General features: G+C 40.3%; 1 protein-coding gene across 1 annotated transcript; it reads left to right on the top strand.

The window, feature by feature from the left end:
• Nucleotides 1-29,356: 29,356 nt before the first annotated feature.
• hs3st4 (heparan sulfate (glucosamine) 3-O-sulfotransferase 4) lies at nucleotides 29,357-137,728 on the top strand. The gene is made up of 2 exons (XM_049561228.1): nucleotides 29,357-30,613; nucleotides 136,988-137,728. The coding sequence occupies exons 1-2, from the start codon at nucleotides 30,018-30,020 to the stop codon at nucleotides 137,640-137,642; spliced, it is 1,251 nt and encodes a 416-aa protein (XP_049417185.1). The 5' UTR covers nucleotides 29,357-30,017; the 3' UTR covers nucleotides 137,643-137,728.
• Nucleotides 137,729-144,179: the final 6,451 nt, after the last annotated feature.

Raw genomic sequence — 144,179 nt, 5'->3', positions numbered from 1 at the left:
TTTAATTGGAATCTACGTTTGTCATTTTAGGTACAATCGCCCGTGGCACCCCATAAAACAGACACTGACACAAGCAGAGCTTCGAAATTATTATATAATTAGGTAATAAATTGGTGATATATTCTGTTCTTGATTCTTTGGACAGTTACATTCACACATTTCTATCACATTTTTCTATTAAATGACACATTTGTGTTCGTGCAAAGCACAGATAAGACTAATTGGACAGTTGAGAGTATCATGAATTGATGGTATGGCTTGAGTTGCTTTTCATTCCAAGCGTGGCGTTGAATTAATAAAGGTGCTTCTGCAGCTTGTATGAGTTCCCGGTGACCTTCACTGAGCTTCAGACTAATGTTTTTGTTTTGCTTCCTTTTAGTCCTTTTTTAATTTGTGGGCCATTCAGAAACTCGGTATACTACACTCACACATGCAAGGTGAAAATGTGGAGCTACGATTGGAATATTTCATTTTCCTTGACAAGTGATCATCCTGTCACTACTGTAAGGTAATGATTGTGGCTGTATTTATAAAGAGAAGTTCAGTAGTGTTAGATTTTACTTAAATGTAAGTATAACAATCCAAAAAAAAAAAAAAAGTACTTCAGAAAGCCAAAACAAATAACAGCAAACACATCGCAAATACAGTCAAAAACACCTAAACCCCAAAAACAAATGCAACAGCCTTTGTATTTGTAACGTGTACACTGCTTTTTGTTCAGGCTTTCAGCAGCACATTTTTCACTTGCAGAATGTTTCCATTGTTCTATTGTTTGAGATTTCTGTATGTTTTTTTCTTTATAAATTGACATTGTCCCTGAAGCGGCAATATTTTTCTCATGGTGAAAATGTTTTGAGTTGCTGTAGTGTGTTCAACCTTGTTGGCCACCGTAGCATGCAGAAACTTTGAACTATTGCAGAGTATAGTCAGAGATATTGGATAAAGGAGATACCCCACCGTAGGCTTATCCAATGTTAAGAAAATGGTTACTCTTCCTGTCTCCTAAGTGGGCGTGGTTAGCTCTCCCTCCAATCAGAGCCTGTTCTCCCTTCACCCCTTCTCCTTCCACCAAACACTTTCAGTATTGTACCTTTGGAACCAAAAGTAACCCTCAGACATGGTACCTAGACCCTAGTGTTTTCACCACAAACTGTAACCTTAAGGCCCTGACGCACCAAGCCGACGGTCGGCTGTCGACCAAAGTCGGGCCGTCGGTGAGCGCCTGTCGGCCTAGTTTTTGCGATGTGTTCCGCACCGTCGGCACTTCGGTGTCGGCGGCTTTTCGGCTGATTGAGCATGTTGAATTGGCTGCGGAGCTGGTCGGTGAGAGAGATCACTCTGATTGGCTGTTCAGGTTTTATTTCCTCGCCCCTGTAGTGAGTGAATCTGCCTGTAGTGAAACCGGGGCTATCCGGTGCTTCCTCCTCAGGCTCCACTTCACTCAGCTGCCCGACAGACCCGCTGCTTCTTCCCACTTTAACCTGAATAACAAACCGGAGCTAGCTGGGAACGGCTAGCGGAGCGTTAGCCACAGTATTACCTGAAGGAAGCACAGCCAGTTAGCCTCCGCTAGTCTCTTAGCTTACAGTCTGGATGTAATAGCCTGTGGAGGTGCTGCGGTGCTCAGCTGCACAGGTAGGAAACCCCTGACAGGATGTACCACTCTCTCACTCTGCCTTCTCTCACACATGCGCAGAACGTATGTGCCACTTGGCCGTCGGATGTAGTCCGTGTAGTGTGTTCAAATGCAACTGACACAGGGTGATGTAGACGACGCAACAGTTGGCTTTCGTCGCCGCTAGTTCTTTGATGTCGGTTTGGTGTGTCCGCACCTTTAAATGTGTTTAAATGGGGTGTTGTCACTCACTGCTCCATCCAGCACTCACTGTATTTCCTCATTATAGGTGACACAGATGGAAGTCTGCACCTCTTTTATAGTCCACAAAACAGGGTTGCTCAGGACAAAATAAAACAGGCTGCAGTGAGAGTCTCTCTCCATAGGATATTTAAACATATTTGTGCATTTAGTCCTTCCAAGGCAAGCTCTGGGGTTTAGTGTTGCCGGAGCCCACAGGAACAAAGTGACGGTCGAAGTTGTCGCAGTGAAATTTTAGGTGTGTTGATTGATTCACATCCTTACCTCATGCATTGAGTAACATTACAAGTTAACGTTCCACCTTAAAAGTTGCTGGCAGTCGGCCCAGTGAATAACGTTATTTCTTTTTTGACTCCAGAGCCAGCAAAACATCCTTTCATTTTGTAGTTACAGTCTACTAATAAAACTCTCCACAGTATGAACAGTGGTTACACAACCTTCAAAACCAGCCACTACTCAGCCCTGAGCAGAGTGACCGTCCTCTATTGACCAATCAACGGACTGCAGTGTTCACAGCTCCACCTTTTAGTACCAGATCTGTGTGCTAGGTACCCCAACAGAGGGGGGACCAAACATGGGGACGGTACAGAACGGTTCCATTGGTACCATCCACAACTTTTCACAGTGGAAACAGAGAAAAAGCATACCGAATGGAACTGAACAGTATTGTACTGCTCAGTGGAAACGGGCTTATGTCAGTAGAGGTACAAATAGAGTCATGTTTTCTAGATACTTGTATCTGCTACAGTTTTAGTAAAGTATTGGTTGCCTATCGTTAAAATAATCCCACACTGCAGTAAAAGGGACATTGAAATAAAATGAAGTTTGTCTATGTGTTGTCCAAAATGACCATAAAAAATTGTACCTTTCAGATTTTGGCAACAATTTTAATATCATGCATCTGCATTTTTTTATGCTTAAATATGCTAACTCAATGGGACTGTAGTGCAAAAGTATTGAATACAATATAATTACACCTGCTCTGTCTTTAGAGCAACTTCAGGCTTTCTGTTTTTCCACCATGTCACACTTTGGTGATAACAACTCGATACATCCTGCAAGAAATGGAAAAATCAAACCAGAATCTTTATCTCTCGACATAGTGGATAAACTTAACCTCCGCCTGGGTGTTATCAAACTCCACTGAGCAGGGCCATATTTCTTGTCCATGTGAACATTCACCCTCTAGTCCTCTCTGAATGGAGAGGTACTGTATATCCCGAAACGCACGTCTGGACAAATGTTCTCTTTGCACCCGGCATGTCTTGCCTATGAACTTGCCTGTTCACAGGAAGAAACATGGCAGTCTTTCTCACAGTTCTTCCAACACACAGCAGAGAAATATAACATATATAGAACAAACTGTGTTGAAAACATAGCACCAAAACTGCAATGTGGATTTTCAGCCATTAAAATTGAAAATTCTGATCTTCTAATGAGATGTCCAGTTTAAAAAATGTCTGCCCCACTATTTGAAAGAAAGGAAAATTCAAGAAGCGTAATGAAGACGTAAGGGTTAAAACTCAAGTGGTTAAAAGCTTTAAAAGGTACGTCAGGGGGAAAGAAGAACATGTCAGACACAGTGAAAAGCTAATTAATTAGAATAGGGTTTAAGAACAGTTTAACCATTGGCTGATCTGATACTTTGGGGACGGCTTTTCTCTTACACAGTCTCAGAGCTGCCACACTTAAGGCTTCATCACCCATCAGTCTTAACCAGTATGTTGAGTGAAAACAGACCACAGAGGTTTGCACTCTCTACCCTAATTAAGATGTAGTTTCCAGATGTGAACATCGAGGAGAGTCTTCCCGGTGAAAGTATGTCTTAACTTTGTGTATTTCATGCTCAGCAACACTGTATTACATGGAGGAATGGCTGTGAAAAGGAGGAGGAGGTGTTGAGGAAGAAGAGATTCAGGTTGGGAACGAAGGCACCCAAGGGTAGACTTGAATCTGAATTCTCTCTGATGCCTGCAATAAACACTGACCCTCTTGTTTTTTTCTGACATCTGATGCAATGTGTGAAACTAAATCCCAGCCCAGCAGAGCAGAACAATTGTGGAAACCCGCTCTGCATGTCAGTTATTGGTAAATCAGGTGGAGAATCAGAGACAGCTGCCTCCACTATTCTTTCTGTGCATGAAAATGTGCAGCGCTCCTCACAGCTGATGTGGGCCTCCGTCTTTTAGAAAGCACTGTCATGCCAACTTTTAGACAGATTCAGTCAGGAGGTGTGTAATTTGTGTGACAGTTGCGCTGGGATTTTTCCATTGAACTATGTAAACAGACATTTAACTGTGGCTTATCAGTATGGTATTTATTTAGCTGAAAAAGGTAAGTAAATTAAACAACTGAAGATAAGACTGATATATAGCAGGTATAATGGTCACCATGTTCATCTAATTTTAGCATACTAACATATTTTAACGTTTTAACATTAACATATATTAACATACACTCAGGATGGGAATGCCATCAGTGCAGCTGCTATTCAAGGGATTACCAATACAAGTCATCCTGTGGGAAACATTAATGTTGATCAGATTTTTTTTAGTTTGTCCATCCAGTAGTTGGAGCCAATGCTTGGATGGACTGCCAACTGTCAGCCTCACTAGAAAAAAAGTAGATCTCCAGGGTCATTAGGATTTATTGTCTGAAAACCAACAATGTGCATGCTAAATTTTGTGCTAATTCATCAAGTAGATGTAGAGAGATTTCACTGACTAAGTATAATTGTTGACCTTATGGTAGTGCTAATGGAAAAAATCACCAGGATAAATGTCCATGGTTTGTAAATGCAAACTATGGACATGTTAAATTTGTACCTTTAATATGTAGCCAATATTTTCAAAGTTAACATTTCACTTTTCAGTTTTATGTTGTGATACCGCTGTGGTTGGGAACTGCCCATTGGTCCAACAGCCCGTTGTTCCGACCATATTAAACCCATTGTTCCGAAGTCCCATTGTTCCAAAATCATCATGATGCCCTGTGGTTAAGGTCTGGTTAGTTTAGGCACAAAAACCACTTGGTTAGGGTCAGGAAAAGATCATGGTGTGGGTTAAAATGAAAAAGAAAGTGACAAACCCATAAGCTGTGAGTCTGCTTCACCTCAAGCCTTTCCCAGCTGATCCAGAGCCGGTCGCAGCGCACCATCAAGGCAGAAATACGCCTGCTGGGAGCCGTTCAGCACCGCGGAGAGCTCCCCACACAACCCCATCCCCAGAGTTAATAACAGGAGGTTATGGTGTTTCATTCTCTCCTCTCTATGGCACTTGTATCTCGTCCAGTAGCCTACTTTTGTTGCGTTTGCTGATCCTCTATGGTACACAAATACAGTATAGCCTAGTATAATCACATATTGGAACAACGGGGCGTCAGACTAATGGGCTGTCGGACCAATGACATGGATCCCTGTGGTTAACATGTGGTTAGGTTTGGGCACAAAAAACTCTTGGTTAGGCTTAGGAAATCATGTTTTGGCTTAAAATATCTGGTCACCACAAATGTAGCCGGAATTGTTCCAACCTGGATTTGTTGCACAACACACGTGTCTGGAAATGTCTTAATTAGGGCCCGGCCGATTTACAGCCATTAGAGGATAATCTTTTGGCCAATTGACGCTGATGTTAACACTTATATTTTCCTCACTAATAAAATGCAGGGAATATGGTGTTTTACTTAGAAATGATGTCCTTGTGTTACTTTTTGCACTATAACCTACCTCTGTTAAATTGGCAATAATAAGAAGAACTCTGGTACTGTGAACATATATGTGAATGTCTTAATTCATATGGACTTTGCATGATTATTTTATTTCCCAGAGGTTTACTGCCTTTTTGCACATCATATTTTTGATTTCTTTTGTGTTCAAATTGTTCATATGCTGCTTGTTCCACACAATTTCTGATAATAAAAGTATTTGAAAATAGTAAAATGTTCTTCCTTCAATTTATATCTTTGTAACGAGTGTTTGAACTATAATTAAGCCATCAAAGGCAGGTATTTCTGTTTGTTTTTTTTTTTGTTTTTTTTAATCAAAAAACATAAAAATGTAATCGGCCAATAAATTGGTTATCAGATTTTTTTTATTCCATAATATCGGAATCGCCCCAAAAAATCCATATCGGTCGGGCCCTAGTCTTAATAAAGACCATCTGCTTCAACACACTTTCCACATAAAGTAGTGAAAAGTGCACTACTAGCAAAACTATTTGCACACACACAAGAAAAAAGATGAATTTAGGTGGAAAAATTATGGTAGCAAAAGCTTAATCATCACGTGTCTTAAGGTGAGTGCAAGAGACAGTCAACAAATTTAGCGTATTTGAGCAAAGAGAGCAAGCTGAAGAACACAGGTCAAGTAGTTTGGCTACATAAGAGGGAGCCTGGCCGTGCAATGCTCTGTAAGTAAGAATGAGAATTTTAAACTGGATCCTAAACTCAACAGGGAGCCAATGAAGGGATCTTAGGTAGCCTGTTGTTTTCTGGGACACTGTGTCATCCTCATTCTGTTACATGAATTGTGTCCTTTCAGAATACAATTTCGCAGGAAATGTTCAGTTTGCGTAAAGTCTCTTTTTAAAATGAATGTACTACGTCAGTACAACACCACAAATTGACGTCTTTTTCCTTCAACAACAAATGCACATGGTTACGTTTTGCCAACACACTTGTGTGATTAGGTTAGGGCAACAATAGCATGTGGTTATATTTAGAAAATAATAACAGGGTTTGGCTTTACATTCTTACGGGAAGCATAAAGTTGCCTCCCAGGTTAAAGTCAGTGATTGTTGGATCCATCCACCGACCCCCCCTAACCAGCCTACTCTGATTTTCTGCCCCCTTTCACATTACACACTCACTGTGCATGGTCAGGTATCATGCTGACGTGAAAGGACATTTTTTTTCGTCTGTGATTGATGTGAAAGTCAGTGCCCAAGTGCCGGTATTTGACGAATTTGTAATAAGACCGGGTTACGTGTTTGCTCATTTCACCTAGGTCTGATGCTATCCACCATCTCCTCCTCCTCTTGACGAGAAAGTCAGCTTCCATCGATCTTAAGAAATGTGGATTACGAAATGTACAAATACAACTTATCTATGATTTGCAGGAATGTACAATGCCAACATTTTATTCTGCCGACAGGACTACGTCATGAGGGTTCATCCTCTGGGCACCATGAATAGTTGTAGCTAATTTAATAGAATCCATGGTGGACCAACTGACCAACAGACGGACAGACCAGCAGACGGAGACCTAGAGCCGTCTCAAAATATCTTTAGAGCATCTTTAGCTTGTTGCATTACTACCTAAAAACACCTCCTTATATATCTAACATGTGTAAACCTTAAACGGGTGCTAGGTGGTTAAGAATTTATTATCCTAAGGTTAAGAATGCTTTTACCAAAACCATTTTAGGAAATGGGTATTCATCAGATTACACAGTGTGCTATTATAGAAGCATTTGATTGCACGCAGCTGATTTGACCAGTCACACTGCACCTGTTCCCAGCAGAAAGCATATCACCATTGTACTTTACAAGCTGGCTCTGCTGAATACTGGGCTATAGAGGGTAAATTATATGGAGTGAGCAGAATGCTCAATGTTCATCTCTGTTGTCATAAAAAAATGAATATAAGTCAAAATTTGTTGAGAGGTAGGAACAATGATAAAACTAGGTTTTACCCCTCATTTAATTATTGTATAATTATTGTGGACATAGCAATCTAAACAAAGCCAAATGAATGTTTTACAAGAAGGTCAATTATGAGCAATGCTTTAAGCTTCTATAAAACTATGGCCTGCCTGCTCTGCCTGTGGCTGGCAGCAGTGATACCAACCATTATGAACACCCGAACTGATCTCACTATATAAAGAAATTTGACTTAACAGCATCTCTCAAAAAAACTTATTTGCACATTAATAATTGCAAGGGTTATTGGCCAAGTTGCCTGGCCCTACCTACAAATCATCACTATGTGGAGGGGAAAAAAAGGATTTACATATGCATGACCAGCAGAATGCAGATGCATTTCTCTGCCAGCACTATTAGGGATGTTCTCCATTCACTGCACATGGTTCGTGAACAGTATGGCATTCTAATTTGGTCATTTCAGAGGTATGGTGCACACTCTATGTATGCAGCTCAAGCCCTTGGGTCAGAGTCTACATGTCTCATCTGCTGAAAGAGTTAGGGGGCACGAAAATGATTTGTTTGTGGAACACATCATAAAGCCAACAGGGGGTAATGGCGAGGCTAAATTGGTAATGTTTGACACTGGCTCATCCACTGGTGGGCCATTTTTATCTTTCAACTCAAAGGAATGATAGAAACATATGGTGCCATTCCCAATCAATGGAGTGTCAACCTACAAATGAAGCAAGGCTTAGTTTAGTAACAAATCACATGGAGTCTTCCTGCAGCCTAAACAAATCTGTGGCCTGCTGCATGTCTCCAGATGGTGTGCATTAACAAAGGCTATGTTCACATGACAGGACTTAATGCTCCATTCCAAATTTTCCCACAGATCCGATCTTCACGCCTACGATGTTCACATTCATTTTTCAAGTGACCCAAATCTGACATAAATGTGAATGGATCTCTGCCCTGAAATGCTTCAGATGCAACCAATGAAACATCAACAAATAATGTCACATTTGCAAGACAGGCATTTGGGGGAGAAAGATAAATGATGACATAATTCTGCATAATAATTAGCTATGGGCTTCTGTTTAGGAGGGTGTTTAGCATGTTTATGGAGAAATGGCCCCTCAGAGCAAGGGGCGTTTGTTTTCAGGATAACAGGCTGTCATTCAAAGGGCTTTTAGTCCATTAGCTCTATTAGCAGCTATTGCTGGTGGTTCTCTGGAGACAGAGGTTTGGGTTTGGCCAGGAGACATATCAGGAATTGTGGGGCTGCGATGTGGAGGGTTGCACATAGGAACAGTTCCTCCAAAACTTTAGGATCTCCAGAGCTACATTCCAATATCTCTGTTGGCATCTCATGACAGTGTTGTCATGGCATGTAGGTAAGCTGTCCTCATAAGACATTGTCCAGCAGTTGGGCTCTATTGGTTGACAATGGGCAGCCTACCGCAGTAGCAATGTGGTTACATCAGTCTTCTGTAGTTTCAGGGGACCGCTCTGACACTGTGGGTGAGTGATTTGTGCCTGTTAAGTATGACGTGGAAAAACCTTTGATGTATGGAAAAAACTACGGCTGCCCCCGACTAAGAATTTTCCTAGTCAACCAATTGTTGTCATTTTGGGCGGGGCAACACAGTGGTTTGAGTTGAAGGTGTGAGAAAGAATAGTATCAGTAACATTGTTAACACTGTGCTACATTACAGAGAAATACAAAACCATACTAATGAACCTTCATTAATATAGGCCTATATTTTATCTACCAGTGCACATCACACACTGAGCGAGCCGCCTGTTAATGACGCTGTCTGCAAAGCAGTTAGTGCTAAGTGGCTAATGGGCATGTAGCTACTGACATGTTTCAGATGATACGTCATGTTTGTAGTCGACCAATGAAGATGAGTTTACATATCACCTTGGGTTCGTCCTTCACCTTCTCAAAATGATCCCACACTTTGGATTTCCTGCCCGACATGTTATTAACTAGCCTGTGGAATAACCGCAGGTACCAGCCCTGGAAATCAGGGGTCATACACATGCAGCATCTTCAACCACCTGAAAAACGCGAGCATGCTGGGTCGGTTTGGGTGCTGGGTGCTACTCTTGTGCCTTTTTTGTGCCAGTTTTCAAGAGTACGGCAGCAGGTTGCATCTGAGGTTGCTAAGCAACCTTAACAAGCATCATAAAGCCTGAGTGCAGAGCTGATCTTCTTCCAGGCGCTGTTTATAAGTGTGTAGGCCTATCGTCAGTGGGACAGGTGTAAAGCTCTGGGTAGCCCTGCACTAACATGATCAACTTTTCCGTATTTATCAGACTGAATATTTACAGAAGAAGGGAAATATATCTGTCAGCTGTGACTGGTTTGTAATGTGACTCCAGTCTGACTGCTGAGCGTGGCCTCTTCCTGTGTCTGTCCTTTCAAATTAAATTCCCACATGGTTGAGTCATATAAGATTTGATTTATTTTGACAAGGCGCAGCTCTTAATAGAGTTTCGCTTTTTATTTCAGATTTTTTTTTTTCTGCGACTAAGCAACCAATGAAATCTTGCCAACTAATGACCTTTCTGGTCCACTAACATTTGGTCAGCTGTTAGGGGCCAGCCCTACAAAAAATACACATACATTTCAATATGAGTGTTGTCACAGCAGTCACAGAGCCAGTGATCAGATCTGTATTGGATTAAGGTCCACATATGAAAGTTGTCCAAATCTGATTTGAGAAAATCAGATTTTACTCTCCGATCTGTGTTACATAAGGGCAAAAAATCAGATTTGGGCTGCATCTGCTTGTTTTCTGAATGTAGGCAAAGAGTAAGCTTTAAGGTAACAGTGAAAGAGGGAAAGAAAAAGAGATTTGTCCACCTCATCATCCTGTTAACCCAGCTTTTGAAAATCACTCTTATTACTGTAGTTTAACAGGACATTTGCTGTATTGATTGCAAAATTGTTTATCATTTCTGTGCATTGTTTTATTTCTCCCAGAGTGTGAAGCCGACATTTCATATCTACCTACCTACCTAACAATGTGGACAGATTCCACATGGCACTCACCCATGCACCCACACAGGCACAGAGAAAAAAAAATGCAAACACATAGAACACACTCAACCACACAGAGAGGACCTTTTTCCAAACATTGCTGCCAGATCAGATTCAATGGCTTTGTATCATATAGAGCACATCCCTGTAATTACACATATCTTAGTCACAAAATATGCAAATGCTTCATATTGGAAGATTTCTTAATACTGGAAGAAGACATGTTGATACAAAGCCAACAGAAAAAAAAACTGTGGCCTCTTGTTCCCTTTTATAAAGTCTCTAGTCATTTTTACAGATCATTCAGATATTTTAAAAGTACAAGCTGCAAAATGTTACGTTTTATAAGTATTCATGCTGTGCCAAGTTTCTGATGTGCTCTGCTGCGTATTTGTTTATGTCTTGGAGACAGAATATGTGATTTATAGTTAGACTGGTGGGGGTGGCAGCAAGGGAAGCTGTTATGTTCTTCCTTTGCTGCTTGTCGTGCGCCGCTGCTGTTCTCTCCAGCTTGCTGTACGTTCACCCCGATATGCACCCTCAGGCAGTATGCCTTTCATTATTTCTTTTGAAACTTTCATCTGAAGTCTCTGAGGGATTAGCCCTCTTGATTCCTGACACAGTCAATGAAAAACAAGCCTCATATACAGGGAGGCTTACAGCCAGAAAAGCCGTGCTCAGCCCTCCCCTCTCCTCTCAGTGTGAAACTGCATAATGGTTTACACAACAAGTGGAGGCTCCTCTCATTTCTGCTCATTTTGACATATTAAAAATTGTGTTTATTTTTTTAGGCAAGTGTGTAGATGCCAAAAAATTATAATCATTTTTTATTTTTGATGACATCTGGCTGTCATTCCCATGGAGGTTGAAGTCTCTTTGGATAAAAGTGTCTGTTAAAAAAAAGTAATGTCAGCTATTCAACCCAACTCTGCAGCATTACCCATGTTTTAGCTGCTTTTATGTTTCCTCATGCTGCACATAGACAGTATCGTTCAGTCTTTATGCTCTCATTTACCCTCAAATATTAAGTCATGGGCAGCTATTTACAGCAAGCCAAATCAGACAAAGTAGTGTTGCCCAGTATGAAACCACAGAGATATGAGATAAATAAATGGCTGGTGAAAAAATGTGATATTTTGCTTAGCAGTGGAAAGAGATCAAATCAGAGCTATTGCATTAATTTGTTGGCTGGAACTACACCAACAAGTCCTCCAACCCACATCACCACATAGGTCATTTGTTCCTACCCTCTAATATCAGCCCAGTTGCCAGAAGAATTGTTGGCACTGTACGTTTCTGCAAACCAGGACTATGTCACATTTGCACGTTTCATTCATATCTATATGTCATTGCAAGGTGGAGGGGCTGGTGGATGGCATGTTACATAATGAGACATCTGCCAAGCTGCTGGTCCATGTTTCCACGTGGGAAAAATCCAGGAAGTAAACAAAACATTTAAGTAGAGTTAACATGCAAGATAAATGTGACACTTTCTAATGTCACAGTGGAGGGACAACTACGCAGGTTGATTTTAGTGCTGGTCATCGTGGACTATATTGCTGTCATTGTTCATTTTAGTCAAACCATACAGTTTGAAAACAAGGCGCGGCTCCAAATAGAAAACAATGTTTTGATGCATTGGATGTGCTGAATGTGCATATTAAGACAGTACAGGAGGAGGTGCACATTAATAATCCTCCAGGACTGTAACATGTTCATGTTTAACCCAAACAATGTGTCATGTGACTGCAGTTGGTTCACCAGAGCTCGTTTGTAACTGGACCCAGACCACCTCTCGGGTGCGCACCAAAACAACCACCTCTCGGTCGATTGCTGTGTTCACACCTGCCCAAGTGAACCGCACTGAGGGGGCAAACGAACTTGAGTTCGATTGAGCCAAACCAAACAGGGCAGGTTTGAAAGCACCCTTAGGTTTCAAACATAGGCGTTTTGAAGCAAACTGTTGGCGGGGATAGTGCCACAAAAAGTGGTTATTCTATACTGACACATTGCTGCATTTTGGGCAGGGATTGTGCCCCTAAAATCAGGTATTTTGAAGCAAAACGTGATCTTTTTCTACCCATAACCAAGTGTTTTTGTGCATTAATATAACCGCACATTAACCACAGTGTTGCTCGCTACATAATAACATGCAAATATAACATATCTGTGGCTTGCTGAAATGTACAATGCCACCATTTTTTCTGGCGACTGGTTTGCTAATATGTCCTGCCCAAAGGAGCATTACCTAAATTAGCTATTGGTGTCAGGAGACACATCCTTATACTTAAAGAAACAATGATAGGTCTTATATGACTGTTAACAGTCACAGTTTTAGGCAAAAAACCCCAACTCAGTTAGGTTTCGAAAAACGGTCATGATACAGGTTAAAAGCAGTGCTAGCTGACTTTTGGCTTCACATGGGACATGAACAATTGACTGGTGAGAATAAAAGCAATGGAACATATGAGGATAATAAAGTGCTTTAAGTTAATGTTATTTAAGTGGCTATTGTCAATATCTTTACAATACCAATGTATCTAATGACAGTGTAAAGACAGTGTATGCCAATGTGAAAGGGGTTCGCTCTTAGTGATGAAGCTACATAGAATTATCACATAAATCTGCAGCTTTACGGAGCTTTATAGTGATTTTCAGCTCACTCTCACTGCCCTTATAGAGTTGTTTTCAGCTGCAGCGGCTGATGTTTTCACTGAAAAGGCTCCTAAAAACCCACTGTACACTCCCTGCTCAGCACCACACAAACTTAGTGACTTGCTGGAGAACACAGTGGAGCATTTAGCAGCTAAAAAGCCAAATATTTCCCTCAGGAGTGAATATTTGGACTTACATTCAGCAGGTGGCTACAAACTGTTTGCTGTTATCTTTCAGCATTTGATTAGAAAATTTGAATTTAGATGCCGATGCGGTCCAAATGGCCTGTCATTTAAAATAGAGTGCTTTTGCTTTGCAATCATCAGATAAGTATTAACACTCCACAAAGAGTACTTCTGCGTGATAGAATGTGAAAGTCTTCTTTCAAACTGTGTGTGTTATTAAAGTGGCGGTGAGTGATCATCAGCAGGATCAATGGTAGGCGAACTGTGCTTGGATGGTGAAATGTTGCAATCTTGACTCCTTACGCTGTAAAAACTGTGAGTTATTAGAGAGCGTATCTGAGTCCCTTTGGGATTTACATGCTGTGTAATGACGTACTCCCCCCTCGTTCTCCTTTGAGCTTACTTTTGTCAGCAGTTTCATTACTTTGCACTTTGCTACTAAGCAGGTGGAGCTAATCTATCTAGTTTGCCCTTCAGTTATGGTTTACTGTCCGGGGGACTGGACACAAGTGTCTCCAATAATCCCTTAATTAGGCAATGATGGACTATTCATTTAGTATGCAAAGCTGCAAATCTCCCCATCCACTGAGCGGAGCCCTCTGCAGTCATACGGAGGCCAACGCTAATGATCTCAGCAAGTGGCAGCAATCCATTGGAGCGCTGCAGCAAGTGCACATTAATCTTGTGGGTGATCCAGTTGATGAATGACCCTGGCCCAGAAGCCCTGGCAGATCCCACCTTAATTATGCTGAGGGAGCCACACCTGGGAGGCACCAGGGGACGTCTTGCTAACTCAGGAACAACGACTCAGGAGATGGCCCGCGGTCCACAGGCTGCTCGCTCCACACAGCTCCAGTCCAGGTGTCACTGTAACGCCTTGGGAAAAGCAAGTCTTTACAGCAGCTCCGTGGAGGACATTATAGCCGGGACTGACTTCCAAAGCACAAGTTATGGAAAGGGCAAATGGATGTCATCAATTCAAGACACTTTCCACTGATAGGTCATTAGAGGAAAGTGATTTTTAGGGCAGCTCCAAAAGAAACTAATTCAAGACGCTGCCTTTTTTTCCTCTGATGATGCCTCCAACAGTACAATTTCACCACCGCTCTAATTGTACCCCATTATTTGGCTGCGCTCTGACATGTTTAAAGAAAAAAAAAAAGAAAAAAAGAAAAAAGCACAGCAGGCAAAGAGTTGCATCAGTCTAACATCAACACCCTAAAGATAGCACACTGGCACAATGGGAGGATGAGTAAAAAAGAAAATGGGATCAAAATGCATAAGTAAACAATATGAGGAAAACGGAGAAAAACAGCAAATCCTCTGCAAACTGTTTGATTAGATGCTACAAAGAGAAACACCACACTGCATAACAGCGACATCCACATCTACAAAACCCCTTCTGTTTTAGGAAACAGTCAAGGTCATATTAAAATAGTCAGTGTCTTCATGTTTAAAAGGCAAAAACCACTGACAGGGCGTATTACGTTTTGCACTGTACAGCAATGACAGAAGGGTTTCGAGTGTACCTTTTTGGCTTGAGAACAATGTGTTTTAGTTGTTGTCCCTGAGCAGCTGAGAAAGTGTGGCGAGTAGATGAGAAAAGGAGATTGGGAGAGTCTTGAAATGAGTTTTTGCTCCAAAACAGAGAACTGGTCATTTTGTGCTGTTGGAAAAAAGTCTTGCCTTTTTTTCCCCCTGAGAGATATTAACTATTTTATTTCAAGACCTCCATTTTTAACCGCTAAATAGGCTTAAATATTCTAAATCCAGCACACCTTGATGGTAAAATAGGCCATATTAAAATATTCTGCAGTGACTGTGTAAGGGCATTCTGGTGGCCTCTCACTGATCGTGTTGGGAATACATGATCCATGTGAACTCTAAGCAGCCTTGATTTACACCTTCCTCTTTTTCCCTCCAGTAATGGTCGACTGGTCGTCACGTCCTCGTAGGATGCTATTGAACACATGACCTGTTCATAGAGGTTATTGGATTCTCCAGCACAACATTCTCCAGTCTGAATAATTTGTCCCTTTTCATGCATTAAAGCCACTGCGACTTATGTGGAGGCAAATTTCTGAAATCTCATTATCTTGTGTTTTGAAATGAGGATCAATAGGTATTAATCATTGTTTTATTCATATAGGTGGGACCCATTGTTTCCCAAAATTCTTTCTCTATCTTTCTTTCTGTCTATATACTGTGTCTTTATATACTCTGTATGTGTGTGTGTGTGTGTTTGTGAATCAATGCAACACAAGCCAATTGCCCCATCACAAACATCCAACAAATTGATATAACTGCATCCACCTACAATAAAGTTAGGATCCAAAAGGTCAGCGGGAAATGGGACAAAGCCCAAAGGAGTTCTCTTAAGGGCCAGCTGAATTTAATACACATCCATCACTTTTTATCATCTAATTAGTCCGCTGTGTGGCAGCCTGGTCAACATTGGAGGGAAGCAGAATTATTGATCAAGTAAAGGATAGTATCTATCATTTCACCTCAGCATCGACACTCCGGCCATTTGAAAACAGGGAAGACAATACAGCCGCAGCAACGCGCGATGAGAATCATGATTGCCATTCAAAACACAGGCCATTTGTTTGTTCTCCTCGGTTAGGCCATTGACTAATAGACTTGTTGGTCCGACTTTGCAGCGCGACAACTACTGAGATAATAAACGCCACAACTGGAGGAGAAATATCAATCTGTATTTAGAGTCATAATGTGAAAAATGATACTGCAGGTTTTTGCTAATTACAGGATGTCTAATATTTGGAGTGCACTGTGTGTAAGTCACTGCAGAGAAATACTAATTTCACTTTATCAACACCTTTATGGGGCAACTTGTAATTAACATAGATCGTAGTTAAACATCTGGCTGTAATGTATAATGAGCTTTTTTATTAAGAAACAGGGGGAATAGATATTATATTATTGCATCCACTAGTAATAGACTTTTCATTATTCAATAATACGAAATCTGACAACATTTATAGATGCAACCCAAAGAGGTGATGATGATATGGTGTTCAGTTCTGATTGAGGGTTACTGTTTTGAGTAAACATATTGAAGGTAATGATTATCAGCATCTGGAAAAACACCTGAAAACACCCAGAAAAAAGTCTGGTTTTTATATAACTCATCAGTTTTTATGTTGATAGAGGCAAAGACTTGACTTAAAGTCAGCCATTTAGAACAGTATCTGTGCTCCGAGATATGTAATTTGATGTTTTTGCTTTATTTTAGGGGGGGGGGGCAAGGGATCACACCCCACTCAATATTTGGAATATGTGCATTTGTCGACTCCAATAAAAACATGGAAGTTGCAAGGGATTTTCATTTTAACAAAATTAAAGACATTCTCAAAATTTCCTGAGAAGCCCAAACTTCCTGTTTCATATGTCCCCCCATGATGCACTTGTAAATAGGATATATACTATAGGAAGTGTTTTCTCACCTTAGGGTAGATGCTCAAAAAACAAAAGCCAAGATGAAACAGGCAATGGATGAGTGGTTGTCATAAATATTTTCCTAAAGCTAAAGCCAATGATTCTTCCTCAAGAATCAACAGACAACAATACCATAACTGCCCTCTCTATAGAGGATGTGGCATGATAAGACATGGAGGCTGTGTCAACCAATTTGTAGGCGTATCCCTTTAGAGGACTTTGGGGTTTGTGGCAAAACCTACATCTCTTTCACAAATAAGATGGTTCGGCATCACAGACACCAGAACTAGTGCAGTATTCTGGGGGTTCACACTAATAATATAACATGTCCATGGGATATCCCCTGACTTTAAAGAGACCATCTCAGTGCACCAGTGAACCACTGTTTGAGGTGCAATGGACTGCTGCATACTGAGGCCCTCAAATGACGTCCTCCAAGAAAGATGAAATGCGACAGACCAGGGGCAGACTAGTGACAAGAAGCAGCCAGGGAAATTCTGTCAGAGGTCCCAGTTTGACACAGCGAATTTGAAGTGATGCAACGTGTCATTAATTGGAAAAACAAACAAAAAGTTAATTGGTAATGCTTGTGTTAGGCTAATATTGAAGAAATCAAAGAAAGATTGAAGAAACATTGACGACATACTTAGCAGAAGAGAAGTATACTGGATATTTAATCTGCAAACTCTATCTCCCAAAGGAATAAAAGATGATATACCATGGCATGTCATGCTATGCTAGATCAGGGAATCTCAGAAGTCAAATTCATAATGCATGGTATATGGGTATACATATACATATATAAGAGTATGTTGAATATATTGAACGATCTATGAAAGCTGCAAGGCCAAAGTGTTCATTCTTGACACTTCATTGTATATGGAGCATGATATTTCTAGGTTTTCCTATGTTTTTCTTGGTCTCTTGTTCGTTCGTTTGTGGGGTATGTGACATATGGTGCACAGGCTGTTGTCAATTATTGAGAAACATACAGCTGATTAATTCCCCCACACCTGTGCACACCTGTGAAATGGGTGGAGCAGTTTCTATTTAAGCTCTATGTTGTAAATAATACTGTTGAACACTCTTGACAAAGGTCCATGGACCAACATGTTAGTGTTAGTAATAAGTTTTGAAGCTGAGCAACAGCATTGTGCAGGATTTTCCGTTCAAAGACTCTTGTGATATTTTCCGTGGTCAAATCAGCCAATGCACTACAACTGTAGTGAACCCATACGAACGACCTGACGAGGAGAGCTGGTGACACATTTGGTGACATTATCAGAAGGCTACACATGTGACTACATCCGTTTTGAGTGGTTGAGGGAAAAACAGGACAGCCCAACTGGTATAATTTCTTAATTTTACAGTGGCCTGTCTTTGTCTGTGATGGACCTCAGTGACTTGTTATGATGTATTTGGTTTTGGATATCCTGAATAGGAGCACGGCTACAACCATCTCCACCGAGACTGTAATGTTAGAACAAACAAATCAATACTGTCAATCCCAGCATCAATTAGTCATCCTGACAGTTGACCCTGCTGAGTTGCGCTGGCAAGTTCAGCAATTCAAAAACAGCCTTCTAGCAACAATAATAGGCTAAAGTGACAGATATCTTATCTGGTTTCAAACAGCCCACTCAGGAATTCAGGAGTTTTGCAGCTGTGCAAGAATTACAACAAGAGCACAGTGGACAGTGTAACTATCCATTGTGAGTGTTGGAATATGTGCATGTTCTGCAAAACGGCACTCTGAAACTGTTTATATTTATTGCAGGATCAGAGGATTCATCGGGGTGTGAGTGTTTGTGAAGAATGACCAATTTAGACCAGCGCACACATCGGGGGCAAACATCCACACACACTTTTTTCATTTATGAAATTATCTCATCAGTGCAAATGATCGCCGCTATAAATCACAATCATGTGAAATTGTACATTGCACAGGAACACGCTTAATAGCTAACTAAATCAATAGCTGTCTGCTCCTATAATTAGCCATAATTTGTTATTACTTTAAATGCCCCACTTTCTCCCTGTTTGGCCCTCAGTTTCTCTGTCACCGCATTCCATTCTGTCAACAAGATGCGCATAACTCAGAGCAGCAACACTACACATTCAAACCTTTGCTGGCTGTGAAGCAGATCATAAGTGGGTTGGATTAGGGTCGTCACAAAAAGAGCATCATCTTTTTTGACATGTTAATTTGCTGAAATGTGTCTCAAGTTTGTCACAGCAGTTTGTCAAAGGCTGCAAAATTACATCTGTTAAATCAGGATAAAAAAAAAATCAGCATTACGGCTAAATCTACTTTCCTGCCAAACTCTGCCATTAAACAAGTGTGCCAACGCAGTCATGCTGCATCTTTCTACTCATACACATACATGTGAAACATATTTTGATAAATATTACAACTTGAAAGGCAGTGCGGCAAAACTCAGGTATTTTATCACCCAATTTTATCCTCTTTGCTCTGACAGTATAATCTCAGTTTTAATTTAAACTTTTAATCAGTGTATTTGAATCAAAAGTTAGTCATTTCCCTTGATTTATAAATATTGTTTTGGCAACAATTTAAAAAATAAGTCAATATGATTGATTTTCCTAACTCTCTTAATTGAACTAATGTGCATTCAAATTCCTTCAGGTCCTCTGTGACATGCGGGATGGGGATAGGATTCATATGTTAGAAACCTTTACGTTGGGCTTGTGATCCAACAGGGTGACAAGCATACTGCTAAGTCCGGGGTTGCAGCCTGGAGTTATGGGCTCAAAACACCGAGTGTAAGTCGACTCTGCCTCCATTTCATTCCCATTCCCTCACTGCCATTGCTCATTACTCACCACATTGTTCACAACAATAACTGCACAATAACTGACTTGACCATGATGGAGAAAGTTTTACTAGAAATCTGTTGACCTCCTGAGACCTGAGCCTTTGTTTGGTAAGCATTTTTGAATTTCTCCAAGCTATTTGGGATAAGTAGGACGTAATAACTGTATAAAAAAATGTCCTCATATGGGGACAGCGGGTTTATTTTTGTGTAATAAAGTATAAAGCTGTTTATTTTGATGCCTGAACATAGTTGTGCAAAAACAACATTACAATCAATGCAACATTTGTTTAATGTTTTGTACAATAACCGTATAAGTGACGGGTCACTGTTCAAGTCTAGAAATGTTCAAAATTATTCCTTTCAGTGCCTGAACATGGCTGTGCAAAAACAAAACTGCAAACAATGCAACATTTTTGAAAGGCCAATGATTATGTAAATCCATATGAATTTTCTTGCTCCACACTCAAAGGTAAAAATAATACTAATAATACAACAATACAGTCCCAATGTCTTCAATGAAATTAATGCCATATCAACCTACAAATGTTATGTTATAACAAATTTTGATCATAAAATTTGGTCAGGTTTTGTACTTTGTCCATGTAAGTGTTGGAATCAGCTGTAGACTGACTTGGCAGAGACGGCTGTTATCTTGTCTTTACCTGGATTGGTGTATTGGGCTTCTGTCACCACTGCATGACACATAAAGTGTCCACAAATGGGGACAGTAGGTTGGAGTTCAGCAGAATGAAGTATAAGGTGCAACAATTTAAAATACAAGCATAAAATCCTGTATTTGTATAAGCACAGTTCTGGAACACAAAGGCAATTTTAGCCGAGGCGCATTCATTCATTTGTCAGTCCTTTCTTTCGTTGCCGTTATCCAACACATCCAAATTCCCATCAAGATGTACAGTGCATACCCAGAATGTACAGCTGCAGGGTGGCACACGTGTTTGCACATTTGTGTTTGTGTTTATACATCCCAGGTTTTATTTATATGCACAGCCTGAGGCTTCAGGTCTCCGGATGCATGGAATTCATATCTTTTCTTGGCCAACTCTGTTGCTCAGTTTACCTTCACATGTGCATTAACCGGATTTCTGATTATATTTGGTATGCTAACGGAAACCAAATGCTTTCTGCAGAAGTATGTGTGATACTGATCCAAATGCATTTGCCAGGCCCAGAAATAAAGCATAGGATTCTCACATCCCTCATTTGGCGGCTGAACGTAAAGATGGTTTGTAGCAATAAATATGGCCTTCCTGTTTGGCGTGTCTTTAGAAATTCTAATTTATCAGCGGTTCAGAAAAATAAACCTTTGACATCTTTTAACAGTCCTTCTACTAATGGCTCGATACTGTATACAACATCTTTGTTTTTCCAATCTTTCTGCAGAGGAATTCTTCAAAGGCAAATGCGGCAAATGCCTCCAAGTATCACTCGAAGGCATTTTCCTCATGAATTTTGTTATCTTCATTAAATGCAGACAACAAGGCTGTAGACTCTGCTGAACCTGAGCAAGCACTATACAGCGTACGGAGCTCGGATTCATGCATGTGCTTTATTGTAACATTGTGATACATGACTCTTTCAGAGGTTGAAATGTGTGCGATAAATTACCAGGTCATAGAAACACTGATTTACTTTTATCTGGTGTGTAGATTCTGCTATAATTCAAGAGCAATTTGCTTCTTTCATTATATTTATTACAGCCCCTTTCGTCATTGTTAGGAGTCCCTCCATGGCAGATTTTAATTGATGAAGAGACGATCGCATCCTCTGTCTAACTGCAGCCTGATAAACCATCTCTGCTGTCAGCCCCAGTGGAACAGCGGGGCGTCTTACTGGCCAAAGTGCTCTGACTTAAATTACACTGAGCACTATAACAGTCGGGACGGCTCTACCTGCCAAAACCTCCCCACAATAGCCCGTTCATCTCAACACTAACAGACAGGCTCAGACTGTGGCAGAGTTCAGAATCAGGTCATTTCATATTAGACGACCCAAATCTCAAGGTGGTGCAGCAGCTCCTGAGCTGTAACTATATTGAGAAAGTGCCTGGAGCCTGATGTATTTTGCATTGACAGCAGAGGAACTTCGTGTTCTTAGAAATTTGGAAGTTTAATTATTTTAAAGTCTTGTTGTTTTTTTTTCACCCTTTCTTGGCATAACACAGCCTCTAGCATGTGTTGCACCTTGTGATGATGAATCAGATCCTGAAGGTGCTCGGTTGCCGCATTAGTTCACCGTACAAGTGGTGGCAGGTGTTGTATAAGGTGCAGTTTAGTCGTTAACCTCGTCTGTGCTAACTGCCTCCAGGCTGTGCAGGCTGCATCCTCAGCACAGCCCCCCTCCAAAAGGAACAAAGCACTGACCACCAATAACTGGTGTGGAGCTGTCTGGTTTAGATTTTATCTGCACCTGGTGATATACAGCACATGTTACGTAAGGCACCTATTGATATTAAAGCAGCTACAACAGGGGTTTTAACTGGTTATGAAACAGTCTCCATTTAATACTGATGCTTCTATATGACCTACAAGCAAACAACACCATCAGTGAGAAGAATGGCTACTTCTATTTAGTGTCTGTCCCCTGATCCGACATCAGACAAAACAATTTATGGCAGGCAGACCAGAGGAGTCTGTGTTTACATTTTCCAGGCAAAGTTTGGCAGTGAGTTAGCCGGTTAAAGGAAGCAGGAGGAGATTTTTCTTTGGAGAATTTTATTTTTCACATAACATTTTGTGGTTATTGCTGATACTGGGGCAGGACCAGCCAAAAGCTAAAGAGAGGAATTGAGCGAAAAACAACAACAAAAAAGCTTAAAATGACATTGATGGCGCAATGGTGAGAAAACTAGTTAACCCAGAGGCCAGTACTTCGAAGCAGGATGTTGAGTTAGCGAGGTAACTTTGTGTTTTCAGTACTACGACGTTGGTTCTCTTTTTACGGGGATACATCACTGTGGTAACTTATGGTGAACAGCTAACCTTCTCCGGAGCAGGTTAACTTCAGGGTAACGGATCACATCCAGTCAACATCCCGACCTCTGACCAATCAGATCACTGAAGAAATAAGTATCCATGAACGAGAGTCTTACTGAGTAGAATAATTTCATTGTTCTTTAAAACAGTGCGAGATGATTGCATACAACACAAAACACACGATTTTAGCTTGATTTGAAATTATGCAAAGTTTATTTTAGTCCACAGTGACAGTGCTGATACTTTTACACTCTGATTCCATCACTGCAGCTCAAAATAACATGAGACACCTATTTTTATATTTTTTTATTTGTAAAATAATCCACACATTGTTAACTGACTCAAGTTATCATCAATCATTAACTACTTTCCCACTCTTTCCACTCTGTTATCCAGATGGCCAGTCTTAGGGTTAGTCAGACCAGATAATGAGAAGATATCCTGGGTTATTTGAACTGGCTTCGTAGTACAGGCCTTTGGTCTGTCATCACAGATGGAGAGAACTGCAAGATTTGAAAGGATTCAAAACCAATCGTGAATCGTCCCTCTTCCTCCTGAGGCCTGTACTACGAAGCCAGTTCTACCCAGGATATCTTTTCGTTATCTGGTTTGATTAACTCTAACGAAACTGGTACTACAAAACTGGTTATCAGTGACATCATCAGAACCACGAGTGAAGTAGCCTACTTCGTATTATGTGATATGAAACAGACAACAACATACAGGCTGCTCTTTTATACCTGAGACTCTGGATTTTTGTTCATGGATACTTATTTCTTCAGTGATCTGATTGGTCAGAGGTCAGAGCTGATACTCTGAAGTTAACCTGCTGCGGAGTTACCACAGTGATTTATCCCTGTAAAAAGAGAATCAGCTTTGTAGTACTGAAAACCCAGACTTAACCGGGCCTCTGGACATGCGTGTATCCTATATGTTTATGAAATACATTGACTTGGTTTTATATGAATATATACATTTATGTTGGTGGCTAACACAAAGCTAGCTAATGCTTTGGCTGATGTGTTTTTACATCATTGCTTTGCATCCTGTAAACAGCAGTGCTCTTAAAAGAAAAATAGTCATTAAAAATAAGATGCGTCTTTCTTTCTTTCACTTCAAATTAAATCATATGCTAGCAGTGTTAAGGTTCTAGGAAGCACTTCCACTTCTGTCCACAGGGGCCCCCAAAATCAACACAGAAATGAAAGTTCCTTGTGTCTGCTTTAGGAATAAGTTGTCTTAGTATTGTCTATCCAGCTGTATCACTGAATACCGTGGACCAAATATGCCTTCTCTCTGTAATAAAAAAAATATTCAAATAGAAAAATAAAGCATTGACTGCATTACGACATCTGGACCAGATGTGTCATATGAGTATAAGAGACACACACATACACTGCACTAAAGTAAATTTAGTCCACAGCCTCCTCTAAAGCCTGTGAGCTCATTTATTATAACAAAAATATATTTATATTGAAATAGATGAATAATTCTGCCCTAACTGTGAGTGGATATTGTCAGGATTGGAAATCATAATTGCGGTGGAACTGCAGACACGTTGTGTAGCTGAGACACATTTTTAATTCCAGGTATAAATGTAATATGGATAATTCATATCTGAATACAATCTAGACACGAGGCGAATGTTAATGCGAGCTGCAAAGAGGGCCACTGTGCTTCGTGTGGCTCACAGCCTCATTGTGATGAACACTGACTGTGTGCTAGTAGATTGTGACTGCAGCGGTGAGCTTGTGCCACGTCTGCTGGAACAAGGAGAAGGGAGAGTCCTTTCCAACCTCCTCTGATGTTTTATGACCTTTAGTTTCTCTTAAATCCTGTTAAGACCTGTTGCCCTTATGTAAAGTAGAACATGTTCATTTGATGTCTTCCTTTTGACACAGCCAGTAAATTCTCCTCCCCACAAAGCAGCTGCTAGGACTAAACTAAACTTCAATAAACTCCATTTTTCCTGAGTGACTGCTTGTTTGTAAATGCAAATAGACACAATCTGAGCACTCAGCTTCCGCAGGGAGAGACAATGTCTGAGCGGTTTATGAATGGCTCAGATAACAGACACAACAAAGGGAAGATAAAACGGGTCAATATATTTTCTCTTGTGCTGTGATAATAATTTATCATCAGCACTGAGTAGCGGCAGCCATCTTAATACCACTTCACTTGTGTTGTTAACACTGACACGTTCTGCTGCAACTGCTCGGCAGCCTCAGTATCTGAGCATGCTCGGAAATCTCTGACAGGGTGACTCTTAGACAGGTAGGAAGTCTGACAACAGTAAGAATTTACAAACGGGGCAGTTCGTTGTTAGAGAGCTCTCCGCTTCTCCGAGTGGCAATTTACGAATGCAACAATTTCAACAAACCCATTGAGCTCTCCTACGCTCTCTTGACTGCCAAACACCCAGTAACCATTGTGCTCCAAGCACTTGTTCGTGCTTTCCTCCCCCTCGCCCGATCACCTGCATTATTTATGTACAGGTCTAGTTTGCCAATATCAAGATATTCCATATTGTTTGGGACATAACTTTGGAAATAAATCAGAATCAAATCTCCATAAAATATGATCAGTTCAGTCATGCAGTAGTGATTAGAAACACTATTGCGTGACTGAACTGATCATATTTTGTGTTTCTAATCAAGTTTTTGCCAAAGATCTGTTGATCTGACATCTGTATTTCAAACAAATATGAATTAACATTAAAATAACATTATAGCATACTATGTGACCATAAAAATCTAAATGACTGATTTTTGTTTGTTTGTAGTGACTATGAAAGATGACCCCTTTATTAAATAACCATAAATTAATTTCTATAAGCCATATTGCAGGGTTATTAGAGAAAAGTGAATTGCACTATTTATTTTATTCTGCAAGGTTTGTGGGTGGGGGGCAGTCACAACACTAGCATATCATCACATTTGAAGTTAAGCTGTGTTTTGGGCACCATGGCAAATGAGAACCTGGTCTCACTCCAAAGTCTTCAAAATCTGGTGCTTGGGCAGTGACTTGGGGCGTCAGAAACCAACAAAAAAAGGCGTCCTTTAAAGTTGGCATGATACACGGCTGATTGTCGTTATAGTTTAACAGTGCTCGTCAGCATCAGGGGGAAACACGGCTGGACAAGGACAAAAGTTAAGGTGGCGAAAGTCTGAGTGGAGTAAGCAGGAGGGGTGGTGGATGGGTCCAACAAACGCCGACTTTCATCCGAAAGCGGTGTTTGCGTCCTGTCAGATTCCAAAACCAAACCCTGTTCTTTTTTCCCTCCACCTAACCATATGCTTTTGTTGCCTAAACTCAACCATGTGTGTTTGTTGTTGAAGGAAAACAATGTCAATTCATAGTGTTGTACTGAAGTAGTACATTTATTAAATGTCATTAAATGAAAATGGAAGTGTATTGTGAAAGAAGACAATGCATGCAACAGGCGGAAGTTGACACAGTGTCCCAGACCATCAACAACCAAAGCACCCAGGGTATGTGGGTGTATGTGTCAACTTTTTTGTATCTTTTAACAGCAGATACTGCATGTATCCAAGACAAATTTCCTTTGGGACAATAAAGTCTATCTTATCTTATCTTATCTTATCTTACCTTGACCAAGCACGTCAATATGTGACGAGGTCGGAGCGAGAATGTGTTGCAAATGAAAATATAATTTTCACTCTCTTTTTGCTCTGTTTTTGGTCTCTACCAACTCCTGAGGGAAATGTGACTTTAAATCTGCCCAGTGCTCCACTTTGTTCACCAGCTAATCACTAACTATTTCTGTTTTCTATTTGGCGTTGATCAGGTAGTGTAAAGCTGTTTTTTAAAAAGCTGTTTTATGGCAGCCGGTGAGTTACAAACAGTCTGAATGCACTTAATCAGTAAGCTCAAATATGTTTCTGAAAACATTTAAGACAATCAGCACTGCTACTTTTACTATTTGATCTCATTATTTTCAGCCTCCATTTTGACAACACAGGAACAGTCTGATGCTTTCTGTTTACAAATCTCATATTACAGCCAAACAGTGTAATAAAAAATGTTTCTGAGGAATTTTTTAGACAATGCAGTAACGGAATATTGGTTCATATTTTATCAGCACTGCTAGTTTACCTTTGATTGCAATATTTTAAGCCACCATTTTGACAACACAGGAAACAGCATGATGCCAGCTTCCTGTTCACAAATCTCCCATTACAGCCAAACAGTGCACTAAAATGTGTTTCTGAAGACATTTTCAACAATGCAGTAACACAATCTTGGTTCATGTTTTATCAGCACTGCTAGTTTTACTGTTTGATGTCAGTATTTTCAGCCTCCATTTTGACAACACAGGAAACAGCATGATGCCTGCTTCCTGTTCATACATCTCATATTACAGCCAAACAGTGCACTAAAATATGTTTCAGAGGACATTTTAGACAATGCAGTAACAAAATCTTGGTTCATATTTTATCAGTACTGCTAGTTTACCTGTTTGATCGCAGTATTTTTAGCCACCATTTTGACGACACAAAATTAGTATGACACCCACTTTCTGTTCACAAATTTCGTGTTACAGCCAAACAGTGCACTAAATTATGTTCCTGGAGACTTTTTAGACAACACAGTAACAGAATGTTGGTTCATATTTTATCAGTACTGCTAATTGTACCATTTGATCTCAGTATTTTCAGCCACCATTTTGACAACGCAGGAAACAGCATGATGCCAGCTTCCTGTTCACAAATCTCCCATTACAGCCAAACAGTGCACTAAAATGTGTTTCTGAAGACATTTTCGACAATGCAGTAACACAATCTTGGTTCATGTTTTATCAGCACTGCTAGTTTTACTGTTTGATGTCAGTATTTTCAGCCTCCATTTAGGCAACACAGGAAACAGTATGATGTCAGCTTCCTGTTCATACATCTCATATTACAGCCAAACAGTGCACTAAAATATGTTTCTGAAGACAATTTTGACAAGATATAGGTAATACAATAACAATATTTGTTTATATTTGATAAGCACTGCCTTGTTTTACTGTTTGACTGGAGTTTGGTCTATATTTAGGAAAGGGAGGGGCAGGTCTCTTGATCCGCTGTATACTCTTTGTGTCCTGGTGGTGGGCATACCAAATTGCTAGGGACAATCTGTAGTGTGCTGGATGACCACGTTTTATTTTATCTGAGAGTTAAGCAGAGAGATCTGCACACTGGTGAGATGGAGGGAAGTTTTCTACAGTTCTTTCACACACAGTACCCAACTTTTTATGATACAAAGCTGGTTGAAAATTGGAAAAGTATCCTTTTAAATTGTGGGCCGGAAACCTAAACAGTGAGCTGAAACTGGCTATAAAGCTTTGTAATGCTGAGGGGAGCTGCAGTTTGACGGATTGTCACTGTGAGTGACCCCTTTCACATTGTCAAATTGTTTTCACATTGTTTTTTTTTTTTTTTAAATATTGATAGCCACTTTAGGTTTAGACAGCACCTTGCAATAGCTAGCGTGTATTTCCTTTGGGTTCAAAAATCTTGACTCTATGTTTGGAGAGTCAGCGATGAGAAGATGTATTTTCTCTCTGTACTGGTAGCTCTCATTGGATGACATAGATTTTCTGATTCAGTGGAAACGCACTGGCTGAATGCAAAAGAGTTGTCCTTTAGTAACACTGCAACACTCCATAATGAAATGACTTTGTGTCACCCCTGGTTTGCATGCCGAGCCGGCTACAGGCATTTAGAGGAGGCAAATCTGGCCAGGCAGCATATACATATAAATATTTTCTTACATTCCAAACACAGAACTTAAAATATAACAGGGGCTTGCTGTTCTGAGAGGCAGGCGTTGCAAATTATTTGAGACTGGCGCTTAGTGTGACGCTGGCTCTCCTGGTGTGTTGGAGGTGTGTGATGAATGAGATTCTCTAATACAGGGAGACATTTCAGTGGCATGCAATTTTAAATCGTCATATTGCGGCAACAAAGTGTACAAGTTAAGGTCTAGTGAATATTCCCATCAGTAATTATACTCTGCACCCATGTATAATAAATTCAGTGTATAATACGCCTAAGCAGCATCCCCATCCTCAGCATAATGCAGAACACAGGATTGTTTTCTGCATGTGCTCTCTTGCATTTAGAGAGACATAGAGGAGAACTACACCCCCATGACTCATTGATTTAATTTAAAACACAGTGTTGCTCATTATCCAGCTTGATTCTTATAAGATTTGTTCATATTTATCACAGAAACTTATGCACTTGTGCTTCTGTCCTTTTTTTTTTTTTTTGCAAATTAACTTATTCATTGCTCCACAAAAAACCAGCAGGGTGCAGACATGAGCTTTCTGTAAAATGCAATCTCTATCAAAATAATCTTTCTGAGATGGAGTTTTATAGTGAACTTTATACAGCACGGGATTCACAATGCAATAAGCTCTCTGCATATTCCCAGCGCTGTAATTCTCATCTCTCCGAGCGCGTCACATGAATGAGGAGAAGCAGCTCTCCACGCAACTATTTCACATGAGGAAATCTGACGTTTATAGCCCTACTTGTGCACGGATAGAGGAAAAAGTGGGTGTACACACTAGTTGTGCTGTGTGGCTCCACAGTGCTTCAGTTCAGATGAGCTCACTCAGCCGATGCGCACATCGTAGGATCCTACCAATCTGAGAAGGCGCAAGGACGGCGAGCAGCAGCCTGGTAGTCAGTGGGAAGAGTGGATGCTTTTGTGCAAAGGCTGCGGACTTTCTGCTCCTCAAAGTAGGAGAATAGAGAGAAGGATTCGCCTCTTGTTGGAAAGATACAATGCTTTTTAGGTTGCCTGGATGGATGTGAAACCAGTCAGACTGGACTGGACTTCGGGCTGAGCGGCTGATGAGAAGAAGAACCCCACTTTAAACACTGTTCATTTTACCTTTCCCCCCTCCTCTCTCTCTCTCTTTTCCCCTCTTGTTATAAAATGCCAGGATTTCGTCCATCATACTCTGTCCAGTTCAAGCCAGGCTGCTCATTTGGAAGGACGCCAGACCTCCAGCCTCTCAAATCTGCAAGTTCAGTCCAATAAATTGTGACATTGTCTGTCAGCCTTGGAATAAGAAATCGATACTCAAGAAAAGGGACGCAGTATTCTTCCGGAATTTTAACGATCCAGTTCCCTGCTATCCTTAGAAATATGCGATTTGCTTGGATTAGGTTGGTTTGGTCCGGCTTCACGCTTTTTTAGCTGGAGCAGCGCTGATAGTGACTGATTATTGCTGTTGATTTTGTCCATGCAAGACTCGGGGTGGAAACATGTCTGGCCACTTCTTTGAGAGGATCACTGCTATCAGAGATGGCATTTTGGTCCAGCACTTCGGTTTTCACCTCTAAAGTGCCCCGGAAAATCTTATTCATGTTCACCCTCTCCCTCTCTGTCACCTACTTGTTCTATAGCTTGATGAGCTGCTACAACTCGCTGCAGTTCCCCCTGCAAGAGAACTACGCGTATCAAGGGAGGCTGGTGACGGAGGAGACAACTTTTGTGACATTGAGGGAGAAACTTTACTCCGCTTCCCAGGGCTTTACTGAATTCACCGAGGCCGAGGGAACCACCGCGGTTTCCACCGTAAAGGATCATGCTGAGGCCGAACAAAGGACAGTGGAGTGGATTAGGACTCAGGCGTCTCCAACTAAATCGGCGGCGGCGTATCACACCACCGCTCTGGAGAGGGAGCACCAGGAATTCAGCACCACGGACAGCGAACTCAGGGTGAACTGCACCATGGATTATGGAGAGAAGAAACTTCCCCAAGCCATCATCATCGGGGTGAAGAAAGGGGGGACCAGAGCCCTGCTGGAGGCTCTCAGGGTGCACCCGGACGTGAGAGCCGTTGGGAATGAGCCACATTTCTTTGACAGGAACTACGAGAAGGGGCTGGACTGGTACCGGTGAGTTACCATTTCTGTTTTATCCAGCAACACTCTTCAATTGTGGCCCCATTTTTTTCAAATTACGCATACTTAAAGCTGCTGTTTTTCCAAAGCATGCCTGTGTGTTGCGGTTTTATTGCTTCACACACAGTCACATGTCTTAATTCTTTTCTTGGAGGTAAGAAAGTCAGTTTGCAAGAGATTAAAATACATAATAAATCACAGTGATAATTCTGCATACATATTAATTAAAGTCAATATGTTGTTGTGTGGCAATGCAAACTTTCCAATCTGTGCTTTCAGCCTCATAACATTATTTTAAGCACATTTTGGGTTGTGTAAAAATATATAATCGACTCCATGGGATAGATTTTCACACTCCAGGAAGTTGCAAGTCCCTGAAACTTCATTTTTATCCAGCATATAGTGACGTGAATTATTGCTGCCTGGATTTGTAGTAGGGGAAAAGTCATTCAAAAATCCTGCACACTAGTTTTGGGAGGTGTTTTGTAATGCAAATATGATTTAGAAAACTCTGAAATGCTCCTTTTAAGAGAGTAAAAATCGTATAAAGTGAGCTGTTTCATGTTGGGTTAAGAGTCTGAGAGTATACAATTGCATATAGCTGTTAGCTTTTACCTCATTCTCAATCATAACGTGTATGATTATATACTGAGCTGAAAAATGCTATATTTTTAGCTCCACGGTCTCAAACAGCAGCTCTTTTCTGTACAGATGATTACAGTGTACCAACGTTCTGTTTGTCATATATCAAGTTAGCTGGAGTTTACATGTGACACGTAGATGAAAAACACACAAAGAGGAGTGCTTTTGTGTAGTTTTAAGCTTTAAAAATGTCTAGTTGTGAATTGTCCACTCTCAAAACCTAAAATCAGATTTTATTAGACATGTTACATTTTGAATGGAGACATTGTGTGCTTTAGGTGGGTAAAAATGAAGCACAAAACACACTGTGAGAGAATAATAAGAATACGATGTTCACTTTAAATAATTAATATAAATATTTGTGATTTCTAGACGCCATTTTTTTCTGAGAAATTGTCCCATTAGCAGTTCATTATTGCTCTGTTTTAGTGTCCCTTACACTCTTACACACATGCACAGTCATGCTCACAAATTGCTGTAAAACAAAGGCAGAGAGTTCATTTGTAGGAGTACATTGTTCATGTGATTTGCACAGCATAGCACATACATTATGTTGTAGGTGTAAGTATTTGAAGGAGATGTGGTGAAGGCGTTTACTCTGTTTTGATCTTCCAAGTCAGCCAGTATTATCTTCCTCTTCACAACAGAACATTCAATCCATCAATTACCAAACCAAATTGCATAGAATTTAGCATGTAATAGTGCTGTAAGTGCTGTATTCTCTCAAATGCCTTATGTTTTTGCTTTGCGGCCGATTCTCCAAGGAGTGTGAATTTGTTTACAGCACCTTTCATGAGTGTGATAGTTGACATTCACTTTGAGTCCAGGTTTATTAGCCGGAGAAGAACCTGTTTATCATGTTTATGGGAGGGAAAAAATCAATTTGAAGGGTTCATCTCTGGTCAGCTGGTCGCGGCTCTGTTCAGAGTTGTTCTCTCATAATGATGTTTGACCAAGGGGAATTCAAGATTTTTCTAATGGAGTCAATGAGCTGATGAGAATGACGCTGACTCAAAGTCCCCTCTGTTTCTCCGTGGGTCTGTTGCGCTGGTGTTTGGGTTGCGGAGCATCTGCTTTCATCTTGCTGCATAGACATGGGAGCTCTCGGCTGTTCATTTAGCCTGTGTTAATGCAAGCTGTTTCATTACGCTCACGGTGAAAGGCTCATTAGACAGGAGGATGACATGCTTACATAAATAATAATAAGTGTGCTCGTGTGTTTTAGGGGCCCCTGAGCCACACAAATCCCCTAAAAGAGCTTTGATTTTATATCTGCCATTGTCCTGCATTGAGTGTTCACCTCAGAATGGCGCATTCAGGACGGAAAGACACACAACCTGTTGTCAAATGCTTAAATGGTTGAAAACAATTACGAGTTGAGTCACTTTTTCAGACTCTAATATAAAAATTCATTCAGACCACGTTTGTTTGTTTGCTTCTAAATGATGCATTATATTGCATCTCTCCTCTCTGTCTGCGATGCTCCAGCTAATGTGGACTTAATGGAAGTGAAATTATGATCAGTTACAGATGTTTGCAACCATTTGACATTGGTGTAGTTGAATGAGACCAGTAATCTCGTAAAATGTGATTCATAAATTTGGGCCTGTCTTAGCAACACCTGCTCCACATTTTGATGGATATGATAGACTATGGGGAATGGAACCTAAAGGCATCTTGTGAGCGCTTACATGTACTCAAATGCTCGTTCAGTCTGTTCTCGACGCGGCGAATCCAATGATGCCTCTGTGTTATTGCGCTACAAGCTTGTGTCGACTGATATTTCGCATATTCAGGTTTAGTGATCTTTAGAAAGAGTGCGTGTCTGTGTTTGGGTTGTTGTTCTTTGTGTGTTTAGTGTATTGCTTTTTCTGTTGCTTCCATACTTTGTGTGATGCTCTGGGGGGAAGAAAACAGGATGAAGGCAAATCCATTGAGTTTTGTGCCTGTAAATTAAAGAACCTTGAAGCTATGGACTGAAAAAATACAGTGTGGATTCATTCAGGCTTGCCTGGAGCCTTTGCCACCGACAGTACTGTTTGGTTCACTGGAGGTCGTGGGTAAGTGGGGTTACTGAATAAGAATGTAACACAGTAAACAAACTGTAAACATGTGTTTATGCCTCTCCAGCTGAATCCTGAACATTTATTCGACACTTCTTTGTCCAGACAAAAAAATTGCTCAAGGATGTTGTCATTATCCTGGTAAATGCCTGACATGGTCAAACATCAGGGGCAGATTAAGATGAATAAAAAAAAAAGAAAGGCTCTTTTATGCAGGCAGCAGCGCACGCCCCCACCTATTCCACAGCCACTGTGTCAGGAGGTAAAGAAACCACCTGGGTCTCACTGTAGTAGATATATATCCAGGCTGCAACTTGCCATCTTATAATGTAAAAAGACTGTATGTTTGTTATATAGGAGGTAATATAAATAATGACACCCAGTCAAGTTTCAGGTTATTTGAAAATGAAACATTTAATTAAAAAAAAAAAGAAGGTAATTTTGGCACAGCTGCAGCCGAGCTTAGAATCTCTGTGATGTTGTTATGCAGCCCCGTCTCCCAGAAATGACATTTATACACAACTAATATGAACAAGCTATTAAGTTTTGAAGGAAACATCATGTCGAGCAAATTACGTTTTCCATGAACATAATGAGGAAATGTAGCAAATTAAGGTACCTGGCGAGTTGCAAAAATACAATGCAAAAAAGGGTGTAGGTCTTATTTTAACATGGAGTGTGAGGCAGGCGAAACACGAGGTTTCCGGGTCACCTGCAAGAACGTTTTGAGCATCAAACACTTAATTTCCTTTATGCTGGTGAATTTTTATGCATAAATGTGTGCATTTTCTGCACCAATTAATGGCTTAAAATCCTCTGCTACTTTCATGTTTTAATTGGTGGGGATGAATGCACATGTTGTAAACATTTAGGGGGCATGTCCTCTGTGATCCCCACCCAAAATCTGAACATATGTACCACACACATCAGCAACATGGGCACTGAAAACATATTTACAGTTGTTTTCAACCAAAATAGGCAATCCTGCAATACAGTATCAGCTAAAGCATTATTTTTTATTACCTTTTTTTGTGACTGAAATCACAATTTTTTTCCTAACCTTAATCAAACTGCTTTTGTTGCCCAAACTTAACACAAGAGTGTGGACTTGAATCCGAAAATCTGGTGTCAAGGTCCTGCACTTTGTACTCACACCTTCCTCTTCAACCACGTCCTTCCAAAGCCTGCACAATACATGAATGTAACGTTTAATTACCTGAAATATACGCTGTTTCTGGACACTACGAGTCACAGTCGCCCATTCACACACATTCATACACTGGTGGCCGAGGCTACCATACAAAGTTTGGGGTTCAGTATCTTGCTCAAGGATACTTCGACATGCGGACTGGAGGAGCCAGGGATCGAACCGCTGATCTTCAGGGGCGGACTGGCCATCTGGAGGTTCTGGAGAATCACAGAACGGCCGGTACTCCAGGGCGGCCGGCGGTCGCCACGCAGTCATCACTGTTTTTTTTGTTTTGTTTTTTTTTTTTCCCCTTTTTCTCCCTGATAATCTACTGTTCCACGTCCAGTCTGCTAGGTGGCAGCCTTTAAATTGGATGCCAGCCGGCCCATAGATATCTATGAGCCGGCCGGCCGCCAATCAAACTGAAGAAGAAGGAAGCGCATACCGTATGCGCACCGGTTGTTGTGGGCTGGGCCGAGTCAAAGTCCAGGGCTGTTTTTTAGTCCCAGTCCACCCCTGCTGATCTTCCCATTGGTGGCTCTACCTCTGAGCCACAGACGCTATTGTTGCTACAGCAAAGTAAATAAGAAATGTACAAAACATTGTTTATAGACGACAGGGTTGTGTTGTGTGAGAGAAGGCATGGCAAATTGTAGACAAAATCACAACACCACAGTATGTTATTCTTTAAGACAAGAGAACATATACTAAAGTCCTATTTTTACATGACTTTATTACGTACAGTTGAGCTGTAAAAATAACACAGTTTGTATAAAACTGGCCCCTTACTGACTCTGTTAGCAGCCGGAGGGATTTAGCAAAATGAGCAAAAGTAGCTAGAACTATTAAGCATGAAATACTAAGTAGGTAGTCCATCATATTTAGAGTTTCCTGATCCAAAAGAGGGTCCTTTGTATTTTTTTGTAGTATTTTGTCTTTGAGTCTCATTCCCCGGTCGTCAAATAACGACACTTTGGCTTGGTAGTTGGACTGAACCACTAACCCAAAGGGTTGGTATTTGACGATGTGGGAATGAGACTCAACAATAAACAGTCTTTCCCAAAAGTTGCATACAGTACCTTTAAAGTTTAATTTGGTCTATAAACAATTCCTAACGGTGATCACTTCTGGATGTGGAGAAGTTTTAGCCATCTGTATAAACACAGACTCCCACGTCCATAAAAATGTCTGCCTAAATATATTTCATATCTAATATTCACATCAGGATTCAAAGTTTAGCATTGGGCTGGTTTGAGCCGCCATTGAAGGGCCCAGATTGGTGATTGGTGCTGCTTTCCTGTTTTTAGCACTCTTGGACAGTTTCTCCAGTGCGTTTTGGGCTTACTTGAACAAGCAATTAGCAATGTAGTGCCATCATTACCGTACACAGAGGACTTTCATCAGCCAATTGGCGCTTTTAATGTTGCCTCTATTTCTGAGTAAAGAGGATGAGCCACCACCACAAGGATTCAACTTATCTGTTCTCTTGAGCATGCCCCAACCTGGTGCAAACGCCCATCCTGGAACGGGAAGCGTTTGATGCATGATGACCAATGCAGGAAATGTTACTCCGGCTCTGTGCCAGCATTCATATACTTTAGTGGGAAGATAATGTGCCTCATAAATTGTGCTAAAGAATGTCATTGATTATCGATTATATGTGGAGATTTATGCCTGCCGTGGGTGAGCGTTCTCAGCAGGAATTCACACTAGTTAGAGACCGGCCTAATGAGGGCTTATTAGTGAGGTTGACTGCTTGATATTTTCGGCGTTTTGCAAAATGCCAAACAAATAGTGGCTACATTAGTGCTAACAAATAGGGTTTGAAAGGAGCAACTGTCGGAGCACAGAGCTGGAGAGAACAAAAAAAAATAATCACAAAAATGTCCAACTGCTGTCTGAAAAACTTTACTATGTATTAAGAATTATTTGAGACAGGTAGAAAACCCATGGTGACATCAATTACAGCGGAATCTTGTTGACACAGCGGATATTTTTCTGATTTAAAAATGGTTAAACTATTACACTGCAAAATAGGGAAACACACATTCTGAAGCACTTTAACGTTTGAGTTATTAACAGTGGCAGTATCACTCCACTGCATTGCTTAAAAATAACACCAACAGTGTCAGATTGTCCAACTTAATTCCAGTTGAAAAGTGTTTGTGACCAGATCAAATAATTCAGCAAGAGGAATGAGGTTTCTCATCTATTGAGGCCCAATTGAAATCTGCTCTGCATTGATGTGTGAACTGGACAGTCAGCAAAGTAGGAGCAGTCATATCAGTCTTTTCACGAGGAGTAAGAATGGCTTTCTTCATGCTGAAATAACCTGGTACGGTGCAATTGTGTTGCGAAATATGCTCTGTAATAATGGAATTATATCATAAATATGTAATTGACTAATGTTAAATGTTAAAGCATGAATTCATCCTCAACCATCTCCTGCAATTTATGAGCAAAGATAAGGTTCAAGGTAATGAAAAGTACATCACATGCTGTATGTTTGTATTCTAACTTTAGGCGTTATCAGTATCTATATCTGCCGGAGGTGCAAAAAGTTGAACTGATACCTATCAAAAAATCAATACAGGAGTCAGAGACACAGCTACATCGACATAGAACCACAGATCCGAACCAAATTCTGTGTGAAATTTATCAAAAATCAATATGTCTGTGAAACACGGATCTTAAAAGTTCGAGTAATTCTGTCTCTGTGCCCTTGTGCGTCTGGTGTGTGTGTGTATCATTATGTGTGTGTATCCCGCAGCTCGCGTGCCAGGAGAGCCTGTGAACATACAGTGGCTACTTTAAGACATAACAATGGCCTCTTCCTTATTTCCTAACCCCCTACTATGGTGCCCTTGACCACACCCATCTTTGATCTCAGCCTTGACTGTGATCTCAACTACACAGCTATAAGAGTTTCTGTGATAGTTCCCACTACAATAGGTGTCACCAGGACTACATTTTGCCACGACAACACACAGACTCACAAGATGAAAACCAGCTACTGGTGAATATACTGGTGGCACCACTGACTTTGTTTGTTTGTTTGAGTAGAATGGACATTCCCATTCAAATCAACGTAGCAGGAGTGGTGAATAGACCCTTTTAGGGCCACCGTCACGATGACGTCATTTTACTAGCTCGAGGCAAAACAAAAGTTGCCACCACAGGGCTGTAGGCTACATAGAAGTCTTAAAATGTCGTCTTCTTGTGTTATCGGGTGAGTTGTGAAGAGGAATATTGGATTTCTCCATAACGCTGACTTTTTAGCAAATTAACTAACGTTAGCTTTGCTAGCAAAACACAACAGAGGAAACCATTCAAGTGTCAAATCTCCTTTGTAAGACTGGCATCAACCACAAAGCTGGCCATCCCACCTTCAGCAATCCTGTCAAATCATCCATCCACTGAGTGAGAGCGGATACAGATTGGCCAGTCTGGTCCAGTTGGTCAGTGTTTGTTTCGTGGTCCCAGAGGGTGAGTGACCCGACTGGGTGCGTTCGTAAATTCAGTCTGACGCTCTACACTAAAATGAGAGCTCTGTTGGTCAAAGAAATGGAATGTTTTATGTCTATATGAGTTAATGAATGTGTCAAGTTTGTAAAAAACACACTTAATTTTAAAGTGGAGCAAATTTCCAGTGCAGAGGTTTTATTTTGAAGTGCCATTTCCTGCTGTAGAGTGAGTGACTAACCGAGAGCTGCTTGACAGAGACAGCAAACTAGCTTGACGACATGTTTGACGCTGAATATAAACTGTGTGGACCTTGAACTAATAATTAAGGAGTAAGTACAGTTGGGAACACTGTACTTAATCATCTGAGAGGACCAGATACACACCCTTCACATTTACTCCACATAAAACACTGAAAAACATATTTTGTACTTTTCGTCCATTAAAATGAGTAAAACTTACAATTCACTAAAATGAACTGTCCATCCAATTAATCTGCGTATATTAATAAGCCTGTTTATAGTTTTACACTCAGTCCCCAATACTTGGTCAAAAGCCATAAATTAAACTTCTCTCGTAAAATTTTCCAGTATAAGACTTAACAGGATATAAAATCGATTTTTATACTGTACTTCATCAAATGACTGTCACTAAGAGAAGGCCTGAAGTAACAGCAGCCGGGAGAAAGACAACACAGCCATGTGTGAAGAAACATTTTCTTCTCTGAAACAGGCAGTGTACATCCTGCATAACAAACCACAAATAGCTACCCCCGAATAACTTATCACTCTGTTGGCCTGCTGTTAACACACTACAGCTGCCACCTTCTGTAACGCCGAGTTTCACCACAGACTCCATGGATTTGACCCAATGTAAAAGGATTTATTGCCAAGCTCACCTGTTTATGAGGTGAATACATCATTTATCAAAATCACAGCCTCACGGTCGGGACTTGGCAGCGCTAAATTAAGAGCATATTTTAAGGAGAAAAAGACGAAGCAACAGCAGGTCATAATCTAAACAACTTTTTTTTTTAAAGTACTTTCATGACTTTCATCGCGCTGCACAGAATCCTGAACCCGATTTACGAGCATTAATGAATAATAAAGATTATGATAGTCACTTGAAATTTAGATATCTCTCATCAACATGTGAGAAAATCCCTGCCAGAGGTCTGCGTAACATTTCCAGTGTATCCTTTGTCTCCTCTGCACAGTATTTATACATAAGATAAATCAGCTCACTGTGAACCAGAACCAAAGTTTTACTGAGGTTTGCAAGCTCTAATATCTCTGTGTTATTAAAATGACACTTTAACCCCCTATGCAATAAAAGCTGAGGGGATGTGCCTATAAATCTTTGGAGCGGTGTTCTTATCCTTTCAGGGCTGCGTTCCTGTGCTGAGAAACGAGTCAGCAGTAGCGTTCAGCTCTGTGGTGATTAGTCCCACTAGATATTGTTTTTATTCCAGCATACACGGAAACTATTTTACTTTTGTTGCTGACTTTTTGGCAACCATCTTTTCTAGCTGCCTCTCAAGATGTGGCCTTTTAAAGGCATGTCATAGAATTACCCTTGCCATTTTCAAGGACTTTTCTCTTTGTGAGAGTTGTAATGTGCTCTAATCAATAGATTCTGCACAGCTAGGAAACTTCTACCTCAACCAAGGTCATACAATAGAGTCCTTACACTCCTCACCTTATCAAAGAAATGGATCCTTTCTTTGCACAGTGAAAAATTCCCATCTTTCTTTTTTTGAAATATTAAAGTCTATTCATGAGGCGGTGTCAGTGTACCGCGTCAGATTCAGCTGCTGTGGGACTTTGTAGGAACAGTGTGTACTGCAGCACAGGCTTTAGTGTACCTGCAACCTCCGGTCATAAGACAGGACCTGGTGACAGGGGGTGTGTAATGGAGACATGGATCCACTGCCGAGCCCAGCAGCCGAAAGTCTAAATCCAGCGTTTATCCCTTGTTTAGCCCTGCTTTCCCTCTCTCAGCTGCTCCATGGGCAGCTTAGCCCCTGACTCTTGCCACCTGACTGGGAGCCCATGACTCCACTCAGTGGGGAGATGGGAAAGAGCAAGGTGGGCCAGATCCCCGAGTAGGCAGGATGCCATCCCTTCCAGCTGGGCCTGTGTGCTGCTGCAGTGCCTCCCTGTCCCGCGCCTTCCCAACATGGCAGAATCTGCCTACGCCTGATAAGACGGCGCCAAGACTCACAAGGACGCACCTCTGAGTGCTCTGATGCCAGTGCTGCAGTTGTGGAATTAAACTTTTTAATTAGCAGCATACCCCTGCGCTGTCAAGAGAGTGGACTGCTTCAGTACAGTCTTTCTCATTGCCCACCCTCTTTCCACTTGATTAAACTCCCAAGCATCATGGAGCTCTGAGGTTCCAGTTACCACAGGAGCAATCACGTTTATTTCTTGTTTGAGGATCTTTTCAGATGCGGCATAGCACAAGAAAATTACTCATTATATCCCACAGCCTGAGAGAGCGGCCTTTTTCCTCCTGCTCTACCTCACACCCAGTGGCATATAAATCATTTTATTGAACAGTAAAGCCTATTACACTTCCATGTTATTCCTGTCCACCCTGTTGAATCAACAGTATGATGAAGTCATCTCCTCCATGAGCAAGACTTCTTATTGTAGATGGCCACTCCTCAGTGATTATCAAACCAGCAACTGATTGTGAAGGGTAATGATAGAGTACCAGTGAGTGCCTGTGCAATCTTAAAGGTAAAATTGCACATCCATGTACAGTATTTTATGTCATTTTAGTTACACCGTTAATGGTCTCTTTACTGGAAAAGTGTTTACATCATTCTATCGAGTTACAGAAATTCTACACACTGCATGTGTGTGTGTATTTATGTATTTATCCAGTGGAAATCACTTCAATAAAGTTTATGTGAAGGGTCATTCCTGGACATGTTGGCACCCCAGACCTTGAGGGGAGTAATCTTCAAATGACAGCGTAAAGTCATCAGCATATAATCTGTCAAGTAGTATATTTTCATGCACACTAGTCCCTTGTTTGTCTTATCCTGGTTTTGGTATTATATGGAAAGTAATAAACCTGGTTTTCTATTGTATGATTCTAACATTATCCTTGCTTCTGAAGGCCTATATTGTGTGTGTTTGATTGCTCAACACCCACACAGGACTTGTGTTTTTTTCGGGGGTTTTTTGGCTTAAGGGAGGGATGTACAACTTTAAATTGTTGTATTTGTATTTTATTTTAAATACCCTCTGAGCCCCCCAAACCAGCCAGCAGATTTGGAAGGCATGTTTCCTTTAAATATTATCAAAATTACCGCATTTATCCAGCCAGAAACTGTAAAACCAGAAATTATCATCACATTTCCAAAATGTGATGATCCCTGAATACATCATGCACACCAATTGCTTCCACGTCAGAAAACATAACCAAATCCAAGCCTAAAATAGTGATATTTCATCAAAATCACTTTTTTTCTCATTTAAAATTTTGCCAAAAATAAATTTTGTGCACAAACTGAATCCTGTAAAAAACAATGAAAACTGAAACACTGAATACTGCGTTTCTGAACGCATGACAGCAATGAAAAACCAAGGCTTTTTTCATCTCCAGGATATCGTTTTCAACCTATATGCCCATGTTGCTAATGCTGGTGTTGTGTTGAAGTCTGTTTCCTCGTCAATACGTGTTTCCCAATACCTACACCTTCCACCACATCTGTAATCAGAGAAGGGCATTGATGGGAGGTAAACACAGCAGTAAAGGAACAGACTTTGACTAACATCCACTGTGAGTGTGCTTTGATGCATGTGTGCACATGTGCGTGCATGTGAAAAAAACAGCTGTTAGTTTTGGTGATAACTTTTACTCCTGTTTGGTTCATTGTCTCCAATACCTACATGTGGTGTGAATATATATTTTTTTAAAAATTATTTATGGTGGAGGGAGGGTCATACATTTCCCCGCCCACTCACTCAGGGAGGGGCAAGATAAATAAAGCACAGTTTCTTGTGGATGTCCACTATATTTAGCCTAATTATTTTTCTATTAAATTTATGACAGTTTTTGTCCTACACTTTGGCCTGCATTAAAGAAATGGTTCAATATCTAAGGAAATAATTATGCTTGAAGGAAAACTTCAATTAATAGCCCAGGCTATTATTTGCTTAAATCAGTTAACTCAACAGGCCTGTATTTGGAACAGGCATCTTTATGGGACAGTCCTTTAGTTACTTTTACACAAAACTGTTGCTCAGCAAAGATGGGAAACACAATCAAATTGTTTACTTAAACCAGTATGAATATCACTTAGGCAGTCACAACTTGGATGATTTTTTATGAAAAACCCTTTTGATTCTTTTGATCTTACAAACGAAGGGAATATGAATAACTTACAGGGTAGTCAAGGACAAATACATAATTAGCCAACAACCCACTGTACATCTATTAAAAAAAAAAAAAAAGTGTGTAGCCACACTTGGCTAGTAAATGGGACTGGGTGTTAAATTGGGACTAGGCTTTCAATTTAAGTTTTACAGTATTTGCTCTTCACTTCTGAGAGTTAGACAACAAGATCAGATCTATGAGGTAAACATAAAGCTACTACCGCAAGCTGGTTAGCTTAGCCTAGCACAAAGACTGGGAACATCAAATCAAAATCAAAAATGGGTCATAAAATCCGCCTCTTGCTTCTGAACCTGTACAAACAAACAAACAAACAAACAAAAAGAAAACAAAGAAAGAAACAATTCCAAACACAACAAAACATTTTTTAAAGAAGGTCATGTGCTAAGCTACTTTGCTTCGTTAGCTAAGCTACCTGGCATCTGGCTCGACTTACATAGTTAGTGTACAGACATAAGAGGGGTATTGATCTGCTTGTCCATCTTGCAGCAAGAATGCACACAAGGGTATTTACCAAAATCTCAAACTATTGTTTAAAGATACTACCGATAACAGCCACTAGATGTCACACTACCCCCTTCTCCCTTGCATTGCATTACACATATCACTGTTTGTAATGCATGTCTCAGTCATGTAAAGGGCTGAATCTTTTGTGCTAGAGTAATAATTTAATTTTGCAACATGTAGATTAAGGTTTTGTATTGCAGTGGTGTTGCAAGAATCATGTAATGTAATCTACTGCTATGGTAACCTTAGGATATGGCTAGCTAGCTTTAGCTAATGTGCCATGACAAAAAAGTTCCACCATGTTTTTGGTTAGCTTGGTGTCTGATGTTAGCTGCTGCTGCTGCTGTTGTAGCTTGTGCAAACCAGGCAGATGTTGAACTATCTGTTTGCCCCACAAACACCACTGGCAACTAAAAAGACTCTTGATAGCCGATGACGCCAAGATACCTATCAGCGTCGTTATACTATTGGCATACAAGTCATGTATTAAGCGGTAACCAAACATAGACATCTTTCACAGAGTGAAACAAAACATTTATTTTGGACCTTTCGGATTACTTCACAATCTTTTTTTCCTCCTTAGGAAAAGCAATACTTTTATTCCCCAACTCTCACATCTCATAATTTAATTCAGTGTTGCCTTTACCAATCCATAAATCCAATCTAACCAAGGCCAAATCATGTTGTACAGTTGCAATGAGTGAATACTAGAGGAAAAATACATTGTTTCTCAATGTTTTGCAGAATTATACACCTAAATATGTTACTCAGGCGGCAAAATACAGAGTTCTACTGGAAGCACTTTCCAGTTAAATACAGTTTTCTGCAGATGGACAATCACAGATTTTATAGAAACATCAACATCGTCAGGTTTTGAATTATTTATATCTCAGGTGAAAACTTCTTTTTTTTGTAGTACACTGTAGAGTTGAATTTCAACAAGTACAGCCACAAAGCTGCAACTATTTCAGCAGAGCTAATTAGTACAGCCCTTACAACAATATTCTCCAGGTTTCAGATTTTCTGCAGCAAATATCCTAATACGGTGGATCAACACATACTGTAGAGCACGGTGCTGAATTACCTTTCAGGTTTTTCCTTTCAGTGGTTTTGTTTTGTCTGAATAGACGCTCCTTTTTTCATTCCATTCCAGGATTACAGATTGGTTTGATCTTATTGTAGCGATCTGTATTGTAACATGGGAATTATGGAAGAAGTAATACCGCTCCATCCTTTCTGCATATGGAGAGGGAAAAAAACCCTCTTGAGGAGTTAATGGGTATAGCCAATTTCATCCTGCCTTTGGTCCTGTTCAGAATTCATGTGCATTCCTCCTCTCTCACACACACATTCATCTCTTTCTCCTGCCCTGCTGTAGCTACACTCCGATGCTTTCAAGTGGAAGTCTATTTTACTTATGGTTAGAATTTAATTCACCGTTTTTTCCCCTTCCATTGCTATGAAGTGGCCGTGGGTTATGGTTCACCATCAAGGCTCATATCCACTTTATTTTTGTGTCCATCAAAAGAGCGGGATAAAATTCAGAGCAGCCTTCTCCTTCATTGTCACGGGGATAGAAGGGAGGACTTAGGCTTGTGTTTTTGTTCCACGACATGGACAGATTGTCTGAAAATGAAAGACATAGCTTCATCTGTTAAATTATTTATTTTGGACCCAAAATAAAGTATAAGCTCAAGTCATTTTATGCTCAAAGGGATTCATCTCTCCTAAAAGATTATTTGCATGCAACAGAATTGCCGTGATGTGCTTCTAGTCTGGAGGAACAATGATTCCGTTCGGCAGAATGCTGCTTTACAGACGTCTTTAAATCTCCGCAAATAAGACTACCTTGGGACAAATACGCATGTCAATCACACTTGTCAAGATTCCAATTTTCCTTCCACATCTCCTGGAGCACTTGTGCTGCTCGTGCTCCTTATTGGCTGCGAGGGATGTGGTCTCATGACACAAGCTGATGCATTTGTTCAGTCAAAGGGAAAACCCTGACAGGAATGGTCATGGAGCCAAGATACAGGGACTGCTGGGAGTGTGTTTCAAATGTGTGTCCATGAGCTGATAGGTGCCTCTGTAGTGTGTTATGCTGAGGGATGGGAGAGAATGAAAATGTTGGCTTTTCCCACTAGTATAGGCAGCATTATTTTATGACCATTATAGAATATACATATGCAGCATATGGCTTTTTTCAATCAAGAAAGCCTTGGCCATTTTGAGAAAGCATTTAAATTAGCATCTAATGCCGGCTGCTAAACATAAATGCCATTTCAGCTCATTTTTCAGAATATTCATTCTCAGTCTTATTACCTTTTTTTTTTTTTCAAGGATTTGATGTAAATTAAAAGTTAGGAGGATTTAGAGAGGTGATCTTGAGAGCCAAATGCATCTCATGCTCTTCGTAGCATCTACAGTTTGGCAACAACCTGACAGACTTAATTCAATTATGGCTGTGTGATGTGTTGAGACTCCGGAGGTGTGAGCTAATTCCTCTGTTTACACCCCTGAGTCACTGTCACAAACAAAGACAAACACATTCATTGGCTTCCAGGATCTTGTTTGCTGTGATTGTCCCATCGCCTTTGAAGCTTCTCATCGCTTTATGTTGTTTACTTATTCATGCTCTTTCTTTCCCTCAAATCACCATGGGGTATTCCGTTAGAATAATTTTAGCACAGTGTGAAACAATGTATGAGCTGAGTATTAGATGTGTAAACTGCGCTCAACACACTTCTTACATACAGTAGAGGCGGCGGATTGACAGGCGCTTCCATCAGTAAAACGCTGATTTTCAGAACTCTGTGATGAAACATATTGCCGACGTCTCTGCCACCAGCACTGTCAGTGCATTTGGTATGTTGGAAGTCATTAACACAAGCTGTGGCATTTGCCAAACTCCCCTGAGACCTGGATTAAGACAATGAAATGCAAAAGGACGCTTTTAGGGATTATGCTAATTGCTAATGGCTGTATCAGGAAGTGATTGTTTTTCCTGGATAATTTGGATTATTGGCATTAGAGATTTAGGAGAGAGTTGACGTGTTCTGCCTTTCTAATAAGGTTGTTACCTGCTCTCATCCATGAAGACAGCCCATCCCATGTGGGGCCTTTGATATGTCTATGCCTAATGCACCACACAACTACACACAGTAAAATCAGCAATGAATTGCAATTCAGACAAAGATTTTTTTTTTTTTTTTTTTAAAGAAGCACTTTTAGTTGAAATAGTGCTAATAATACAGCACAAGTGCTGCCTCAGGGCTAATGGGGAGAGTTAAGTTTGCCTTCACAGCCTCTTTTCATTCTGTTGTAAAAGCAACATTTACAAACCACATTTGCCAAAGTAACATACACTAAAATATACAACCTACACCACTGCAGTCCTTTATGAAGTGTGCAGAAATGTTTTCAAAGATGAAATCACATCATTTAAATCACATCATGTTGAAAATGGATGGTATTTTTTTTGTCAGCATTGCCAGAAGAGGGCCTTTTTTTGCACCTAATGGACACATTTTACATCAGAAATCAAACCCCACTGGGATTCAGATGTATTTTCTCTTTCCTGTAAGGCTTATTTCTTAAATGCCTATGTAGAATAAGCCCGCAGTTTACTAGATAACTATGCAGCATTTTGCATGGTTGAATTTCAGAGTAGCTTAAATTATTCTGAAGATAACAATATGTGACATGCCTAGGTAGCACATGGAGTGGCTGTGTTATAAGCCTGAAAATAAAGGAAAACTAAGAGTTAAACCAGAGGACAAGAACATACTGGACTCCCCCGAGAATCAACAGCATTGGTTGTTTGCTCAAATGCTTAAAATATTTACATTTCCTGGACGAGGAACCAATGTTAGCATGGATCATACTTGTAACCAGGGGCTTAAATAAAGACAGCACAGGCAGTGTGGTTGCACTGGGGCCTGCTGGGGCCCCTACTTTAAAAACGGTGCCATTTGCCATATGGGGTCTGCCCATTGGTCTGACATCCCATTGTTCTGACCATATTAAACCCATTGTTCAAAATGATATACCTTTTCTATATAGGCTATAAAATCTACAAATAAATTATAAAAAAACTATTCATTTAATTTGTTGCTCTTCTTTGATTTTTTATTAGATATGCAGTGATTTTTGCTGTAATATGTATGTTAATGTTGTGCAATGGCAAGTCTTTATTTGTGTCAAGACAATACATGCACTATAGCGTGTACCAGGGCCTGATGTAACTTCCTTACGCTGATGCTTGTAACTATAACGCTAACTATTAGGTTGATCGTTTTCATAATCTTCACCAAGTTTTTGAAAGTTAATCATGTCTTTAAAAAGAGCACTGTACTGGTTTATCATTGTACTGTTAGACAGTTAAAAAAAGAAAAAAGAAAAAGGTCTTTTTTGTTTTACAGTCTTCCTCCTTTGTTTACAAGGCCTGAAAACAAACTTTTATGAGTAAAAATTGTCATACTTGTACTTAAAAGTACATATGTGTACAATTCATTCCATGTCTTTTGGTACTACCACGAGTGAAAACTCCTCTTGTTGGTTGTTTTGGAATGCCACTGATGACCAATATTATGCCATGTAGGTACGATGACCTCCAAAGTACAACATATGTCATTTGTGCAAGCAGCTTATTAGGGCCCATATTTACAATGTTAGGCAGTGACCTGTAGTGATTTAATAGAAAAACAGGTCAAACAAGCACAGGACTTTCACCAAGAGACTGCTGTTAATGTCCTGTGTCAAACTAAAAATCAGTGTTGAGTTATTTTAACAGTGGACTGTACAATGTCACATCATTAAATTACATACATTACATTTAACCCAAAACATTACCTTTTTTAACCCCAACCAAGCAGTCATGGTGCAACTTCAACTGTTACTACACTACATTAAAACTGTGAACGTTAACGGTCATAAACAACATATTCTGGCATTTAATTATGGCGACGTGTTGATTTCCAGTAGGGGCACTAATTTAGGAAACACTCCTGTGAGTTGTATCAGAGGGTAGGAATAAAAGACCTATGTTGTCATATGGTTTGGAGGACTTATTGCATCATGTACATCATGTCTGTGAAAAACAATGAACAACCTCTGCTTGTGACTCCTTGGTACTGGAAATACCAATTTGTAGGGGTATTAGGGCACCTGAGGGTACTTACACAACAGACTTGATGTATCTGAATTACTCACAAGAAATATAGGTATTTGAAAAACTTATGGCAAAAACACATCTGTAGCTGTCTCCTGTATGAAATAACAATACCAAAATCAGCACAATTTAATCCATTTTCTGTCTTTAACTGCCTCTCTGCTCAACATGTTAGTCAGAAGAACATATTTTTGTATCTTGATTACTTTAAGACACATCACTATCGGCAAGACTTCAGTATGTGTTTTGTTTGAGAAGTCTGTCAGGGACAAAACTGTAAAAACACAGCAGTCTGCTTTCAGGCTGTTGCAGGATTAGGTATCCTTGACTTCTTTCTTGGGCTTTTTTTTTTCATGAGGTATGTGAACTGCGCTGGGTTATTCATTCCATGCATTTTAAGTGTGCCCATGGAGAATCTCCCAATAGTCGCTCTCTACTCCAATCGACCTCTGGTTTGTTTCATGTCTACAAGACAGGAGGAGGCAGAATCCTAAGTATGAATTGATTTTTGAATGAGCATACATTTACTTTTAAACACCTGCAGAACACACCGAGGCCGCGCTGTGCAGCAAACAGGCTGTCTTAATTGATTTGAGTAATGAACAAGGCCATGCTTTCTGTCTTTTGACTCAAGGTCACTTTGCCACCACAGTTTTAAGCTGTGTCCTCTGGTCTTTATAAAGGACCAACTCACCATGAAAGTGTATCTGGGCCGAGGTGAGAAGGTAGCTGCTGTAACTAATGGGTTTATTTAATTCAATTTATTGCTTCAGCCGCTGCATCATATGAGACATGCTGGTCACTGTAAGATTGAGGTTTCTTCATGAAAGAAAGAGAGATTAACCCCCTTTTCAAAAGGGCAGAATACACTCTCATGTCATGCTGGATTTTCGTGCCTAGATAGCTGGATGTATAAATCTGCAGAACTAAATGAATATAGGTTTGTGGTGAAATGGGGCTCTCAAGCTTATTTCGTACAAGCCTTCTAATCAGCGTCACGCTGGGGCCGTGCTTGCCAGGCTGGGAATCTGTAATAAATGAGGGCTTTGTCAACATGTCCACCGTCGGATGGGGGGAACCAGTGTCTTTTAATTTCAATGTGTCAGCCGAAAGGCACTCCGGCATGTTTGTCCAAGCAAATGTTTAGCACTTGTTGCTATCTTTATCATCTATTATGTATTTCTATGGATTGAGGATGGCATTCTGTTTTCACCCTCAGCATATTGTAATAATTAATTCATCCTTAATACTATTATGTTGGCTACATGTCAGACCATATCTGCCTCTTAACACATTGTCTCCAATTAACATTTTCCAAATTTCTGATGCAATCTGTAGAATACAAATGAAGGCGTCCCAGCAGCTGCTGGCTCTGTTGTCTCAGCTCAGAGCGAATTGCTTTCTCTTAAATTTGTTTTGTAATACACCTCATTTTTACAGGAATAAACACGTACGCTCTGCACATTGGGTAAACTCAACAAAGGCTTCGGGGTTTAGAAAATTAATGTGCCATGATAATTAGTTAAGCAACGGAGCAATGCCAGAGGAAGGAATTTCACACCTTGAGTTTAATAATATATAGTGTAATTTGCCTCGGCTGTAATGTGCATATGTTTCTTCATGTTATTTCATGGTCCTGGTGCTGTGTTGTCACATCTGAACAGATGGATTGTCACATACTGCGACAACAGTCCCTTTCAAAACATCTTTATTTGTGAGGATATTTTAGTTCAACTGTAACATGTTTGTATGAATTTCTCATGCATAGTATGGCCTTGATTGCTACTCTCAATAGAATGTTTGCTCTCGTCACAGATTGTGCTTTATGCTTTTCTTGTACGTGATTTGAAGAGTGTAGAGTATCCTTGTGTTAACTAAGGACAAATGCCTCGGTTTATACATTTTCAAACAAGCTCCAGTATACCAGAGTGCGCTAATGCTTTTTTTTTTTTTTTTTTTAATTCGTCTAAGACATCTCAAAATATAAAGATGTGGAATTTCAAACAACTGTAGCAGCAAACACCTCGTAACAAGATGTTCAACGCACCACTCTTTTTTTATTGCGAAACCATTTGCAACTCTGGTCTTGAGGACACACAGCACTGATTCCTTCTATCCTGCCAGGTAGTTGATTGCAGGTAATTGCCTTCACCTGGCATCCCAGGTGTAAACCACTTCCTGATTACATACTCAAAGTGAAAACCAGCAGGCCTTTAGGTCCAGAGGGCTTGGATTGAGAAGTACCGCCTTAAACACTCATCTACTTCTAAACCCATCTACTTAATTGTTCTTCAGCAACTCAGGCAATGTTTTCTTTAAAAAAAAAACCACATCATTTAGTGTTACTTTTCTTCATAAATACAGCCGGAACAAAGTCAACAGAACACATATATATATATATATATATTCTTTTTATTTTCTGAAGCTTGCCACACTTTAGTTCACAGTGGAATGTCTGCAGAGGTGCAGTGGCAAATTATTCTGACTAATAATGAGACAGTGGGTTGCACAGACACTTTGACATCAGTGAGGCTTTGCCCCCTGCCCTGGATAAGTGCTAACCCACAGAGTCAGACGTGGTTCTTTTTCTCCATGACTTCATTGCTCTTTGTTTCCAGAGTCTTTTTTTTGCCGCTCGTGGAAGCTCAAAATCTGAAAAGCACAACATTGTCCACCGCACGTTCTGTCAAGTCTTGAAAGTCGCCAGAGAAACCGTGCAGTGAAAATTAATGTAATCATGCAGCCTCCCGTTGTTTTGACGCAATTAAAAAAGAAGAATGTCAGGTCTTGAAGCAATGAGCATGTAAAACAGGAAGAGAACCCTCACCACCAACTACTTTACCTATACGGGTGAATATGTATGACTGGAGAAAGTTTATGGAATAAGAAGCATTGTTTTAACAGAATTGATTTGTTTTATCTCATCATTATGAACCCATATGTGAAAATATATATGGAGCATGCATACAAAACTAGTTTCTCCCCATTTTTCCAGCAAAGTTGATTGGACATCTATTAAATGCTGAAGAACACAGCACACCTTTGTCTACATCGAACTGTGGAAAGTCAGTGTTAAACCATCATGCACCACAAGTGTTGTGGGCAAAAACATCCTTAAAATATGTAAGGTGTAATTTCTACCTCTCCAAAAGGTGCAACAATTTCATTTGCATAATTTAGCATGGACGGTAATTAGTGCCAAATCTTCCTATAGGCGACATAGGCAGCTCAGCAAACTCGACCATAAGGGGAAAATGATCCTAAGATCTAATGCTGAAGCACTGATGAGTATGGTGGAGAGGAGTGTATGTGGAGCGCACTGGAGTAAGAGAAAACGAAAAGGCAAAAGCAATCCAGGGTGTAGTACAAAAATAAGAAGTTGGAATTTGCACATACTGTATTCTGTCATTATTGTGTATTTGTGTTGACTTCCCATTTGCTCTTCTTCTTGTTTGGTGATGTATGTAAGACCATAGTTCATCATGTACCACAGCTTCTCCATTAATCCAAAGCTGCATTTGCATTTCTCCTTGAAAACTGCCTGTGCACTATTGTCACTGAAGTTTCCATTCTATATATCTGTATATATTTTCGACACAGTTTTGATTTGGACATGCAAATTCTCGGCTATAATACACACAGACTTGATGGGCAAGCCAGAGAGCAGCACACCCAAGGAAAATATAAAAAGCCAACTGGTGCCACTATTACGACGAACTTTGCATATTAGACAATGACTGCTGGAGCATATAAAATCAAATATACTGAGCATATATGCATGAGCTTTATTGAGCATCGGCAGAGTGTGTGAGTCAATAAGAGTGTAAAGGCTTGTACAAACATTATGAGCTGACAGACAGATCAAGTAGGTGTGAATAGGAGTCAAGGAGCCGTTTGGCTATTTGGAAGTTGCATCCAAACACTGATTTTGAGTGTATAGCGACAGCTCAGGGGAAGGAAGTGAGGTGACGCACGGTCTTGGCCATAATGACTACTTACGCTGTGAGAGGAAAACTTGTGGAGCAGATGGTTGCTGTGTGTGTGTGTGTGTGTGTGTGTGTGTGCACTACTGTTGGCATTTGACCAAATTAACACAATGTCTGTGTGAAGTCTTGACAACTGAGAAATTAATTTTGAGGCATTTTTGTGATCATTGGGGAAATTTGTGTAGAAATTACAAATAAAATGTGTGGATCTCTGTTATCACGATATTTTTTTTTTTTTTTTTTTTTAAAAGGGTATTCTGAAGACTCTCTTATTACATTTAACTGATTGTTGCGATTTTACCTCTGAGAAATTGCCGCGTCTCCTACCAGCGTACAACTTGTTCAACAGGCTTAACAAGCACAATGTTGCGGACAGATTAGATGCTCTTCACAGTGGCTGAGCTCCATATTCAATGTTTGAATAAGCAACAGTCCAACTTTCCTTAGCCAATAGTGTTTCGACATAGCTGTTTATATTTTGCAACTGAAGAAGTGAGCATATCTGCTGAGAAAGTGCTGCTTTCAAATAACTGTGACACAAATATGAGAGTTAATAGATACATGTGGCCCAGTGGATCTCAATGTCATATAACTAAAGTAATATATACTTATATTAAAGCCTTTCTATACCCATTTATGAACAAACAAGTAAGTTAACTGACACTGAAGGTTTGGATGAAACTTAGCCACAGAGATCTGTGAGTGAGTCAGTCAACTGCTTTGATGGTTTGTAATTTTGTAGACATTCATGGTGCCCAAAGGGTTGAATTGCAATGAGTTTGGTGAGTTCTTCACCTTTAAGAACTCTACCTATCCAATGAAATATCTCAACATCTACCTGAGGGACAATATGGCAAAAATATTTTGTAGAAGACATAAAGTAGGTCTGCTCACTTTGGGCTGCAATTAAACAGTTTATTTCTCTTTTTTTCTTTTCAAGGCAATGTTTTGACCTACAAGATCTTCCTTGTGTTAGTGTGAAAGAGAAAACAGGCATTTCTTGTAGAGGCAGTACGCCAAATCAACTCTATTCACTATCACCTGCTCGTCAGCAAGCAGCAGGCTAACAATAATTGATCACTATAAGATAGTGATCAAATGTGCTCAGGAAAATAGAAATTACACAATTATTGTTAATGTGACAGAACCTGCACACACATGGTGGTTGTTTGCCTAAAGAAATGGTTAAAAAATGACAAGTGTCTACATATCAGTACATTTACAAACGGATCCAAAATGGGCTTAAAACAAATGTGGACAGGCAAAAAAAAAACCATTTGACATTTGTGGTTTTTGAGTAACTTGACAACTAGACAATTGCCTTAACATTTGGTACAGATGTTCATGTTTTCCACATGATGAACTGTGGGCCTTTTTTTTAATGGAAGACATTTTGTGTGAAAAGCACAGGTGTAAACAATGTAATTAAAGACGGCTGAATTCCATTTAGCTGCTTTAATTGCAGGGTCCTGGTATCCTGTGTGCCTGCGCTGATGCGATCACCAGCGATCAGCGCACAGTGCGTGCTGATAAGTTTTGAGACTTGCTCTGACATCATACAAAAGTGGACAGCGATAATCTCGCAAGAGCGAGGCAGCCGCAGTTTTTAGAGCCAAGCAGTGCAGTTGCTCTCCACCGACTGCAGGAGGTTGAACCATGAAAATAAATTACAGATCGCCTGTTAGTCTCGCCACCAGACAATCAGAGATCTCCGGCTTCTGATAGTCTGGGGACACTCCTTTCTCAAGTGTGGCAACAAAGCAACGCCTCTTGCATTTTTGAATGGACACGCCCTCTCGCAAATGTGCGCTCCCCCTTTTCTCGTCTGCAAGGACACAAACACACAGAGAGCTTGAAAATGGATGTCGAGAGATTTAACTCAGTTTTATCAAACGTGTGCTCAGTCCACAAGATTGTGGAAATGAAGGACCTGCAGCGACTTTGTTTAAAACTTTTAACGCAGTCGGACTGTGTTTACGAGCACAAGAGTTCAGTGAGCCACCGAATGACCGCCCTGCGGATTTACTATTGGTTCTGCAACGTAGGATTTTTTTTTTTAAACTCTGAAATTGTATCCGCCCATCTAAACACAAAATCAGGGAGAAAGTCGTCAGTCTTTAGTTAAGCAAAGCGTCTAAAGACTGACTTGTGAGTCTAATCTCCTGTAATGCATTTTAATATATCAATCTATAATAATTAAAACAATTGGAGAATGAGAACAAACTGATATATAAGTTTGATAATATTTTAATAAATGCACATCATATTGGACAGGATGTGAGTGTTTCTCTGACTTCCTGTATGGACTGAAGGCAGCTTTTTGTCACCACCTCTTGCTGCAGCCACCTGCTGTCGTCCACTTTGCAAGCGAGACGCAGTTCGTCTCAAACCAGTCCACTGTTATTAGTAACATGTGCTTTTCCTGCTTTGACAAGTCAAAATGTCTGCGGTGATAACAGGTCCACGAGCTCCTGACTTTGCATGTCGCACCATCATCAGACACCATTTTGCCTAAGAACAAGCTCACACATGGGTGTAGACTCTTAGTCTTTTAAAACAAATACTACCCATATGTAAGAAGAACAGTTTGACCAAATACATGCAGAATGTCACTCCACTGCTACAACAAAAGGAGCAAATTGTCTTCATGTGGCAGTTTTATTTCATCTTAACCACCAGAAGAACAAAAAGAAGGAGGTTTTGTGTGAAACGATGCCGAACCTTTCAACATTTGGGAATGAAAGGTTAGCATCTGCTACCATTGTACTGACACACGATGGTGGACTTCTATGTTGGCTTCCTCTGTATGCGAGAAGCCTCTGGGTGTGATTTCAGCCTCCTCCATGTTAGTGTTGCGGTTTGTTTGTTTTGGAGCAGGTTCAGTGCCTTTGCTGGCCTCTTTATTACTGCATTCCCTAATGCCTTGATTTAATGCACTCTCAGAGGTCAGATATTATGCTGGCAGCCACAGACCACTTCCTTCAACACCGCCCCATTAATAACAGCAAATAAATCAGGGCACGCTGCAAATTTCCACACTTGCATATCGGAGCTATTTTGGAGCGCTATGGGGACATCTTTATTGCATAGAGGAGGTATATTGCCAAACACTCGTCTGTTTACACCTCAATCCCAAGTCCAAAACGTGTGGTCCATGTCCAAATTAATTAAAGGTACTACACCCTGTGGGATGCTTACATTTGCATTCCATTAGAGACCCTCAGAGGGCCTCAAATTGATTTGTGGAAGATTCATAAGACCATGTAATGTTCGCTCACTGCAAACTCTTCAACAAATTATACTCTCCTGGAAAAAAAAGCTTTTTTTTGTTTTAGGTGATTTCATCCAAAAATGCAGACAAAGACACGCTTCATATCAGTGATGTAAAGTTTTCTTGCATATACTAACATGATAAAAGTATTTGCTCATTTGTAGCCCAGTATGTGTAACTAACCTGCTTAAAATGAAACAAAGGGCAAAATGAGTCACTCTCAGCGAGCAGCACGGTGCCAGAGATTCGCCTTTGCAGCAGTCTGTTTTCTGCACATACGTATCAGATTTCGTTTCATCATGCGATGATACGGATGTGGTCGGACAGAAGAACCGTTATTGTTGTCAGCATGTGTTTATCTTGATTTGGCCCTGTATAATCAACCTTACCCAGCAAGCACATTTCCTTTTATTTAGGCGCAAATGTGCCATCAAAACCCTCATGTGTCTTTTGAGATTAAACTTTGAAAAGTGCCAAATATCTTCTCGTGTTGCCCGTTACAGTCACAGATGCAAACTGTGAAAGAAACCGTGTCCTGCTGTATCTTTCAATGAGTGGAATTACTGAAAATGGGCCACCAGACAACTAAATGAGAAATGGCTTAATGACGCAAGATGTTCACCATTTCCCCAAACTTGCATCTCTATTTGGCCAGCGTTTGGACGAGTTGTAGCTGTGGTCATAAAACCCAACATGTCCTTGGGAAGGGATGTTTTTTTAAGGTCGTAGAAATTTACAGCAATATTGAATCATGGAGGTTAAGGTCTGCGTGTGCAAGTGTGCGATAGGCTGCATGTTTCAGATCTAGGTACAACGGGGATGGTAACCTCTCAGCAAGGTTTCTGCCTGGCCTCATGCTTTTACAGAATTGCCTGAGACTAAATAATAAATAAATAAATGCATGAAGATAAAAAAAACATTCACAGGACACTGGTTATGTGCTTACACAGTCATCTGTATTGTTTATGTACCATTAATCTCCCACAGCATTCTCCCCTTCACTTTTCACATGAAAGCATAAATTGCTCCAGGCTACTCTCATGCAACAGCAGCTCATACTGTCCATACTGTAACAGAGCAAAGCAAGCACCATATTCACATAGCTGCTCCCCAAGAGGCAGAAAATCAGACGAGGAAAAAAAAAAATACATAGGACACCACTGTTCATGCATGGTGAGATTTCATTATACATAATTATGCTGTTGTGGAAATAAATGTTGCCCGGAGTGGAATATTAATTTCAAACTCTTCTGAAGTAATCAAAGACTCTGCATTAATTACAAACACCAAGAAAGAAATCTAGTTAATGGTGATAAACACCAACAAAGTTACTGAAGGATCCTTGGATGATAATTGTGCACACATATGAGTGCTGGTGTGTGTGCTGGCGCTGTATTTTCTATATGGGAAGTCCATAATTCTGTCATGATTCATGCTTTTTTTTCAAGGAAACCAAACATGTTGGCCCGCCCAACTGAATAATCAACATCATTAGCCATTCTATTTTTTCTCCCCTTGCTATTAAAAATGAACAAACCCACTATAGCATCAAAACCAGGCAGCGGGGACTTCGTCTTGATTTGCGAGACAGCCAATGAAATGTGTAGGCGGGGGCGGGCATTCTCTCAGATGTTAAGATATATAAATTATGCAGAAAGCAGCTATTTCAATATTTATCACTATGTGTGATATTTTTATTGCATAGGAGGAAGCAGGCATGATTACATGTCGTATATTTATATTTCCCCAATTAGTCGTAGCTGATGTTGCAAACATTTGGATGACAAAAGAAAAGTGTCCAATTATCAGTTTTTCAGTTGTTCAATCACAATAATCTCATTACAACCCTGCATTCAGCTTAAGTGGATGCTAAGAATACGATTGGGAGAGTGAGAGTGAATGGATCTTGTGTTTTCACTTCCACGCTCAACTAAATTATGCACTGGAGCATTGTTTATCCATCAAACCAGGCCCCGTTCCAGCGATCCACTCACAAAGAAATCCAGAATTAATTGGCAACACCAAAGTGGAGACACAGCAAACAGACAACTTTCTTCCTCTGTCCATGATGCAAATAATATCCAGTATGGAGGGGGGAAAGAAGCACAGCTCGCTCTGTTTTATGTGTCGTCCCTTCGCTTCTTATGCCAAAAATTCAGTTGCTCTGTGGAGTCTTTAACCTCTCCACCCCTGGTTCCCAAAGGCTCTGGCAGGAATATCCTGACTAAAATTAATGCAGCAGTGAGCGGCGATTGAGGAGGTACTGTAAATGAGGGATTGTGAATGACGGTCTGATAATTGGGGTCTGCTGCAGCTCTCTGTCCCCTCTCTGATCTGGGGACAGTAAGGGAGTGGGAGTCAGGGAAGAGGGAGGGCGGCAGGGTTTACTCAGCAGAAGAACCCATTTGAAGAAGGGACACACACCCCCCCCTCTACCTCCTGCTCTTATAATAGCCCTTTAGTACGCTCTTAAGTGACTTGCTTAGATATATTGCGTGTGGCTTACCTGTTTTGAAAGTTACTCTTCAGCTGCGCTATCAGCGGGCCCTCATGGAGAGTGCTGTTCATGCTCGAGGGGAAGCGGAGGGAGGGGGAGGCTGCTAAGTGGTGCACCTTGGCGAGAGCCGTGTTTACCCATGAGCACTCAACACAGTGACACATGCTTTCACTTTGACTGATAAATCATTGAAGGTCTGATGTGCATCGATGGGAATGCGGTGTCAGTTTTGATACTTGATTAGCATTTCTGTCACTTTGCCTTACGTCGAACATAACTCCAGCTGTGCAACTCAATTCACGCTGCCCATGGGCATGACTATGACTAGCCGTTCCTCAAACTGACAGTCTGACGTTTCAACATGTCGACAAATGTGCGATTTCACTGAATATTTGAAACAAACAAGAGGCGTTGCGAGGGCTATTTGCATACTGTACACAGCAATTATAATGAGAGTGTACAATTGTTTTCCTCACCCCTTTTTCTCAGTTACACATACCCTTGCTAATTTAAGCTTTAACAATTTATTTAACATCTTTATTTTATCTATTTAACCTCATGCAGCAACACTCTCTTAAATTCCTCCTGTATTTTCTCTTAATGTTCCATGAAGAGGAAAAACTCCAGATGGACTAAAAATTCTTAACCATCAATGGCAAACCATATGTGATGCTGTTAAAAAAAAAAAAATGACAATCTTCAGCTGCATTATATTTTCATATGGTTTGTGCAGCCCTGACCACTAGAAATGATGTTTAAATAGAACTATTATGAAACAGTAAATGCAGTTTGAGGAAAATGTAATGCAGGATGAAATACGTTTCCTATTTATGAAGAAGTGTTGCTAATTAACACACTTGACAAGTCACAAAAATGTTGACACTGAAAGTGTCGTCAAGAGGCTCGTGCCTCGTTTCCATTTTTGTATGTGTACGGAGACGGGTCAGCAACAAGTCCATTCCTTCATACTGCAATCTCTGTGATATCTGATGTGCCTGCAAAATTCTTCCCCTGTGTAATATTTTGAGTATGTTCTTAAAATGTAACTTTTGCGGTTGATTCCAGAGAGACCATATGACAGTGTGATAGCTTAAGTAATAGGCTGCTAACTAGCTAACAGGCAATTCCCCTCAATTCAGTTGCCTATGTTGACTATCAACTAAGTTTGTATGATTAAGAAGAACTTGTTTATCTAGTTTTAACACATTGTGAATTTGAGTACTGTTATTCTGCTAAAATATGGTTAGGAATTATAGACAGTCACATTGACATTATCAGTTTGATATTAAATGCAGTCATATTTCAAACTACTGGATGGCCAAAAACAAACAAGATTAGCCTCCCTCTCATGGCACCAGGTAGTTTCTATCAGGTTTCTATTAATCCATAAAGAAATGCACTTCCTTGTGTTGGACACTAGAGGCATCATCCAGATCTAGGGACACCTGTCACATAAGAAAGTGAAAATGAGGCGTTAGCAGCAATGTATGTCAGTTGTGTTCCACCAAAAAAGGGAATCTTGCAATACGGTATCCACTCATAGTAACTACTGCATTATTATTTTATTACCTCTTTAATTAATGATCTTTCCCTCACAGTGCTTCTGTTGCCTAAACCTCAGACACAAGTCTGGACAGAAACCCGAAGTTGTGGTGCTAAGGTCCTGTTCTCTGTACGCCTACCATACTCCCTGACCACCTCCTTCCAAAGCCTACGCAGTACGTGAAGTTTCATTACCTGAAAGAAATGCTACCTCTGAACATAATCCTGGCAGCGATCATGTTGCCACAGCAACGTAGTTAACAAAGCAGTTTAGTTATATACGTAATGTCTTGGAAACAGGTTTGGGTTTGTCTAATAACTTATTGCAAAAATATCAAATAATTGTTGTAGATTTAGAAGTAAAATATTTCCTTGTAAAGCAGGAGAAAGCAGATATCTCCTTTGTCATTAGTTCAAGGTCCAAACAGTTCCATTCATTGAGTGTCATACTTAAGTTACTCAAGTAGCTGTCCATATTTCACTCACTCTACTGCAGGAAACGGCACCTCAAAATAAAAACTCTGTGCCAGAAATTCACTGTACTTAAAAATCAAGTCTGTTTTTTACAAACTTGACATGTTTGTGAGTCACCAGTCGGGAACCACTGTTCTAATGTATGATGGAGCAGAAGTAGGAGGTGGCATGAGATAAATATACCCAAGTAAAATGAAAGTACTTTAAACTGTGTAAAAAAAACCTATGTTCTTAAAACCTGAAACTTATGTGCATGAGGTGTTTTTTCCTATCTTGGTAAGAGTGCTCTTGACCACCTGTGAAATGTTCTCTTACTGAGGAAAAGAGCAAAAAGAAAAGAACATTGGTAAATCTCAGAAATCAAGGGTTACTAATATTAAACGCAGCAAGAAAATGATTTACATATCAGCTCTCTCTTTTTCAAAGATAGTCATGCGATATCCTGTGAACCTGTGACATCTGCGCCTATTTTTGTATTTCAGCCTCTACACTTTGGCCTTAAAGGGACGTGTACAGCAGCTGTGGCGCTCAGAAGGTTAACAGAAGCCTAACCTGTGTTAAGAAAACATCCTCTGCACCATTTCACTCTGGTTAAGTATAGATGCAACAGCTTGGCAAAGTCCCTGAAGATCAGTTGTGTTTTTGAGAGTCTGGTATACTGATGGTCATGACACGTTAAGAGTTGCAATCACACGTCCTGCCTGTTGGAGCGTTCCTATGAACAGTGGATGAACCTTTTAACCCTGCCAGTACAGTATGTTTTATACACATGCTTTATTTATGTGCCGTATGACTCACTGATTAAAATGAGCTGTTTGCGCAAGCAGTAATATGGAAATTACGGAGTGTGTGATATTCAGTAGCATGCAGTATGCGATACACAACTCCCCTTAGAATATTATGTAAACAGTGTGCCTTTGTGCCGATATGGGAATTACCATCCTGCTTTAGCGTATGTTAACCTACGCTCGGCTCAGTCCTCCCCATCTGTCAAACTCTGCTGTTCAAAACAGTGAAGGGGACAAACCTGTCTGTGACTCAAAACAGAAACTTCGACTGCCTTAGCTGAATTGCTGCTTCCCTAATAATATGGCATCCTCTCTCTGCTGACAGCATGTAGCATTTAATCACACCTTCATCATTTCCTGAAGAGTTTCAATCTATGATTTCCACCATCTAAGCAAAGTGATCCCTGCTCTCAGTACAAGCACGAGAAAATAATTATAATACACAACAAACACCCTCGCACTTGCACAAAAACACTTACTGATAAAATAACACCCTCGCATCGTTGACCCTCCTTTTTGGGCGTGAATATGTATCAAAAATGTGTTTTGAAAAACTGATTTATTTGGACTTTTTTGAAGGATCAGAGTTAATGTAGCAGTGACCTTGGAATTCAACTGTAGTTTAATTGAGGTAAGTGCTTGGGCCACATTTTAATGCAAACTGTTAATATGGTAATGAGGTGGATATGTTAATATCCACCTTCACTCTTGTCCTCATCCACCGTGGCTGTAGTGATACCTGTCTGTGGTAATACCTGCTGCATCCCTCCTGATAGAGGCCGGCCTGCCCAGTCACTATTAACAGTAACGCTGTCAGGGCAGAGCCAGAGGCGGGATGCACTTAACCCTTTCACAGCCATGACTGGCTTTGACTTTCCTGTTTAACTGAGAGTGCAATATCACGTATCAGTGTGGAGTCATTCATTAACTCGCTGTGGGACTAGCAAACATCAATAAGTCAGTTGCACTAGACCCAGAACAAACTACCTTTAAAAATGGTAAAGCAGGGTAATGTATCAGTAACTAGTCCATACCCATTGGTAGCTTTGTCACCTTCTACGACTGACAGAATGACACACTGACAGTTTCCGTGATTATGTACAGCATACCATACCATGACTTCGTCATACCAAAAATTGGAAAAACAAACAACATTCGGCCACAGGGGGAGCCACAGCGATCGGTCACATTTTAGCCATTTTTAAGCATTTTTCTGTTGTTATAGCGCCACCCAGTTGCCAATTAGAGTTAAATTTCTCCAGTCACCTTTACGCATCCTGTTCTACATATCTACCAAGTTTAGTAAAAATCCATATGGCAGTTAGGCCTAGATAAGAAATTAGCTCTCTAGCGCCCCCATTTTGTTTGATGGGGTCAATAATGGAGGGGTCCCCTCAGATTATGTGTGGTCATATGCCTACAAAGTTGCATGGTGATCGGTGAAACCCTTGAGATGTTATGCACCTTTATGTGTTGAGCCACACCCTCTGCAATATTCACTGCCTTATAGAAGCTCAGTTTTAGTAAGTTTTCCAACTTTTGCCAAGAGGGAACTTTAGATATTGGTCCTTAGATTATGTTCACCGAGTCTCATGCAGATCGGTCAAACTTCCTAGGAAGAGATCGATTTTAAGTGTTTTTCAAAAAATTCAAAATGGCAGAAAATCTATATAACCAGAAGTTATGGGTTCTTGAAGCAAATTTGTTCCTCATGAGGAGAGACATCTCTGTGCAATGTTTCATGTGTCTACGACATACGGGGCATGAGATGTGCCCATTCAAAGTTTGCAATTTCAATCAGTTGCTATAGCGCCCCCCTTTGGCCAATTGATGTAATATTGCTTCATTCGCATCCTCCCATGATCCTCTACCACTGTGCCAAATTTCACATGGATTGACCAAGTCAGTGAGGAGAAAAACGTGGAACAGACACACAGACAGAGTTTTCGTCATTATATAGTAAGATACTAATTCTTATCTTCAATTACATACACAAAAGTGCGTTACAGATACATTACTTGCCTCATTCATGTCCATTTTCTAATGTATCTTTAAAGGTATACTACAGGGATCGACAGATGTGTTTTTTCAGGGCCGATACTGATTATTAGTAATCAGGGAGACTGATAACCAATATTTGGAACCGATATATATTTGCAGTAAAAATCAAAACCTTAAAGTCAAAATTTAGAATAGCACACACTACACCGATAAGCATCCTATGTTTAACTAAATGGTACGAAAGAGAACTTTTCAGCATTAAACTTTAAAGAAAGAGCCATTGCTTGTCCATCTTCTTTGCATGAATTACAGTCTGCGTGTTGCTGATATGTGTCACAATCTCTGCAATTACACCTCCAAAATGCTAGGTTAGATTGATTCACGTCAAAGTCACAATAAATATAGCTTCATTGCAACATGATTGAAAAATAAGTAACTCATTTATTATTACTGCTGTTTATTATAACTAACAGTTCACAGACAAAACAATTGTCTTTTGCCAGACAGGTTTTCCCCACAAATACAATATGCTAACATTATTAGCATAAGCCTAAGATATTTTACGTTGCATAAATTAGCCTAGCAGCTAGCGGACCTTAACAGTGACAAATGTGACAGTGCCTTTTTGAGCGGGTCCATCATGGGTTGAATGCGCGGCAACAAGTCCAGATGCATTTTTCAATGTATTTATTTTATCAGCTATCAGACAAAAAGAATAGCCCAATAGTTGTGATAGTGGTAAAAATGCTGAATATCATGGCTGATAATCGCCCACGCTGATAATCAGTCTGTTCTTAGTATACTATACAGGTATTGTCAGTTACTGCTTGTACAACTGACTCCTAACTCCTAACATCAGCATGATACGTGGCCGGTCATTGCTATAATTTAATAGCGCTTCGCGGTGTCAGGGGGAAATGCGGAAGAGGCTAGAATGAAAGTTAAGGCAGCGACACCTAACAAACACAAAACAAACACCAGCTTTCATCCAGGAGAGCGGTGTTTGCATCCTGTAAAATGATAAAGCAAATGTGCTATGCATGTAACAGACAGACCTTGACATGGCATCCCAGAACGTCAACAACCAACACACCCATGCAGGATACCTTTCATGCTGTATCTGGACGTTGAAGGTCCATGACCAAATGTTGATATGTGACGAGGTTGGAGTGAGAATGTGTCTGTTTCTAAACAGTAGGCTATCACCCGCGAATGTGAAAGTCAACCCCAGCATTGGCATTTCACTTCGCTATATGTGCATTTCTTTTCTGTGCTGTGTCTGTGATTTTGGTAGCCTGCCCTCGGATGCATGCTGCTTTTGGTCTTGCACTTGGTCGCTACCTTGTTTAAGTCTCTATTTCACCTGTGTGCTGTGGCCAGGAGCACCCTAAACACATCAAAGTAAGAAGAAATTAAGAAAATACTGGCAGAGGGCAGAGTGTCTGTAGATAAATACGCCACCACACACTTCTAGTGGGTCATAGGTAATGACTGAAGGGGATTACTTTTGAACGTCTGCATAGTATACCTTCAAAGCCTTTTCTGTGTAACACTTGCAAAAAGCAAACTTTGTGTTCCTGTTAGGAGTTGGTTGTAAATGAAAAAAAAAAATGGATTGCTGATGACTTAAAAAAAAACCTGATAGTGTGAAGATCACTGCACTTCACAAGATGATTCTGAAATAACATGTGCTGTTTGACTGTTAAACTTAATAAACACATTAACAACACTGGTAACAAAGCAAGTGTTAGCACGTGTTTCCTATTTTTTGCACAGGGCGTCTGGTTTATGAATGGTTTGATCACGGTGATTGCTTTGATTCAGTAGCATTAGAACTTTACTGGAGCAAAAATCTCCTTTTGAAATGGTGCAATGATCAATGTGTGAAACACAGTTTTCCATGGCAACAGTAAACCGACTTCTTTGCTCAGCTAGCCGGCTAATCAAAATCAGCTCTTGACACCGCACAACAGCTTAGCCAAAGAACTACCCTTGAATCAAGGAAAGTAATGAGTCTCACTTCTTGCGACATTATTCAGCTGAAGAATGTCATGTAATTTGCCACTCAGTGATGGCTGGTAAATAAGGCTGCATGTGAATGCAAAATGTGCCAAAAAAAGAAAAGAAAAAATAAACAGGAATGTCTGCTAGAGTACAATAACTGACATGGTAGTGTGAAAGATGAGAGATGACAGGGAGCCAGCATGAATCTGACTGTGTATGTATTTCATACCTAAATTCATTCAATAGTTTTAAATTTAAAAATATATCTTACAACAAAATATAAACTAAGTACATTTGTAGAGATTTTCAAGACTTTATTTTTTCCATCCTACATGTGTAGCTACATCGTTTTTGTTTCAGGCTGTGGGCGCTGCTTTGTTTGGACAAGATGTTAGTCTACAGATGTAAACCGCACTTTTGCCTAACCAGGTATCTCAGAGACACAGCAGTTGTATTTACATTACATTTACTTTTTAGTTTTACAGCAACATAAAACTGAATGCTTCTCATTCCCAACAATATATGGAATCGAAACATCTTTCCGCAGTAACTGACTGATGTTTGGGTTAATTTCCAGGTCATGCTTAATTTACTTAATGCAGCCTTCACAGGGTTTTCTTTTTCCTTCGTTTCATTTATTTAATTATTTATTGGCTGGTTTAAACAGTGTTTTCAGTAATATATAAGTGTAAGTAATGGCAAATAAAATAGTGTTTTAACATTAATACTAGGGTTTATAGTATCGATTGGGACAATGCAACATGTCAATATGTTTAAAGTGTTTTTAAAAACACAGCAAGTGATTGAAGCAGTTGGTAACTTTTATGATTTTTAAATTTTTTTTTTTTTATCATGTTTACTGTAACTGTCACTATATTCTAAGACAGTGGTTCCCAACTAGTGGGTCACGGTCCAGAAGTGGGTCGTGGGTTCATTCTGAATGGACCGCAAGTGACTTGCAAATGTGTCAAGTTTCTAAAAAACACACTTTATTTTGAAGTACAGTGAATTTCCAGTGCAGAGCTTGTATTTTGAAGTGCCGTTTCCTGCTTTAGAGTGAGTGACTAACAGACAGCTACTTAACGGAGACAGCAAACTAGCTCCAAGACATGAACAGATACAAGTATGATGCTGACTATATTAAACTGTGTGGCCATTGTCCTAATGACTGAGGACAAATCTGGACTCCGTTGCTGGAGCAGTTGGGAACCACTGTTCTAAGATAACGAGACAAATAGTCTGTGAAAAAAGCATTTCCCATCTCTTCAAGCACATTCTCACTCCGACCTCGTCACATATTGACGTTTGGGTCATGGACTTTCCATGTCCACATATGACACGAAAGGTACCCTGGATGCATTGGTTGTTGCCTTTCCGAGGCGCCATGTCAAGTTCTCTTCTTTCAATATAAACTTCTGTTTTTCACAGGAAATTTACGGTTTACATTCAGTCTCTTCAAAATAAATCCACTACGTCGTTACAACACTGCAAATTTACGTTTTCTTTCCTTCAACAAAAGCCACACATGGTTGAGTTTAGCTTTGGAATCTTAAGGGACACGAACATCGCTCTCTCAAGAGAAAGTCGGTGTTTGTTTGACCCATCCACCACTCTTCCTGCCCGCCCCACTCGGACTTTCGCAGCCGTAACTTTCATTCTTGTCCCTCCATGTATCCCCCTAACACCGTTAAACTATAACGGCAACCAGCCATATATTATGCCAACGTTAAAGGATTCCTTTTTTCGTTGGTTTCTGATGGCGCAAGCCGGATTTCGGCGACTTCGGAATGAGACTGGACCCCCCCTTCCTACCGCCTCTAATGGCATTTGCTTGAATCAGACCGCGACACAGCAGGAACGACCAGTCAAAGCTGAGGAGTCTCTGACGTAGCTGTCAGATATGTCAATCACTGCTCATGCACTGCGGTCAAACTGTCAACCTAGGCAGTGCTGGTCAAATATGAATCAAGATTCTGTTACTGCATTTATTTCTCGCCTCAGTTGTTTTAAGCAACATATTTTAGTGTACTGTTTAGTTGTAAAATGAGAGTGTGACCAAGCCGCCATATTAGATACAGTTAAATGTGAGTACCAAGCACTGCCCATCAGCCAGACCAAGTTTCTCATTTTACAGCTAAACAGTGTGCTAAAATATGTCTCTGAAAACATATAAGGTGAGACATAGGCAATGCAGTAACAGAATCTTGATTCATTTTTGATCAGCATTGCCTAGTGTGAAAGTTTGACAACAGTTCATGAGCAGTGATTGACACCTGCGTTAGAAACTCCTCAACTCTGATTGGTTGTTTCTGCTGTGCCGTGGTCCGATTCTAGCAAATGCAATTAGAGGCAGTAAAAAGACGAGGGGCATGATTTTTTTTTCTAATGTTCTTTTAGAATATAGTGACAGTTTCAGTGAGGCCAAGTGCTACAGGGCAATAGAGTATGAAGAGATTTTTTTTTTTTTTTTCACAGATAATCTGTCTTATTTAGTGCTGTATGAATATAGTGACAGTTTCAGCAAATATGAAAGCAGTTACCAACCATAAGTCTAAGTTAATTTTATTTAAATTTAAAGCATAAGACAAACTGATGACCCTGTGTGATTTGACAGATTTGTTTAATAGTATTTTTATTTTCTGTCTTTGTGTTTAAAAGCCCCAAAACCCTGCAAAAAAATCTGGTTTTGTGAGCATAATTAGCTTCTAATAATGTATTAGTGATGGTTAAAATGCTTTAATCAAGCTTCTTTTTACAGATAAGTTGAACATTCTTAGTGCGTTTCACCCCGGGGCTAAAAAGCTAAATGTCGCATAAATAACTGAAAATATTTTGTTTAATTTAGGAGGAAAAAATGAAACCACCAACTTAAGGTCCTAACCGAGAGAGGCACCAAAAAGGGAAATAATTTCTTACATAACAGCAAAATATAATTATTTTCGTTCACTCATGGTTTTGTTTGTTTTACTACTGCATGTAATAACTCAACAGAGCGTGATAAACCCACAGACGAGTCTGGGTTTTGTGTTTTTTTTCTCTGATACGCTTCCAGAGTTGGTCAGAGAATATCCTGTGGGGCTCGACCCTTGCTTTAAGGCTTATGGCCTACATTGTATTGCACAAAGTAAATCTTCTTTGTCCTCCCCTCTGAGGGCCTCTGAATCAGAAACATAATGGATACAAAAAGAAATGGTTTTGGAGGGAAAAAATGCTCTTGGGTATGGTGTCCTCTTGCTGTAGCTTCTGTCTGCATTATAATGATATCTTAGTGTGTCCTTGTTTTGGGCTTGGGGATGGATCCACACACTAAAACACTTCATTTAAATTGTAGCTGTATTCGTGGAGACCGGCCTGTGAAGTCAGTCAGTCTGAGATGAAAGCGTGACATAGCTTTCAAATCGTCTCATCTTTAGAACAAAGACACATCATACCGAAACACAGAAGTCTACGGTCTGTGGTAAATCTGACAGTCTTTATATGTAACAGAAGCCGGTCCTGTCCAAACTTTACATACATGGTAATCACGCCATCGTTTTAAAACTCTACAAGGTTTAAAATTATTGCAGTGAAGCATAATCACATAATTTTACATTACATTTATGAGAGAATTTACATGTTCTGTTGTATATCTTGTCAACCAACTCGTCCATGGTGAAAAATAGTTTAATGTTAATTGGATTGTTTTTAAGCACAAGGTTTATGTGTCTGCATCCATAGCGATCTCTGTATTGCTGTTGACTGTAGCACCAGTAATAGCATTTTAAAGCTTGAAGCTGTACATCTGCCCCGCTGTTACAGGCTCTGACAGGTTTAGTGGCACAACTGCATTAACCCAATACTGAAGGAAAGAGCTGAGTCTGCCAGTCCCCGGCCCCATTTCCACAGGCCGATCTTCTGCCGGACAAAGCCTCGTACTTTGATCTGTTGAGTGAGTTCTGCCAGAACGTCTTAACTGCCTCTGACTTTTCTCCTCTCTGCAGCTCAGACGTGTGCTTGTTTCGAAGGGAACAAAAGACGAAAGCTGAAAAGATTTGGGTTAAAAATATGTTTGACTGCCACTGTAAGGAAAAAGAAACAGCTAATGTTCATCACTATTATAATTGATGCAAATTCAATCCGATATGCGCAGATTACCATGAGCTATCAGACTCATTAGTGAAGGTAAAAAACAAACATTTATTAGCTCAGTCAGATCATGATTGATAGTGTTAAGTCTGTGATGGTGCGCACTTCATTCTAGCCGTGTTGTCACTTAAAACTACAATTTTAACACTTGAACTTTTGTACACAATTGTGCGCCTCAATTTACATCTGTTCTCAAAGTGGCACATAATGATGTTGATGCCTTTTCAGTGAGAGACGGTGCCAAGTATTGTGCTTAGTCATCTCCATTTCAGAGAGGCCGGCTCGCTCTGTACAAAAACTTCACAAACATTGCATATTTCTCTCGCTCTTATGAATATATAAAATACATATTGATGTTTTTTTTTTTTTTTACCTCATTTCAATGTAAGATACAATAAAGAAAACATAAAGACGCTCTCTGAGTACACCACTGCACCAAGGTAGTTTAGGTTGTTAGTGTTTGACCAACAAATGGAAGCAAAGTCAAAGCAGTAACAAAATCCCTTTTCCCTCATCTTCACACTTTTCTTTATCATTTTAAATAGAGTATAATTTCATTAATGAACAATTTCTGTCAGAGGACACCACAGCTATAGAGTGGCATTGCCAATTTGGTTACTGTTAACAGCATTGAAGGTCACATATTTGGAGTAATTGTTACTCAAAGTCTGTGTAATTATATCGTTGAATGGCCAATTAAAATCCTTGTTCGAGGTTGAGATATTCCTTTATTTACCTTCCCTCTGTGGACCGTCTTTGCTCTTGTCATTCCTTAAAGCTTTGCAAGAGCACACCCCTCTGCATACACACACACACCACCGCTGCCGCTCCCACGTCTGCGCTTGTCATGCTGGTTTAATAAGAGATAGCATAGAATTAGAGAAAAGACAATACTGGGTGTTTGCACTCCCCCATACTGGGGTAATGGTCTGGGGAAGCTGATTAAATACCACGGGAGCTTCTGTCCAACCAGCTTAATCTGGACAATACAGTATGTGGGTGAACACTATTCCATAGTGTTCACACCCGCCTATACCAGAGAATGAAATTAGCCACCCATCCCACACACTCAAGTCCTTTCTTTCTCTGCAATTCCTTTACGTATTTTGCTGTCACACGTGGTAATTACATCAATTGTGGAATAGCTTTATGTGTTAACATCACAGTTTGTTTTATTTAAGGAAGTGCAGTCAATAGACACCTATAGCTACAGGAAGAATCCTGCTAATGTGTCAGCGCCTGCACCTACAGTAGTATCAGCAGCGAAAACAGTCTCCAGGTGGAACTGTGAGGAAGTGGGAGGGGATGTGTGGATCTGAAAATAAACCTGCCGATGAGTAAAAAAGAAAGAAAAAGAAAAACAGACTGAACAAATGTGAAGGGCTCACTCAACGTATGTGCCTTTTAATATGACAGCGTGTGTGACAGATGATTTTTTTATTTGTGTAGCTGTTTCCATGCTGACGCTAGGGATAATATAAGGCTGCTGTATAACCTATACAGTTTTCTCGTGGAGGTAAAAGAAGGCTTCTTTTTGCTTGCTATTAGATATTACACATCCCTGTCTCACAGAAATTGCAATAACATACAAATTTGAAACAGCAAATACATTTTTGAGGAAAACATGACGCCAAGCAAACTTCGTTTTCTATTAAGATATTGAGTTAATGTTGCCAAATAATGTATCTGGCAAGTGGCAAACATGTTGACACAAAACATATCAGTGAAATGTTCAACATATTTCATTTGTTTTCACCAAAATAGGCTCTTAAAATACAATCTCGACTCAAAGAGACTACAGTATTATTATTAATTACCTTTTTTAAATCAATACTTAAAGGACAACTTTGGCATTTTTCAACCTGGATCCAATTTTCCTGTGTAAATTGGTCAAAGAGACTGATGTGAACAACAGTTTTTGAAATTGGTCCAGTATTGAGGTAGCAGGCAGCAGCCACAAAACAGGTTGCAATGGAAGCACATGGGGGCAATTGAACACTGTCACTCTATGTCCATTAAAAGTGGGGTTTTTTTGGCCAATAACTTACAGACCGGATCAAGTGAAAGGTAAAGAGACACTTCAGCCACTTATAATAACAATCTGAGCTGCTCTGTGGCCAAAAAAAAAAAAAAAAGGACATACAGTGATGGCTTTCAATTGCCCCCTGTGCTTCTATTGTAGCCAGTCCCATGGCTGCTGCCCGCTCCCTGCTCCCTTAATTCTAGACCAGTTTGAAAAATGCAAGATTTCTCTTTACACAATATCAGAGCCGGTTATAGCCCCAATGCAGAGTTGTATGGTGTCAGCTCGGATCTTGAATGACAATGAGTGTCGTACATGATAATGCATTGTTTTATCTCATGTAGTGTGTCATAGGAGCAGAAAGGCTAGCATGTTTGATTTCCTTCAAACAAGCCATTTCATACATGGCTTCTGCCATCAAAGATGTCACTTTGACCAATATGAACACAGAGCAGTCTGCTGCATTAGCATCAAGCTAGCAAACAATGTTACATCTTTATCATGGAGGATATAAAGTAATAACAGAAAGTAATAATTTTGGTTGAGAGAATCCCTTCATTTTGCTAAAAGACTTTTATTGTGAAACATTTGCAGGAACTTGTGGATGATTCAGTGACTTGCACGGTTTTCATGCAGTAGCCTACTTCAAATGTAACTCCTGCCATCTACATTACTACAATAACATTTCGCCTGGAAAATGAATAGCTAAAGTGACTGCAATAATTATAATAATAGTAAAAATAGAACAAGTATAACAATGACATTATGCATGTTGTGACAGATGCCCAAGGATGATTGGTTGTGGATCAGCACGCAGTCTGTCATGTCTGTCAGCCAAGTCATGGCGCAAATTATGACTCCAAAATTGCCTAATCTGACATCATGACCATTGCAACAGACAAAAATGTTGTGTGATGTGAACCTGGTATAAGACAAGAGTCTGGACATGAAGCCTAGGATCTTGTGTCAAGGTCCTGCAGATGGTACGTCTGCCATCATCCCCAACCACTTCCTCCCAAAGCCTACAGTACATGAATGTGGTGTTTTGTTACCTGAAAGAAAAGCTGTCTCAACAACATAATTAAGAAAGCAGTTCAGCAATTTACAGACATCATTTCGGAGACAGTTTTGCAATACAATAACCCTTCAACACACACTATTTCCTTTCAAATGTATAATAATTTATACAGAAATTCAAGGAATAGTTATAAGGCATGAAGATCTGTGAGTGCAAAATAACAGCAGCACTTTACGATATTATATAACTGTATAACCCCAAATGGCATTTAAAATAATGTACATATATCCATATAAATTCAACAAAAGTGTGACATTAAACGCCTCACAGACGGGCTGCTGTATTGGATTTCATTATATTTAAAGCCACTGCTTTTACTGTGTCCACCCCTGACTACTTTTAAAAGGTGCGCTGCCCTATTTGCCTGCTTTAGTCAATAACAACCACACCATATATGCACGGCCACAGTGACCCCAGGGGGCCTCTCCAAAGATGCCACTGTATGCATGGCCAGTGATGCTATAGAAAGAGCTAGAGAGCTGCAGCTGATCCTTTCTCATTTCGGTGCACTCAGCACGTTGGGCCCATAATGCCTTGAGTGCTTGCCTGAGCTACATGACATCACTCAGCTCCGCCACTCTCCAATTCTAGTTACTCCTCCGATATCCAGGGACAGAATAACTGGTAGAGAAAGAGGTGAAATAAGGGTTTTGTGGCGGGGAAGTGTGGAGGGGGAGGTGGTGGAAGGGAGGCGAAAGCAGGCAAAAGCTCGCCCGGGGCAGAGCACACCAGAAAGCTCTCTGTGGTACACACTAATCTGGCCGCCCACTAGTTGTGACCCATGTATTCCCCGTGTGAGCGGTGTACTCCAGGACAAGCCCAGCCTTCCATCACTGTCACACGCTGCACTAATGAGTGCCAGAGGCCACGAGGTCAATGACTGGGCTGATTTGCCTGCTGATAAGTGATCGCCAGGAGGTACTGCAGTGGAGAAACTGAAAAGAAGTCCCCACATTTGGCAGAGCAGCTCTCAGTTTCCCTTCCCAAAAATACGAAAACTATAAATCTCATTCTTGCTAACAGTGAAACATCCAGGGAACTAAACTAAGCAAATAACCAAATCACTGCTAATATTACTTCTGCATTATTTAGAGAACAAGATGTTACTGTCGGTGTAATCGCACCCCAGATATGTTTTAATCTTAAGAAGTGTTTGGTGCATTAAAACCCTGAGTCTTTATCGTATCTCCATGCATAACTCTTTGTTATTCCTAATGGCAGAATAAGTGATTTGAGAGTCAAATTGCCCCTCCGTGATTCCAGCATGCCATTCATATAGGTAAGTGATATCAGCCGCCAAAACTAATTTACATGTGATTATGCAGCTGTTACTGTAGAAAAGAGAGGATAGCAGTAATTGTCTTACTTTTAGCATGTAATTACGTAGCAATTTGCTTTCTGTAATCTGAGATGCTATAGTGAGAGCTGTGTGGCAGAATTAATTAAAGAAAGAGGTGTGTTGTCTTGACACACACTCCTGTTCTTTGTTCCCATCACACCATAGCTTGTATATTCCCTTTTTTTTTAATGAAGTGTGCTTTTCACCTTTATATAACACTCAGAAAGTTCTTTAGGGGCACAGGTATGACTTGGAGCTTTCCTTTCATAATGTATTGGACTCCATATCCTGTCAGAGGCAGCATCTAACACCGCTGTGGATAAAAGGAGTGGAAAAAAACCCCCAAACTGTGGAGTAATTATCCTTTACCTTGTAGAGCTGAAAAGAGTTTTTTCTCTGTTGCGTTCTATGGATAGCTCCTTATCATCATGTTTCCAGCTTATCTTGCTCTCTTTTAACTTCACCAAAAGCAGCATCAAGCTGTTGATGACTTTAATCATCCCTAAAAATGAGGCCCACATTCAAGAGAATGATGCCGCCTGGAGCATATGAACTTTAAGGCATCAGATGGGGGGATAAGTCTGCAGTCCACTTTCAGAGTGCCTCAGCTTTGTAATTGTAGACACATACCTGATGCCTTTATTTTGGCAAGACATTGGATATTGGCAGTTCTCAGGAAGACTGGCAGTAGCTGTAATCAATCAGGTCATCTGGTGCCAGGGGGAGACAGCCAAGCCCAGGGGCTGTCTGTCCATCAGGGAGCGTGGCAGGACTCTACCTGCGCTGCCTCCATACATGTGCATAAATGAAAAGGTTGTTTTAATTAGCCGCTTCCTCCTTGAAGTTTATTCAATTTTCAGGCCGTTTAGTGTCATTAGAAGGTGGTTCAATAATGCATCAGGTACACAGGGAAGAGTAGGTTTTTGTGTTCGCACTCAGAGGATTTGCAAATATCTCTGAAAGATTTAACAGTTTGCTCTGAAGCTTTCACATCAGAACAGTTCCAGCCTACTTCACAGGAAACTCATGTAGACATCGGTTTTAGTAGTTCACAGTTCATAAATGGCGCTCTGCTTGGTAGGGGTGCTATTAAAGAGGCTCGACAGGGCAGGGTCTCATTTAAAAGTTAAAAAAGAAATCAAAGATAAACCAACAAAAAGAATGTACAATGGTCGATAGTGTGAAGTTTCCACAAAGCTGTAATCACCCAGAACTTTTTTAATTGACTTATTTTTGTCATAGAGATTTTTTTTTACAGTGCAGAGAATGTGCAGTAAAAGTTGTGTGCTCATTTTGGATTTATTTTGAGATCATTGCACTTGATTTATTCTAGCAGGAGGACGGAGGCAACATATGCCATTGCAGGTGGTGTTTGTTATGAACCTACCCAACAGCGAGTCCATAAAACTAAATCCATTAAAATTTCCTCTTGATTTTGTCGGTATTGAATAAACACACATACAAACATCTTGTAGATGCAGCTGTGAAAGTAAACACTGGCAATAAAAAATATTTGGGTTTTTTTATGCTTTTCAGATTCTGTATCCCTGCCACGTTGGAATGCATTCAAGATAGATTTTTTTAACAAAACTGAAGGGACACACTTGAATTTATATTCTCATTTGTTCTAGCTTAGCGTCTTTACTCACACACACTGACAAGTGGACCTTTAACATCCATTTATAGTATTTTTTTATTGCCCCAAAAAAGTGTCTCATCTATGATTAATATTTGTTCCTTGAATTAATTACCAAATAACTTGATCATTAGTCCACCTGTGCTTGTCTTCATGCATTTAAGGATGTGGTCTTCACTGGAGAAAGTCAGAAATCCCTTTAAAACTTCTGTATGAATTTCTACCACCTGTGTTGACAAAAAGAGGTTTGACTCGTGTGGGTGTTTGTGCATATTTCTTCTGAAACCTGGCACTCGGTTCCCAAAACTTTAGACAGCCAAAGTTTTCTTGGATTTAGGAGCTGTGCCTACCTTAAAGGTCCAGCACAGACTGTATCTGAAGGCCGAGAGATCAAAATAACACTAGAATTTATCATTTCAGAAAGTCTTATAGACTTCCTTTAACTCAAAACATACAGTCATCTCTTCACAAGCTGCTATTAGGTTCCCGTTTTTCCGGATTCTTATTCGGCGTGTGTGTGTCATTGCCAGCCCATGAATGATGCATGCACATGCAGAGCTGCAGGGGCTTTCTAATAGTGACCCTGTGTCGCCTTGCTCGCAGGACTGCAAAGAGAAGAAAAGTGGCAGCCTGTAACCGTGTTGACATTTTGGAGTGAGTGATCCAAAACAAATGTCCATTAATGGCGTGTTGCGTTTCATGCGAGTCTGTTTTATTCTTCCGGCCCAGCACAGGTCATCCCAGCCATGCCAGCAGAGGTGATGCTTCACCAAGCTGCACAAATCAGCTTTCCATTTCACTCTGTATGAAAGATGTTTAAAAAAAAAAAAAGATTTCCGGTTGATAGGTGTCGGCTTTCCATGATGGAAATACAAGTAATGCTTCCACTTCCAACAGCCACATGGTTATAGTCTCACATTGCCATGATGGTGAATTAATGCTCTGCTGGTGCAAAGTCTACACTGTGCATCCCACCTGCAGAGCGTTCGGTAATCAGTGCTTAGGACTGAAGGAGCGGGAGCCATTAAATGGAGTTTAATAGATATGAAAGAAGACATTCGTCTGCTCCCTCAGTCCCTCTAGAATAGGATGGTTAATGTGGATCTGACCTTAACAGTCCTTTATTTTAGCAGTGAAGCAATCAAGGCTGCAGAAGATCATGCCACTTTTCTTCCAGATCTGACGCATGTTATGATTTACAAAATGAAGCGTGACATACTATAATAGAATATAATAGAATAGAAAGCCTTTATTGTAATTGCATAGGAACAAAAGGATGCTACATATACAATGAAACTGTGGAGGCTACTTCTAAGGTGCAGACAAGAAATACAGATAATTTGCATTTGCACAGCAAACAACATTTATGCAACAGGACTGTTGTGTAACACAAGACAACAAATAACACGCAATGTAAAATAAGTAGCATACATACTAAGTAAACTTGCAAGATTGCTGTCAACACGCAACTTAAAGCCTTTAGATGTGTCCTGCTTTACGGCAGTGGTCCTCAAAGTGGCGACTCAAGGCGAACTCTCATTTCCACTTCATGTTTGAAGCCTTTAGAGGTTTATAGTTTGGCAAATTGTTGGGACTGTTTCCATGGATGTACAGACAAATAGACCTGAACCTAAAAATTTTTCAAGCAGCAACCATTTTGATGATCAGTTAATTGTTTCAGTCACATCCTAAGCAAATATGTGATTCCAGTTTTGTAAATTTAAAGATTTCCTACTTTTGCTTTTCATATAGATGTTGAACTGAATATCTTGTGTGGGACTGTTGGTTGAACAAGACAAGACATTTGTAGATTTCATCTCTGACTCTGGACAATTATTAGGGCTGACCCCAAATGTTTCAAGGCTTAGATTGTTGCCATAGTAAACAACATCAAAATCAATATTTGACTGCTCAGTTTATAGGCTATATACACATATAGAGGGAGAAAGAGCGGATCAATATGAATCAATATGCTGCAGTCTGCAAGTCTGCCCATTTTAGATAGTTAAGAAAATAAGAAATTAAAGGAAAATCAAAATTTGGGAGGTCAGTGTTGATATTTTGGCAAGCCGTCACAAATCAATCAGTGTAGCTATAGGAAACACAAAGCCTTTATTTTTGTATTGAGGAATGGACTTACTTCAATTACTTGTGTATAATACGTTGACATGTCTGATTTGACAGATTAAGTCAAAGTATTTAATCTGAAATCTTAGGCAAAATGCCCTATAAAAACCAAAGTATGTTTCTGAGGTGATTTTTATGTACTTAACTCAAATAAATCAACATTTGACGAGTCAGAACTCATTTCTGTTCTTGTGTTAACACCATTGACGTCCTTTAGATTAGGCAAGTCAGAGCTATGGAATATTAAATCCTCTATATTTTCTCATTACATCTTAGCCTTTCTGACCCTCAGGTGTGCATACGCTACAGGTTTTGAACTTATCTAAAATACAAAACTGTGAAATTATTGGTTATCTTTGCGGTATTGATCATGGGATGTAGGTATTTATCAGCTGTGTGTATTGACTGAGAAATATCCATATCATGCACCCCTAATTGTTGGGTTATATTAGGTGCACTGAGTGATGTTCTTGACTTTCATTTAATCCCCATCCCCCATTGAAGCTTTGATTAATTGCAGATATTTATCACTGCAGCTTTAATGCCCAAATCCTGGTATTCTGGACACCCCTAGAAATTTCAGTGGGTATGTTTCACCACTTTCCAGCAGACTAATCAATCACTAATAAGAAAATGATTATTATGAGGCAAGATCTTAAGTATTTTCAATGATTTCTGTGTGGATCAATGTGTATTTATCCACAGTGAACACAGAAGATCTCAGTATCTCTGTAAAATGTCGGCTGATTCCAAGAGTGTGTGCATCATGTCTGTGTATTCACATTTGACTGAGTTACGACTCTGAAAAGAAGGGGCGCCAAGGGAGCCCCAAGCTATTTTTTTCACCCGCTCCGCGTGCCCTCCCCACCCCCGCCCCCAACGCTCCGGTGCCCTAGGCAATTGCCTGCGTCACTTATACAGCAAACCGCCACTGGGTCCTCAAGCTGAGACACCCCATGAATATGAAAGCCTACCTTCTAGATTATACTTAATTTGTGCTATTTATCCTCTGGGAGAGGAAAGATTCACACATTGTATTTTCTTCAAGAGCCTCAGATAAATCATGATAATGAGAATAATGCCGGCATATTGGAATAACATGTTATAATATTCCTTCGCAGGCATTCAGGCAAGACTTGAAGGAAGATTTTTTTCAATGCACCCACTCCCGTTATCGTGGAAAACTGATTCGTAGCAGATTATTTATCTTACTTGCTTCAATTGAAAACTAGTAATTCCTAATTGTTACCATGTATAAGAGGGAAGATAAAATGAAGCTTCAGGTAACCGCTTGTGAGTCTAGTCCCAGTTATCTCTGCGTGTGAAAAGAACTCTTACATTCTCTGCTTTCATGCATACAAATAAAACCAACACAGGACATTATCCTGCCAAAGGTCCAAAAATACTAATTACCTGCTGTTTACTGGGCTTTGTACACCCCACCTTTCTTGGGACAATCAATAATTACACACAAAGGCCGGGAGAATGAAATCACCCTGATAACCATTAGCATGAAACTGGATGAAGTTCATTAGCGATTCTGCGGGCATAGTGTGTAATATCCAATATCGGAGACAACTAGCTCTGTTATCCCTTTGTCTTTTATTCTCATCCTGTGTTGAAGGCACACAAATTGGTATTCTGTGACAATTCATTACAGCCTTACACAACATGCAGTCTAATATATTGCCTCATAACAGCAAGATGAGCTGTTTTTGATACATTTTTATGCTGTTTGCACATGCTGTCTCGCACACATTTCCCTGTTTTGAATGGCTGTACTGAATGACATGATTTCAGGTCATTTAAATGGATTCTGAGTTACTTACCAGGTACGTTTTAACCATGAACGATATGGATGGAACTCAGCTAAACAGGGGCTTTTAGCCTAATTTAACTAATAGATGTAAGCATCTGTTGTGTAGGGGAAAAAAGAACAGAGGAGATTATCTGTATTTGTTAAACCTGAAATCCTGTGTTTCACCGTGGATACTGTGTAGTCACTTAGGCCTGAGCTGCCTGCTGCATGCTCTAACATTACACTGCATGACTGGCTCCCTATGGCAGCGCACAAGAAAGCGCCTTTCAAGCTTGGGATGGACGACACAAAGGGACCATGCATGCAGAAAATAAATAAATGAAGAGACATGTTAAAAATTAACCATCTCTGCTCTTCTCCCCAAATGACCAAACCACCACTGAACCTCTGGATGGGCGAAGTAGGCCTGGTGCTCCGGAGCATCCTTTACTTGAGCCTCACTTGCTCTCAGTCGACCGTAATGACAGCAAACAAAGACTACTCCGATACTTCCTGCTCAAAAGTAAACTTCTTTAAAGTGGACCCTGAGCATTAATTTTCTGTTCAGCGTGCTTGTTTACCATCTCTGCGTGCTGGATTTTTACAATGCGGGGGAGTGAACCCCAATTTGCTCCTTGTATAACCCACTGCAGTCATTTAATTAGACTGAGAAGGCACATTTACATTTACTGAATATTTATATTGAAATGCATCCTATTAAATCTCATCAAAATATCTTATCAATTTAACTAATTATATGCACATGCTGCTCATTAAATCAAGCACACTGTAAGGCATAACTGCAAAACAGCATGAGCACAACAGGCAGCACTGGAAAGATCCTTCACTGAAGTAGAAATACTCAGTGTTGAGCAAGTTACCTTCATTTAAAGGTAATAAGATACATTACAATATTACTCTCTGTGTAGAGTAATATGTTATTACATTAATTTTGCATTACTTTGACCTCAGAAGAACGAATAGACATTATAAATGGATGAGGGTCATGATGTTTCACAGCAGATAAGCATAGCACAGGTCTGACCCATTCATGCGTTCACACAGAGTGGTTCACATTTTGCATTAAAATCCCCTGCTTATATTAATAATAGTGTGATTATGAAGAACAATTAAATACCCTGGACCTTTTAAAATAAATGAACAGCCTTGGACATAGGGAGCATCCGGCAGAGGATCAACAAATATTGAGGTTAGCACAACAAACAGAATAGCGCAGAGTCACGCAAAATTAACACACTGGAGCTGGAAGAACCACCTGCTGGTTCTCGGTGTGTCAGTCACAACAACACCTGAGAGAGAGTTATGCATAAGAACGGGACGGTGTGCCGGTCTTGATCTGTGGTTGTAGGGGATGTGAATGGAAATGCCTCCAACATATATTAACATCCCCCAGATGTGTCGATCACAAGGATGAGGAAAAAAACAAACCAGAGGCCAGCTCCTTAACCCTGCTGCTTCCAGGCAGCCTTAGGACGCAAAAGCAGATCGGGATACAGTGTAGGTATATGAATGGAAACACACTGGACATAATAATGTACACAATCAAGCACCCTTCACACAGCAACCTGCGGGGGATGTTTTTTTTTTCTGGTAGCGCACTGGCAGCGTGGATCAGTGTGGATAAATGAAAAATGAAAACAATTAACAGTTTATTTCAGGTGGTAATTCTGTAAGTAGCATGCTATATTACTTTGTCACTTTGTTAAGGCGTCACTTTTGTAACTTGTAACACCTAACAATGATTACAAGTAACAGCCCTGCATTTGAAATCCTACGACTTAGGTAAAGAAAAATTATGATCAAAATGTGCTTAAAGTTGCAAAAACAGTACTTTGTTGTAGTAAAATGTCCACTGTGAGTGAAGTTTAATCATAATATGACATAATAGATTGTTAATACTGATGCATCAGTGTGCAAGCAGCATTTTAAAGCTGTATCTTGTTGAGTAGTAGCTCTTTTAGTTTTTAATAGTTGGGATCATATTCCTGCTGGAACATACCCCAATGTGTTTAGAAGCTTTTTAATTTATTTTTTTTAAGGTAGAAAGTGCCACTATACAGTCATTTTCCTGCTACAAGTTGGAATACACTGCTAGCGTAATATAGCTTCATGCTAATGTCAGGGAAACCTGTAATTTTGGTTGCCAATTTTTTCTAATGTTTCTCTGATTTTAGATGGAACATGTTGTGTATAGAAGCTTTAACTGGTCATTTTTAATGGTTGAAAGTACCACTGTTCACAAATACAGTCATTTTCATGCTGCAAGTAGGCCTGTGCTGCTAATGTAATGTAGCTGCATGCTAACATCAGGGAAACCTGTTATCTTGGTTGCTGTGATGTTAATTTCTACCTGATTTCAGATCATATTCCTGCTTTTATTGGTAATTTTTCATGGTGCAAAGTGCCGCTATACTGCATTACAGTCATTCCCCCAGCTGCGATGCTGATGCAGAGATGCAGCGATAGTAGTGTTGTCACAATACCAAAATCTTTGTTTCGGTACCAATGTGAATATGAATTTCGATACTTTTCGATACTTCCTAAGGAAAAGTCCTTTTGGATACAAACCTTTAGAACAATAAATAGTAGGGATGAAATAATACCAAAAAAATCATGGTTCAGTAAGTACCTCAGTACGGACGTCACGGTTTGGTAACTCAAATGTTCCACCAAGGTGTGCTGTCTCGTGTCGTCTCCCTTTGCGAGGCAGACTTTCTCTTGTCTTTTTTCACGTGCGCCAGCTGCAGATGTTGATACAGGTGTTGTCATACACACCACTTGCGCAATCTGTGCTCCAATAGGAACAAGAAAGGTGTTTGTGTGCATAAATGAGTAAAATAAATTAACTAAATTAATGAATTGAATCAATTTCAAAGTACCAGTATTTTCCAAATGCAGTATAGTACCGTTTGGAATACTCTAGTACCGCGGTACTATTTTAGTACCGGTATACCGTGCAACACTAAGCGATAGAGAGGATTCGGAAACACTGCCCAATCAGAGCAGTGTGGGCTTCCTCAGGAGGGGGGCTTAAAGAGACAGGCATGAAATAGAGTGATCCAGAGAGAGGGTGAGTACAGGTATTCCAGCACAGACAGCATGAGGGAAAAAAAGTGTTTTTTGAACATTAAAGCATATAAACATGTTCTCAAAGAAACCCCAAATACAAGCATGAACCTGTAAATGAGCATAACAGGTCCCCTTTAAATAGGTGACTTCCTAGCTGCACCAGCTGACATCGATTCAGTTTGAATTAGTCTCAGATGGAGCAAAACAGGAGCATTCACATCCTTATCCTGCTTCTTCCTGTATACATACATTAACTGCTGTCGTGAGGGATAGAGACATTTGCTCTACTTAGTAAATGCTCGGCTGGTTTTCCCTTCTTTTTTTTAAAATGCCTCTTACTCCTGGTGAAACTATTGGAAACCACAGTCCGTGTAAAGTGTTAAATGTGGGGAACGTTTGCCACATCACCACATGTCAAGAGCAAAGAGAGGAATCTTAATTTATCACGGGAAAGGCCTTTTCACCTCTTTATCAGCCACTGGAGGGATATTATAGGACTGGTACTTGGTAACAAGACATTTAGGGAGAGTATAAATCTTTTCTTTCAAGGTAAATCTTACTTTTATGTTCAGATAATTCTTGGACAAGATAAAGTCGTCAACACCGCTCACTGTCCTCTTACATTTGTGCTGCTCAGTCCTAATTAGTAACCAGGCAGTTTAAATCCTCAACAAGAAAACTGTAAGCACGAGCAATTCCACATAAATTGGAGTGCACACTTTAGTTGCAGACCTCTTACTCAAGGGTTTCTCACTGCATCTAATGACAGACCTGTGGGATGTAGCAATGAGCTTTTAAACTCTCTAAATGTCACAAGAAATAAAGCACAATCCTTGTAAAATGTAGTTGAAAATACTGACAACATATTGGAGTAGCACAAGATACAGTGTCGTATTGATAAAAAGGAACTGGATAAATAGAAAATAAGGTCAAGTGAGACAAGCAATGATCGCGGTGTTATGCTGAAGAATTTCACACGTAAACATACATATACATACATACAATATTTCACAAGCAGAAATATATCCCTCGTAACAGATGTCCATCTTTCCCCCCAAAGGCTGTTTTCCTAGTTCTAGTTCTGCTTCTAACTTTCAAAGTGAAAAAGATAATTTACTGTGTGCCGGGGGAAGCCTCGCTTCACTCTAGTAAACCTGTGTCTTTCAAGTTTTCTTCTTTGCAGTCTCTGCAGTAAATCAAATGAGCACACTTCTCTTTTTCTCCTCTCCTGAGACATATTTTGTTTCAGTTTTCTGAAAATCACACAGTTTAGTCAGGGTTTGAGGGTGTTGTTTACCGCAGTAGAAACACTGCTTGGGAGGAAACCTGTTATGGAACAAATATACACTTTTCAAACTGAATTTTTAAACTAAATGGGCTTATATTTTTGCTTTGTGTTTTGTGGGAAAAGCCACCATGTCATTCAGCTACAGATGTTTGAATTGTGCGGCGCGCTCAGGGTGTGATCATTAATGGTGGTACGTGATGACCAACGATAACCTTTCAGCGTGCTTCTCCGCGTCTGGTTGGATACTTGATGAGAGACAAAGAGTGTCTCAAGAACAGAGGGGATGTTAAAGAGCTCAGCATACCCTTCAGCTGACACTATCTCAAGTGAGACTTACTGCAAGTGGACAAGAACAGAGAGCAAAAAACATAGCAGGAAAAGGAGAGATAACATTGATCAAGGAGAAAAATAGGATCCTCACTCAGAGTCGTTCATCATCACCTCGCTGTGCTACTTAAACTCTAGACCGTTCTAAAGGATACGTAACACTGATTACTGTTCAGAATAACAACGTTTGAAACCTGCCTTCTCTATGAAACCAGAATAATGAAATGATTGTATCTGTTTATCTCACAATCTCTTTCATTTCTTCATTACTGTCACTACAGTAACCAGAATAACTGAAACACACTTAGAGCACAGTGGGCAAGAGTCCTCCACGGTGAATGCAATATCACAGCGTAGGCTTCCTGAAGGTCTAGAGGTTAGGATGCACACTATATAACCACAGTGTGATGTGTTCACTTGCGGCCTTGGGCCTTTGTGGCCCTCACATGAATTTGGTCTGTACTGCTTCTGTGAAAGAAAAGGCTTTGTAAGAGGCAATGTAGGCTTCAGTGTTGTAAAGATGATCGTCGTCAGACGTGCTGATCTTTGGATTGAATCTCATCTTTAAAGAAGCCTCATTCATTGAGACAGGAAATTAAAAAATACACCATAGAATAGAGGTATCAGACAAAAAAGAGGAAAAAAATTTTTTTCTTTCTATTAGTCATTGCATTGCATTGCAGGTGGTGGTATTGTAGTGTATTAAATCAAAGTAAGGTGTTGTGTAGTACCATGTGTGAACAACACATTCTCACACTGACTTTGTCACATATTGACGTTTTGGTCATCGACTTTCTATGTCCATAAACGAAGTGCAAGGAACACATAGGTGCATTTGTTATTGATGTCCTGGAACACTGTGTTCGTCGGTTCAACACTGCGAATTGATGTTGGTTTTCCTTCAACAACTAATGCACGTGGTTGGGTTTGGGCAACAGAAACACTTGCGTAGCTTAGGGAAAAAAGAACAGAGCTTGGCTTTAGAATCTTACACTGCTCTCTAGGGTGAAAGTTGATGTTTGTTGGATCCATCCGCCACTGCTCCTGCCCACTCCACTGGGACTTTCGCTGCCTTAACTTTTGTCCTTTTTTTGTCCTGCTGCGCCACCAGGGCGGGATTGTGTGACATGCTGACTTTAAATGGAACTTGTGAGCTTGTGGTTACGGCATGCAATGTCATGTACAAGATGGAGTTTAAATAGTTAGGTTGGGAGAAAACTGTTAGGAAACAGTGACTGTCACTGTCTACAGGCCACCTACTATGCCAACAATCTTGCAAGCTAGCAAGCAGGTAACATAATGCTAGGAGGTTAGAAAGTCATGGCGTCATATTGCCTCATATCATTGGTACAACACATGCCCAGTCTAGTCCACACTTGCAGAAAGGCTCATAGAATATGGGGATGATTGATTCATTTCACTGAGGTGTCCGCAGGTGGCTGTGAATCGGAAAATATTTTATATGGAAAATAAAAATATGGGTAAGAATTCTGCAATACCTGAAAGGGTCCTTAATAAAAGACCACAAACATTGCATGCATATATGCAGTCTTCTGTGGTCCTCCAACACTGCAGCTCTAGGTACATTGCACATGTGTCATACCCCTGGCTACCATGTGGTCAACCTTCATTTAATAGCCTTGAGGTAATGTAGGAAATGCATTGACAGAAGAAAAAGATAAGGCTGTTGGGAATATCAACATTTCCCTCAGACATAGAATTACAAAGAAAAGTTCTATAGCCTACAACTAAAATTTCAATATATTAACTTACCACCTACACCAGTGTATCCCAACTGGTCCAGCCACGGGGTCCAGATTTCTCCTTAGCCATCTGTTCAAGGTCCACACAGTTTATTATATTCAGCATCATAATTGCATTTGGCCATGTCATTGAGCTAATTTGCTGTCTCTGTTAAGTAGCTATCTATTATTCACTCACTCTGCAGCAAGAAATGGGACTTCAAAATAAAAGCTTTGTGCCAGAAATTCCATGGACAGTACTTGAAAATAAAGTGGGTTTTTTTGGACCGCGACCCACCAGTTGGGAACCACTGATCGATCTACCCAAACGTGAACTTCCATGGCCTCCTCTTTTTCTGAAAACTCCACCAAACATATCACAACCATTGAACATTGGAGAGAAGATTTACATTTCTGAGGTTGTGAATACCACAGGAGGGGGCATTCATATGGACTCTTCCATAAACATGGTAAACTTGACCCAATTACTGTCTATTAAAAAGTCATATTACAAAGATGTCGAAGATGAAGAACGTTAACATAATTTTAGGCTTGTAAAGAACTAATTTATACACTTTAGTTTCAGATAATAGATAATAGATAATAATGCGCTGTAAAATGTAGGACTATGGGCAAAATTTGAAAGTTATTACAAACTCATCCATAAACCAAGTAAAGACATGCTATGTAAGAACTGTAACTCTTCAGGGAGGTAAAGAAAAACCCACTATGATCCTGTGACCTCATTAATTACTCGAGCACATACCAGTGAGATGCTCCACCATTACCAACACAAATATAAGAAAACACCAGCCCTGACCTTAAGTGGTTCCATGCCATTAGGCATACTGTGGATCAGACTGGAGCTTTGAGCAGACTTTAGCTTTTAGCGCCTTTTCACCCCAGGCTTATTGCTTACAATGGCAGAACACAGAATTTCTATTTTTTTCTAAGTCCCTGTCTTATTCAAGGGATATTTTCGTCTATTCTGAGAAGAAGAGTCCTCTGTAAAAATGTCCTATAACATCTAAAACAGCGCAATAAATAAATAAAAGCACATACTGGTTTGCAGTTTACCCCCCGGTCTGAAGTAAAACCACTGTAGTACATCCTCTGTTTCGAGGTATGACAATTTAAGAACATTTCTTTGACGGGGTTGTTTACTTTAAGACATGCTTTGAGCAGCAGCTAAAATTGTTTGCTTGCTCAGTTCTATTCAGTGTTTATTCATTCTGTCTGCCTCTCCCACCCGGATTAGCTGGAAATCTATGTGCCAGTTTAGAGAGGGGTTAGCCCTACTTGACAGTTTTTCCTATCTCCCTAAAATGACAAATGCCATCAAAGAATCTGGAGGCTATAGTAATACTGTTTAGCTTGCAGTTTGCCTGGTAATTAAAATGGGAGGGCAGCTACCTCCCTAATGTCAGAAGGATTTTGTTATCAGCTTCGCAAGGTGCTATGAAATGAGTCTCTGTGCGCCATAGTCTTAACCATTCATATCTGCCTCCTCAGACTCGGGCTTGAGTTGCAGTTTTAGACAAGGTTGCCATTCTGGACCCGTGACTCGATCATTAGAAGGTCAGAAGCACACAAAAAGAGACAGATTGTGCAGCCACCTCTCAACAGGACTCATCTCATCTCGTTTACAGCACAGTGGGTTGCTTTCACAGTGCTATGCTCAGGAATGTGACATGGCTAACACTGACAACTTGAAATGTACATAAAACGCAGCAAGAGCGTCGGCATTCTGTCCAGCCCAGTCACAGGAGATTCGTCAGGAGATGCAATTTCTTTTTTTTTTTTTTTTTTTTCTGTTAAGAGCGGTCACACCTCACATTTCTGACAGTGTTGTCACATGGCTGAGTACTGCTCTCAAAGCTTTCAGCTTAATGATGCTGCCGTTAATGAGGCACAGTCTGATGATACGCTATTTAACATCCACTGAATATGAGCATTCCACACACAATTCATACAATATGTGCGGAGGGAGCCAGTGTGGGTGATGAATGGGTGATAAAAAGGATGCACTTATCAATACTCCCAATACAAAGCTTTCATTTTCATAGTTAAACCTATGTTTCAGTCAGAGATGAGATAGATTTTGCTCTATGGTGACACACAACAGTATTAATGAATGTACAACATAATGTTGTAAAAAGCTCTGGCAAGCTTCATGTAAAGAATGTATTCTTCCTAAATTAAAAAAGACCAAAAACCTATTTTCTTGGGTACACGTACTTCACGTGCCACTGTATCTAGTCATGCACATAGTTGAAAACACAATGAAAGTGAATGGAATGTCATTTATGATGCTGGGATTATTTAGAAATATTACATTTCTATTCAACATTCCTGACATTCACAGCCCTCACTGTTAAATTTGTTACTATCTACCTATGAAAGGTGCTCACACTGAAGTTCTTCACCTTGCATTTGGGTGTAGACCACAGACTGTAAAACCAATGTATGTTGCTTCTGTTTTGAAGGCTTGAGTTTGGCATTTTGGCTGTCACCATCTTGGCTTTTTGCAGCCAGTTAGTCCGTATTTGGATAAGAGGATGGCAATGTGGAGGAGCGAGGGGTGGATCTGACTGAGAAGCCGAAGATACTATCTGCAGACAGCCTATCACTATCACTATTAGCTACTGTATAGAGACCAAAACTCTGTTTTGTACCAGGCTGTAAACATGTTTATGTCTGCTGTAAAGGTAGGCATTTCAGAATTGGTAGTCTTTGTGGACTGACTAGCTTCTGCCTCAAGTGGCCATCAGGAGAACTGCAGTTTTTGGCACTGCCATGTTGGCTTCAGTTTTCGGCTTTGGAGGTTCCTGCTTGTCTACTTTGTGTAGGCTAAAGGCTGTGAGGTTTAAGTCAGTGTTGATGGTGAATGTAGTCAATTGAAGCAATAAATTCCTCACTAGGTGCTGTATTGACCTGAGAAAGCCAAGTTCTTCTGCTCGCAAAGCTGTGCCAGCAGTGCCTACATGTACCAGGATACATTGTGTGCAAGCTGCTGATGCCAGCCAAAACAGAGTGTAGTTTGCTTAAAATAAAAACACAGAGGTCCCTTAGTCTGTACCAGTGTAAAACAAGATGGCCACAACTTACTTTCTACATTGTCAATGGCAGTGCATTACAGCTTTACTCCTTCCATTTTTATTGCTAACAATAAAAGTCCAACTTAAATTCACTGCTGAGAGGCAACTCAACAAAATAGTTATAATAGTTTTTTTTTTTTTTTTTAATTTTTCTTTGTGATCCTGAAGAAGATCTCCAGTAATTTTCCAACTGGCCAACATTAGCCCAACAATATTATATTTCCACACTTTATTTAAACTCTACAGAAACAAAATAAAATTCACCCCAAGGCGGAAATTTCATTTCATTGTTGGAGGGGACAATAAACAGAAATGTTTCTCAAGAGCAATTTTTGGAGGGGGACCAACAAAGTTGCACACATATTTACTGTTGTAACACATATAAATGGAACTGGCATGGTCAAATGTATTTAATAATTATATTAAAAGTAATACTAATGTTTAGAACAGCATCCCTTATCAATACAGTAGCCCCCATATAAAGGTTTTTTTAATATGTTCAACCTGCATTACCAAGAATGACTAGTAAGTGGCAATGTACATCAAATATGGGTGTCATTTTTCTTATTACAAAGACTGAAAATCACAATGAAGATAGTTTCAGTTTGAATTTATCTTGTCATCATATATTTATGTGGTCATTCAATAAGTGCCACTCATTTTATCTCTGCTACAATGCTTCACAAGAATATAAATCTCTACATAAATGCAAGTTTATAGGCAGAATTAATCCCTCAGTGAACAACCCCACTAAATCAAACAAAAATATTTTACACAAAATATGTGTTTATTGTGGCATCTCTCAAAACAAGTTGAGTAATTATGCCTCTGAATGTAACTTAAATATGCACAGTACTATGTACATTGAAATTATAAGTTGTAAGTGTGTACATAAGATTAAATAGATATAAAGTTACCTGTACAGAAACTATACTGTATTGGGCAGTATAACTTTTTTAAGTCATATGCTGGCCCGAATAGATACAGCTGAATATTTGCGTCAGTCAAAACACTGTTTAATGTATCTACATCCTTAACATCCTCTGCATTCATATTTGGGGATGCCATTTTCCCTGTTGGAAATGTAGCTAGTTTGCAATACAAGAGACTAGAACAGGGAAGTTCTGCTTTTGAGCGGAGTCAAGAGCACACTGGCTAACGTCAATAATCCAGGCTGAAAGGCTTTCAGTTCGTCCTTGCCTCTGATTACATCACTCTCACATCACTGGATGCAGATACCACAGATTCTGCAGCTGCAAACTCAGCTTTCTCTGTCAATGTAGCACGCACTGAGAAATGTATTGCTTCAATCAACTGCATTTACCATCAACACTGACTGGTGATCGGTGTGTTAAAAAGTGGCGAATTTTTCCTTTAAAGTAAACAGGGCTTTGAGGAGGGCATGACATCCTTGAAGAACTTCAAATACACACTTGACACAGCGTTCAGTGATCTGGATGCTGTGTCAAGCACACTGCAACGTCACACGGCGGGACAAAAGTTCATCAGCTGCAAATCGCTGTGACTGTTTGATATTCCAACTTCATGCTGGATCAAAATATTGTCAAGTATTTCCTTGACACTTTCATCTGAAGGATGGACACAGGAGGTAAAAGGTCGTCCCGGCGCATCAAACTCTATTTGTCGAGCCGGAGCTGTGATTCAGACTCCGTCAAAGAACACATATCACAGCAAGCTGCAGCTCTCTCATTGCATGTGTCTGTATTGCCTTCCCCAAATCTGAAGCACTTATTTACACACACCAAGAATACCCTCGCACTTAGTAATGACTTGTAACATCTCTGGTAATGGCTTTCTCACCCAACCGACTTCTAGCTGACGGCTGTGGTTGTTGTAATTTACACCGCAGGTTTCTGGATCTCAGTTATGCTAAAAGGGACTCTCTGTATGAAGCACAAACATAACACTGTACTGTGCTACATGGTGACTGGGCCCAAAACCAAAACTGAACGTCATCCTCTGAAGTGCTACATCACCAAAAAAAAAAGAAGAAAAAAAAGAAAAGAAAGCAGTGCTCTCTTCATGTACAGCTTTGGGGAGTAATTAAACCCGCTGCGCATGTAGCAACGGAGTATTTAATTATATCAGTTGTACACTGTGAGGCACTGCTCCTTCTGGCTGTGTTGATGTTTAAATAAAATTAGCCCATATTGTCCAGTGTTTAGCAGACACTTTGTGTTATTTTCTATCTTTTGTTTGCCATCAATATTTCATACTCGTTTCATACTGCTTTTATCTAGGGAGGGTAATTAGCCGATTAGCCAGATCAGCGTCACACACAACTGTCCAAAACGAATGACCCACTTAAGAGGTTTTAGAAATATACTGGAGGTGGGAATGTGAACAAAAATGACTGCCTCTTCTCTATCCAGCTTCTATTCCCCAAACTCTGCTTTTCCTTCCCCTGATCCTCCCTCTAACAGTTTTTTTTTCCCCTCTTGCTTTTAGTTTTATATGACAAACCCCATTCTCTGCCTCTCAGTCTCTCCCCGCTTATAAAGCTTTTAAACATTGATAGCGCCTGCAGAGGGCACGGAGGCCCACGCGGGAGGAGAGTTGGTGACCTCAGGTGATTTTGAGCACCTGGCTCTCAGAGGAGACGCGTGCGCAGAGAGGCTCCGTATAGTTTCTACTTTTGCTTTTAGACAGACGTGTGCGCAGCAGACCCACTTTCTCCCGACTGCTGATGAATTCTTTTTCTTCTCACTAGTCCCAGATGTGCCTTTGATCACTGTGTCTATTTTTACAGTCTTTCATTGTCACCAAGAAGTAAAACTAATAGAGCACATATAAAGACCAGTATTTTGCAGTATGGAAATCTGGAGGAAAGAGTGTGTCTCAGGCTCAGATGTTTGACATCAGTGCTGTAAATTAGTGATAGTATTTTCATCTGCATTCCCTGTGTGTGACTGCCTTCAGCGCTTCTTGGAAGCTCAACAGACAGCACATCACAGTGTAATGGAAAAGACAGGCAAACACAGCACACAGCTTATTTAGGATTTCCATCATAGTCACAGCATATTTGGAAATCATGGGGTCGTTCTTTGGCACGCAGTTTTCTGCTGATTGCTGATTTTACGTATCTGGCACGAAACCATATGCCTCTGCATGCAGCAGCGTTTGGTAAAGAATGCAGTGACTCTTTGTTTACCGAAACCTAATGCAGCTTCATATTTCCAAGGATGCATTTAGTTATACCTCATTTGGTTTGAGGACACTTAACACGCTCAATTAGTTGGTTTTTGCTGTCATTCATATTAATAACGATCTCTGTCTGCTTTTTTCTCGAATAAAATAATCATAGATCACAGTGCAAACTGATGGTCACGTATGATATTTCAGCAGACTGTAGTAGCTGCACACTACAACTGCCCCCCCCCCCGCTGACACATGTGCTGACAAACAGCGATTTAGATGTCAAAACCAGCTGTGTTCACTACGTTGCTGTGCTAAAGCAGCATAGGCATATCAGAGCGGTCAAGCATGGCATTAGTTTCTCAAATTCCCTGAATTTGTTGGGTTTTAAAGGATTACCAGGGAGCACACAGCTCAGTGCTGCTCTACAATTTCCAGATTTTGCATTTGTAATGGTTGATATTTACAGCCTTTTTTTTTTTTTTTTTTTTTTTTAAATCTCTGGCTGTCTGTGCTAATACATTCAGGTTATGTATCAGTGGCAAACCTCCACTCCAAAACATGTTTAGCAGTGCACTGCAAATAAAACGTGATTGTCAAACAAACCCTGATGTAAAAAGGAAAAGAAACATCCATCCTTGTAATATTTCTTGTGCTATCTGTCTGGAGAAACACAACATGTAAGATTAATAAAACACTCACAGAAACCATAGGTGATTTTGTGTGAAAAGGGTAAGCCATCATTTCATGACTCAGCTGCATGACACACTCATTTCTTTTATCAAGAGACAAGATTATTTCCATAATAATTCAACTTTGGAGGAAATGATAGTGTTTCCCCTCTTGGCCATTGAAATAAAACCATTCCCTGAGAAAATGTAAATATATTTCATAAACTACTTAATGTACATTATCCTTCACAGCCACACTCATAAATATACTCATGGAGGTGTATAATTCAACAACAATCCATTAAATGCCTTCTCTAAGCTATCGCTCATTAACGGTTGCTGAAAAATTCATAGTGTTAGCATTTAAGCAGCAGTTAGCAATTAAGGGGCAATGTAAGGACAGGCGCTGCAGATTAGCTCGAGGCTATGAATGTTACGATATGTGGCGTCAGTCTAATCGATTATTACACTGTTTACTATAAAAATAATTTATCATTTTGACTTTCTTATTAACACAAATAACTGGGCACTGTATTGTGTTTTTAGAGTTCATAAACTACATGTGTCAAACTGGTTCAACTGGTCTGTTGACTTTAACCAACATGCTTAAAGGCACACTTCACCCCTTAAGAATAATTTGTATATCAATTACTCATCCTGTATTAAATTGAATTCAGAAGGAAAACTTTGTTTGTCGTGCATTCTTTCATGATGAACAAAGAATCCAGAAGCGGAGAAAATTCTTGATGAATTGAAGTCATAGGGGTCCACATTTTAAAACAGCAAAATTATATCAAAACATCAGCCTACAAACTCTTACACAGCTCATACAGTATAATCCTTATTTTGTTTTTAAATAAAACATTAGTATTTTAAACTGAACTGAAAGTGAAACTTCTCTATGTTCTCTTCAAAGCCAGACTCCTTTGACAAGATTTTTACCTCGCTGAACATGGGAGCTGCCAGTCTGTCACTTTCTGGAGTCTGGCTTTGAAGAGAGCGTAGATCGACCGGATAAATGAGACTTGGATTATACTGTACAAGATGTGAATGTTTGTAAATGTGTGTTTAAATATAGTTTCACTGTTCTTTTGAATCCAGGGGAGGGGGAGCCCCTCTGTGCAGCGTGGGTTTTTTCAGATGAAAGACTTACAGGTTAGGTTAACTGGTGACTCTAAATTGGCCATAGGTGTTACTGTGAGCATGAATGGTTGTCTGTCTCTATCGCCCCTTTTACACTGCCAGATTTTCCGTGAATGTTGGGCCATTTTGCCAGCCAGCTGCAAGTGTTTAGACACACAGAGGCAGATTGGCGAGTTGATCTGAGGTGCCCAATTTTCTGTCTCGTAGGGTTGTGATATTGACGGAACCTTTTTGGTTTAAACAGAACGAGGCGGCCTTCCACCACGAGAGGGGCTGTTGATGACTTGTGGGAGAAGCTGTTGATGACTCTGCACGTGCGACCCACTGGCGATAAACAGGAAACAGCTGATAGCAGGAATTAGCGAGCAGCTAGTAGCAAGAGGGAAACGCAAACCTGACAGACATTGTAAAGATGAGCAACTGGGGAGACAAAGAATTGCGCGCCCTCCTTGCCCTCGCAAACGAAGAGGCCATTAACCATCAAATGACAGGAACGGTGAAGAATGGGCCAACTTATGAGAGAATCGCCGAAAGACTGACCAGCCGTGGCTTCCCTCCCACGTCACTGTTTATGTCACACGCTGAGCTACTTTTTGTTACTTGCTCACGCCCCCATTGCCCTGAAAAAGGCACATTCTGTATAAACAAAAGTAGGTAGGCGCCATTTTGCCGCACTCCCCGAATTTTGCTTTTATACTAACAATACTGAAAAAAGACTGATTGGGCTTTCATGCAAATTTGCACAATTACTGTTTAAGAAGGGCTGTTGTCTGTCTCTATGTGTCAGCCCTGTGATAGTCTTGCATCCTGTCCAGGGTGTGCCCCGCCTCGCGCCCAATGTTAGCTGGGATAGGCTCCAGCACCCCAGCGACCCCTAACAGGATAAGCAGTTACAGAAAATGAATAAATGTTCTTAAATACCAACCCTTATAAAATCAGTTCATTAAGAATTTTCTCCATTTTTGGATTCTTTGTACAATGTGGACACAGTGTAAGATGGGGTGAGTAATTGATATACAAATTGCCATCTGGGGGTGAAGTGTTCTTTTAAACAAAGCAATCCTTTGCTAGAAGAGGCATTGTTTCTTACTGGGTTTCACTGTTTGAAAGTCATAAGTGTCTGCTGCTGTTGCTCAGGTCCAGTGGGTCATTACTGCCATCTTTGTATCAGCATATGGTAAAGCAGTTCTTTTCCCAAAACAGCTGTAATACTATCTCATTTCACCGCAGCGCTAATTTGTTGTATATTTGTCAAAGCAATTATAACACCGTTGTCTCTCTGATTTGTATTTGTTATTTTTTTTCCAGTATAAGCAGCAAGGCACTAAAATGAGAATGTAACAAGTGCAAAGTGACACATGCTTCAGTAAAACCTACTGCGGTTTAAATTTATGATGGGAAGTTTAGGTGACAGCTCGCTAAAATAAAAGTCATGTTTTTTTTTTGTTTTTTTTGTTTTTTTTTCCCATGTCAGTAGATTATTTTCTTATACTTTGCTTCCAAGATGAGCCACAGCTGAAGTCTCATGAGCTCGGAGTAGTGGAGAATAATCCTTACAAAAGGATTTTTTTGATTGTTTGTTTACTATGTCAATATGTGGACTTAACGTGTAATGAGTGTGTTTTCATATTCAGTCATAACATTCACATACAATGCAAGGTATCTGTTAACTCACTGTATAATGAGTATGCCACCACTTTTGAAGAATTACCTAATTGCAGAGTATTATAAATGCACATTTTTTAAAATGGTTAACAGTTAAATTCAATTATTCATTATCTTTTCACACATACTTTATTTTTACCTCATTATGTTTTGAAAGAAATGTCACATCTGCTGAAATGTAATGCCCAAATTAACACACGTACTGAATGTGTTCTTGTTTTCTTGCTTTCTCTGCGTGTCTTTTTGTTCCCCCTCCTATAAACAGATGGCCCTCGTATGATCCCCCTTCTTATTGTCGCCATGGTAACATAACCTCATGGTGCAGGTGCAAACTTATCCCTCACCCGGGTCTTAGTGGATATGAGGTTTGAACAGGTTTATATGAACAGGATATGTACATATACTGCTCCTTTTTCAAACATTAGCCACACTAGACATGTCAGCGCTGTGCCTTTTATCGTGGCTGCCATGCCTGTCATTATCAGGCACATTTCATTTTTCCAATCATTTTGCCATGCCATTTCATTTCTCCTTCCCCTAGATGAAGTGATAAGAGTTTAAAAGTGTTTTTGACATGTAGATGATGGACGAGAGGAGTGAATGAGCCCCGCGGCCGCACACTTCAGACAGGGTCTCAAAGCAAAACCGAATGGAGGTTATGTCTTCTACTGGAGATGAAACAGATTATATTCTTAAATATTGCATAAGACTCTATTGTTGATCATCAAATTAGGAGAAAAAAAAAAAGCATAAAAAGGATTTTCAACCTTGATGTTAAGATATTAAATAAGAGGAGGGATATTTATAGATAATCTGGATGAGTGAGTTGTTATTGTATATTAAAGTGCAACATGGAAGACAAATATCACGCCTCATAAACAAGAGAGATGGTAGCAATAACTGATAGCAGATAAATCCATATTGATGTCACCGCCATTTGACCCCAATGGTCTCACACTTCTGTTCACTCACCTTAAGTGAACTGCAGTAAGGCTCAGTTATGGCACTGATATTTTTTTAGTTTGAGGCACGTACTCAATATGTTTAATTTTATCTAACAGCCAAAATACGCCGTCTTTTCAATATTCAGATATTCCAACCTTTTACTGTCATCACAGTAAGTGAAAAATCAATACATCCACATCTATTAATGTCATTGGTGCTGCGGATTTTTCAGTTATGCCAATAAGTGGGCTGAAAGGAAAATGGAGGAGGCCCGTCAGACATGAGCGCGTGTCTAACAGTGTTCTGAAGATCATCTGTCCAGACAGGTTGTTTTTTTGGGCCCCAGCCACAAAGGGTGCAGCCGTAGTCTCAGACGAGTTGAGCCAAGCAGTTTTTATGGAAGCAAAGTGGGCACAGCATGATATATTAATTTCTCTGTTCAAGTTTGATGTGCTACACCATTTCAACTTAATCCACTGTTTGCATTCTGGTGTCTGCGCCCAGAAAAATGTAGCCTGAGTTGCAACATTTGGAGCCGAGCTGTAAGCTATCGGAGATGTGTAGATACTGAATGGTATTGCATTTATTATGAGTGAGCTGCTGTTAATGGCTGCATTGTGTTGTTTACATTTAAGAACCACGCATACACATATTGCATTAAAGTGCAGTAAATAGATCAATGGACTCAGGCTTCATTATTCACATCAAGTCTGGTGGAACATAGAAAGTGCATTCTAACAGATGTACACTCAGGGGTTGTAACTGAGAGCAGTCAGCCTGTAATTATTGAGCCTCTGCAGCACAGCACAGTGTGAGGACTGTGAAAGATTATTTTAAGCAATGGTGGGATGTAAGTAAGTACGTTTACTCAAATACGGTACTAAAGTACAAATTCAAGGTACTTTTATCGAGTATTTCAACTCTAAGCGACTTTAAACTTCTACTTTATCTTAGAGACAAATGTTATACGTTATACTCCACTAAATTTATCTGATAGCTTTAGTTACTTTTCAGAGTACAATTTTTTTCAGATTACAATTTTTCCTGTTCAGTGAAAACCTTAAACATCTATAGCATTAAAATATTGATGAATACATTATGCCGATAATACCGACATACTTTAATTTAAAGGTCCATTGTGTAGGATTTAGTGACATCTAGTGGTGAGGTTGCAGTACTGAAACGAGTCAGTGTTTTGATTTGTCCATTCTTGGCCACTGTAGAAAAACATGGTGGACTCCATGGAAGAGAACTCGCTCTATATGTATAAACAGCTCATTGTAAGGTAACAAAAACATACTGATTCTTAGTTTCATGTGATTATAACCAGTGGTGTAGTGGAGGGTTGATGCACCTCTTTTTCTGGCCATGTACAGTATAAACACCTTTCATTCATCAGCTGCTTATCCTGTTAGGGGTCACAGAGGAGCTGGACCTTATCTCAACTGACACTGGGCAAGAGGCGGGGTACGCCCTGGACAGGTCGCCAGACTATACACACATAGAAACACACTCACATTCACACCTACGGGCAATTTAGAGTCACCAATTAACCTAAAATGCATGTCTTTGGACTGTGGGAGGAAGCTGGAGTAGTCTACCCTAAGAAAATCCACGCTGACACGGGGAAAACATGCAAACTCCCCCACCCTGAGGTTCGAACCCCCTTCCCTGGGTGGCGACAAGGCGTTGCAGTGGTTAGCATTGTCACTTCACAGCAAGAGGGTTCCTGGTGTAAACCCCTATTAGCCAAAAAGCCATTGGAATATAACGGGGGAGTATACCCAACTCCTTTTTGGTAATCTACCCATCTACCTAGGAGTACACCCTCCTCACTAACTACCACTACACAACTGATTATAAACCCATGAAAACATAGTTATGAATATTATATACAATTTCTGCCAGTTGGTGCCCCTAAATCCTATACACTGGAGCTAAAGGATCTGAAAACTTCTTCCACCATTAATTTTAATGAACAAACTTGATGGATATTGAACATCAAAATAAAATCACAAGTTAAAATGTAACAGCTGTAGACAAACCTTGTCAAACTACCAAAATCCTGTGAGTGTGTGTGTGCATTTTACCAAGCACTTCCACTACAGTGTCTCCCTGCTGCCGAGTAGTAGCCCGTAATGTTTAAGATATGCACTATTTTTCACCGCGATCATATCCTCTCAAAGGGCCGTATTGTTTTGCTTGAATAGCCTTTGTGTCTCAATCGCTACGTGAACAATCCATTACTTGGTCAAATGCGCTGTTTTAGAGGAGAAGACAAACATCTATATTTAATGGTATTGTTTGTTTCCGACTCTCTTTTTCTCCTGAGAGCCATCCGGGCTAGTGCACTGTATGTATAGCATCAGATCATCCGAATTTAAGTGCATTTTTTAAGTGCATCAACCTGTGGAAATCTGGGACTTTAATGTGGCTGAGTGATTAACCTGTTCAACTCCAGGCAGAGTGGGATGACTGCTTCAAAAAACTGACTAAAGTCATCAATAATTCAGTATCTGGTGAGCTGAATGCTACAGGCTGGAGATTAATGTTGCATTCTTTGTTTAGTTGTAGCTACTACAGTACATAAACTCTGATATTGCACAAGGGACATCAGGTTTTATGACAAAATAGCCTCTGGAGCATTAAGGTCCCAAAAAGTATGATTTTTTTTTTTTTTTTGCAGGAGCAAATGCAAAGACAATTGTGAATAAAATATTCAGGCCTATAACTTTCAGCAATATTAGTTAGATTTTAGTACGCACAGGGAGTAGGAGCTAAGAAAATAAAGCAATCAGGGCACAGTAACAGTGTCCGATGTGTGTAGGTCAGTGCAATTCAGCAGAACTGTCAAATTAATCCTAACAGCGGTTCAATCAATAAGAACACTTCATTTAAATACCCGTCACTTCCTACCTAATCAATCAAGGTTTGGTTCTTTTATTCGCCATGCATTTGCTACTTATTATCTAATCAGTTTAAATCTCCAAAAGGCAGCGTCCCCTCAGTTTAAACCACCCAGTCAGCTTATCTCCTTTCTCCACCACTGGGGAATTAACCGATTTTTATTTCCATCAGCTGTTTGTTGCCGTCACTTCTCGGGTTGCTGCTTTTCGTTCTTCTCCCCAGAAGCAATTGCTCTAAGTGCAGTCTGTGCCAAAGTTTTAAATAGTTTGATTCACTAAAGGTTTTTTTTTCTTTTTTCAATTAGTCTCTCCTGATGAAATAAGCAAAGACTCTTTGCCACTAATGTAATAATGTCACAGAAGTGTAAATATGTGATCGTTTCTGTGGCATTCATTATTGCAGAACTGTGAAAAACAGGAACAGAGGGTTCATGTACGTTGGCCTTTCCACTCTGTACAAATTGTACAAATTTCATTCACAGTTGCTGTGTCTATAATAGTGATGTTAGCTTTATATTTTAAACCTGAGCAAAGGTTAATCGAGTGCAGGGGACGGAGCAAGCATGAGGTGAAACTGAATGTGCTACCTGACTCGTGTGTCGATGCCAGATCATCATATTTCTCCCAACCACATAAAAAGATTCATGAAAAAAGTGTCTTTTTTTTTAATAAGCCAATCAATCACTGCATTTACGGTGCTGTTGTTGTTAATATACATTAATTGACATACTATCCCTGAGTGTTTTATGGCCTTTATTTTTCCAGCACATGGTAAGCAAATAATTGGAATCACAGGTCAGTTTTAATGGCAATGGCGGAGCATTCAAAAGGTCACGGAAGGTATTTTTTCATCTTTCAACCTTATAAAGGCTCTGTGTTGTAAACATGAAGGGCATCAACAAGCCAGGGGTAAAAAGTGGCCTAGGGGTCAAGGGATCTGCCCTCACTGTGATATTACACGCTACAATCATAGGAAGCAGCGCACAAAAAAACTCGACAATCTTTGAAGCAGCAAAGGTCAGAGGCTTTGATGCGAGCTAACTGATGTCATGTGCCAGGTCTGCAGAGCTCCTCACACTGTGCCGAGCAGCTCAGTCTTCACAAGAACTTTGACTGTACAGCGGCCTAATTGCTATGAAATGGAAACGACCTGATAACCTAACGTCTCTCGTATCAGTCCTTGGCATATTTATCTTTAATTGGCCGCAATGAAGTTTTAGCCCCCCCCCCCCCCCCCCGAACACCACTTTAGATGACATTTAAATGCTTTGACTGACATTTTCTTCATATTTTTATTCACAAGATTTCACATGACCACCCTATCAAGGCAGCTATCAAAACACTCCTGCCTATTCGGGTAATAGCCTCGCCATCCCTTTGTGCCAACCTTTGAAATTCCTCCACTCTGGAGGAATGACAGCAGTTTAGACAAGATTTATTCTAATGTTAAAGTACAACAAGTAGTTCACGCAGGAACAAGGAAGAACAGAAATGCAGGATAACCTTCGACAAAATAAAGACAGAAAAGTCTAACTTATTTCCTCTGTGGCCCTCGGATAGACAAGAACCACAGAATGACAATATGCTTAAGACATGGTTAGACAAAAGCATAAGCATTTGTCTTTTTTCCCGTTGCCATGTCTTGACAGATTTAAAAATACTCTTGGATTTGCAATTGTTATTCAGAACGATAAGGCTATTTCAGACAATCTCTTTATGTGAAGGAGCGCTATTCCCTATAGAAATCCTGAGTTTGTTGATCAGTCTCTGCTGACTCTCGTTCTAATGACTACGAGACTCTGTGAAATGTGCAGTCAAACCGCTGAAATAACTAGGTGTAGGAAGGAGAGTAATGTGCTCAGCTGTTAGCTTTGGCACAGCAAGCTTCACCTACGCTGTTAACGAGAGAAGGTACAACTCTGTGTGAGGCAGCTGCTTGATTAGTACAGCAGCAATGGCCTTGGTCTGGGAGGTGGCTGAGTGGTGAAATGGACAAAAGATGTGCACTTGACAAAACAGCCACAGACAGTAACTTCATCGCTAAAATAGCCTGTGTGTCACCAGTAGAATGATTAATGGTTTATTAATGTTTGTTGAGTAGGCCATCATGTCCTTCAATTCAACTTTAGACACGAGTGAGTGTAATGTTTAAAGGAATAGTTTGACATTTTGGGAAATATACTTTCTTGTGTAGATCAAAACACTGATACCACTGTTTGCACAGAAACTATGAGGCTACAGTCTTGCATCCAGCTACTTTAGGTAAAGGTAATGACCACTTTAGAATGAAAATACAGACAGTACTTACTGACCCTCATGCCAACAAGAAGTCTGGTGTAGTTTTTATTAATCCACAAAACTCGTTCAGGGTATCGGAGGATAGCAGCTAGCTGGAGTAACAGCTACACTTGAAGTGCATGGAACCCACATTTTGAAAATGTAATAAAACTCTGCTAATGCATTTCGAAAACGTCAGAACGGCTCGCCCATCGTAATGCAAGTGCCCAGGCTGTGTTTACATGGCAACTCGCGTGAGACTAGTTGATGGCTAGTGGTGGTGCTAGTTCTCCTGTCTCACGCGAGTTGCCATGTAAACACAGCACTCCTGCAGGGCAGGCTAACTGACCACGGTGAGAAATGATGCTATCATTCAATTGTCAATTTTGCATGCCGTGGCTTCAAGGCACTTGGATTACAATGAGTGAGCCGTTCTGACGTTTTTGAAATGTATTAGCGAAGTTTTATTACGTTTTCAAAATGTGGGTTCCATGCACTTCAAGTGTAGCTGTTATTCTGGCTAGCTGTTATCGAGTTTTGTGGATTAATAAAAAACTACACTGGACTTCTTGTTGGCATGAGGGTCAGTAAGTACTGTCTGTATTTTCATTCTCAAGTGGTCATTTCCTTGAAGCAAAGGGGGCAGCTAGCCTAGCTCTTTCCAATGGTTAAAAGAAATCAACCTAAAACCACATCTAAAGCTGAATAATTAAAATGTTTCTTAATTTGTACCAAACCTGAGAAACCTGGCCAGTTGCAGTAACTTCCTGGAGACTCTACTTGTTGCCTAGCCACCACACTGTTGAAAAGAATCCAGGGGACCACAACGTTTGGCCAAGAAATATTCTGGCACACAAATGCTGTCAAACCACAACTTGTTGTTTTTACACTTTTAGTGTTTTAGTACACATTAAACAAACAACATATAATGTGTTGGTAAGCTTTATGCCCAGTTCAGACCGATGATTCATTACCAGATGAGTCGAAGCTTGCGACTGTCTGCAGTGTGCCAATCTGCAACATTCTGAGAACATGACAGTTTACACCAACACGACTACACAATACGTTGTATTCGTTCAATAGCAACATCTCTCTGTACTTCACTCTAACTTCTAGCTTCTCAGGCTTATTTTGTATATGAATATAATTTGTAGCTTTTTAAAATATGAGCAATGATAGTGATATTGGGATACTTGCTACAGGTTCATTTGGAATAGCATAGTAATGAAAGGGCAAACACATAAACCAGATGAGCTGAGCTTCAGATGCAAAGTGTTCATTATAAATATGCCACAGTAATTTAAATCAGTGATTCCCAACTGATGGGTCATGGTCCAAAAGTGGGTCGTGGGACAATTCTCAATGGACTGCAAGTGACTCGTTAACTTGTCAGATTTGTAAAAACACACTTTATTTTGAAACGCAGTGAATTTCCTGCACAAAGCTTTTATTTTTAAGAGCCGTTTCCTGCTGTAGAGTGAGTGACAAATGGAGAGCGACTTGACGGAGACAGCAAACTAGTTTGATGACGTGAAAACACTAGTATGACGCTGAGTGTATTAAACTGTGTGGACCTCGAACTAATGACTAAGGAGAAATCTGGACCCTGTGGCTGGACCAGTTGGGAACCACTGATTGAAACAACCAGCACTGATTAATCAGTCGGTGTCTATGTGCTTGACATGTACACATACAGCGAGCAGCAGCAGTGATCCACCGTCCAGCACCAACACACTGTGAGGCCGGAGACCAACATACTTGTCAACAGCCTCAGGGATGTAAGCTAAATGAGACGGGTAGTTGTCAGAGAATGCCGCAGCAAGCGAGCACGCCGTCTGCTGATAGTTTGTAACTTTCTTGGCTAGCGGACTTTGCTACAAGCTGATTGGCTGTTAAAACAGATGACATGTCTTACGTCTTAAATCCAGCTGCTGGCGTCGTGACAAGCAGGTGTTACCATCAGCCAGCCTGGGTCAAACTAAAGGCTCGTTCATGCCGCTGCAACTTCTTCCTGCAGCGTTCTAGAACGGTTTCTTCTCATTGGGTATCTGTAGTCTGAACTGGGCTTTAGAGGTGCTGGTAGACTTTTTTTAGCGTTAGGCTGAGCCAAGCTCGCTGTTTCCCCATTTCCACTCTTTATGCTAAGCTAAGCTAAGCTAAGATAAGCTAAGCTACAGTAACCAGCTCCTGGCTGTAGCTTCATATTAAGAACATTAGAGTGTGTCAGTTTTCCTTCTTCTTTGTTTAATTGTTACCAACATGGCAAGACAGTACTAACACATCCTAACTTAGGGGTACAGCAACTTGTCTTTTCTGTTTAGCACGAGGCACTCACTCACCCAGTGTGTCACTCATACCTGTCCCCACAAAACAAGGGCAGGTAGGAACCAATTAGCTCATAACCAAGGGAACACAACTCCACCTAAACATTGCACATGAAAATACAAATGAAACAGTATACAAAGTACTACAAATGACAATGAAATAATAATTTACTAGAAACTCAATAATGCTGAATCTTTTACTACTTAGATATAAATAATGTACCTATTAATAGATAACACAGTGCTATTCATTCCTGTTGCGTATTGCATTATTTGAGATGTGACAGAAAAAATGCATCGTGTTAAAACAGTTCATGTGTGTCCATGGCTGTTGTAAATTTTCTTTTTCTTTTTTTTTTTTCTGGAAGCAAAACCCATGTCCAACCATATATTCATGCTGTCATGTCATTGTTTAATCAAGTTATTTATCCTTTAATGACGTATGCAGTTTCCAAACAGTTAAATGTTTACCATTTCCTGTTTGATCTCGGCGGAGATGACACAGCTTAATGATTCTGACACAGATAATGAAAACAGTAAAACGCCACAGATTTAAGTGTCAGCACAGCTGTTAATTATTTTGTTCTCTAAGGCATTGCCCCTGGGGTGGTATTGAAGAAGACTAGTGTTCAGCATATTTAGGACAGCTTATGTTAATTGAAACAAAACAGTGACAACTAGCTTAGTGCTATGTTCTTGCCAACAACTGTGAGTGTCCTGGCAAGTGATGTGTTGAATTAAAATCAATTTTAGAGGTCACTAGAACAACTTCATTAATGGTAACGTACACTTGGCAAAGTCTGTTTGGCTACACTAAAGCAAATTGTTTATTGTACTCACAGTGGAGTCCAGTGAAAGACAATGCAAATCTAAAGGAAGGGTTTAATGCTGTAAAATGACACACGCACGAAGAAGCATAAGAGAATATGTTTTGAAAGTCTTCCATATAACTATATTTGGATGTTTGGGATTACACTGTTCTTGTATGGATATGTTTGTATGAGGGAATTGCTGTTCCTTCGTGACAACAGACCACCAGCTGACGAGTCTGTCAGCTGGGGCAGGGGGGGTCTTGCTGGGCTGTATGTGCCTCCATTGTGTTTCTTGTGCTGCTGCTTTAGTTAAAATTGCCAAAAGGAACAACAGTGATGTGTGTTGACAGGTATTCAGAGCCACCTCAAAAACTACTTCTGTTACAGACAGTAGCGTTGGCTTTCAGGGTCTGAACACAGCTCATTCGAGCCGAGATAGAGTGTCAATGTCATAGCATAGGCACAATTCAAAGCAGAGAAATGTGTATGCAGCCTGCAGCCATATGTTTCTCTGTCATGGTCAGGCCAAATGACAGCCAGACGGGACTCTCTGTCACTCAGCTCGCAGCGCGAGGTGGAGGATTGTCTGGGGCCAAGAAGCGAGGGTGTCATATCATCAAAACATCACAAAACATCTCTCGCAGCAAGTGAGAGAAGCCTTGTGGAGAACTTCAAGCATCTAATTATGGCTGAGGAAGAGAGTGCTCTGTGTTAAATAATGGATAAAAGATTATTGGGGATAAGACAGAAACTCATCCAATTAATCACTCACTAAACCCCGCCCTCAAAATTGTGATCATCCTATCATAATTAAGCAACAATAACGAGGCACAGCAGGCCTGTCAAGTTTTGGATGATTCCAATATAGGCGTATAAGTGCAAGGAATAGTTTTAACATTATGTTTATCTGATCAAACTTAAAGGGACAGTTCACCACATAATCAAAAATACATATTTTTCTTCTTACATATAGTGCTACTTGTCAGTCTAGATAGTTTTAGTCTAAGTTGCTCAGTGTAGAAGATATATGTCATAGAGATGTCGGCTTTCTCTCGAATATAATAGAACTAGTTGGCACTCCACTTGTGGAGCTCAAAACACACAAACAAAAGCTCTTTGTAGAAACCATGACCTTGTTACTCAACATAATCCACAGATCTTTTAGTGAACTGTTTCATGTAGAGAGTATTTTCTTTCGACCAAACTACACCTGCCAACTGTATCACCGTGCAGAAGAAAGCATTAATCTACTCATGGAAGAAAGGCTTGTACCTGTAACAGTATGGGATGTAATTAGTACATCAGTAGCGTCCTCTTCAGCTGAGCTGTAATGGTAGCTAGCTCAGGTGAGCTAGCAGTTGCCTCTTGTCTCAGGGGCTGTACACATGCTACGCCTTTAACCACCTGGAAAACATGAGGTAGGGCACTGGGTGGAACTTTTGTGCCATTTTTGAGCAAGCTTTCAAGAGCACAGTGGTAGGTTGCATCTTAGGTTGCTAAGCAATCTTAACAAGTACTGTATCATAGACTATCTACCTGAAATCCTGAGTGCAGAGCTGATCTTCTTCCAGGCACTGTTGAGAAGTGTGTAGGCATATTGTCCATGGGACAGATGAAAAGCTCTGGTAGCCCCACATCAAAATGGAAACACGTTTCCATATTTACCACAGACTAATATTTACAGAAGAAGGGAAAGATATCCATCGGCTGTGACTGATTGTTCTTCATTACATTAGCCTACATGCGGTGCATGCTGCTGCATTCCAAAAGTTGAACTCTGTTTATCTCAGGGTGCTCTGGCATTTTAGTGTGCCTGCCGTGCATCCTCATTGAAAACAAGGAATTTGAGTGCGCAAAACGCGGCATTTGTATGCCCCCTACGGACAGAAGCACAGTTTTCTTTGCATGTGGTAGTAACCGGGTCATGATTTCTGGAAAAAAACATTGCATTTGAGTTTTGTGAATGCATTTATTTGGAGCTTTAAACACTACAAGCCGCGTACCATCTAGTTCCATTATATTCAACAGACAGCAGACATCTAGCTGATACCTTCATCGATTGGCAGCTCACACCAAACAATCTAGACCAGGGGTCTTCAACGTTTTTCAGGCTAAGGACCCCTTGGCCCAAAGACAGACAGCAGGGACTCCTACTACATATATTTTTTTAAAAAAAAGAGTTGCACTTGACATAGATCTGAATATTTTTCGGGTCTTCTCTTGTTCGCCTAGCTGCTAACTAAGCAGCAGTTGTAGCACTGCTAGATGCGTTAGCCTCACCGTCTGCACTTTCAGTGGTGTTTTCTACTGTGGTCGGTGTGTCAGAGTTTGTTAAATAGTTACGAAACAATCCATTATGGCACACAAGAATGTCTGTACACTTAGTAATACAGCTAACTGGCTAATATACAGGTGCCACACAGTGATGTAGCGTTACCTAGCTCACATGATCGCATAACGATTCCTGGGTAACAGTCAGCCTATCAAAAATATTGTGTACTGTTAACTAATAGGTTTTATGAGTAGGCTGATTTATCTTGGCTGAAAAAGCAGCAGTAACCGAGCATGACTGCCAACGGCTAAGAGCATGTTATTAGCTAACTACATTTTCTTGTGTTTACCGAGACCAATACAGCATCCCTGTCTTTATTTGACACATGGAAGTTTACACAGCAGCAAAAGTTGCATCAGCATTTTATTTGTCGAACACATGTTATCCCTCTTCTTCTTCTCCTTATTCATATCCCTGTCCCTTATTTAAGAGAAATCAAGTGTTTCTAAAATACAAACATTAAAGCATAAAGCTAACCACAGTGTTACATGCCAAAGTATGTTCTTCTAACATGAGCATCCAAACCATCCAAGAGATATGTTTGAACAAATATTGTTAAAGTACTAATAACCTTTTTTCCATGTCTTGTACATGGATCAGGAGCTGGGGTCCTCAGGGCTGCAACATGTAGCTTTAGCCTCAGTCTTTGAGCATGATATTTTAGATGTGGCCATATGAACAGCTTTTATTTTTCAGGGATATCCTAAATATCATGTCGCCTTCCACTTTATTCTTTGGTATGGTACTGCAGTTTGACACACTGCATGCAGTAAATGGCTTTTATGACAATTCTTCTTTAACTAATGCATTTTAATTATCCCCATGTATCTGAGTATCAAGTCTGTAAATATGCAGCGTGTATAGGATAGCTCCTTCATATTTGTTTTAACAGCTTTTTTTACTTGCCTGTGGTGCTCCATCAGATTGCACTGAACATCTGCTCTGAGAATAACAGGGAAATATCATGGGTGCACTATGTTGCTAAATACTAATCGAATCAACATAATAAGTGTCTGATTTGATTACTAGCATGTCAGGGACATCAAAAAACACAGTCTAGGATAACAAAATTAACCTTTAAGGTATACAAACACACTGCTTAGACATTTTAATTACCTGTGAGCAATTAGAGTGTCATAAACTGAGGAGTCTCTTCCCCACGTCAACACCTCATCCCTTTAAAGATCTCGTGGGTTTGCCAAAGCCTTCAGCTTTGAGACTTTTTAAGGATTCCAACTGTACTGAGAATAAAACAAGCGCAATTTCCATCTGAGAAAAGAAGTCAAACCGAACACTTTCTTTGCTTTGGAGCACTTAAGCAACATGAATAATTACAGGCTTTATTGGGAATATCTGACAACGCGGTCATGAGATTGGTTGTGCTTGTCACAAGCTGCACATTAAGTCATCGTGAATATGGCTGTCCAAATGGGACTTGTACCATATCTTTATCAATAATATAAGTCTTTCTCTCAGACTTCATCATTCTGTCCCAGAAATGTCTGAAGCAGCTGTATAGAGACCTTTGTTTCCTCTCCTTTGCTACCAGGTTAGACAACGATCAGTTTAAGAGATGCGATGTGTAAAAGATGTATTTGAAAAGGACGTTTTCATGATGGCGCCCCATCACTCTTGGTCATTTAAACAAACTACAAACAGTGGGGGGAAATGAATGCATATGAGGCTTATCTTAACTCCCCCTGACAGGCCTGAGGCTGGTCACTTCGGGGTTTTTGTTTGAGATGTCAGCATCCTTAGCTGTGAGAAATAATGAACATCCAGAAGGAGAATAAAGCATCTTTTAATAGCCTTCTGTCTCGCTGAGGTAAAAGTCAATGTGGAGACCATTTATAATGAGGCAATCATCAGGTGGACCTCATGATAATATTGTTTCTCATAATATGCCCTGAAATTCTCCTGGCTAACAACCCCCCCCCCCCCCCTTAATGACAAGCAGCAGAATTCCAGAGCTTGTTACAACTGGAAAAAACCAACAACGCATTACATGTTTCCTACAGCAGTGTGTGTGAATATCAACATGAATCGTGCAAATTGCTGGAAGCTTTTGCACACGGCTCGTAAAGATTAGTAGTGCCTGTTGACTTGAAAACATTTGAAATGTGATCATGTGAACAACTAAGCAAAGGATTAATTGAGGAGAAAATTCTTTCTGTCAGGCTTTTAACCGCCACGCTCAGATATGAAAACTGTCCATTAAAAACTCTATGCCCATTTCAGCTCATCTGAGATTATCCTGTTGAAACCACTTTTAGTTTATAATTTCTTCAAGATACAAATGGTGGGAGAGGCCAGCAGTTTGATATTTCCGGTTTAAACCATGAAGCATAAATCCTTGTTGTGTGAAAGATGACTGTGGCGTGTGATATTAATTATAACCAACATCTGCTCAGAGAAACTGCAGGAACTGACAAAAATGAATAAACTGTGGATCCAATTCAACAGAAAACAGAAAAAAACAGCAGTATTATGCTCTGCATAATGACAGTGGAAACAACACAGTGGAAAATATTTCAAAATATCACCCGTTGCTCTTTTTTTTTTAAGGCCAAAAGTATGTGGACACATGAACATTACAGCCAGATGCAATTGGTGAACCGTGAGTGTTAATCTGCAGCCATAACAGCCTCTGCTCTTCTGAGAAGGCTTTTCACAAGGTCTTAGTACCTGGCTGCAGAGATTTGCTCCCACTCAACCTCAAGAGCATTAGAGAGGTCCACCAATTTGGCCTAGCATCAGTGGTGCCCCTAGGAATTTTGTCACAGGGGTGGCAGGTTGGGGGTCATTGAAAAACTTGGGGTGGCACACCAAAACATAAAGCCATAACTGAATTTCAGGAATTTGATTATGCTATTGAGGTTTATAGGCTAACTGAAAAATATGCCGATATAAAACTTAAGGAGTTTATTTTCTTATTTTACAGGCAATGTTATTAATTATCTGATGTATATAGGCTAATACCAGCACAGTTAACATTTTTAGTTTTACAATAATCCTGTTCTAATGTGTTAATTTGTATATACATGTGTTAGGTGATTCAGTGTTCTTCAAATAGGCCAGTTGTTATTTTTCTTAAAAAGACAAACATACCGCTTTAATTTGAAGTATTTTGTCTACAGTAATTGTAAGGAACAAAACATTTATTGTGGACAAGCATTCTCAAGTTCAGGGGGTGGGTACCAATACAACTGATTTTTATTCAGATGTCTTGATCCCTAGAAAGATGGCCATGCCAGTTTTTCCCTCTGCAAAATTTTGCTTTATTTTGGAACATTATTACAATCAGGAGAGACAAGGAACGAAGTAAAGATAATATTTAATACAGAATTGATTTGTGCTAATTAAGATTTAACAGAGGTCTTTGGCGCTTGGACACCAGAGGGAGATACTTTGTGATCAAGGGACATCTGAGCAGAAGCAGCATAAATCCACCGTGGTGGTGGTGGTGGCTGATGACTCTGAGGTTGCTGACTGCTGAGATGAATGAGGCTGATGAATCCGTAAAGACTAGGTGGTGATGGGGAGGTGGAGGGCACGACTGCAGAGAAAGAACCATATTTAAAATGAGGAGGAGTAACATGATAGGCTGACAGAAAAGGTGTGTCACTGTGCTATTGGTTGATTGTGAATCAGCTGATGAGTCAACTGACCTACCCAAACAATGGCATGGTGAGAAACAAACTTAGAGCCTGAGCATGAAAAGTACTGTCCTCCTGACTGAACTTTGACTAGAGCTTCATATGTTGGCTGATACCAATGGATGCCTTAGGTTGGCTAGTTTCATCAGATACCGCTACCATCATGCTAGCTTAAAAAATTATACCATAATAATGTAATGTTGGCCAATTACTCCAATTACTTTTCACAAGGGGGGCAGTTGTTGGGACAGCGATTGTGTCACAAGGCCCCTCCTTGGGGACGCCATTGGCTAGCATTGTTTTTAATTCTATTTTTAAAGCACTTTGGACTCTTACATTGCACAGATGTATGTATTTTACATCAGATTCTAGAAGTATTAGATTTCAGAAGCAGTAGGATCAAAGTAGATGCAGGGTAAAGTTCAACATATGCATTCAGCAGTTTACATTGTATATAAGAATGCCAAACTTTCTGAAGCGAAGGTTTTGACCTTGCACTATGCAGGCAGTGTGAATAGGCTGGCTTGTGTTTATACTTACTGTCGCTGGTTTTGTGTGCAAAAAATCTAACACGCGTAATTGATTTCAAATGCCATTATTGTCATATTCTGCCTATTCACAAACAACTGCCTTACTGGCAACAGTTTCCTCAGGAAAAAATAAACACCTCACCTGCACACTGGAGCCCCATTTCCAGTAAATTTCTGACTGGTGGAGATATTCATACATCATTTCAAGAAACAGTTTCCTTTTAACACATTTCTGGCATTTGAATGAGCTGAAAGAGTCACCAGAGAGGGCCTTTGGCAAAGTTGTTTTGAGCTTTCCTTGCACGTTTATTGCCTAAACAAATCCTTTTTGAAGAAAATATGAAGTCATATTGTGTTGTGAATGATATCTGAACTTCCACGGCAAGATTACAAGACATGTCTGCTTACAGGAAGCTACAAAGGGCTCTTGTTCACTGCTTTTGTAAGCGCTCGACTAAAGCATAAGCCTTTCAGAAGCCCTCCATTCTATCACTGCTATCATGAGAATATATTGCTTGTATGTGCAAGAGTCATTAGGCAATTAATTTATTGTATAACTTTACACACCCCGGTGTCCAATTCGATTTATGAGAGCGGATTGATAGTGAAATTATACTCTTCAAATGACCGCAGCATTTCTTTCATGTAAGGGGAGGGTCCTCATCCACTGCGGAGTAACATGGAGAGTTCAAGGATTGGTCGGCTTCACTGGAGTTCAAACCAAAGACTTGTTTTTCCTGGATGATAAATCAGTAAAGAGCCCACAGTGGTTAATGATGTATAGTAGCTCTGAACTCAGTGCCTCACTGAAGGAAACCTGGGCACTGACAGAGAAACAAAAACAGATTAAAGTCCAGTTTGCCTCTGTTTCAAAGACAGAAATTCACGATTGCACTGAATTTTCTACATGCTATTGAAAATGGCATGTTTACATGTGGGTACAATCATCCACATATAGACACATCATTAGAATAAATGCCTGTCTTGGTATTATACCTTTAGTGTAAGACTCTCTTGCGTTTCGCCGGGAGAGGCACTTAAAAAGCCGCAATGCAGTTTGCTCTCCCAAATCATCTGATCACTGTGCTTAATTGAATACTGATGTGAAATGCAGACAGCCAGAGATAGCAGAGCAGGTTCCACGAGTAATTAAAACATGCTACTCAGCCCATATGGATAATTTGCTTTAACTCATTTATCCTCTGTGTTGGAAGTGTACCTGCTTTAAGTGTTGGTTATTGATGAGAGATTTTCATGGTCAGCAATATGTTTCCAGAAAATGAATGCACAGCTGCTGACAAATAGAACTATGCAGTAATGAAGTTCATCCTGTCTCATGATTTAGCATGTTTTAACCAGGTAGACCTCTGAGATGTAGTTTATCAGAAAATGAAATCAGAGCCATTCCCCCTCTTGACTTCAGGAAGTAATCAGATACAATAAACGTACAGGAATTTGGTGGGTAGCAGAATAAACTTATTTATATTTTAACACAGTACGCACTGACAAATATGGTACAAGGACAACAGGAACTTGGGCTCAACAGACCATAGAGTCTACACATTGCTTTGCAAATATGCATTTATCAGTTAATAAGTATGTGCATGGGGACAGTGTGGTACACAGTATGTCTCGCGGTGCATTATCCAGTCAGCAAGTTTTCTTTGGCAGAGATGTGGGCCAAATACACAGCCAAGCTGTGGCACAGATTTGGTGGGGAATGATGTCAAACACTGACATACCATTACAGCACATTGGGAAATCAGTCCAGCTGCCAGAAGAAAATGTTGGCATTGTATATCTGCATACCACAAATATGTTACAGTTGGATGTTTTTTTGTTTTTTTTTGTAAGTATCATATGAATGTTTCTAACGTGACGTAGTTGTGCTTACCTGTATTTGAGTTGAGTTTTTCATCAGGAGGTATAAAGGATCTAGGCGAGACAGCTGCCAAGCTCTTCAAAACCAACAAACAACAAAACTGGTTGTCTTTTTAGCAAGATACTGGCAGCATTTCCAGCTGTGAGTGTGTCACCAAAATTTTTGTAACTGATACATGATCTTTTCCAAAGCATAACAGGTGTTTCTTTTTGTGTCTAAACACAATCACACAATTAACCAAAGCATTGGGGAAATGTAAGTTTCAATACATTTGCTATGTAGAAATGTACATATTAGGGCTGGGACTTTGTTTGCCAGGCATGAAGAAGACGCACAGGATTGCCCCACCTTGTCCACTACCCCTAGCCATTGCCTACTACCCCTTCGCCCTCAAAATGAGGCAACAAGTGGTAGGGGTTGAAATCTTTCCCCAGGAATTGGGACACCACTCACATCACCGCATCAGTTGATGGTAACTACGGTAACTACGGACTACGGTAGCGTTAGCTGTGTATGAACTTTTTTCCCCATCTCTTGCTCAGTGGTAGCCATGGCGACGTCTACCCCTCGCTGGCAAGTCAGCATCTGAAATCCTTCGCTCAGAAGGGCTAGTTCCATACCCACTACCCCTCGTTATGCCCCCTACCCCTACACGCAAAAAAGAATTGAGATACCACTACCCCTCGCGGGAATATGCAAATCTAGGGGTAGGGCTAAGGGGGGGTATTGGGACAGGCCTATGTCTGACAAATTAACAAACTCTCTGGTGAAATGGATTGCAGTGGACTGTAGACCACTTTCGGTGGTACAGGATAAGGGGCTGGAAAAGGTGCTGCAAATAGCGTAGTCTGACCCAGTTTGATAAAAATGTGATTAATCAAAAATTATTAATCACAAAGTAATTTTTTTTAATCGCATCCCACCACTAGTACATATGTAACATATCCATACTTTGCAGGAATGAACAACATTTATTCTGATGATCTGGGCCTTTTAAAAAAAAAAAAAAACATAAATCAATGTCATCCAACACAGGAAAATGGCTGGAGATATTTTTTAGGTTTATGTGCACTGAGGCAACCCGTGGCATTGTTAAGCAGGGTGGGATGCAGCATGGATTGCCACAAGTGCTGCAGCTGCACTGTGGTTTCCCTAAGCATCAGCCATATGTTACCCAAAAGCAAATGGTTTCCATGGTGCTATAGGCACATCGTATTCTGTATGGCCCTCAGCTGTTAGGGCTTATATGGGGTGTACCGCTGACTATAAAGGAATGGTGAAACATACATGGTGATAGCCTGCGCCATGTCTAAGCCAGGACATTGTCTCATGCAGCACAACATGCTATCATTTGTACCAGCATTGTGTCTGGTCTCATCTATCAGAACAGCTTTCAGAAGCAACACAGCGGTTGTTTTAGTTTTATTCCTCTGACTTGCTGTCAGAGAAAATGTGACCTCATGATGCTCAAAGCAGTTTGTAGGAGCGATCAAGTGTGACTGCTCCAGCTAAGGAGTTAATCACTGGCTGTATTTTGAAATTCATTCTTTTCCCCCCTCCATGCCCTCTCCCAAATGGTCTGTGCAGAATACCAAAACACAACCCGTCATACTCCCGAAACCATGTTATTATGTAAATCCCACTAACGCTCATTAAACATTTAAATAACGGACATTGTTTTCCATTTTAAAAATAGCATAGAAAATGACGCCAACATCAGAGGATATTAAGAACGACTGGTTACAAACAGGTCGCAATTTATTAAGGTTACTCTGTGTTCCAACTACATGATGATTAGAACTGCAATTTTTTATCACTTTGCACTTGTCCGGTTGACACAGCGGTGAAGTGGCTGCACATCTCCCAACAGAATAACTTCTATTTATGTGTTTAGTGCAATGGGCATCTTTGTGTGTTCAACACCCTTGTCTTTTAAATTAATTGCAAATTGCTGTGTGACACTAAAGCACTCAGTCATTCCATGAAATTACAAAAAAATATTGGATGGAAAATAATTTACTCAACCCAGTGAATTTTGTTTTAGTACCTTTAGTATCTTTTCTTTCATCACTGACATTTATTCAAAGTATTTTTTTAATCTGTGCTGGTTTACACTGAAATATAAACCATTTTCATGACAGAATTTAGAAACATGCTCTGCAGTTTATTTTTTTTATTCCATAATTTTGTAAAATACATTTCATGTAGGTTACTTGCATCATTTCTGTTTATCTGAATTATAATTGATCTTCCCTATATGCCCAGATTAGAAGCAGAACATGTGAGGACAACAATAGATAAAAGCCTTTGGAGATTAAGGTTTAATATTTGGTTTTATTCTATCTATAAACATTTGACACATTTCTCTTTAAGCTCTCCCTTTGGCAGCCTGGATTACACAAGTTAATCTGTGTATCTCCAAAACATTATCCTGCATTTGTGATGTGTGTTTATGGCAGATTCACTTCACGTGTCAAACTACCTCTGCTGGGGAGATTAAGGGTGTGCACAGGGGTTTACTGGAAGTGCTCAAAGAAGCTGCTCAAAGGGCTGAGGGCTACACCGAGATCCATTCAAGGATTACATCCTCATATCTCCTCCCATCTTCAGTATTGAAAACCATGCGAGATGTTCAATGACTTGCAACAGCCATTTCACAGCCGAGGTGTTCGTCTGTCCATTTTCTCAACGATAAAGAATATCTCTCTGTTGGTTTGGGGGCTGTAACCAGCAGAAATAATGCGTAACAGACGTAATAAACAGGTTAGAGGTCCTGCAGAGACTTTCTGTGCAGTCATTTGAGATGTTTTTTTTCGGTGTTCGCCCATTCTTGTGGCGGCAAGTCTGTGAGTTAGTGGAAGGGGAAGGCACTTGCCATGCTTTGATCCTGAGAACTATTAAATATACATGATGAAAAGAGAGACATTTAATTGAGTGGTTGTTTAGTTGCTATTTTCATGTTTTCTTCCTCGGGCCTTCTTCACAGTGTCTCTAATCCCTTCAGTCTTTTGCAGGTATGTATCTCCAGGAGGAGAAGCAATCCGTTGAGATTAAGGTGTTAGATTAAATCTTACAGTGATTAAATAACCAACCATTATGTGACTGTAGCAAATTAATTTCCCCAGTGTCATGTCAGCCTGGCTAACACAGTGTATCTATGGAGCCAAGCATGAGCTGCGGATATTAGCTGTACTTATACCAGCTTTGGAATAAAACTGTTAACCAGGGGGCTGGCCTCTGTACAGAAGTCATGGTGAAAGCAAGGCAGTAATTATAATATATATTGGGAGGGATGTGTCCCCCTGTAATATATTGATTAAAAGGTATCTAGTATTACTGCAGTTCTGCATGTGGTATGTGCAAGTGGAGTTGCCATACCTCAGCACAAGCCGTGGCTTGACTGCTGTGGGCCAGGCCAGGCAGTGTGACGGACTTAAAAGCTAATTTTTGTAGTGGCCAAACAGTGGAATTACATGATGCACCATATTCCCCACACATCACATGATGCATTGTGGCCCAAAATGGCTTTTATCTATTGAGTTACATGGCAAAAGAGATGTCCATAAAGCATCACAACCCCCACAAAATAATTTATTTCACTACTGGGGTTTAACTCATTAGGTCCAATAACATCTAGAAAGTTTCGAAGAGCTGTTTTATCTCCATTCAAGTTATCAAGGCGCTAAACTGGCCGGCTTGGCCAGCAGAAGCCAATCATCTGGGTAATTTATGGATGGCAGTTGAACCATTTTGGCTCCATACGCAACCTGGTCTTACTCCAAAGTCGTCAAGTGACTTGTGGCGTCAGACACTGACAAAAAAAGCTGTGCTTCAACACTGGCATGATACATGACCTGTCGCCATTGTTGTTTAACGGTGCTCAGTAGCATCAGGGGGAAACACAGTGGGACAAGAACGAAAGATAAGGCTGTGAAAGTCTGAGTAGGGCGGGTGGGAGTGGTGTTGAATGGGTCCAACAAACACCGACTTTCACTTGGGAGATTGGTGTTTGTGTCCCGTAAGATTCTAAAGCCAAACCCTGTTCTTTTTCCTAAACCTAACCACGTGCGTTAGGTGCTAAAGGAAAAAAAAAAAAAATGTTAATTTGCAATGTTGTACTGACATAGTGCGTTTATTTTGAAAGAGACTGTATGTAAAAGGTAAATTTCCCATGAAAACGGAAGTGTATTTTGACAGAAGACAATGCATGTAACAGGCAGAACTTGACATGGCGCTCCAGAATGTTCCCCAATGCACCCAGGGTACCTTACCCATCGTATCTGGACGTCGAAGGTCAACGACCAAACGTTGATTTGAGACAAGGTTGGAGTGAGAATGTGTTTCCATGCGCCACTGAGCAACTTTTAGAGGAATGATTTCGGCCCCTCTTCCAATGCTGTATCCAGGTCTCTTTATACATCTATGCTGTGGATTGGTAGCCTACAATCAATGTCAAACACTGTACTGTCTATTTCAGTCCTTTTAAATGTATTAAAAAGTGGAAGACTAGAGTGTAATATGAGTGTTTTGTAGGCTATATCACTCTTGAATGTGATAATTTTCAGAAAGAGATGAATGTTTATCTGCTCGCTATGTTATGCTAAATTCCTGCAGAAAGCTAGCTAGCACAGAGCTGATACACTGCACTTGCTAGCTTTGTGAAAAGTTATGATCCATTAATGTTTCCATCAGTCTTTGATGGGAAACTTAGTATTGTAATACCATGCCAATAATAGTACTTTACTTCACATGCATGGGGAGATAACATTAATGATAATACAGCAGATTTGCCTGTCCCTAATGTTGACTCCATGGCCTTGATTGAAAGTACAAAACAAAAGGAGTTTAATGATGCCAAACATGCCCCAAAATGACAAAACAGCACCATAAAAGAGCTTTTTGTCAGACATAGGAGAAAACACTCGTGCACTTCTATAAGTAAACACAGTAAATCTTACATAAAAGAACTTTGTCTGTGCTTGTGCCTGTCTGCAGTTGTAAATGTAACTGTCACTCAGCATATTTGAGTATGATGTAAGTATGGCAGCTGGGGCTGTTAAGCTTGTGTCAAATGAAAGTACGCTTAAGGCACTCTGGACTGGTCATAGCTGGCATTTATATGGTAAGCAAATAGAAAATCCACCATGGAAATGAGCTTTTCTGACTTAAGAAAAAAAAAAATAGCTTTGTGCACATATGATACCGGGAGATAAATATCTCATAAATGATAGCAGCTCACATGGCAGGTGAACTATTTTAGCTTTTTTTTTTTTTTTTTTTTTTTTTTTTCGCCAGCAGACCGTTTGAATTGAGCAATCTCTGCCAGCTAAAGCACAATTTGGATTAGCAAAAGCTCCACTGATAGGTCAGCTTAGCCCGTAATGGAGCAGCTTAGGCCTTGTCTGCATGATTATAACATTCTTAGCAGCCTATTTCCATGAATCCAGATGTTACAGTACAAACATCTCTGCCTCCCTTTAAGCGCCCAACACAAATGTAGATCACAGGGACATAAAATGATGTTTTTAAAATGCCTCTACATATATGATGAATTTTGACAAGAGACCTAATTGTATGTCTTAATCATCTCTTGTAGCTGTAAAAGATTTCAAGAAATGCTCATTTATTTGCTACATTTAATTTGCTGTACAAGTTATTATCTTGGACATAATTCAAAGCATCATAATGTCAACTTTAAGCAACATTTTTCACCGCTTTCGACACGCCAGGCATTTCAGCTGTGACACTTCACTGAGAAATGCTGGCATATGAAGAATGTCTTTTAGTTAATTGACATTTAGCAGCTCAGTCATTTTGTTCGCACTTTGCTTTTAAATTGCCATAAATCCTTGTTCGGAAACTATATTTCTCCAACCTTTCACTTGTAATTTATTTTCAACAGCTCAGTTTGTGGCTGTGCTTTAAATAAGAGCTCCCACTAGACTGTTCCAGCTGTTCTGATGAAACACTCTGATGATAAAGTGAATTATCCTGCTTGTCACAGATACTAGTGCATGTGTGTGTGTGTGTGTGTGTGTGTGTGTGTGTGTGTGTTGTGTGCAAAGCTCAGTGCACTCACCTACACCAAGGATTCAAGGGTGTATTGTTAATAATAATACATATGCTCTGCAGCGTTTTCAGCACAATCGATGAACAGGCACAACAGGCCAGGACGAGGTTAAAGGTTTTAAAGGTTCGTAAGTGGTGTTGTCAGTGATGGAAATTAGTTGAACAGGAGAGTACATGAAAAATCAATTGGTTTTTTTTGTTTGTTTGTTTTTTTTCTTGCAAATGACAGTCCAAATGAGTGTGTGCATGACTGTGTGGTTTGGTCATTTCCCATGTGCAGTGTGGTTTAAAAAGTCTCTCAAGCTCTTCTGATCATTTACCTTATCATTGACTCCCCTCACATTAGACAACAAATTAACAAACTTTTGGTTCATGGGCTCATATATAACACTAAAAGTATTTTTCTACAATTTTAATCACAAGCTTCAGACATTGACAGAGCTGTATGCGACATTCAGAGCATATTGGAGTGGGATTGACACAGTTCTCAACATGGAGGTGGCTGAGCCAGAGGCTAGCAGCTAATGGGGCTAACAGCACAAACAGTGCTTACGGTGACGACAGTACTGGTAGAGCTAATGGTGTGATCGCAGGGGGAAACCAGAGGGTGGGTGCTACACTTCTGTGAAGAAGCCATCCAGACCCATGGTGGTATCAGCGGTTACCGCCGAGTGCGGTGCAGAGCGGTGATGATTAGCTAGCCAGTGGGATACACACACAGGGACTCACATGCACTAACACACATGGGCGGCGAGACTGTCTACCATAACAAAGAACAGAGGAGCTTGGATCACAACACAGACAGAGGAAGTGTGATTTCAGTGTCTGCTCAGGACGCCATTACTCCACTTTATCCTTACATAGCAAATAGTTGTTTGCTGCTGTAAAAGCTGTGAAAGCTTCTGAGTGGCACATGCAGGCAGCAACACTTTACCAGCAGATTGCTGCAGGGCAGCCCACAGCTTTGTGAATGCAGAACATCCTGGAGGCGATGACATAAATATTGTGAATATCCTTCGGATGCACAACATAATTACTTGGCCTCAGAGTGCTGGGGTTATCCTGCACAAATTAATCGGGATGATCTGTGCTCATTCCTTTGCAGTTTTTTAAAGAAATAACTATCCCTTTTGTTTTGCTGAGGTCGGTGCTCATCATCGGGACTTACAGCCCTCTGTGGTGTCTAACTGATTGACTGATTGATTGATTGTTTGACTTAATGATTGAGTGGAGGTGTTTTCAGCTGTGTTTTCATTTTCAGAAATGCAGTTTAAAGGCTCAGTGTGCAGGATTCAGTGTTGGGTAATGCGTTACACCATAAATAAGTAGTGTACCTAGTCACAAGTAGTGTACCTAATTACTAATAAAATTCATTCCATCATAACAGTTGATCCAAAACCAAACAACTCATTTGAACATTACTTTTGTTATTGCATCACTACTGACTTGAAATACAACATCACATCAACGTACTCATTTTCGTGATTGTCACGCTGTGCAGGCACATCACAAAGCAGCAAGCTAGTTTCACCTTAGCGGCACTTTGATTTTGTCGGGAGGATATTTGGCAAGAACAGTGCTGCTGCAGGTAGCTGGACTTAAACTCTTTCCACTGCGAAAAACACGTCCTCAAACGTCCATTCTGAAACACCTTCTTAGACTGACAGCACAACAACGTGAAGCTCCGGGAAATACAGGCCACCAAAGGTGTGAGCCCTCCTCGGATGTGGAGGTCAGCTGTAGCGCTACACTGGCTAAACAACCTAGACTGGATTTTACTTGTGGGCAGCTGCAGGCCACAAAGAACTAATGAAGCTTGTAGCTGGATATGCTATGGATGAAATGTTGCTACACGAGTGAGTCTTGGGAAAATACAAAAAAAATTAGCATACAATCTAGCCTTAGATTCACTCACTGGCAATTACCCTGACATTCATACAGAGGCATGCATCTGAATTTTGGGGAGATATGTGATAACCAACTTTATGAGGTGTAACGAAAAAGTAGTGTAACGCATTACGGGAAGTAGTAAAGTAATATTATTACTTTTGAAAAGAATAATGAGTAAAATATTACACTACTATTAAACACTAGCAGGATTTAGGAGGATAAACTGATAAAATGTAATAGTGTATCATTGCCTGAAATTAAGAATTGTTGTGATTTCGTTACTTTAGAATGAGCCTTTTATATGTACATGTGAAGTCCGCCATGTTGTTTCTACAGTAGCCCAGAATGCACAAACCAAACACTTGCTCTAGACAGGGTTATGTTATATTTATGTGTTGGCCATCGTAGTTCTATTGTATGCTTGGCACACAGGAGAAGTTTCAGTCAGTCGCAACCTCCAACCTCACTGCTAGATGCCACTAAATCCCACACACTGGACCTTTAATACCTTAATAAGGTCATAACTCTGATTTCTAAGGATGAGATACTTCTTTTTTTTTTTTTTCTAAAATCCTTTAATTAATTCGGAATAAAAACAGAATAATGGCATGGAGAAGAAAGAGGAATATGACTGTACATATTTTTGGCTGTTATTTTCATAGCGATTTACTATCTTTGGTGCCCCAGGCCTTAGCTGATCAGCTGTGTTGTTCTTGTTTAGAGGGGATGAACTTTTGCTGTTGTGTTGGATGAGTTTAAATTTATTTAAAAATAAATTTGGATGAATTAATAAAACAAGAGAGGAGTAAATGTACAGAACGATCAGTTGATGTCGATCTGTCCTGGTGTTTAGAAACAATAATAATAATAATAATCCTGAATTCAACAAGCTCCCGGGGATTCTAAAATTGGCACTGATAACCTCCCAGTGTCAGCTCCACCACATTTTAGCCTTCCCCCATATCTAGCGAGGACCCATTTCCATGCCTTTTCTCTCCTCTATCGCTACAGCCAACATCAATATTTTACAGCGAGTACCGGGGTGGGCCAACTTGCCCAGATGACCTGCCACAGCAGCTGAAAAGAATTTAACTTGTGCCACAGTGTTTGATTGGTATTTAAGGTGCCTTTGCAGCGCACTACACACCATTGTGCATTTTGTGTGTATTAAGCATACGAGAGAGATCTTTGGGCAAAGAAATAGAGACAGGGAGCTGGTAAATCTCTCGTAAAAAAGTAATAGATTTACTCGGCTCCTTCTCTCTGGTTGTCTGGAGGCTTTCCAAATGCAAAGACTGAAGTACAACACAATTGTATATGGGAGATGTTCCTCAGCGTAAATGCATATCTATGTATTACATATGTATGCGGAGCTGAGAGAATATTGAACAGGCTAAAAACATACCTGCAGTGCTCACTGAGGATGCCAACAACAATTTACTGACAGTGTCAACATGCTATAATGTAACTTATCACACACACTTCACGCCATGTTTGAAATGATATGTATACATGTTTACAAAGAGGTATCAGCACAGGATCATACGGTGATCTAAAATCACACATTCCAGCAGGCAGCCACACTCACACTCCACTGGAACAGTCTCACATAGTCCTGCTCGAGAGGAAATAATTTCCGTTTGTCACATTTAGTTGCTGACCAGTTGCAGCTGGAAATTGCTGAACAAACACTTCACATATACATTTTTTTTTATTAAAAAAAAAACTATTCAAAGGCAAGATCAATACACACACCACTGCTATTCAATGTCAGTGTGCTGCTGCAGATGTGGCTATTATAACAAGGGGTCAAACACGAGTCACAACTCATTGCTGCTGCGGTGGAATTACAGACGAATTACAATTCAATGACATGTCTCATCAGTTATGAGTCCACTACTGTTAATCATAATATCACCTCAGTGAATCGAATCAGAACGAGAAAAAAATTCTAATAGAAAATGTGAACATTGTTGGAATGGAAGAGATCAAGAAGGGACACTGTAGATATAGGCCTGAGATGTTAACAATGAGGTAATACACGTCATTACAGAATCTACCAAGGCTTTTTCACTTTTTTTGCCAGACGAGCTTTTCACACAATCTGATCAAAATCTGACCTCGTCTTCAGCGGCTCAGGAATGAAGAGAGTTACATGCGAGAGGCACTTCTCATCACTGTTAAGGTTGGACATTCAACACCATCGCGATTTGCTCATAGAGGAATTCAAGCATAAACTGAAGGCTGCAGACTCTATTTAGGCAGAGAGTCTTCACTCATAATGTATTCAACATTAATGGAATTTAAAGTTATGCATCGGCAAATTAGCTCAACTGGCTAACCCTTTTCTTTTGATCATTATTTTAATATTTCAGGGCTGTGGATGAAATTTGTCTTTGTCATTGTTGTTTCATTACTCGTTTCAATTCATGACAAAGTACAAGACTCCCACACCATTTATCCCTGTGAGAATCCTGCTGAGCCTGAAGAATGGTGAGAGGGAAAGCTCTCGTCTGTTACAGAAAGTAAAATGAAGCAAAATGATCCATTTAACATCCAAAGTATCCATTTAACTTGTTAATGTGTTAAACATATTAAATCTTCCCAGAAAATCTTCTTGTTTTGATTTAAAATCAAGGCAAAAGTCTGGCAGCGAAATGTCTTTTACATATTATGTGTCCTTTGATGATTTTTTTGGCTTTGAAATAAAAACACAGCTTAAAAGTTTAACCTGCAGCTTAGCATGGGAGTTACTTCTCTTAAACACTATTGGTCCAAAACAAATCAATCAAAGTGTAGCTTGTAGAATGGGAGCTGTGCATGAGATTCATCATGCAAACGTGCTCCTGTGGCTCATAGCAACTGAGAAATGGATGCCGACATGCAGTGAACAACACTACTTAGCTTTTGACTGCAGCATTGAGACAAACTTGAGAAGACAGAGTGAACTGAGGTTGAAATGCTGCCATGAGCAGACTTGATCTCTCTGCTACCATTTTGCTAATAAACTCCCCAAAGCATCTTGTATTATTCAGAGCTGGCCCTGGAACATTTATAGTCCATTTGATTTAGTTATCACCTACGACAACGTCGCGACAGCTGGAATTGTTTTCACCTTGCGAGTCTGTGTGTGTGTGTGTGTGTGTGTGTGTGTGTGGGAACTACTACAGAAGTGCTTTTGAGTACTTTTGTTTGTATATGTCTGTGGACAAAATTTGTCAACGCGATAGTGTCACAACCGCACAAGATGCCATCACCAAATTTTACAAGTATGTAGTTGAGCTCACAATGAAGTCTGAGTTTGAAGATTGGTGTGGTGCAAGCAGGGATGCCTGAAGTAGGTGGGTAAGAAGTAGGGTTGAGCTAAATACTTGGATGAAACGAGTATCCAATAAAGAAATGTACTTTTAAGAGTTCAAATATCATGAGTACAAAATATCAATATCCATATTTGTGATGAAAATAAATTCTCATGTGGTTAGCTTTGGTCAGTCTCTTACTCTCATGATCAAAAAAGATCGATTGTTGAATAGTTTTCCAATAAAAAATAAACATAGCAACTTCTGATCAACCTCAAACTTAAGCCACACCCACTCCCCAACTGAACTCCACACAATTAAAATTCAAGAAGAATAAAACAGTGACTCAGACAGCCTTATATCCTCAGGCAGGTCATTCCAGAGCCTTGGAGCCTTGGTGGCAAAAGCTTTGTCCCCTCTGGTCTTCAGTTTGGACTCTGGAACAAACAGAAGACCTCTGCCCAAGGATCTCAAACTATGCAAAGGTTCATAAGGGACTAACAGGTGTAAAATGTAGGCCTCTAGTTTCGCAGACCGGGCGAGGCTGGCAACTGGGTGAGGCCAGGCGGATTTTGCAAGTTTGGCACACCGTGCGCGCTGGCGCAGCTACTCCTCTTTCCCACCTCCGTCCCTCCTACCTGTGCAAGTCGGAAAGAGGGAGGAGAGAAAGCGTGGAGTGGGTTTTACACACATCACACCAATCAAATGAGCCCCTCTCCTCGCCCTTAAATGCGCCGCGCGAAGGCATATTGAGAGTTTACTCAATTCGCCATGGCAGAAGAGAGCAGCAGCGTCAGACGGCCAAACTCCTCCAGCCAGGAGGAAACTGATGTTTTGGTCCGGGAGGTCCAAGCTCGCAGTGTCCGAATATACGGAACTGCGAGCAGACCTCCACGGGCTGATGATGCAAAGGTAGCCTGGGAGGAGGTCACCACAATTGTAAATCAATGTTGCGTTTCTCTCGTGCGCACGCTCTCTCTTTCTCTCTCTCACAGTCTCACTCTGTTTCTTTTCTTTCGACTTTTCTAAGATGACAGATGCTGAATATATACTCCCTATCTGATGCTGTGGCTGTTTGTGGTTGGCTGAGAGGGATGTGAACTCATTAGTTTGCAGCTGTGTTAATCAAATCAGGTTGGGTTTCCATTACGCGTGCCAAACGTGCCAAACAGTGTCAAACAGTGTCAATCCCCTTTGATCTGACATCAGATGTGACAGGACAGTCGATATAGAGATACATTTATGTGCTGATTGCAGATAGTTGCATTGAATAGTGTTTTTTGGGGTATTTATTGCATCGTTAATATGCCTGATATTCTGGAAACCTGCCTGTGAGGTTTTGGTGACGTGTGCGCGCTGTCCGCCGGTCAGCTAAACTTCGGCTTACACCGGCTGCGCTCCGCTTGCGCTGACAGTAGACGTGGTTTCAGCTGGCGAGCTTTTAGCGCACCTTCGGCGAAGCCTTTTGGCACGAAACTGTCACTGCGCCAAGCTGGATCTGTCGACACCTCCCCCTGCTGTGCCGCCACATCCATCTCAGCACACCTCGGTCTGCCAAACTACCAAACTGAGCGGACCTCGGGTTGTGCTGCTCGAAACTAGCTCTGCGCGGGGTTCGCCACCCTGCGCTGCGTCGGGAAACTAGAGGCCATAATCTTGAGCCAGGCCATGAAGAGCCTTGAAAGTGCTTAATAACATTTTTAAGTCAATCCTAAAACAAACAGGTAGCCAATGTAAAGATGCAAACACTGGTGTGATGTGGATGTACTTCTTGGTTTTGTCTTAAAGCCTTGTGGTCTGTACAGTCTGAAGTTGGTGCAAAGTTTTTTGATTGAAACAGGAATAAAGGCTGTTGTAATAATCAAGACGTGAAGAGAAATGTGTAACAGTTTCTGTATCTCTACAGATAGGGATACAGATAATTAAACTGGTTGATACAGAGGAAGATAATAGTGTACTAGCTCATCCCTAATACTAAACAGAGAATGGTAAATGGACTGCACTTGTATAGCGCTTTTCTTGTCTTCCTTCCACTCAAAGCGCTTTAATTCACCCATTCACACACACAATCACAAACTGGTGGCCGGGGCTACCATACATTGTGCCATGTGCTATTCAGCAACCAATCACACACATTCACACACCATGGGGAGCAGTATGGGGTTTAGTATCTTGACCAAGGATACTGGTCAAGACATTTGGACTGGAGGACCTGGGGATCGAACCACTGATCCTCTGATTAATGGACGATCTGATCTACCTCGGGAGTGGATTGCTCTATCGCAGCTGGAGTGACCCAACTACAAGATGGTCTCTGGTTTAAGAATTGCTGCTTTTTGTCTTTACTGAAAATTTTGGATATGTTGGTAGCCTAATAAGAGCATTTACGGAACAAATAGAGCCAATGATCAGTAAATAGCAAACTTAGAGTTGAGTCTGTCTCTGTGGAAATTGTAAATACATTAAAGGTAGATAGAATATGTCGACCCAGCTGTAATATTTATGTTCTTCAGTTGGACAGAGACCGATGCTGACATTTCCCAACAGTTTTATGGCACATTTTGCCAATTTTTTGCGATATAAGAAATAGCAAAAGTTACAAGTTTGCCTGCCGTAATTTTACCCTGATATTCATCCTGACATTTGGTGAGTTACCTTAAACTTCTCTAAAAGGAGAAAAGTGTTGAATTCTTTGAATCAAGTTCTGTCTGTATTACTGGATATATGCTCTAATGTCCCACACAGAGCATGGAAAGAGTTTGTGCAGCCTCCTCCTTCGTGGTGTCACACTGACCTACAGCTCCATAATGAATTGGAAAAAATTGAGAAAAAAGTGACTGTGATAGGTAATTTCCTGGAAAGGTTCACGTTCAGGTCTTTAACTGATAGTGCTGCCAAAAAATAACCTGGTGGATATGAAAGAAGGAGGGGGAAAAAGACACACAACCTCTTTTTCCTGTAAGCTTTCTCTACACTAAGTTCAACAAACCTCAGGAAATATCAGGTATCTGATAGTCAATCAGGATCTATATCTATTCAAAATTAAACAAAAATCGTTTTTACTCTCTGTTGCATGGAATGAAACCAGACACAGATGCTGTTTAATGTGCCTTTAATGACCGGTTTTATTCCATTTGTTTCAGATGATGGCTTCAGCCATATGGCTTTGCTCTGATGGAAAGCAGTTTTTTATCTTCTGTAGCCACTTGTTTATCCACACAGTAATTGATGCCCTTCAATCTTGTCATCTTGTCAGACGCTGCATCACTGCAGGCTCGGCACACAGCATGTGGTCGGTTTGCTAGGAATGCTCTCATTTTGAAACTACAATTTGAACACATACTGTAGAACAATCACCTCAAATGAACCCACATCATATAAGTATAGGCCTTAGAAAATCTCATGAATATGTCATGTAGTGAATAAGCATGAAAGAGCGACGCGGGAGAATTCATGTAAAATGTTGCGGGGTATGTCAGGCGGTGCAGAGTTTCCTCTGCGGTCAGCTTCAGTGAAATGCTTGGATCTTGAGGTGCCGGACATTTTTCCCAGACAAGGAAATCTATCATGTTCAAACTGTCATATTAATTGGTTCTGCTTAACTGAGCCAGATCTGCAACATTTCCAGGATGTAAATTTTAGCCTTTGACTCTGATGTATTCAGGTGTGACTTCCAATTACAGTTGGCCATTTTGTGCTTTTATTTGAGCTAATACACACTTTGAAAGAGTGTTGGGAGATGCAGAGACAAATGGAAAATAATTTGTTGTGTTAGACCATTCTTTAACTTCACTAACAGGATATTTAGGTTAGCCGTACTAAACAAAAATCGATTGACGCAGCTGTTGATTTTGTAATCCTGTGCATGTACTTAAAATACTAGATGGTATGTTCTGTTTCAGGTAATAGGTTTCTGTCTGTGTTCCAACCACATCGATAAATGACACTGACATTTCTTCTAGGGGTGTGTTTGCCGCCGCTGCAGAGCAGGGACCAACACATCACGACTGCTTGTTTTTGTAGTGGCAACATCAATAACGTTGAATATTGAGGGCAATTGTGATCAAATTGAACGAGCTCTCATCAGCTCATCCAAAGGACAATAAACAAACAAGCAAAGAACAATAAAAGAAGAAAATCATCTCTCAGACGAGTGGCAGACTGCTGTTGTTTTATTACGGCGCAGATGAGCCATTATGTAAGAATTTTATTTTTGGGTTTAGGGTTTGTACTGTACAGTATATTTATTTCTAGGCTTGTGAGGAGAAATCAGTGCCTTTTTATAGCCAGTAATGTTAAAACTAGACACTGAAGTTGGAAAAAAAGCAATATCCTCTGAGTTTCAGATGTGAGATAAGATTGCCTCCATGTTCCTGCTGGACTCTAACATAGTTAAAAATAGACTAATTTTCCACCTCATATACAGTGTTACAGACTAATGATGCTGGGTGCTACTGCATCGCAAACATCCCCATAGTTTCTCTCGTCAACACGCTTTATTTCATGATGTTTTATGTCCAAAGGGCATCTGAACACAGCTTTAGATCTCGGCACTGCAGCCTGGTGATGTGGGGAGAGAAGTACCTGGCTCGCCCACTGTTGGAAGTGGGACGGTCTTTAGGGGATCTCGGGAAGAGAGCTGGGAATAAGGTTTTGATCAGGACCAGCTGTCACTTCCATCCTCAACTATTCTGTTGAAGCCCACAGTCCTCCAGAAATACAAGTATAATGGGCTTATTTAGAGTGGGGAGGGTGTGTTGTGTTTTAATTAGTCTCACTGTTTTTTCTTGTTTTTTGTCTTTGCCATTCAACAGACATGATTTACTTGTCACTAAAGCAAACTTTACTCAGGGGAGATCAACAATAATAATAATAGATGTATTTATTCATGACAGCAGAGTCAGGCTTGTATCCCACCATCAGGCTCAAAAATGTTGAATTTGATTACTGAGAAATGTCAAAGTGAGTTTATGTAGGTAAAATGATGGACTCAAAAGACTTGCTTCCACTGAACACTTTCAGTATGGTACCTTTGGAACCAAAAGTAACCCTTCAGGCATGGTACCTAGACCCAAGCATTTCCACTGTAAACCATATCCTTAAATGTGGGCGGGGTTGTTGTCACTCACTGCTCCATCCAGCACTCACGAAGTGTATGTCATATAAAAACTGAAGTAATGGTCAAAGCTTTATCAGCAAAATTCAAGGTGTGTTGATGGATTCACATCGTCATCTCATGCACTGAGTAACATTACAAGTTAATGTTCCACCTTAAAAGTTGCCGGCAGTCGGCCCAGTGAAAGTTATTTTTCTCAAATCACAGCTGCTGCAAGTGGCTGCAAAACATCCTTTCTTTTTATGGTAACAGTTTACTAATGAAACTCTCCACAGTATGAACAGTGGTAACATGAGCCTCAAAACCAGCTACAACTCAGCCCAGAGTGACTATCCACTACCTTTTACTACCAGATCTGTGTGCTAGGTACCCCAACAGAAAGGTGACCAACAGTGGGGACGGAACAGAACAGTTCCATTGGTACCATCCACAACTTTTAGCAGTGGAAATGGAAAGAAAGCATACTGAATCGAACTATTGTACCGTAGTGCTCGATGAAATCGGGGCTAAAGTTGTAGAGTCTGTAATCCATCAAGGTCCTGGACTGAAGGTGGTATAAGGCAGAGTACTAAGGCTCACCAAAGAACAATAGTTATAAGAATATAGAATGCAAAACACCAAGCAGCAAACTATTGGGCTGAAAAAAGCAAACAATGAACTGCCAAAAACTGCAGTTCCTGTAATGGTCACTTGAGGCTGGCTGTACTGCCTGGTTTCCCCGTCTTAACAACTGCACAGGGGGTGAATTATTATGTAACTCACCCATTTAAATGTTATTAAGGCTGAAAGTTATGCCAAAATAAGGGCGTGGTCGCTTGGAGTGACAGGCTGTTGGCTAGGCGTCACTTTGGGCTCTCAGTCAGATCCACCCCTCACTCCTCCACAGGTTCACCCTCTGCTCCATATATGTGTCACTTCTGGCTCCAAAAAGGATTCTACCACTCGTTACAGGAAGGTGATTGAGGAACTATGTTTTGAGGGCCTTTAAGACACCTGTGTTCACATTTACCTGACAGGAAGCTCCTATGGAAATAAAAACCTGACTGTTGTTTCTGAGAAACAAAGGCAGAAGTAACATGAACACTGTAGGACTTTGTATTAGACTGAATTAATAATGATAAAAATGAGAAATTGTCGTCACCAGGTTTGGAGGACTTGGATTTGGAAGTGACTAAAGAAAGAGATACTGGAAAATGATTCAGCAGTAACCATAATAAGCAAAGAAATGGACTGACTGGTTTGAGAATAAATGTGTGAAGAATATGAAGCACACTAATTGGATAAAAGGCTATGGTGAAGTAATAGGTGTAAGTGAGGAGTGTCAGGGCAAGGAGGCCTTTGTAGTTTCCACCAGAGCTTCATTACATGTCCAATGTATATATTAAAGTAGAAAAGTGCGCTAAGTCAGATCTCTGTCAGGTGTGTCTGGGGGCATCATGTAGGCAGGAAACAGGGAGTGCATGGCAACGTGTATGTGAAACGAGTTGTGAAACGAAGGGGAGACAATATTCTGGTTACATAATCAAGGTGTAACCAGAACAGACAGGCTATATGGAGACAAACCTTGGACACAATGTCTGGTAAAATCCCTCCCTACCTCCCTCATCCGTCCCAAACAAAGAAAAGTCAATAAAGTGGTCATGATCATGGCAGACATGTTGCAGCAGGAATACGGGACAGCTGCTTCATAAATGTATAGAGAGAACTGGATACAACATTGGAGACAGAGACACTTTCATTCATATGAAAGTTGCTCAGCTTATGAAGCCAAAACGTTTGAATTCCCGGGAGTAAAATTACATGAATTACATGATTACATGCACATGTGACTTTTGCCGGCTGAACGGTTAACTTCCAGTTCAGCCCACTGCTAACTTGAACAGGGATAAATTAAAAGAGGTCATAAAATTATCGAATGGATGGACTGAATCCTGATAGTGGAAGGTATTTTATTAGAGCTGTCATGCTGTCATCTATCCACTAATTAACAGATATACCTTTTACAGCACAAGTCTATGGGAAAAAGTCAATTTGGGCCCCATGATATCACATGATGGACCTTCTTTCATTCATTCATTCATTTTCAGTAAACGCTTATAGAGTGCCGAAGTCACGCCCTTTCCGGTAGAGCTCATGGGACCTTAGATCGGAAAAAATATGAATGGCAGTGAATAGGGAGAGCAATATTATCTTTTGTTCCCATTTGAGTTGTGACATGAAATCCAAATATGTTGTTAATGAATTTAAAACATAAATTTTAAGGTCAAGAAAGTCATACTTTGTGGTAAAACTGTTGAGATATAAGCTTTTTAATTAGAAGGACTCAAGAGTACACAGGAGGAGGTTGCGTATGTGACGTCATAGCATTCGCTCGCTTCCTGCAGCTTGGCCTCCCCGCTGAAATGCCACTGTTTTATGATTAATTGATTTATGGTTGAAGATGTCTGTGTGTTTTGTGCCAGGTTGCAGTCACTCCAAGCTGCTGGAAGCGAGCGAAAGCTATGATGTCACATACGCGACCGCCTCCTGTGTAGTTTTTCTAATTACGTTTTTTTCAAAGCTTATATCTCAACTGTTTTACCACAAAGTATGACTTTCTTGACCTTAAAATTTATGTTTTAAATTCATTAAGGACATATTTGGATTTCATGTCACAACTCAAATGGGACCAAAAGATAATATTTCTCTCCTCATTCACTGCCATTCATATTTTTTCCGACGTAAGGTCCCAAGAGCTTCACCGGAAGGGGCGTGACTTCGGCACTCTATGCTTTCGGGGTAGCGGGGAGCCTGCAGCCTATCCCTGCTGACATTGGGCAAGAGGTGGGGTACACCCTGGACAGGTCGCCAGACTATTACAGGTCTAACACATAGAGACAGACAACCATTCACACTCACATTCGCACCTACGGGCAATTTAGAGTCACCTATTAACCTGCATGTCTTTGGACTGTGGGAGAAAACTCACGTTGCGACAGGGAGAACATGCAAACTCCACAGAGAAGGGCTCCCCCACCCTAGGGTTAGAACTCCCCATCCTGGATTCGAACCAGGAACCCTCTTGCTAATGCTATGATAGACCTGGGAGTTGTAATTCCACAGTTTGGCCACTATGTCAAATTGCCCTGTAATTCCTGCAATTGCCCAGTGCATGTTGCCTTTGTTGACTTGGATTTTTTGGGTGTAGGCAAGAGGAGTGAGATTGGTTAGGGTTAGGGTAAGAATGTCAGTGTAAACCAATGACAGGTAGAGTAAGGCAGAATAGGGTGGGTCATTCTTAGGAAATGCGCATTTGCATTGGGTGTAGTGTCAATCTGCAGATGTTCTGGTTCAAATGAGACCAATTATTTTATGAAAGTCAGTTTTTTTTAACCAAGATAAAGATGAAAATGTGCCTACAACAGACCAGGTAAGGCTCATTTTCGCCCTATTGCTGGAAATGCCTTTAGCGATGTGATTTTGTTGATCTTACAAAGTCCCTGCCATCAGTGAAGAGGAGTGATAAGTCAGAAGTCAATGATGCTTTATGATGCAAAGCACTCAATAAAACAGGTTATTCAATAATTGTGAATCAGCACAACCACAAGAGGTCCTTAAGTGCACAGTCATAAATGCGCACACAAAATATTAGGCTGATGGGTCCAGTAGTATGTGAGATTAGTACTGGATACAGAATGTACGATCCCATTCAGGTATATGCCTGGCAGAGATAATAATGCGAAGACAGGAAACTTGATAAAACATATTGTTGCGTAATTCCCCTTTTAGAGTCTGCACTAAATATTATAGTCACAGTCAATGTTTTTGCAGTTGCATGGGGTACACATTTCTCTACATAAAAAAAAAAACAAAAAACCACAATTTAACCCTCAGTAGGTCATGTATGTTACATAACTAGATCCAATTGATAGCTTCAAGGCAAGCAAATGATCCTTCCACTACACTGAGGTGGAAAGGTCAGATTCAGGTTGAGAAAAACAAAAACAAACCAAACTCTCCTCCATTACTTGAGCCTGATCTGATCACTGAGAATGGCAGCATACTCTGTATTTGTTTTCCTCCTTAAAGCTGCACCTTCACCGTGACAAAACAATGCCTCCCACTCCATAACAGACCCACTAAGACCCTTTGCTCTGGCCTGTAGGATTGGTTTTTTTTTATGTGTGCCAAACATGTACACATCCACTTGTTGAGAGCCGAGTGAAGAATGACTCATTTGACCGACCGTTTTTTTTTTTTTCTCCCTCTCCCTCTCTCCACCTCTCAGTAAACCAATGTCTTTGTTCATTGTACTGCTGTAATCACAAACATGTCACTCAGGGTGTAATAATGGGATTATTCATTGCAAACTGACCACAGTATCTCTCACTTCAAATGTCCTGACTGACTGTTGTTGATGAATAGCTGCTTACACCCTCGATTGATATTTGAAATCGGACTCAGAGTAACACCTCAACACAAATGCCTTTCATTATCTTTTCTGTTGTCTGCCTGCACTGACAGTTAAGGCCTCAGTTTACTGAGAAAATGCCAGACTTTTTCAGAAAACACTTGTACGTAAAATTAAATGCGGCTTTCAACTTTTATCACCTCTTTTACAAAATGTAATTGAAATATGTTTCTTCTGCAAAGGGCAAAGATTCCTACAGAGTTCTGCAGAGGGACTACTGCCTGTCTCTACTGTACGATTCACACCTCAATTTCATCATATTATTTTTTAGGAATCATTCAGTGGATCACAGTAGTCTGCCCACATCACTGGCACCGTCTCCAAAATGTGCTCTCCAAGGACTCAGGAGCTTATTATGAGTGGACTCCTTTAGAATAATTGATTGTATTTGACATGACATGGAGGGAGCTCGGCGGATTGATACTCTGCAGCAGAGCCCTGATCAATCCAAATGAGAGACTGGGGGAGCTTTTATTTCTCTGCCAGAGTTTATTAGAAACAACTCGGCTTCTCTGGAGAAACTCTCTTCCTCCAGAAACAGCTTGGACCTATTGGTATCTGGGAATGTAAATTAGCGTGATCCCTCACCTCATCATGCTTCAAAATATTCCCTGTACACTAGTTTGACAGAACATAATGAAACATTGAGTTAAACGCCGGGCCATGTTCCAGAGCGCTTTTGCGGTGGGCGTTAAGGCATGAAGAGTTGTGATTATCTGTGAAGATTAGTTTCTGTCTTAACAAACACAAAGATTTGCTGTGATTTGGTATACTGCATGTTCTGAATGATGAATCAACCTCTGGTGATGACGGGGCGTCCTTCGGATCTGAATATCATGTGGAATGGGTGTGAAATGGATTTCATTCCTAAGTTAGAGTACACAACCTCAATACAAACTGGAGAAATGTAGTTTTAAAGGTTGATTTTCTGCTTTATTTTTTATTTGTCTGACTTGGATAATGTTTTAGCTGCATTAAGTGGATCTGGCTGCGTGCATTTTTTCATTTTTTTTATTATGTATTGCAGAACAGTAATGAGACCGCATTCAGCTGCTTTTCAAGGAAATTTAATGGCACTCAACTATTTTCTGTTCAGTGAAGTATCACAGTCATATTAGTCTGTATTATTTACTTGCATCCACTATGTCTCTCCAAGCAACAAAGGTAATTCTCCTTCAGGCTGTAGCATGCCTCTCACAGCATATATCATTAAAAGTTACTCCAAGTGCGGGGCGCCTTCATCTTCACACTTATGTAAATAAAGCTTTGGACATGTGTAGAAATGCAAGAAAGTAAATGTTATGTGGTATGTCCTCAGTCTGAAGCAGTAAACAGCAGATGGTTCGCAGGGCCTCTTTAGCGCTATGGATTTTATTTACCTACCCACCTGAATGACCTGTGTCGAGCAGTGCAGCTGATGCGGAGAGAAAAGAAGCAAGACTTAACGGTTTGCTCTTGTTTACTCCAGTTCCACTAGACTGCAAGGCCAGAGGAGTCATTTGCCATGCACGGAGAAATTAGCTTGTTTATCAGCATTTTGATTTCCGTCCCGCCTCGTCGTCCCGCTGACATTTTATGTAGACGTACATGATCCATGACTGATTCCCAATCAAAATGGAGCCTGGGTAACATAGCAAAGTATTTGGCTTGTGCAGTTTCCGTTGTTTTATAATTAAATGCATGATGATTAGCGCTGAGCCCACGAGGACAATAGCTTGTTATGTGCACGCCTTCAAAAAGGTAACCTTGAACATTGTACATCTGTCCTGTCAATTGGACATGCTCCAAAGATGCACAGCACATTACCAGTGAGACACTGCAGCTCAGGTCCATACAGTAGGATACCGGATGTTTCAAGGTGATCTGCTGTGGTACATGTGGGCTTTTTTTTTTTTTTTTCTTACCATACATGGTGAGGCTGCACCCGCGGACCACCTACTGTACTTTGGAGTTAAATGGTAGACAGCGCTTGGAGTCCTTGAAAGGTTACAAAAATCTTTAGCCATTCATTACTGTAAGGGAGGAAGTGTGGAAAGTGATGGAATATAATGAAAACGAATACTCTTTCTAGTCACTGTGCTATCAGTAGATATGTTTAATATCCCATTACAGGCCTAGAAGTAACCACAGTTCTATGCTGTCAAGAGACAAACATAATCCAGGGGGAAATTACCCATCAGGAAGGCAATACTGTTACTGAGATGCAATTACCAGGCCACTTGTGAGACTTTCAGCCCAGTATCCATGGGTGCATGTGTGTGTGTGTGTGTGAGGGTGGTCGATATGTGCATAACAGCTCTTATGTTTTGCAGAGTAAATTGGATTCTTTGCTGGAGAACAGTTAATTTAGAATATGTCCAAGATGCAAATGATTGATGTGACTATATCGTTACAACTGTAGGTTTGTGGCGCAGGGCAGCCTAATGGAAAAAATATTGCAGTGAGAAGGAAATAGCTTTTATCCCAGAATTATGGAGAATTTCTCTGCACTAACTCTGTGAGTCTCCAGATGGAATAATTTGGATTTTTCTGGTTGGCTGTTTATGCATTAATTTCCAAGCAAACATTACTTAATTTGGGTAGTAGAAAAAAAAAAAAAAGAAGAAAACTGTGTGCATGCTTGGATTTAGTTGCACTTTATATTATATTGTGGAGCTCCTGTGCTCGTATTTGTTAGTAGTGAAATAAACGGCGTGTCTCACAGCGGATTTAATGTACCAATTTAGCACTGAATCACATAGCCTACAAACAAAGAAAACAGCTCGGATTGGAGTGAACATCAGTGTAAACATTTGATAAGGATTTGCCTGAGGCGAATGCTATGCTTTATTATTGATACAAAAATAGAAGGTGTAGAAACAAGACTTGCTTCTATGATATACTCTGCACTGTCTTATCCCTACAAAACCAAGTCGAACATAATATTTGTGGATGTGGCAAATGGCCTCCCATTGTTCCTGAGATAAATTTCTCAAGTAGGGGACATTTCTATTGTACTACAAATTATCACCTTGAATCTCATAATTAATCACCGCTGCCGTCAATGAACAGCCCCTAACCTTAAACGTAGCACAGAGAGGAGAAGAAAAGCCTGCACCCATTGCAGAGGAAGTGCATGTGCATAAGAAATAAAAATGCCTGCACAGAGTGTGAGCCTTGCATGCATAATAAATGTATGACAAAACAATACCCCAGGCACCCCAGTATTAATGATATGCAGCGAACTCATTATTAAAGTTCCAAAACAGCTCCTGGAGTAACACAGATGGAGTCAATTAAGCAATGAGCATACTTGCTTGCCTGCCGTTTCATCTTCTTTCTTTTATCTCTTGCATATTACTCCATGGATGTAATTAGCTGTATGTTTCTCCTCACAACATAATGTCCAGTGATAATAACAGTTATTTTCACTTGTAATTTCAAGTAATGTACTGCTTAATAAATGTACCAAATTTGCTTGCGCTGCGTCCTTGGGTATTTCATTTGCACCGCAAGAGGTGTTGAGGATAATACTGTGCTAAGCGGCTTTTTTCTTTCTCTCTCTCTCTTTCCCTGTTTGTGTTTCCAGAGACCTGATGCCTTCAACGCTGGAAGGGCAGATCACCATGGAGAAGACACCCAGCTACTTTGTGACTAACCATGCCCCAAAGCGCATCCACTCCATGGCCAGAGACATCAAGCTTATTATAGTGGTGCGTAATCCTGTCACTAGAGCTATTTCAGACTACACACAGACTTTGTCCAAGAAACCTGAGATCCCCACCTTTGAGGTTCTTGCTTTTAAGAACCGGACGCTGGGTCTTATAGACGCCTCATGGAGTGCGTTGCGTATAGGAATATATGCGCTCCACTTGGAGAGCTGGATGCAGTATTTCCCTCTCTCCCAAATGCACTTTGTCAGCGGGGAAAGGCTCATCGTGGATCCCGCGGGAGAGATGGCCAAAGTGCAGGACTTCTTGGGGCTCAAACGGATCGTCACAGACAAACACTTTTACTTCAATAAAACTAAAGGATTTCCGTGTCTGAAGAAGCCTGAGGACAGCAGCACTCCCAGATGCCTCGGCAAGTCTAAAGGGAGAACTCACCCTAAAATTGATCCGGACGTGATTCGGCGGCTGCACAAGTTCTACAAACCCTTTAACATGATGTTCTACCAAATGACCGGGCAGAACTTTGAATGGGAGCTGGAGGAGGACAGTGAATCTCGTAGCTCTCAGGACTAGTAGACTGCGGCATGGCACGGCGCAGCCACACAACCAGCCTTCTTCAATAAAACTACTATTGTCTCGCTTCGTCTTCAGAGAGAGTGCTTGAGCACGCCAATCAATCATGGCTGTCTTTGCAGTGTCTGTATCCATTAGCAAGAGTTTACTGACATGCTTTTTCTCTCCCTTCAATACTAATGTTGTTGATGATGGCAAATCATTATTGTATATACTAAACATAAAATATATTTATATTTGTGAAAAGGAGATGATTTATTCCTTTTGTTTTTAAAGCATAGAGCTGATATAAAAATCATGTTGACTATGGCAATGCATGCGATAAGTTAAGTGTCCTTACCTCATGAGCCCTAAGGGTAAACTCTGCCTGTTTCTTCTCCCTTTACTTTCCTGCAGTTTGTTGCCCTCACACCCACTCACCAGCATTCAGTACAAAAAGATATTCTATTTCAATGGCTAAGGCCATGACGTGCTCTGTATTGTCTTTCCCACACTGTCCTGCTGCTTTAGAAGAGAGAGAAAAGAGAAAAATGATAGACATATAATACAATAATCCTCTGACATGTGCTCATCTTTTCAGTTGTCCATATTCGGAGTGGAGACAATCCTGTTTTTGTCCGTCTAAGTTTACCAAAGTGTTAATTTACTCAGTGTCAGTGTTCTAGTTGCTCTGCACTCATTAATTGCACACATATTCAATAAGAGAGCTGATGTACAGTGGCCATCATTCAATAATTGGATTGTTTCACTGCATAGTTGAGCATTAGCATACTGATGACCATGCACTCAGATGTGGCGCAGTATCAGTGATTTTGGCATAATTTGACAAATGAATCCATGTACTACAAATACCAAGGGTTAGCTGTGGATCAAACAACTCTGCATCTTGACAAAAACAATTTCCTGTTGCCCAAAAAAAAAAAAAGCACCCAAAACATCAGTTAACTCTCGCAGTCCTCGACTGTTTGCCTCGTGACCCTCCTCTTGTCGCAGTAATACATGTCAATGAGGGTGAAGAACAACAGCGGAGGACCGAGCAGAAGTTTGTTAACAAACATCTGCTGCGGCGCGGTCTTCTGTCGTTAGAGATTAATGGCGTGTTAAATAAACCGCTGCCGCTGGAACAATGTCAATGTCAGAGAGAATTTGCTGTCAAGGAAAAGCTACATACATGCCCAGGTAAATTACCAAGCCATTATTTTATGTATTTAACCTGAATGAGATCATGTGTGGCAGGGAAATGTGCTGTAATCAGAGGTTTGCTTGTGATCAGCAGGACTAACTGGGTTTGTGTCGAGAATAACAGGGTTTTGCTGTGAAATGCTCCTTTACTCATGCAATGAAATAACAACCTGACCCATCATCTTTATTCTTTTCTTTTTTTTCTTTTTGCATAACTCACTGTGCGTCTGTCTGTTGTCTCTGGACTTTTCATCAATTGAGACAATCAATACAGCCAATGAGTCAATAAATACAGTCTGCTACACATCACTGGTTGCTACAGCTATGATGCATTGCTCTGTTAATCCTCCCTGTTCTCTGGCCATGGATGGCTGGATTGGTTCACTCTCCGCAGACCTCTCTGTCACCCTGGGGAGGCCGGCACCAGCAGCTACTTACACAGAGCAATTGATTCAATCAAAGTAAGCACTATACTGCCCTTTGTAGCGCCAAGCCTGAACACTTACCTCTGAGTCTCGCCATCCCAGAGTCACAACTTCCACTTTGAGGCTTTTCTGTGCAGCCATCCCTTGGTGTTTTCTTGACAATCTTTCTGTCTCTCTGCATTTTTACCTCCTATCTTTTCTCTCTTCACGCGCACACCATTCTCCGAGCCGATATGGCACAGTGGGAAGACATTTCACAAAAGGCGCAGCACTCTGTATGAAGATAACTGCAAGACAAGCTAATCATACATTTAAGAAAAGGCCTTTATCATTATTTATTTATTCATATTTTCTTCCCCCCAAGCTTTAGAACGTGTATAATCCACCTTCCAAACCAGACAGTCCCTCCTACTCAGTGTTGAGACTCTCAAAGAAATCCACAGAAGGCACCCTACAGTGTTATTAGGACAGATGAGGACTCCATTTTCCCATCTATGAATATGCACTCCTCCTGTCATTTGCATTTCCAGGATCACACGCATGAGGGAATTCCTCTCCGAAGTTAAAACTTGGATCCAACCTCTCATTAACCGAAACACACACACACACACACACACACACTCTCACACACACACAGGCACCCTTTTTCTTTTGTACCTCTTGCTTGTTTTAGGTACAGGCGGAGTACTGTGATACATCCTGCGAGAGTTGCGACGCATGAAAGGCATGCTAAGCTGTCCTTCATGTGTTCCTCCCGTTGGGGGTCACGCCGCGCTATTTGGTTCATCAGCGTCAAGTAAAGAAGGCTGTGATGATAGACGAGCATCGCCTGCTCATCAAACTGTCACTGCTCGAGTGCCATCATTTCAAATTGGAGTACAAATTTATATTTGTCAGTCATTACTGACAATTTGGCAAAGAGCTGAAACAGTGATTCATGGCGAGAAAAAAGCTACCTGGGTGTACCTTGAAATGATTTGCAGTTGCAGCTTTGTGTGTTTATTTGGGGTTGAAAGGCTGTAATCTGGGTATGAGAGATGCTTTAAAGTGTTCACTTTTCTGTTATATGATCTATAATTATATAGCACTGTAGGGTGTAATGAAGGGGTGCAGCGAAACTAAGCTGTTAGAAGCACACCAGTCTAAATAGTTTGGCTGTTAAAAAAAAAAAGGTAATGTTTGTAGAAGTAGTGAAGTCTCCATTACTACCAACTAATTGGTTTTTCACTTCATTTGAGTGAATGATTACCAGCTGTGTAAAAAGGCACATTGGTGTCAACTTCTACAACTAACTTTCCACTAAACCACTTTGAATTAGCCTCTAATGTATTTTGTTTAATGTCTGCTGGCTTCCAAAATCCTAAAAGACAGATTCATGTTGTGCAGTTTTAGTAGAGCTTTGATATTCAGTTAAAAAAAAAACAAAGCGTATTTGTACATCGTTAACATACAGTCAGGGTTTTCTCCAACAGCTGTGAATCATTGCACAACAAATATCCACAAAATGAAATAAGCTGAAAATGAGATGCAACTGTACACTCTCCCACAGCGCTCGTCTTTCTCATCCGTAATGAAATCATTCATTTATCCATACTGCAATTGTATCTGCATGGAAATGTTCCCAAGGTGGCTTAGTCACTCATTGAATTTAGCTGCTACCCATGCACCAGAATCTTATTGATCACCAAATTAAGGATTAAGAGCAATTGCTGCCTCGCTCTCTGCAGTCATATTTTTTTTTTGCTCAATTTTTCAATATCTTTGTTTTCAGGTGTATGGAGGGGTGATGTGGGGGGTCGAAAATGAGGACAATGCATCCACTGGTTGCCAAAGACAATGTGTGCACTGGGGACTGAACATACTGAGATTCACAACACAAAAATAAACGTTTTTTTTTTCCTGTTTCTTCAGCAAAACTCCCCATTTACCTACTGCTAGATTTTATGTAACAAAGTCAGTAAAATTTATTTCTATAGTGCTTTTCACAGACATAGGTCATACAGTGCTGTACAAGGGCTTTTCAACATTCAAGGACGAAGTCACAGAAGATGAGATGACTACCCAAACCCTGCACTGAAAAGTGTGAAGCACAGTACATCATGAAAACACACAATACACAACCAGAATACACTATATATATATGAATAAAATACAAATGTAGTTCAAACAGGTTAACCAATCACCTGCCTAAACAGGTATGGCTTTAGCTGGCTTTAAAAGAAACCCCAAGTCAGCAGATCACCAGGGTGCAGGCAGAGCATTCCATAATTTAGGTGCTATAGACTCAAAAACTTGATCACAATGGGTCTTAAAGATCCAATCCAGTGACTAAGACCATCTGAGTATCTAGTCTTGAGGATTGCAGATTGTAACGAGCTGAAAACTTCTCCTGGTTAGGATTCCTTCAGTGTTCATTGTTCAAGAGGTTTATACCATGAGGCAAATTATCCACAAATGTCTATTCTTCTCCAAAACAAACAAACTGTGTGATTTAACATTGTTCAGCATGTCATTGATGGCACTTGTCCAGCACCTGCAAATGTGTGCTCACCTTTTTTCTATGATAATTTAAGATCCAGACGTTTAGGAGGTTTTTACCAGGAACCAAATTATATGCAGAGGTCCCTTCTTCTCCAAAACAAATGCACCCGGTTATTTGAACTAGTTTGCTAATGTGTTCCTACCTTATTTCTGATCTAGGCTTTCAGGAGGTTTTTACCTTGAGCTGAATTATCTGCAGAAGCCTCCTCCTCTTCAAAACAAATGGAACCGGTGATTTAAACAGATAATGAATAAAGCAGTTTCATGTTACAAACCCAATATTGTTTGGTATGTCCGCTAGGCTGTGTGCTCATATTTTTTTCTGTGATAATTTAAGATCCAGACATTTAGGAGGTTTTTACTAGAGGGAACTGCCCATTGGTTTGACATCCCGTTGTTCCGACCATATTAAACTCATTGTTCCGAAGTCTGTTCCGAAATCATCATGATGCCCTGTGGTTAAGGTCTGGTTAGGTTTAGGCACAAAAACCACTTGGTTAGGGTCAGGAAAAGATCATGGTGTGGGTTAAAATGAAAAAGAAAGTGACAAACACATAAGCCGTGAGCCTGCTCCGCCTTAAGCCGGTCGTGGCACACCATACGCCCGCCGCGAGCCGTTCAGCACCGCGGACAGTCGGACTAATGGGATGTCGAACCAATGGGTTGTCGAACCCGACACTCCTCGACACTGACCCTTTACTAGGAGCCAAATTATATGCAGAGGTCTGCTCTTCTCCAAAACAAATGCACTCTGCACACAGCAGTAAAAATACTGAATAAAGCGGTTTCAAATTTAAAAAAAAAAAAAAAAAAATGTTTTTGACACTCTTGTCGCAGAGAGGGTGTTACTATGATAGCCAACACAAAAATGCAAAAAACATGAATAGCCATGTCTAGAGCCAATGTTTGGTCTGTCCATTCCTGGCTACTATGGAAACATGGCGGTACAACATGGCGATCTCCACAGACAAGGACCTGCTTCCTATGCAGATATGAATGCCTCATTCTAAGGTACCAAAATTTGATGTTGAAATTTGGTGATTATATACAAAGGAAAACACACTAATGGTATTGTATTTCTGGTATTTTATCCCCCTAAATCCTACACACTAGACCTTTAAGTGGAAGAAAACAAGATCTGGTCAGCTACTTAACTCCAGTGTTGAAGGACAAGGAATAATGAAATATAACCCCTAAATGACGGCAGTTTGAGTGTGCAGCAAAGGAAAGAAGCCCGATACTTTGTATGATCACAGGGACAACCTTTTCTGGAGCAGTAATTGGAACCTTCATCTGAGCTGTAAAAAGTTTTCTGCAGTCCAGCCCTAATAGCGTCTAGGAACCTTGATAACCTAAAAAGCTCACTAGGTTTGTCTGAAGTTGAGTTGAATATCATCTGCATATAAATGACATGCAGTATAAAATGTGTTCATTATCTGTCCCAAGGGCTGCAAATATAAAGAGAATAACAGAGGCCCCAGAACCAAGCCCTGTGGGACACCAAAAGACAGTAAAGAGGAATCAGACAAAAGGTCTCCAGCTGAGATAAAGATACTCTTCTCAGTGAGATAAGATGAAAACCAGTCTAATGTCATGCCTGATATGCCAACCCAATCACGTAACCTCTTAAATTTTCCATGAAGCTTAAATCAGTTTAAGTGTTGCCCTGCTTTGTGGAGAAAAAATGACATTTTATCCCATTTCAGTGTCGAAACTAGGGCTGAAGTTACTGCAATAATCACTTCAAAGTCCAAAACAACAAAAATGAAACTATTTTTAAAAATGCCCTCAATCACACATGGTTCCTGTATCCTCAGATCAACATCCCTGCCATTTCCACAGACCAGAGTCAGTACCAGAAGTAATCATTTCATCTACTGCTGCTTCCTGAATCAGGACCGTCCTCTTCAACCACCTCAGGAGAGGAACAGCATCCTGTCATAAATCTTGACTCAAAACCTATTCTCTCCTCTGTGCTGTTTGGGTGATTTCGCATCCCCACTCTCCTGCCTCGTCTCACAAAAAGGCCTGTGTAAGGTCTTTGCAGCAACTAAAACTTGAGTCATCTTGTGTTTTAGCCACTGCCTGAATACTATAATGGAGCTCTCTGATCAGAATCATTATAACTGCACATGTTGATGTTGGCAGAAATAAAGATTAATTTGATTGTTAGCGATTTGCAGAAAAAAAGGACAGCACACTAAATATTTGCTTCTAAACTATTTTTACTCATTAGTGTTAGTGTTGCGTACTATACCTTCAATTGTCTGTGGTTTATTAATTAATGAGATGCTGTGTGTTCAGTACAGGTTGTGGGATGTTTAAAAAGGTCCGCTTGAGCAAAGATGGTTTCAAAAGAAAAAAAAAAAAAAAAAAAAGTCAAGCAGCG

This window comes from Epinephelus fuscoguttatus, linkage group LG19 (genome assembly GCF_011397635.1).
Source record: "Epinephelus fuscoguttatus linkage group LG19, E.fuscoguttatus.final_Chr_v1".
NCBI lineage: Eukaryota > Metazoa > Chordata > Actinopteri > Perciformes > Serranidae > Epinephelus > Epinephelus fuscoguttatus.
Note: the sequence above shows the minus strand (reverse complement) of the source record. Positions and strands in the feature narration are given on the sequence as shown.

Excerpts from the sequence above, each read along its gene's own strand:
- hs3st4 (XM_049561228.1), top strand. The coding sequence starts at position 30,018 with ATGGCATTTTGGTCCAGCACTTCGGTTTTCACCTCTAAAGTGCCCCGG. Across the intron at positions 30,614-136,987 it reads AAGGGGCTGGACTGGTACCG|AGACCTGATGCCTTCAACGC; the intron begins GTGAGTTACCAT and ends TTGTGTTTCCAG.